The 119708-nt window shown below is 45.3% G+C and overlaps 1 protein-coding gene and 1 long non-coding RNA gene across 3 annotated transcripts; both read left to right on the forward strand.

The window, feature by feature from the left end:
* The first annotated feature begins 5349 nt into the window (after positions 1-5349).
* Positions 5350-75739, forward strand: LOC123368225 (cytochrome c oxidase assembly protein COX16 homolog, mitochondrial). 2 transcript variants are annotated; one of them, XM_045012826.1, is made up of 6 exons: positions 5350-5676; positions 23532-23609; positions 30806-30878; positions 31623-31682; positions 42198-42243; positions 46812-46829. In XM_045012826.1, coding segments are annotated over exons 1-5 (309 nt in total). In that variant the 5' UTR covers positions 5350-5580; the 3' UTR covers positions 42200-42243; positions 46812-46829. The 2 variants fall into 2 exon arrangements, with proteins under 2 accessions (XP_044868761.1, XP_044868760.1); XM_045012825.1 differs by lacking the exons at positions 30806-30878; positions 31623-31682; positions 42198-42243; positions 46812-46829 and adding exons at positions 53534-53596; positions 75380-75739 and having other exon boundaries at positions 5380-5676.
* Positions 75740-92218: 16479 nt separating this feature from the next.
* On the forward strand, positions 92219-96469 carry LOC123368647. Its single transcript, XR_006578849.1, has 3 exons — positions 92219-92448; positions 92852-92910; positions 96141-96469. It is a non-coding gene; the product is annotated as an uncharacterized LOC123368647 (long non-coding RNA).
* The last annotated feature ends 23239 nt before the right edge of the window (positions 96470-119708 follow it).

Below are 119708 nucleotides of genomic sequence, written 5' to 3' on the forward strand. Positions count from 1 at the left end.
ATGTCTCCCCTCGGTCTTCTCTTCTCCTGACTAAACAAACCCAATTTTTTCAATCTTTCCTCAGAGGTCATGTTTTTTAGACATTTAATTGTTTTTGTTACTCTTCTCTGGACTTTCTCCAATTTGTCCACATCTTTCCTGAAATGTGGTGCCCAGAACTGGACACAATACTCCAGTTGAGGCCCAATCAATGCAGAGTAGAGCAGAAGAATAACTTCTTGTGTCTCCTGCTATTACATCCCAGAATGATACTTGCTTTTTTTTTTTTTTTTGCAAGAGTGATACGTTGACTCATATTTAGCTTGCGATCCACTATAACCACCAGATCCCTTTCCACAGTACTCCTTCCTAGGCAGTCATTTCCCATTTGGGTGTGTGCAACTGATTGTTCTTTCCCAAGTGGAGTACTTTGCATTTGTCCTTATTGAATTTCATCGTATTTATTTCAGACCATTTCTCCAGTTTGTCCACATCATTTTGAATTTTAATCCTATCCTCCAAAGCACTTACAACCTCTCCCAGCTTGGTATTGTCTGCAAACTTTATAAGTGTACTCTCTATTCCATTATCTAAATCATAGAAGATATTGCATAGAACTGGACCCTGAACCGATCCCTGTGGGACCCCCTTGTTATGCCCTTTCAGCTTGACTGTGAACCACTGATTACTACTCTCTGGGAATGGTTTTCCAACCAGTTATGCACCCATCTTACAGTAGCTCCATCTAGGTTGTATTTCTCTAGTTTGTTTATGAGAAGGTCATGCGAGAAGGCATCAAAAGCCTTACTAAAGTCAAGATATACCCCATCTACCACTTCCCCCCATCCACAAGGTTTGTTAACCTGTCAAAGAAAGCTATTTGGTTGATTTGACATGATTCGTTCTTGACAAATTCATGCTAACTGTTACTTATCACCTTATTATCTTCTAGGAATTATCTTTAATTCCTGGAGATTCCAGGACAATTCTGGAGGATTGGCAACCCTTGGGACGGGGGCAGGAGTCTGGGTTAAGAAAGAGGTAGAGGCACTGTGTAGTGGGGTGGTCACCCCGCTCTGGCTCTGAAGAGATTAAAGCAGCCCTGGAGAGGGCTGCAGCTGGGAAAAGGTAGGCTCATGGGGAAAGCAGACACAGCTGTGGCCAGCTTAATCAGGGCCCAGCTGGCCCTTATGAGAGGGCAGTGGGCCAGAAGCTAGGGCACACATTCTCTCTCTCTATCTTCTTGAGGGAGAAGGACCTGGTTGCCTAGGAGCTGAGAAGGGTACCTGAGGAAAGGCTGAGGGAGCTGAGGAGCTCCAGCCTAGTACTGGGGCTGCAGAGGGGCAGCCCAGAGATAGGCAAAGGCAGTAGGTCCTAACCCCCTTGCTGGTTTTCAGATTGCAGTCGGCCCCAGGGAGTAGGGGCTAGATGATGACTGGCAGTAGCCACTGAGGCAAGGTGGGTTTAGAGGGTTGGGGGTTCCCCTGGGAGGGGAGACCCAGAGAGAGGGGGTACTGTGGTGGGCAGAATCCCTGGGCAAAGGGCACTGGGGTCTGAGAGGGACATGGGGCTAGCGGCAGACGAGACACCGGCCTGCGGAGGGCGTGCTGGGTTGGAAAGAGCTAATTCCTGAGATGGCCAGCAGGAGGTGCCATGCCGGTTAGTCATCGCCCTGCCAGACAGTGGCAGAAGGGAAAACTCCAGGGATAGAGAGGGGTAGAAGGGATAAAAGTTACCTCAAATGAAGTGAGCCCTCTGCAGTGGTTGCAAAAATAGGATGTAGTGGGAAAGAGGGGCTTTTTCCTCCCTTTCAGGAAGATACATCTCAGCACCTGCTTCCCAGGGATGTGTTCTCAAGGGCACAGTGCATCCCAATGCCTAGATAAGACTGCACTTCTTTATCTGAAATGATGTATTGAGGTGCTAAAAGAGACTGGACTCACTGAAATATTTTACAAGAACACCACCCCTAAAAATCATAATTGTCATACATGGTGTTAGTGGTTTTTTTTTTTAAAAACTAGTCCAGGGGTGCTGGAACAGGATGGGCCAGGGGGGCCATGACCCCATCACTTTTTATCTGCCTTAAGGTTGAGCAACGGGGTGAGGGGCAGAGAGGAGCGAGTGGAGGTAGAGCCTCGGGGGAAGGGGCAGAGCAGGGGCCAGGGTGACAGTTGCCCTCCCACTTCTAGGAAGCTTCTGGTGCTCCTGCCCTAATCTGTTTATATGAACCCTCATGGCAGTTCACAAATTTGTCTTGGCTGCTGTTCAGATTACAAGAAAAAGGCAGTCCAATTCAGGCAATGCACTGTAAATGTAGTTTCATTCCTTTAAATTATTTAGTTTTTAAAATGCTATTTTTATTACTTTTGGCATGTCATCATGTTCCTTCATTATCATTGTGCAGATGTCATTGTGCTTTTTATATTTTTATTAGCAAATAGTAATTCATATTTAAATAGTTGCTAGTAGCTTCAGCAATCGCATCTCACACATTTTTGTAATTTACATTTTTAATTCTATTTTTTTCTTTATTTTATGACACAAGTTTATTCTTCAGGCTCATATACATACCAAGGCTGACTGATTTCCTGAGTTGACATCAAAACTTCTTCAGTTTCTTTTGATCTGCCAATGGGGATCACCTTTGTCACTGTTGGCAGATCATGAAACAAATCAACAGAGCCAGACGTGTACCCAGAAGCCTCCTGCTACAAGACAAGCCCAAGAAAGAAACCAACAGAACTCCACGGGCCATCACCTACAGTCCTTAGTTCCTCCCTTGGTGTTCACACCTCAACTGCTAGAAGAGGGCCTCACTCTCCCTGATTGAACTAATCTCATTATCTCCAGATTGATTCATGCCTGCATATTATACCTGCCTCTGGAAATTTCCATTACATGTGTCTGACAAAGTGGGCATTCACCCACGAAAGCTTATGCTCCAATACTTCTGTTAGTCTATAAGGTGCCACAGGACTCTTTGTTGCTTTTTACAGATCCAGACTAACATGGCTACCCCTCTGATATTTGTCACTGTTGTTTTGCTTCTCTATCCTGTACCCTAGTGCTTTTTCACCACTTGTGTGTAGAACTTGGTTCCCAAATATTCTCTGAGGGACAAAAGAACCTAGAGGCTTTTGAGAATCCCACTATAACATTCAATGCCACTTTGGACTTCCAAAGTAACATATGGTTCCCCTGCCACACACACTTTTTTTAATTTAAAATGTATTAAAAATTCTTATTTCTGTAAGTAATTCTCATCCTGCAAACACTGAAACAGACACTACTCTTCTATTATTTCATTTGCTGCATACATGTTGATTTTTCTACTGAATTGTTTACATTTCTAATTGAAGATTTCATTTTATAGCCTTTAGGTTTGCTGCCTATTCTGTTCTGATACATTTTGATGGTGGTCTTCTGGTGTTTAGATGTTGCTTGTGATCATTAGAATTGGGAGCACTGGCTGTTGGGAGTTTGAAAGGACAGGAAGCAGGAAGGAGAGGGGAGGAGTTCAGGAGGCAAAGTGAGAGTTACAGAGGGTGCAGCAGCAGCTTGGTAAAGAGGTTTCCACTTTAAAAATAAAGTCCTGTTGACAAGTTAACTTTTTGCCAAAATCAAAGATTTTTACATGAATTATTCTGTTACTTCTTTGCATTGGTTGGGCAGAGGCATAATGTTGACCTCACCTAGTTTACCCTGTGGTGAAACTGAAGAGACTTATCTCCCCATTATTTTTAGTGGAATAGCTAATGCATACTAGATACCCCGCAGTTTAAAACACATCTGGTTAGCAGTGAGGCCACAGATTATAATGGTGACTCAGGTGTTAAGTGCACTTATTCCTGTCCATGTCTTGATAACTCCCACACTGGTAATACTGCTCCTTTGCTATCAGAGGTACGTGCATCCCAGGGGCTGAGGCCTGCAGGGTGTGTAGATGACAGGGTGAACCAACTTTAGCCTTTTCAACTAAAGGAATTAACAGAGTCTCTTCCCCCCCCCCTCAATTTCCCTTATTCCCTTCCCTTTGGTTAATCAGGGCTTGTCTACATGGCCACACTAAGGCCTGGTGCACACTAAAAAGGGGGTTCGAATTAGGGTATGCAAATTCAGCTACGTGAATAGCGTAGCTGAATTCGAAGTACCCTAATTCGAACTACTCACCCGTCCAGACGCAGCGGGGTCGAACTCCGCGGCTCCAAGGTCGACTCCGCCACCGCCGTTTGCAGTGGTGGAGTACCGGAGTCAACCGCGGCGCTTCTGGAGTTCGAACTATCGCGTCTAGATCAGACGCGATAGTTCGAACTCCGAGAAGTCGAACTCACCACGTCGACCCGGACGGTAAGTGTGGACTAGCCCTAAGGGTATGGCTACACTTACAGCTGTACAGCACTGGGAGTTACAGCTGTCTTCATACAGCTGTGTAGGGAAAGCACTGGAGTGTGGCCACACTCACAGCTACCAGCGCTGCAGTGTGGCAGCATTTGCAGCGCTGTTGAGAGTGGTGCATTATGGGCAGCTATCCCAGCGTTCAAGTGGCAGCGTGCTTTTCAAAAGAGGGGGGTGGGGTGGAGTGTGACAGGGAGTGGGGGAGAGAGAGAGAGTGGATTTTTGGAGCCGACACTGTGTGTCAGATTTTGCAAGGCAGGGAGCTGAACATTTCCTCGACCCCTCATTCACTCTTAACTGCAAATAGCCTGCAGACCAGATAAGCAGCTGCTCCAATGGACTCCCTTTCTTCCCTCCCCCTCCCCATTTCTCTCCTCAAGCAAACACTAAGCTGTAGACATTCATCCCCCTGCCTGCCTCATTCACAGCAAGGTAGGGGGTTATCTCAATTGATTGTTCACAGTCAGTTACAGATTGATCACAGCAAACAAGAGCTGTGTTTGTTTTTTAGATAAGCAGCTCCCGGAGCCCCGAGTTCACAACAAAACAAAGAGAGGCATCATAGCAAAACAAAGAGAGTAATTTAATTAAAAGCATTCTGGGATATCTCCTAATACCCTGGAGGCCAATAACAGCGCTGGTGTGTGGCCACACTTGACGAGCAGCGCTGCATCACCAGTGCTGCACTCGTTATACTCCAAGCAGACCAGGTGTCCAGCCAGCGCTGCAGCCAGGGAGTTGCAGCGCTGGATGTGCCTTGCAGGTGTGGACAGTTACTAAGTTGCAGCGTTGGAAAGCCTCCACCAGCGCTGCAACTCTCCAGTGTAGCCAAGTTCTTTCTTCACAATCCCCCTTCCACTTCCACCCACGCCTGCAGCGAGGACGAGGCCGGCGGAAGTTGCTCGCTGCGACAGGGGGAAGCTCCCTGCAGAATCTGCTACCTGCCGCAAATTACCCCGGAAGCAGTTTAATGCTACACCGCCCCCTCTCTCTCTGAGCGGGGCGCCCCGCAACGGGTGCCGAAGGTTGGATGCGGGTCTGTCCGGCCGCGTTCCCGAAGCTCACGTCATGCTGTGGCTGCGCCTGCGCTGAGCGTGGCCCCTCCCTGCAGCGGGGCGGAACCGAGTTGCTCAGGGCGCGGTGTCCGCGGGGGGCTGGTTTTGAAAGGACCGCGCCTCCCGGAAGTGTTGGGGGCGGGGCCCGATGCAGGAGGCGGCGGCGCGGAGCCTGCGGCGGGGCTTGGAGAGGCTGCGACCCCTCGCGAAGAACAGGACGCTGCGATACGGGGTCCCCATGATGGTGAGTAGCAGGGGGCGGGGCCTGGTGGAGGGGGCGGGGCCAGTGGCGCTCTTCGCGGCCGGTAGGGGGCGGGGTTGGTGGCGCTCTCCGGAGCCGGCCGCTGCTGTGCGCGAGGCCGCGCGTGACCCCGCCACTGGGAGGCTCCGCCGCGCCCAGGCCGTGTCCGGGGTGGGGAGTTACCGGTTCGGTTCCCGTCCCCGCCGCTCCGGTCTCGGGGCAGCCCGGCTCAGGGGGCGCCGTCCCCGTGCACCTCGCCTCCGAGCCCCGCTGTGAGCAGCGCGCCGGGCGCCCCTTCTCCGCTGGCCGGCGCTCGGTGCGGAGCCGGGTCGCTGCTGGCGGGGCCCTGCCCCCGGGCCGAGCGGCAGCTGCCAGCCCCTGGTGCCGAGAGCGGACAGGCCCGCGGCGGGCTCCTGTGCGGCCCCGGACCCTGGGAGACGTTAACCCGGGCGGGCGAACCCCGATTTGTCTGTGAAAGACTTTCCGGGCGCGCTGTTCAGAGGCTGCGCAGCTGGAAACTGGGTCTGTGTAAATCCGGCACTTAGAAGATGGTGCTGCTGGTGTTCGCTCACACAGAGCCTTACCTGCCTCGCTCAGCCCGGTTAGGCACATGGGCCACCCCTGCTCCCGCTACAGACGCCGCTGGGTTTATGAATGAGAGGTTGAGCTCCAGTGCCCTTCCCTGGATGTAGGCTGCGTCTGTGCTGCAGCATTTTTCCTAGGAGGGGAGGGCAAGGAAAGGAGGGGGGTCTGTGGCAAAAGTTTAAATCAAAACGGTGGTTCTCAGTTTCTAAAGTTTGAGAACCGCTGGTGTTGAGGCCGAGCGTGTGGGAGAGACCTGGGTTTAGCTGCTACTGAGCCGTAGCTCTGCAATGGCTTTTTGTGCTACCTGTACTTTTGAATGAAGGAATAGGTAGATGAGTGATGTGGCAAAACTGTAGATGATGCACAATTATTTAGGATAACTAAGATTAGAAAAGGGCATTAAACTCAAGAGTAACCAAACAGTGGTGCAATTGGGCAGGGTAATGTCAAATAAAATTCAGTATAGGTAAGTGTAAGAGAATGCATATTGGCAGAAATAATTCAAGTGTTCAAATGTGCTGATGAGTTTTAAGTGTAACCACTCAAAAAGGTTTCAGAGTGGTAGCCGTGCTAGTCTGTATCAGTAAAAAGAACGAGGAGTACTTGTGGGTTTTAGCCCGCAAAATCTTATGCCCAAATACATTTGTTAGTCTCTAAGGTGCCACAAGTACCCCTCATTCTTTTCACTCAAAAAGGAAGACCTAGCCAGTAATGTGGACAGCTGTGTGAAAAGATCCACACATGCATTGTGATGGTCAGGCAAAGCAAACAAGGTTTTTAAAGTGAGCGAAGGATAGGATGGAAAATAATCCTGATATTATCCCATTATATAAATATATACTCTCACCTTGAAAACTTTGTTCCGTTTTGGTCAACACATCTCAAAAATGCTAAGATAAAGTATAAATGGAAGGGGATCAGAGAGAGGCAACAGCAGTTTTTAGCCCCACAGCAGGGCTTCTGTCTGAGGAGATATCAAAGTATACAATTTAATCCTTTTACAGTGGAGACAAAGAGGTGACTTGATAGAGATATGTAAAACAATGATGTAAAGAAGGTAAATCAGGGGCTCCTAATTATCCCCTTTTCCTTAATGTAACAACAAGGTGAAATTTCAAATAAAAGGCTATTAACAAATTTAACACTTAATAACCATAGGTCTTATCCCTGGGGATGCCTTACTGTTTGTTGGGGAAAGTGGGGGTCTCATAATATATCTCTTTCCTAGCCTCTCCCCTTTAAAGTTTTTCTCCCGTGTACATACTTCAGAGCCCCTCTCTTTTGCTTTCCAGAGCTTTCCAATGCAGGAAGAGAGTGGTGAGGATATGATTCTTGTTAGTTTCACAGCTGCTCAAGGAGTTCTGAATAGCATCAGTGAAGCTAAACAGAATCTTATTAACTTCACTCTTACACTGTCTGGGAAGCTAGGAGCAGCAGCAGTGGCACTGGATCTGTGTGCATAGTCAGGAAGATACCAACTGTGAACTGAGGCAACAATGTCTTTGCAAACAAAAAGAACAGATGCTTAATTTCTTCAGAAGTTGTTGTTACATAGCATTGGTCTACTGTGATGAAAACTTGGAATGTTGCTTCCTGTGCCATACTTGCTTTGTTGATAAAAAGAGGTCTTTAGTCATGAGGGCTGTCTGCCTTTTCATCAGCACTAAATTCATTTAAAAATACATTCAAACTGCCTTGAAATGAACCTCATTGTCTTTCATTTTACAACTTGAAGTCTAATCTGCCACTCTTTCTGCAGCTCTGAGTGAAAAAGATAATATCTTAAAGACAGTTGGTCTTTTTATATATATAATTTTGAATAAAGACATTTGTATATTTACCTATTTTCAGGGTGAAGTTATAATTTTGATCTGTTTTGAGTCAGAGGTTTTCTTATTTAAGTGATCTTTAAAGCCTCAATTATCAGCCCCTGAGAGTAACATGATCATCAAAGTTCCTCACCATTATCCTAGCAGGAAAGAGTGTTTTCTTCCCAATACCACCTGGACTGTAGAGAGTGCGAATTAACAAATCAATGGAATGAACAGGGACAGATCTCCATCCCCACCCCCAAGATAAATCAGTGAATCTCATTTTCTTCAATTCTACAAACTTGACATGTGGTGATACCAGTGCCTGGCATAAGGCAACATGTGCCTAGGAAAGTGATGTAACCTGGCATGGAACAGCATTTAGCAGCTTGAATGCTAGAGGGTATAGAGTCCTGAAGCACTAAGATGGTAACATCTGTGTAGATGTTGGAATGAACTCTACTGACCTTGCAGATGTAACTTGTACTTGCTATTGTGAGGAAGGAAGCTGTGTTGCCTGTGTATCCACTTAGTTTACTTATCTTTATTTCCTGCTGTATCCATATCTCTCCCTTTCCTATTGCAGAAAGGTACAGGGGAATTAACTCTTTCATTACCACCCGCAGGTTATCATGCAGGCTGGTATGACACTTGGTTCTCCATTACAGAGGAAGGGTCCTGGCTTTCAGTCAGTGTTTCTTATTCCACAGACAACTCTGTCTGCCTGAATAGGGATATGTCTGTCAGTGTCCCATTCCTCCTGTGACGCTTTCAGATGATACTGTGCCAGCAAGGCTCTTTGGCACCACTGCCAATGGAGCTGGCACCATACACTCTTCTGAGACACTGAGCATGTAAGATTACTTCTCCAGTGCAATTAACACATTTAAAGGTGACTGGAAATGCATTTCCTTCAGACAAATACAGATTGTTTTTCCAAATGATTAAGAAAATACGTACTCAGACTTAAAAATTACAAATAACGTTTTTAAATGAATGTTGCAAATCACCTCCTACACTCACAGTAGTAGCCAAGAGTCAAGTTAATGGTTCTTCGTTTGTCTGCTACAGCCAATGACTTTCTAAGCACCTAAAGCTGTATAAGGAATATAAATGTCGAGCTTCTTATGATTCTTCTTGCTCTGCCATCAGATACTGTAAGAGGAAAAAACAGAAACTTGAGGCTCTGAACTTGAGTCATAGCAGGTAGACTTTTTTAAAATGCATCTTGAATTCTAACTTTTTATTGCATACAGAGATATAGTCTCAACTGTAGCATCGTGAACTATTGCATTTTCCAGCCTGATAAAGGTAGATTCTTCTGTCTTCTTTACATTTATCAGTTTCTCCCTTTGCTGTACACCTCTATCTTCCTATAACGCTGTCCTCAGGAGCCAAAAAATCTTACCGCATTATAGGTGAAACTGCGTTATATTGAACTTGCTTTAATCCGCCGGAGCGTGCAGCCCCATGCCCCCGGAGTGCTGCTTTACGGCATTGTATCCGAATTCGTGTTATATCGGGGTAGAGGTATAATAAAAATGCCTTTTGGCAATACCTTGGATGTGTTTCCTGTTCTTCCTCTGAATTCTGCCTCTTGCATTGAAAGTGCTGTGCATATTGTTGCATTGCCATTTTGTGTGTTTCTATTGATCAGCACTCTGCTCTTTGTCTATGTCACATACAGAGCAGAGAACAGAGTTCAGCAAGGAAGGAACACACCAGCCGCATTGGGATAAGTGGTCAGTACTTCTAAGCACCATCAGGGGAATGACAGTGGTCTGCAAGGCTCCTACTAAAGACTTATTTGTCTGTTTAAATGTAATAAACATTCTGCTGGTAGGACAGTTTGGATTTACTGGGGTTATTTTTATCGCCAATTGAAATGTGGGTCCTCTGGAAGCTCTGACTAGTGTTCAGAAAGATTTTTGTCTGCATTCTGGAGCCTGCCTTTTTACCATGCAGTGTGTTTTTGGGTGGGTAGTCTCTTGCAGGCCTAATGGTCTGGTGAAGCCTCCCTGTTTTATAATGTACTTAAATAAATGGCTATCTGAGGATCTCTTAATGAAGTGGATTCAGACTCCAAAAAGTAGGTGAATTTCTGAATGCCTGGTCCTGTAATATGCTGAGCACACTTCACTTCCATTACCTTGTAGGGATCTGAGTGAAGATGGCACATCCTACAACTGAGGAAGATTCTTGCTGTGAATAAAGATTCTAACGGACATTGCTGATGTTAATTTCTGTGTACACAGATCGTGACTACATTGTCTTCTATTATTGCATCAAGTGCCAAAACTCCCATTACAAACACACAAGGAGCATTTCCTCTGTTTCTTGATGCTCTGCCAGCATCATGGCACCCGTAAGCTCACATACAGCATTCCACTAAAAATTCACAGAATGTGAATTTCAGAATCTTCAGGGAATTTATATTTATTGCCTCATGTGAGTTTTCTGTTCAAAATACAATTTACAGTATGAAACATAGTGACTTGAAACCTTCATATGCCTAGAATGTGTAGATGAAGAACAAATGGGCCTTAATGCTTACACTTGAGACCCAAACAGGCTTCTGAGTCTTGTAGATAAACTGATGTATATGTAAACAAACACCTACTAGTGCAGCACATAGAGGATAAAAATCTTTTGTTAATGCTATTTTAGTCTTTAAAACAATTTCTCCCAACCACTGATTCATATGCTGTCACTGTTATGTGTCTGTGGCTATTATTCCAAAGCAGTGCTCCTCTAATCTAATGATGAGATGAGTTTGTGTACTGGGTCCCTGCTGCACCATTGCTTCTAAACTCTTATTCAGCTGCATCCCTTCTGGAGTATGGCACTGCTTCATGTGAGACCATCCTTTGAAACGGCCTATGGTGTGCTGGAAGCTAGTGTGCACACCTAAATGGTCTGCTATGGCTGGTTCGGCTCTGGTCTTAGTTTGGTAAACTAGTACGGCTGCCTGAATTAGCTCACCTACAGTGTCTTTCCTTAGTCCTTCAGTGCGTTGATTTAGGTCTAGGGCATGTGTGTGAGTTTCTGAATGAATGTCTTCCCAAAACAAAGTGGTGGTGATTTATTCTGTGAATAAGACCCCATCTTCATTTTGACTAGATTGTGCATGTGTGAATTTAGCGCTGGTAGAATGGGCCAGCCTGAAAGTCAGGTAGACTGAAGTCCTCTGTTTATCCTCAGAAAAGATACACCTGAGCAGTGGCGATGTTGGCTTCCTTCTCCTCCTCCGCCCCATTTCCTCTGTACAGACCTGCAATATGTCTCGGTCCTCATCAGGTGGAACCACAGAAAGGGGCAGGAGGTTAGTTCTGTTCCCATGGCTCATTGAGTTTTTAGCCCTGTCCTAATACTGACAACTAGGGGGACAGTTAATGGCAACAGTGGTGATGGTTTCTTTTTGTGTTTTTGTACTGTAGCTATTAGTCTAATGGTAGCTGAACTTATACCAACATCTTTTCATGCTCAGAAACCACTAACGAGCGATCAGATGGAAAGAGCCTTGGTCACAGTAAACCTTAGCTGGATTTGCACCTATGATCTATCAGTGGCAGTAAACTTAGTTTTTAAAACGGTACTAGGATTTCCTATTTATTTATTTATTTTTATGTTGTTTGTAACAGTAAGCTTCGCTTGACCACCACAGCATATTTGTTCTCCAAACAGCTGCAGCTGCTGAGTGAAATTCCCTTGTCACCTGACCAGTCCAAGCACCGTGTATAATGCAAAATGACAACAGTCTGGTTGAAAAAGCCCGCTTTTGCTAATGCTCACACAAAGGAACATATGGGTTGCTGTGTCCGCTGTTCTGAAATTGGTTTCTACTAAATGCCTTTTCTGCATTCTCCCATATGTTAAGAAATGGACATTTTAATAAACAAGATTTTTTGCCAAAAAATAGACCGCGGTGTCTACAGCGTGTGACAAAACAGAGCTTTCCAATGTGGCCCCCAGCCATTCGCATCTTGAATGTCGTCAGGCATCACCAGTATGATGCTCCGCTGTGTTCAGTGATAACAGTCGGCTGCGTGTGTGTTTCCTCTGTGTGCTGCCCCGGCTCTGTGCAGATAGGTGGCACAGCAGACCCCGAGAGAAACCCCAAGGTCCACAGACTCCAATAAGGCACCAGGCCAGGTTTATTGTCAAACGAAACACAGTCTCTGACTCCCTGGATCAGATGTCTACAGTTCTGCTAGTATATATGTGCTCCCTGACAATGGACCTGTTCAGTCAGTGGCGGGATTCTTCACTAGGTACAGACAAAAGACAACCACTCAGGGGTGCATTCTTATACACAGGTACAAACAAGTCATACGTCACTCCTGACGTATTGAGGTGCAACCCCTCTGCATGTTAGGGTGCTGCCTCTCTCCTGGTGCATGTTGGTTCGAACAAAACAACTCTATCCATCATATTATCCTTTTGACCCTGTCTTTAGAATGGGCCAGCCTGTTCCTTATTATCTATGTGGAATGTGTTAGTACCGGAATGTTCTGGTACCATCCTGGCACATGTTTATCTTACTAGTGCTTAGTAACTTTTAGGTAAGTGCACATATACACAGTCAGCCACCTTCTTGCCAGCTTCTGTGAGTAGGGCCTGCCTCTGACTCACAGTTTAACTTCTTTTTTATGTTAACAAAGTCTTGACCATTACTTTAGTTCAGGCCTTAGGTCTCATACCCGGCCTCTGATACAAGGGTTTATGTTTCAGAGCCTCATCTTACTACACTGAATATAGTGGTGCGGCCTGCAGAGGTCAGGTCCCAATATGCAGTGCTCCATACTGATCCAGGTGATCTGGTTGCTTGGATCAAGATGGAGAACTGTGTGCTGAGACCTGCAATCTCTGAGGCCTGAATGCTATTACCTCCAATCTTGAATAGAACCATCTGCTCCTTTTTCTTAAACCAAGTTGCTGCCCTAGGGTTGTCAGCATTTTGTCAGTATGGCCCTTTACTTGGTATATTTTATCTGCTCATGAAATACACATACACACTCTGCTGTGTTTCTCTCTAGTTGTGTATAAACAGTGCAGAAGAATTCTGCTGGCAGTGGCTGCAGGAGGCAGAATAGTCAGAGAACAACAGGTTGCAATGTTTGCTAAGGAGTAGGTTTCCCAACATGGCTGGCCCTTGTTTTCAGCTTGGGTAGGTGGCAGCAGAAGAGAGGCTATTGCTGATCTCTAAGCTAGAAGTATTTATGCACTGTAATGATATTCACTCCTTTCTCTATTGGTCGTCATCTGCTAACACACAATTCCTAAACATTTTTTTCTTAATTTGTCCTTTGCATCAAATATATATTTTTAAGGCGCTTGAGCACCTTTCAAAAGGAGGCTATATAGCCTGTAATGAAAACCAAGTTAATCTTTTTGCCACAAAGAGAAAAAGAAGGGTCCTGAGTTAGAGACCCTCCCCCTTCTGTGGGGAGGAGAACCAGGCTAAATGATACCACCTTGATTTCTGCTTAAATGAGAGGGGAGAAGGGATAAGGTGGGAGGGGAAAAATGAGGCTTGTGTGAGGTGATTTTTCACCCCCAATCCACTTCTCTGTCCCATTTCTCTTCGCACTTGGATTTAGCACACAAAGATTGACTGGGTCTTGTCAAATTATACTTTGTATTTCCTTTACTACTGCTACTTGCTTGCGTTAGTGGTGTGGCATGTTTTAAGCTATAGTGACTAAATCAGAGGTGGACAAACTACCGGGGAGGCTTGCCCCCAGCCCCTCCCCTGCTGTTCCCCCTGCCCTGCAGCCTCAGCTCACCGTGCTACCAGTGCTCTGGGCGGCAGAGCTGCAAGCACCTGCTGGGTAGTGCAGTGGCATGGCTGGCTCTGGCCAAGCAGTGCAGCTGCCAGTCCTGCTCTGAGCAGCATAGTAAGGGGGCGGGGAGCCGGGGGGATTGGATAAGGGGCAGGAGGGTCCAGGGGGCAGTCAAGGGAGCAGGGGGTGGTTGGATGGGGTGGAGATTCTGGGGGTGGTGGTCAGTGAACGGGGGGGGGGGGGGGTTGGATAGGCGTGGGAGTCCTGGAGGCCTGTCAGGGGGCGGGGGTGTGGATAGGGGTCGGGGCAGTTAGGGGACAGGGAACGGGGGGGTTAGATAGAGGGTGGGGTCCTGGGGGGCAGTTAGGAGCAGGGGGTCCTGGGAGGGGGCGGTCAGGGGACAAGGAGCGGGGGGGGGGTGTTGGATGGGTCGGGGGTTCTGAGGGGGGCGGGAAGTGGGAGGGGGCAGATAGGGGGTGGGGGCCAGGCTGTTTGGCGAGGCACAGCCTTCCCTACCCAGCCCACCATACAGTTTCGGAACCCCAATGTGGCTCTCAGGCCAAAAAGTTTGCTCGCCCCAGGACTATACGTTACCATCTGGAGGCTGCTCATATAAAATGAGTTGGAAGTCTCAGTAAATTTCCCATTTACACAAATGTTCATGGTACAAAACCACCACTACAGCTGGCACTAATTGTCTCCCTTATTAGCAGTCACAGCATAGGGACCAATGATTTGAAATGACCATGGAGACTAAACTATCGCCTTGCCCTAGGGGTGCGTCCCTCCAGGTCAGAGTTGAACCAGATCGCTGTTTTGGTGGGATGGAAGCTTGCAGTGCTGCTGCCCATGCTGCACCTGTTTAGTGGATAAATTAAGGACTTCATTCTCCAGGACTGTCCAACCGGCACCTCTCACCAGCACTGAACTGCACACACAACCGTTTTTAAAAAAGGAAACCCCCAAAACCTTTTAGCTCTGATCACCACAAACAAAAAAAAAATTTCATATGACTTCCAGTTTTGCAGCTGCACAATACATAGCTTGAGGCTTTGGCAGCAGCTGTCTTGGAGAAGATTGGCTTGAAAATTATCATATTACCGCTCCAGTAATATATTTCATAACATTTTCCTGCTTTCTTTTCACCAGTGCATGATCTGAGTTGCCAGTATTGAATATTGTGATGTGATTAATTTAGGGATTTATGACAAAGGAAATGTAATTTTGTAAGTTGGCTTTCACAATTGGTGCTGCAGCAGGAATGAGTTTCTTTAGCAACGGGGATTCTATAATATAGCAAATTGCTAGGCGATGTCAGAGAAATTGCCTCTTGTTATTTTGCTAACCCAAGAGACTAAGGGTGGCTGCTTTAGATTGTTCAGGATAACTCAGGGAAGTGCAGTAAGTCAGGGAGTTCTAAGGCCATCACAGGCCATCAGTGAACAACTCAGTTTTAATTGTTGACAAGCGCTAGCATCCTCCATCTGAAATGCAGCCTTAATAATCAGCCCCGTGCCATCCATAACTGTTTGTATAACACACTTCTCAACGGAGAAGAGAATGGGTAGATTTAAAAATAAAGTTAAGGAGAATTTAATGTCAATTGTTTTTGCATAAAACGCTTACTGAGGTTGCTGAGTTTATGTGACAGATGGTACTCTTATGTCACATTCTTTTATTCTACTTTGCAACATGTTAGTCTTCTGTGCATGCATGAGTACGGTAAAATGTTGAGTTTTTATATATAATCATTGATGCATACAGGAATAATCCAGATTGGAACATTTAAGAGGGTATTTATGGTAGCAGTGCTACTAGTATGCAAAGTATTGTATAAATTATAAGTATTATTAGTTTTTATTTTTAAAGCTGACCTTTAGATGTAAAAAAATACCACCATTAGATCCATATGTTGAGTGCTTCAAAATAACTAATCAGAGGGACATTTCAGCATGTAATGAATTCAGAACCTTTTTTTATTTCTTCTCTTGCACATTCTGTAAAGTGTAAAATATTAACAGCTTTCTCACATTTAAAAAAAAAAAACAGGTTTATCTGAGCTTTTCAAGTTGATTCTGTTCTCCAGTTGGGTTGTCCACAGCATAGGGTATGCTGGGTCATCTGATTAAATGTGAGGCAGCAATTTGCAGGTTACTAGAATTGGGGTGAGTAAAAGTATGTTTTAATCAGGGTGGATAAAAATCAATGATTTTTTTTAAATCAGATTTTTTTTTAATTTATAACAGATTTTTTGATAAAATGCTTTTTGAGGAAAAAACCTATTTAAAGAGTTTTAATTAGGATACATTATAGCTCAAAGATATCTCATCATGGAATAGGGATTATAAATTCTAATTCTATAGTATGAGACATTATATTCATGTAATGTGTAAAAAGAGTTTTTTGTAAATTAGTTCCAATAGTTCATGGATTAAGGACCCGATTTTATGGGGTTCCAGGGGTTTCTGTATAGATTATATAGGTTAATCTTTCTATCAACCCAATAGGACTCAGTGCTCAGTCTAGAAGATATCAGAGATGATTAGTTTTGCAGTTCTCAAACTGTGGACTTGTGTCTCCAGAGATAACGTGCTTGTTAACAGCAAAAATGTTTTATTTATTCATTCATTCATTTAACTATATAGAGGTAAGAAATAACTGGCCTCAACCCTATTGTCCTTCAAATTTGTGTACACAGGGCCAATCCCTTACCTCTCTCTAAAAGTGCAAAGTTTCAAAAAGTTCAATGAATAGAAGATTGTTGGGGGCGGAATAGATCTGGATGAGGAGACGAAGTCTGGAGATAAATGTGAGAAGGGAGGGACAGGCAGTAGAAACAGAAGTGGAACTGCTTGAGCAGCATATTCCAGAAGTCTTGAGGTCTTTCTGAGTGTAGTCTTCACTGATTTGAGATCTACTATACTACTCTCTCACTAGAAGGGAAAACCTGTAATGGCTGCAAGCCATAAAAGAGACCCAGTTTGGGAATATTTTAATGAAGTTCCTCTACCTGTGGGTAAGACAGGCATGTGTGCAGAATGCAAACGGTGCAACAAAGAAATGCAAGGCCTTGGTTGCCGGAATGAAACAACATCATGAGACGTGTTCCTTCTCAGGAGGAAGCTGTGGTGAAGGTGATGAAAGGAACACGTCTGAATGTGACGGTCCATGCCCCTAAAGTCAGGGCAGCATGGCCCGTCTGTCACAGTCTATAAAGCAGCCCGTCAGGGCAGCGTGGCCTAGCGGCCAGAGTCTACAGAGCCGCCCTTTGATGCAGGGCAGTGGGGTCTAACGGCTGGAGTCCATAAAGGAGCCTTTTGCACAGGGCAGCGTGGCCTAGTGGCCGGAGTCTGTAGCACCATCATCCAGAAACAACCATAGATAAATTTGTGATGAGAACTAGCAGATTACAGAAAGACGTAATTGATGAAAAAATTGCCCGGTTTGTTTATGCAACAAACTCTCCTTTCTGTATTATTGAGAACCCACGCTTCATTAACATGGTTCAGTCATTAAGACCAGGATACAGTCCACCCAACAGAGCAGATGTCACAGGCAAATTGCTGATAAAGTGTATGAAAGAGAAGTTGAGCAGTGTGCTTTTGGTCTAGAGGGTAAAATTTGTTAACTTGAGTCTTGATGTTTGGAGCAATGTCCACAATGATCCTGTTGTATGTGCTTGTGTAACAACAGAAGAAGGGAATGTCTTCCTTACAGAAACAATTGATACATCAGGAAATGCACACACAGCAGAATACTTACAAGAAGTAGCAATAAAAGTTATAACAAACTGGAAAAAAATTCAAATATCTAGTATGCAGCTTGGTCACAGACAATGCTGCAAATGTATCCAAGATGAGAAGAAATTATTTAGAAGAGAGTCCCAAGCTAATAACATACGGTTGCACTGCTCATTTGATGCACCTCCTAGCCTAAGACTTCAGTGTTCCAGAAATAAAGGCTAATGTTGAAATTGCAAAATACTTCCATAACAACCACTTTGCAGCAGCTGCTCTGGAAAAAAATGGGAGGAACCAAGCTAACTCTCCCACAAGACGTGCGATGGAACTCAGTATTGGACTGTTTTGAGCACTATATCAAGAACTGGCCAAATCTGATGATCGTTTGTGAACAAAATAGTGAAAAAATAGATGGCACCCTCATAGCCAAAATTCTCAAAGTTGGGCTTAAGAGAAATGTTGAACGCATGCTGAGTATCCTGAAGCATATTTCTGTAGCCTTGAACAAAATGCAGGGAAATACCTGTTTTACTGCTGATGCTGTTGAAATTTGGAAGGAACTAAGTGAGATCTTAAAAAGAGAAATATGCAATGATAGAGTTAAATTACAAGCATTAAAAAAACGAATGGGACAAGCACTACCTCCAGCTCATTTTCTTGCAAATATTCTCAATACTCGGTATCAGGGTCAAACCTTAACTGCTGAAGAAGAGAAGTTGGCTATGACATGGACATCCAGCAGTCATCCCTCAATAATGTCAACTATAATAAACTTCAGAGCTATGGGGGAACCATTCAAGAAATAAATGTTTGCTGATGATGATTTAAAGAAAGTCACACCAGTGAACTGGTGGAAGTCACTTAAGCACTTGGTTTCAGAGACTGTTGAAGTGACAATCTCACTTTTAACAGCAGTAGCTTCTTCTGCCAACGTAGAAAGAATATTTTCTTCCTTTGGACTAATTCATTCCAAACTGCGAAATCGTTTGGGACCTGAAAAAGCAGGAAAGCTTGTTTTTTCTTTTCCGGATTATGAACAAACAGGAAAATGAAGGTGAAGATGACTGAGTTAGCTGCAGAAGCCAATATTTTAAGTTTCTCATGTTGACCTGGCTGACATAGCCAATTTAATTTTTTTTAAAATATTTCATTTCACTATTTTTAGTTAAAAACAATTTTAACAAAAACAAACTTGATTTTTTCAAAAAATCATATGCTTGTTTTTTTAAAATATTATGTTTGTTGTTGAAGAAAAAATCCAAATACATAACTTAGTTGTTTTAGTTAAATAAAACAATTTAAATGTCTGTCTGGTGATGTTCTCCTCCTAATACAGCATGGCAAGAAAATCCTCCAAATATCAATGATTAACCTGTTGAATTGGAGATAGTTCACCTCCCAGTGACTTCATAAATATCTGCTTCAATTACCTTTTAGTAAATGAAATAACCAATCATTCATTTTCTGATATAGCTGTAAAACTATTCTGAAAAGTTTTCAAAATAAATCACTTAAAAAATGTATAGTGTGTGTACCTTCTAAAAATGAAACCTACATCCCTGAGTTGTGAAGAATATGTATTAAGGTTATAACAACCAACAAGAATGCACTTTTATGTAGAAATCCATGATTAAATCGAGTTTTCCTCACTAGTGATTCAAATCCACCCTGGTTTTAATTTTCAGTATGTACTTAATTACTGCTTCTCCTTCAGTTGCTCAACATTATATACATTGTAACATTGGTAAGAATTATTGTTATTTATTAGTGGTGGTGGTAGTGTTAGGCCTGAATAAAGATGTAGCACAAAACCAGTTATGCCAACCTGACTTCAGTCAGGCTAACAGAGGTTTCTGGGTAATCCCAGCGTGGAAAAATACTGAGAAGCAGCATTGTCTCACAAAGCCCTGGGAAAAAGTAAGATAAGTGAGGGGCTGATACCAGCTGTGTTATGTTAGACACAGTGTTTGAAGAACTGATAAGAAACACTATCCCACAGTTCTGACTCTAACTTTAACTCCCTAACATTCCTAATTTTTGGCACTTGTTAAGATATTAACAATTTAATGCTGTAGAGACTAGGCATGCGTATATATTAAAAGGTGTCTAATTTCTAGTTGTTAGACAAAGGGGGTGGGTTGCTCAAGTGAATGATCTATGACGTAATAAAACTGTCTATATAAGCTAATACTAAGCTGTAAAGGGGCGGCTGGTTCTCTTCGGATACGAGCTGTTCTTTTACTGACACGTGCACTTGTCAATAAAGAACTTTTGATCGGACCTTGCTGGTGTTGCCTGTCTCTCTGCGGTCAGACAACGAACTTCGCTGTTGGGGTTAGAGTCCCTGACATCTTTGGCGACTCCGCCGGGACTTTGTCTGACTCTCCGGCGGGGGATCGGACTCTGAGGCAACGCAGCGCGCATCCTCTGGTTTAGAGGAGCCTTGCCTGGTAATCTGATCTCTGCGTTGGCGATAAGGCGAGTTCTGTGAACCAGCTGAAGCTCGTAGAAATCCAGCAACATCCACCTACCCGTTGAGTAGGGTCAAGGTTGCCTGGGTTAGAGTCCCAGTGCAGATTGTCGGGGTTCGAGTCCCTGACAACTTAGGTCTGGGTTAGAGTCCCAGTCCAGGTTTGCACAGGATCCAAGTAGTCTGGATTAGAGTCCCTGACAGTAGGAAATATTTATATTATGGCACACGCAATGGTCCCTGTTAGGGAAGGTGACTATTTCTGATTTGGAAATCAGAAAATGGAACCAACCCGTCTGGTTTCACTGCCCAAACTATGTGAAGGGCAAAAAGTAAAACAGAATTTAAACATTCTTTAGATTTCATAATATAATGGTGATGTCAGTAAAATTAGGGCAGGTAAAGGTTTGGAGCTGTAGTCTAAGGAACAGAGTAAATTAGTCACACCAGCTGAGTCATGGCGCCTCTCTCCACTGCAGAGGCTGGTGGTGGTTTTGTGATCTGAACAAACAAGTAATATGTACAAGTCTGAAACCACCAATCTATTTTGCTTAGAGCCTCAAGTTAGGCCTATGATGATGATTATATTTTATGTGTTTAATACTGTAGTGCTCAGTGCTGTACTGTATTTGGAGGAAGACAGCATCTTGGTGTTACAATCTAAATTAGGTAGTACAGTTCAGATATTTAATTTCAAGAAAAACAGATAATCTAATCACCAGCCCCCTTTTGTATGTCTGTTTGTGTATGTAGCATTTTTATTTATCATGTACTGTATATAGCTGAAAGTGTACTGGGTAGTATATAGTAAATGGTCTCTGCCAAACAATTAACAGGTCAAAATCAGTACAGTACAGGACAAGACAAGACAGAACATATACAGCGTGGTATGACTATTGTTTCATGAAATTGTGAGTGTTTTTCCATAGTTATGGCACAGACAAAAGGGTGATTATTAAATCATATTATATACAGTGTTTTAGATGCAGCAAGTAAGAGTGTGTGTTGTCATTTCCTTTTGGTTAAAGAGTGGCTTCACAAACCGCAGTATATTGACCATTCTCAATTTAGTAGGGCTTGGCTTATGAGGAACAGGCTAGCTGTAAGTCTTCGTTAATGTGAATAAGAGACAGGTTGTATAGCATAATTTTATGAGTGTTCATTGCTGAGCAAACTAATGCTTACTGGATCTAACAAGACTAATTATTGATGTTTGACAACTGGGTACCAGATACTTTTCTAGTGCAGCTACTTCGGCCCTGCATTTTTCATACTGTATGTTAGCATGATTCCAGCTGGTAAACTATTGTGTGTGATAGCAATAAACTTCTTGAAAACAATCTTGCGGTCTGTTCATTAGAGCTTTAAGAATGTGAGGTAAATCATTGGGCTGTTAATTAACACACTAGTCATTAGCTATGAAAGAAGACCAGTTTCAAAGGAGATTTTTGTTTTAATGAGAATAAATGCTGTGACTCAAACCACATTTGGTTAGAGTTATTGCCTGATCCTGTGAGATGCTCAGTGCTTCATGCAATCGAACTTTAGTCAGCAAATACATTGATTCTTCTTGTTAATCACCCATGCCATATTTAGGCAAATCTTAAAACCACTTTTAATCAACATGTTGGGTTTTTTTATTTTTTTGTTTTTTTCTTCTTATATCTTATTACCAAAATATGAATTAGTGAGCAGAAGCTTTTCCCATATAAATCCCTGCTTTCTGCAGTATGTGTTTTTGTTGATCCAGCATCTATGACAATATCATTACTTCCTTGAATGGTGGAGTCAGAAATCTGGCCCAGTTTGGTTCTTGATGGTCCAGGTTGTTAGCTACTGAAAGTTATTTGCTACCACTTGATGGTTCTTTGGCTTTGTGAAATGAGTTGTAGTTCTGGGTCCAGTTCCTATCAGGTAGGTGTCCATATCACAAAAGCCACTGCTACATTTGGCTCTAATTGTCATGTACATCCAAAGATCAAGACAGAATGAGACTGTGCAGACTTAACTCCTCCTAGAACTCATTGCCACTTGCCATGGGGTGCCCATTTCTATGGCTATCTAGAAGGGTTCAGTTTCCAGTGCTACCAATCTGTCACCTTCCAGCTTCTGAGGGGAGGTTATACCTATTGCTGTTTCTGTTGTGGGGCAGCCCAACCTCTTCCAGTGGAAAATCAATTTGGCCAGCACCTTTCAGGAGGAATAAACAGAGAAGAAAAGTCATTTAAAAAAAACAAACAAACAGAACAAATACTGTATCACTGAAGTAATCCGTCGGGTAATGTGCTAGTTAGGAAGGGCACACATTTTAACCATGTCTGTGCAGCATGATTTAACAAGTATGAAACTCAGCATTTTGTTGTGCTGTGTTATGAGCCTGATGCATTTCATTTGGACAGCTAGCGTTGTATGGAGAACTGCTACCATGTGAATTGCAGCAGCCTGCAGAAAAGGAGTTAACTAGCAGTGAGGAGAGAGAGAGAAGATACAGGATAGTTTTTTCTTCTGGGGTCCTCAGAACATCCCCCTCCCATTGCCTTCCTCAGACATGCCTCTCTTTGAAGCCTGTTGCTCTCCTATTCTGTATGTCAGCCAATGGGCCTTGCCAGAGAACAGCAGAAGGAGCGTGTCAGGCCAGAGCAAGAGTCAGAACTCTGATCTTCCATGTGGTAACTAGATTACTTAGCCAGCCCTTAATGGTGTACTTGATCTTTAGGTTTGTCTGAGCATGGCAGGGCTCTCTAAAGGTTAAAATAGATGTTTAGGCTTTGTGACGTGTCTCTGCCTGTCGTAAGAACAAATCATTTCATGATTTTCTTCATGCTGACATGAGACTGCCTTGCCTATTTCTTCCTTTATTATTCCTTTTCATAAGCTTCAGTGGTGTGGAGAGAGCTCCAACAAAATAAATGGGGCAATAATGAAGATACAGGTGCAGTGGGTTTGATTTCTTCAGTGACATCATAAAGGACAGTAGGACCATTATTCCAATCTTGCTTGTTTGTTCCAGAAACTTAATTGGGTCCTTTTGTGCCCAGGCATGAGAATAAGCCTACTGGGCATTGTTACTTCCCTGTTATTGCTCTGAAAATAGTGAGAACAAATCCAGTAGCAGTGTCCTCTGCTGCTGACAAATCAAGGAGCCATTTGAAAAACAATTTATATATGAAGATTGTAAGGGTGAAAGATGGGGAGGGAACGGGCACTAAGAAAATCTGAGTCCCCCTACAGTCCTTTCTGCATAAATTAGAAACTTGGTGAGATCCATAGACAGACTATCAAGGATGGAAGCTCTGATGCCCCCTGCTTATCTGGTGATGCACCTCCTGTCTTTTTTTTCCTGCCCCTGGGAAGAATCTGAGGCCTCCTGACACTTGCAATGGGTGCAGGTCAGTGTTCTCTTGTTGCAGTCCAGTGTGTGTTGTACTGTGCTGTCTTTTTAGAGAGTGCTTTTTCTTTAATATTTCAGCTCCTGATTATTGGTGGCTCCTTTGGTCTCCGTGAGTTCACTCAAATCCGTTATGATGCTCAAAAACTCCACAGCAAGGTAAGTTAAGTGGTTTGTTGGTTTTTTCAAATCTAGAGAGCACCAAAAAATAGTGAGGACTGGGAAAATAGTATGATTTGGTATTTGTAGCGTGCCTAACATAGTATGGCCCTCATCCATGGGAGACACGCCACAAAACAAATAATGATGATAACGAAACGTTACAACTTTTCCTGGGTGGCAGGTTGGAGAGCAAAATTAAGATGAGTGCTGCTACATCTTGCATGGCTTAGCAGAAGCCCCTCTGACTGATTAAAGAGGAGCAATGATGAGTTACAGTGAAGGAGGGTGATTTTGCCAGAAGGATGGTGGTTACAATGGCCCTGGTTAGACCAGAAAAAATAGGTGAAAGTTTTAAAAGTTGCTAGCTAACATGTTTTAACCAACATGTTTTTAAATACCACTTAGTGCTAGGGTAGACAGGGTGTTACTCCTTAAAAAATGGTGTTAAATGGTCCTGGTCAACCCAAGATGGCAGTGAGGTGGGGTAGGAGGAGCCTAGGGTTGACCAAGACCAGCTAACACACTTTTTAAAAGCGTTAAACCATATCTCTCTTATGTTATAAGTGGTATTTAAAATTTTGTGTTAATCAACATGTATTAGTTCACACATTTTAAAATGTCATACATTTTCCCAGTTTAGACATAGCGACTGAGGGTTGCTCTAGGGTCCCCGAGGGAGGTAGAGGACCCTTCTTCCCCTCCCAATCTTCCCGCATATATGAAACTTGTACTAAAGGGATGGGGGAAAAGAATCTTTCTTGTAATGTAACTGAAAACCCATAACTGGGGGAAGTAATTTTATTAGATATGGAACCTTTCACTGAGTACTGCAGCAAGTGCTGCTGGTGGTTCACTGAGTGGTACTCTCATTTCTGAATCATTACTGAATCAATGCCCCAGTGTGTGGCTGTCCCCGGTGTACAACCTGGACTGTGTGACTGCTGAGCCCTTCAAACCCACCAGCCTGGGCTGCCTCTCACACTGTGGTGCTGATGTCAAGCTACAAACCTCTGGTAGGCATTGCACTTACACAGACATCCATGAGCAGGGACACACCCAACTGTGTTACATGAATGATCTTCCAGCCACTCATGAACCATCAATAGTGAGGCTCCAGCCAGTTCCCCCCAGCTTTGCACCCAAGAATTGTATTGTCTTGCACTGGTCAAAAGCCTGGCCAGCGTAAGTTAATTAAGTAGTTTGCCACTCCCTCAATGTGCAATGGACTCACACTAGCCTTTGTAAACTGAGTTGAGATTTCCCAAGCACTTCAACCAAAACACACTATTTTAGGTAAAATATAAAACAGGTTTATTAACTACAGAAAGATAGATTTTAAGTGATTATAAGTAGTAGGCATAGACATTAGAGTTGGCTACTTAAGAAACAAAAATAAATTCACAGTCTAAGTTCTGCAAACTAAGCAGGACTTGAATCAAGCAGAGTTTCACCCCGACAAGTGGAACAAGCAGATTACAAATCCTCAATACACAGACTGGGACCACTCTTCTGCAGTTCAATGTCTTTGTCCTCCAGGTGGTGTGTTGGGGGTGGCCAAGTGGTGATGTCACTGTCTCTCTCATATTTCCTTTCAGCTTGCTGGAAAGATCTTTGCTGTGATGTGAGTTACTCTCTGAGAAGTCTCTAGGATAGTGGATTCTTTTCTTGATGGGTGTTGATGAGCCATTAACACTGTCTGACTATTGATGCCTACTCCATTGTAACTGAAAGGATGGTTGTGGTGTTCCCAACCTCACAACTTATTTCAGTAACACAAATAGTAATGCTTCATAACTTCACATACAATGATAGTATATACAATCCAACAGGATATTAATATTCAACAGATCAAGACTTTAAAAACGATACCTCACAATATATACTTACCATACTCGTATCACCATGGTGAATATGGTGGTTCCAGGGTGCTACTTTGAGGCAGAGAGTGTCATAGCAGTGCACAGAGTCATTCTGCTGCTGACTTTCCAATAAGATGTAGAAATGAGCTTTTAACCCTTTGTAATCATTAAAGATTCCATAGCACTTTTTGTAAAAATCATTGGATTATTTTAAGAGGTGAATAGAACTTGGTGGGTTTAATGTAGCTATACAGCACCTTGGCTCCATTCCGATCCTTGGCTGCTCTAGGCCCTGGAAAAGCCCTTATAACTTAGATGACCCTGGGGTCAAACACCACCTCCCTGGGCTGCCCTTTGGGAGGCAGCACTGCCCAGAGTCTCTGAAGCCTGCATGGTACAGTCCCACCTCCAACATACCTCGGCATGCTCCAGCAGGACGGGACGGGTGGCGCGGCCTCAGCGTGCCAGCCCCGGAGCTGCCGCTGCTTCGGAGGCTGGGTGGAGAGCAGCATGGCCAGAAGTGGAGAAACTCTGGCCCTGCCTCTTCCCTTCTGGCTCTGCTGGCTGTGCTGCCTCTCCTTGCTTCCTCTGTTGTGGGGAAGGGCTGTGTCCCACCTCTCCTCTCTATACCCGTTCATAAGCCGACCCCCTTCTCTGGTGCTTCCCTTTTTTACTAAAAAAATTCGGCTTATGAACGAGTATATACGGTAACTTGGCTGCATTCGTATAGGGACTTTGTGGCAGAGCTGGGAATAGAATCCAGGAGCTCATTTCTTCCCACCTTTATCTCAACATGGAAGTGCATATGGCCAGGATACTGTGAATGGGAGCATTACATACTAAGAGCTGTAGTCTCAGTTGGTTCCACTTCTGATTGTATTCACAATGAAGCAGCTACAATCTTCTCCATTTTGTGACAATTGGTATTGTAACTTGGTCTCTTGGCAATTTTCTAATGCAGTCTTTGGTTAGGCATGGGCACCTTTATTGGAGGGTCTCCCTCTGTGATGCACAGTAAATTTTTAATCCTAAACTGTAGCACCAGGGTAATCCCCTTACCCTGAATAGGATTTGTCTACCTGGGGTTTTTGTCTTCAGTGTGACCACCACTGTTGCTGAGCTAACTAACAGCCAGATCAGAGTGAGGGCCTTCACTCCACAACAGTATTTGAGAGGAGCTTGCAGTAGAGCAGCTGGCCTTGTTCCAAGAATAATGCAACTAAGCACCACTTTCTTTTCTCACTGTTGTGGTTTAATGAACAGAAGACCCCATTAAAGACATTCCTAAGTTATTAATACCTTTCTAGCTTGTTGTCCAATACCAGGAGTTGGGAAGAAGAAGGTTAGTGTGTGACATTTTTGCATTTGATAAAGTATTGCCATGCTAGCTAAAATGATGCTCTGAACAGTAATGTCAGTGTGTAACAGCCATTGAACTGACAATGTCCCAACAACAGATGTTATAGCTATTTAGAGTAACTTCTTTGGGTTTCAGAGAGTGGTAAAAGCCTATCCTTTTCCTCAGCAAAAACATGTTTTAGAGTGAGCTGAGCCATTTAAATTACCCAGGAGCCAGATAACTAGATTACTCACATTATGTCAGTAAACTGAACATTCCAATTTGTTTATTTACCATGGGCCATATGTTAAGGTCCATAATCCTTCAAACTCCTACTGAAACCAATGGGAGTGATGCCTGAGTAGGGACTTGAGGATTTGGCCTTCAGAAAAGAAAACTTCCATTGACACACAAGTAATTTTTGCAATAAAAACCCAGATAGTATTTAAATTGAACTCCTGTTAGGTTGCCTAATTATTCCCACTTCTGGGAAGATTAGATGCAAAGCAAAATTGTTTATAGAAAAATAAATATCTTTATGCAGAAGTCCTATATAATTTAATGGAGCAAAACAATAGCTTTATATAGAAATTACTCTAAAAACCATATGGACTTTAATAGAAAATGAGATCCTTTCTATATAATTTTTATTCCAACCAATTTATTCAATTTAATAGTGAAACTTATTCCTGCTATAGAATTCCGTTGAATCCTTCAAAAACTTTATAGAAAAAAATTATTCTTCTCTATTAAATTCCAGGAAACTTCTGTAAGGACAGGAATTTGAACCCGAATAATTTTTAATAGACAGGTACTGTAGCCATCCAAGCCATGACATCCCTTCTCTGAAGATCAAATTTTGGACCATCGAAACAGGAGACATAGGAACGTCTTTTCACAACTGTCCTGTTGGCCATTTAGTTACTGCACTGTGCTGCGAGAGATCCAGCTTTGATTCCAAATGCCCCATTCTATTCTATATAGGTTTTTATACCATGTACATCACCACTGTATCTGAGTGCCTTCCAACAGTGCATTAAGCAATGTTTCTCCTCATCTGTCACGTGTATTCTGTCATCTTCTCCCCAGAGGGAAAAGCCATTTTCCTATGCAGGCAACCAATAGGGGAGGCAGTGATCAGCAGTACAAGTGCAGAAGGAGTGCATTCAGCTCCCGGGAGAATGGCAGTGCTTTGAACCCATCAGCTAACCCCTCTGACCAATTGAGTTGCATTTAGCAGTTGATTAGAGATGACTTGTAGGCTGTTCCAATGAGTCATTGTGCTATTGACAACTCTTAGGACTTTATTGTGAGTCTCACAATACTTGTTGTTGTTAAAGCCCCAGCTCCTGGAGTCAAGTGATTACATGAGAATTTCAGCTTTCATTTTACAAAAGTACAATTCTAGCCCTCATGGTTGTGGCAAAAAGCTGGAAAACATGACCCGTACAGGCTCAGAAATTCAAAGGCGAGGGTTCTCAAACTGGGGGTTGTGAGGTTATTACATGGGGGGTTGCGAGCTGGCAACATCCACCCCCAAACTCCGCTTCGCCTCCAGCATTTATAATAGTGTTAAATGTAAAAAGAGGGTTTTAATTTATAAGGGAGATTGCACTCAGAGGCTTGCTGTGTGAAAGGGGTCACCGATACAAAAGTTTGAGAACCACTGTCCAAAGGCAAAGACAAACACCCAAACATTTACTATTTTTTAAAATTTTAAGCAACTACATGATTTTGGGGGGCTGACTCATTATTTTTGAACTCTTAGGGTTGGCAATACTGCAATGTGCCTATATTCAGGTTAGTCCCATTCATTTTTAGGGCCTCAGCCTATTGTTGGGGTCCCTGTTGTTGGCATTCAACCTGGTGGTTAAGGCACAGGTAGGCCCCATTATCCCTCTCTGTCCCCATCCAGGCAGGGTTTAAGTAACCCCTACTGACCTTAATAGGCATTTTACCAATATCCTGTTCAGAAAGAGTTGGGCTCCTGGATTCTATTCCCAATGTGCAGCAGAATCCCTTTATGAACTTGGACAAGTTATTTAATTTCAATGAGTCTCAATTCCCCATCTGTAAAATGGAGATGATAATGCTACTGTACCTCACAGTGAGGTTTCAGAGTTAATTCACATGTTTTTAAAGTACTTTCAGATCTTCATATAGAAGGCACCATTTGAGCGTAAATTATTATTTCAGGTAGAAATTGCTCAAGTAATCTCCATTGAGTGATTTGGGTCAGGATAAGACAGATAAGGATGAAATGGGAGCACAAAGTTGACCAGTCCTTTTGGGATTAGATCAGGGCCAGGGCATTGTAGGCCTTGCATGAACAGTGAAAGAAAATAGAAGTAAGGAAGCAGAGGTTAACAGTGGACAAAATATTAATTCACAAGTGACCTTGTAGTTAGTAGATAAAGAAATTGTAAGAAGAGTAATGTGTGATAAGTTTGCAGCTGCAGCTTTGTTTACTAGCATGTTTTGTATCTTGTGGACAGTTTAGGATTTGTTTATGTAATGTATATGTGTTTAGTCTGCATCTGTAATCTCATGTATTATGTGCTTTTGGAATTGTGGGGCACCCTAACCCACCTCCCGGTATTTGGGCATGGTCACTCATGTAGCTTTATGAAATGTCAATAAAGACACCTCAGTGACAAGTCCTGATTCAAACCAAGTTTTTGGATTCCAGAGTATTGGATAAAGTGTTCTCCCAGAACCGGATGAGGTGTTCTGGGTAAGCTGAGTGGAAAAGGTCTCGGAGGGAATCTCAACAGGTATAATCCAGCATGCATCTCAGGAGGGACCAGAAATCTGGTCTGGGAGTTTCTCCTTATCCCAAATGAATCATCAGAATGTAATAAGGACTGCCTGTCAGATACTATTGTAAGCTTTGTATCTAGTGGTTACTGTTTTTTCCTGAGATAGTCATATGTAAATTCTAGTCTGGATTTTTGTGCAACACAGATTCTGGCAATGTCCTTGAAGCAGGAAGTTCCTGTTTCTCTTACTGGAAAATAAATATTCCCAGCAATGTACTTAATGTACGATGATCTGTGCGTCACTTTTACTTTTTTTGGAAAGTGTGTGTTTCATGTTCGTTCTTCCTGTAAAACAAGTGCGGCAGGTATAATGAAGCTAAGACCAAATCTTCAACTGTAACTCAGCAGCATCAACAATACATGGATGAAACCAATTTTGTTTTCTAATCATGGAGTTTGGAATGTCAATATTTTCTTACAATGTAAAATACATTTGATAGCAACAATGTTTTGCAAGTTTCCAGGTTTTCTTCTGCCAGCAGGCATATTCCTAGCTACTATGATAGTTGTTGCCTTCTTTCTGTGAACTGCCCTTTTTTTCTTCCTTTGAAGACCTCCAAATGTGTTAGAAAATGCACTTTGCACACATTTTGTGTATAATGAAACTACACAAGAAACTTCTCTTTAGAGGCTTGGCATTAGGATTTAGCTGGCAGGGAAGGGAATTGAAATCAATGAAGCTATGTAGATTTAAACCATCTGAGACTCTGGCCCTCTATTTTTGTGTCTCAGCAACGCATTTTGTTCATAGGAAATCAATGAATTATGGTAGTAAGTCAATGGATTATTATAAACCTATGGGATTGAAATAATTCATTAGTGGGATATGGCACCTTTCATCTCTGTCACTGGTACAGATCCAGCTCAAGAGAGTGACTGAAGGTCATTATAAGTTTTGTGTCAGTTCAGTTCCTAATAGATAGATATCCACATCTTAAAAGCTACCATCACAACATACCTTCTTGCAGGCAAGTCTCAGCAGTGTGGCTAAGTCTGAATGTCTTTCTCACCTTTAGAAGCATCTATCTAGAGTTTAGGCAGGTGGATGGGGTGAAGTGGAGGAAGATCGTGCAACTACAGCTTGTCCTCAAGCTTTATTCTTTAGCGAAGTCAGCCCAACACACTTCATCTCAAGTTTTGCTTTTTCATTTTTTTTTTTTCGTTCCATGCAATCAGTTTTCTTCTGAGTTCTGTGGAGGAGATGAGCCTTTTGTCCCATGTAGGTTTGGACTCACCTTCTGGAATTCAAGTAGGCCAACACCCTTCACCAACATCATTTACACGGTTTACAAGTGGAACCGCCAGACTCCCTCTTTGGCTTATGAGTTTCTCATCCCTTATGTCGATTTGCCGATTTATCTCGATCATTGGTTATCTCGATGGCTTTTGGCAAACCCCTAGGCCGTCGAGATAACAGGGTTTAACTGTACTTAAAATTAAAAATAATATAATAAAACTTGAATAACTATTATAACTCAATGGATTGCTAAAAACATTTTTTGATATAAAGTAGTTATTTTATTCACTGCCTAACTAAATCTATTTTTTTTAATATATGCAGAATTACTGTACACTAAATATTGTTACCAGGATGCTCGGTCAGCAAACTAGTATTGATGAATAGGCAGTGGGAGAGAAGTGGAGGGTCTCTTTGAATTAGTCCACTATATGTTGTTTTTTCCCTGAGGCAAAATGAGATTCTGGAAAGAGCTTTTCTCTGCCTGTCTGTCCCTTAATTTCATAGCAGGTTGTTTAAAAAGATCTGTGTATTTTTGTCTGAACACTCCTTATTTGGTGGGGGGGGGGGTTGGGGGATAGGAAAATAACTTCAGTTTGTCAGCTAGGGAACGGAGTCATTGCATTGTCTGTCACTGAACTTTGAAGAATAATTAAGTCTTCTCATCTTCTTGTTTTTAATTGGTTTTCAGTAAGCTAATCGCACTAACACCGTGTGGCAGGGGATTGATGCTGTTCATTTTTTTTCTTTCTCAAGCAGGTCAGGTTGGCCTGACTCTCAAGTCTAATGAAGACAAACATCAGCTAATTTCTTGGTGTAAGTTGATTTTTCAGAGACTCAATTCATTAATGAGCTTGGCTGTAAGTCATAAAAAAAATAAAAAAAACCCAACCACATTAAAATGTTGTTGTTTGGTTTAAAGGGCTTGTGAGAGGCACAAATTTATGAGTTATTACAAAACCCAAAGCTGTGTCAGCCATTTGTCTGTATTTAATAGAGGCATTTTACTGAATTAAAACATACTTCTGTTTTCAAGCATTGCATTGCCTATTTGGTGGAGGATTTGAGGTAGTTTGATATTTAGTACAGTAGCCTTGCTCCTGATTGGTGGGAACATGGTACTGTTATAATAGCTTTCCTTCTATTAGCAAAGGGATCTTGGATCCCATTACCTCATTTTAGTTCACAGTTGTGAATCATCCAAGTTAGTAATTTCTGACCTGCAACGTGACAGAGGAATGAAGGGAGTTTTTCATACTCCATATGTTAGTAATACCAGGTGTTCAAGCATTAGCTCTTCCAAATGATCTGGTCCAGTCCAAAAGGATTGTCTGGATGGGGAAGTCTGTTTATTTTCCCTCTCCTATTACAGAGTTTGGAGCCCAGCTACTAATGTTGAACTCCTGGACTTTCTCATAGGTTATGGCAGCAGCAGGAATCATTATTTCACTTTCCTTGGCGTTCCTGGGCTTAAATGGGCCACTCCCTCTCTCTTTGCTGGATGCTTTCTTGCTGAATTTATGATACCATGCACTGGATTATGGATCAGCTGAGATTGTGCATCATTTTCCCCCAATTCAGAAAGGGACTAATACTGTTGCCCAGTGATGAACTGCCAAAATCTTAACAACCGGTTCCCTATAAAAAGTTCTGATTTAAGGGGGGTAGTGGGGGAAGGGCAGGGGGAGATATACTCATGGGGCCGGGGGCCCCTGCAGGGCCTGGGGCAAATTGCCCCCTTGGCAGCCCTAGAGCTTGCAGTCCCCTCCCCCCCTTACCTTGCCGGCAGCTCAAAGCAGCAGGACGACTCCGGAGCTCAGCTGAGCTGCCCAGCTGATGCTGGCGGCTGGCCACGCTGCAGCTGGGGGGAAGCGGGGGAAGGGCCGGGGGAGCCTCAGCCTCCCCAGCTGGGATTCCTGGGAGCAACAGGATGGTCCGGCCCGTGGACCGTTGTTCTTTGCCCACTCCCTGGCCCTTTAACAACCAGTTCTCCATGGAGGTCTAATTTTAGCAACCGGTTCTTGAGAACCTGTGGGAACTGGCTCCAGTTCACCACTGCTGTTGCCCCTCCTCTCAGCTGTGGTGGAGATGGTAAGATTTTTACTCTGTAGAGATCAACATCATCTGTGTGCCACAGGAGGGAGTTCTGGGGCCAGGTCTATGTGGTTCCACTGGTTATTGCCCCTGTAAAGGTCAGGAGCTCTACTGCAACTCCTCCCAATACGCTATTGTGGAGTGAAAGCCCTCACTCTGATCTGGCTTCTCCTTAGCTCAGCGACAATGGTGGTTGCACTGGAAAAACAAACAAACAAGAGGTAAAACAAATCCTGTTCAGGATAAGGGGACTACCCTGGTGCTACACTTCAGGATTACAACTTTACTCTGCATCACAGTGGGAGACCTTCCAACAGGGCAATCTGGAGGGAGTAGTTTGCTCCCTCCCTGACCCTGTGTTATCTCCTTACACCAAGCTTGACTACTTGTAGTTAATGCAGTAGGAGGATTTGTCTTACAAGCATGGCTGGATCTGACACCAATAGAATGTAGATGGGGAGAGGCAAAACTAGACCAGAACCACCCTAGTGAAACTGTGGTAAAAAGTTGATACATAAATGACAAGCCTATATGCCCCTTATAAATACCTAAAATAGACATAAGCCTCCTGGACAACAATCTTGTTAAACCAGGACATGTGGTAACCCTAGTTGTGTAATAATACCAAGACACCTTGATCATAATACATATGCTCAGTGGGGTAGAGTTAAGGTTGCCATGTGAGCCTTAACTTTGAATTATCTGGCTTTTGTGGTTATAAAATTTCAACCTTTTAGTCCTGCACTAGTGTAATTTTTCTGAATGTGACCAAAGATCCTAGATAATAGTCTTCAGCATCAAAGGTCTGCCTCTTCAGACATATGCACACACAAGTATGTGGACATTGCTGCTCATACCTGACTTATACATAAAATGCCTTGATGCACAGACACGCAACATGGAATTTGCTTGTGCACTTACATAAAATGAGTGCGCGCTTTTAAAGATTGGGCCTCAAGTGACTTGCCCAAGGTCACCAAGCTCTTCTTTGACGAAGCTGGGAATAGAAACAGGTCTCCCAGCCTTGTGCTTAAACACAAAAACATCTTTCCTGTATTATTTTGCTTTATTTTTTCTTTATCAAAAATAAGTTCATATCAAATTATCTTGTAGAAATTGAGTTGGATATCATGCTAGCTGGAAATAACTTCAGCATACATAATGCTGTTAGTTTTGAGGTGGTTAAATTTTCTGCAATACTAACAATTCTAGTTGGTTGCTTTGAGTTCTACTACGCTTCCATAATTAATGAGTAGTCTTTTTCCATTGCAGTTGAAATGAACCTGTAGCATATAATTTATCTCAAAAGACATTTTTGCCAAAGCATAATTTAATATTAAGCAGTGTTTCCCTTGGTCTTTTTCAAGCACTTATGATGCTTAGCAGCCTTTCACACACTGTATCTCCACTATTCGTCTTGCTTGGTAGCCTGAAGCAGGGCCCTGGACCAATGTTCCCTCTAATTTTTCCCATCCATGTGCGGAATAAATTTTGTCATGTGCACCGCAGTATGTACGGATGTGAGCCACCAGCAGAAACAAAAAAAACCTAGATATAATAAAAATATATATATATTTTAAAGTTACCATAGGGATAATTACTCCAGCCAGGACAGGTTAGGCATTTTAGAACTCACTACTCAAAGAATTAAATTTAAGTGTAAGAGAAATAAACATTATGAAATGCATAGACTAGTCAAAACTGTAAAATAACACACGTTGAGAGAATAAATGTACAAATAATATAAGTGCATTGCAGGAAGTACCAAGAAGTAACAACAACAATTATACCAATATGTGTTGGGAGGTGTGTGTGTGTGTGTGTGTGTGACCCCAACCCAGAGACTGTGTGTGAGAGAGAGACCCAGAGACTGTGTGAGAGAGAGACCCAGAGACTGCGTGCGCTGGCTGCTGGAGATTTCAGGTATTTCCACTCTCAAACTGGACGAACTCACTGAAAACTCTCTTGCTCTGTCCTGAGCCCCGTCTCCCCTCCCCGGCTATGTGGAGTTGGGGTACATGAGCATGGGGGAGAGAGGGAGTATGTGTCAGAGAGACAGAGCTGGCTGCTGGGGACGTCTCAGAAACCATGCACTGTCTCTTTAAGACAGGCACTCGCGCACTGATCAGACCTCAGATGCTGCAGCTCCAATTCCTGAGCCAGGCTGTCCCCTACCCCTGGTGTGTGGAGATGAGGCACAGGGGTGAAGGGATGGGCACACACTGACATCAGTACCCCCCGCTTTGCACAACCAGCAGGAGGGTCCTGAGAGCAGCAGCAGGACGGAGCAACCTGGCTACAAGCAACTGGGGAAGGGGCACCTGAACACCTGCTGCTGGATGTGTTCACACTGCTAATCAACTGGGCGGCACTTGAATCGCTCCTGTGTGGCCGTCCAACCATGCAGCTAGAGGGAACACAGCCCTGGACCCATCTTACTTGGCAGACTGTTATTGCAAAACAAGTGACAACAGCATTAGATACCAGAAAGTAGCTCAAAACTCAAGAACAGAAGCACTTTAAATGTAGAGCTGATGTATCAGACCCTAGACTGCGAATTGTTTTAAGAGTTGTAGCCGTGTTGGTCCCAGGATTTCAGAGAAACAGGGTGGGTGAGGTAATATCTTTTATTGGACCAACTTCTGTTGGTGAAAGAGGCAAGCGTTTGAGCTTACGCAGAACTCTTCTGAAGAGAGATTACCTCATCCACCTCATCTCTCTAACAGTTTTAAGAGTGAGCTGTGTCTAGATGACCTTAATTTTATGTTTCTTTGCGGTTTTGATTTGGGTTTTTCTGTTGACTAAAGTTCTGCAGAATTCTGAAGTAGCAGAACCCAAACCCTTTGGAAATACAATGGCAATTGAGAGGGAAAAAGAGAACCTGTCACTCTTTCAGTAGTTGTCCCTACACTTGGCATTTACAGCTTCACTGGTGATTCAGGAGGTGACGTATTTCCCCTGGAGTCAGTGCTGAATCAGTACCACTGTGAGTGGTGTTAGGCAGTTGTAAACTGCATCTTTTTGATAAGGTGCAAAGATACAGCTTAGCTTTTAGAATGGTGAAGAGTCTGGGGTCTGATGTGATGTCATGTTTCACCTCTCTAGGAAGCTGCCTGATAAGAGCAGGAGAAAGGTGAACTTGCATTCTCTCCTCCAGTGGGGAAGTGGTAGTGGCCTGGTGTGACCCCCACACCTCCTGGGTGTGGTGCCCTGTCCCCTCTGTTCCTGGCCAATTGGAGCTGCGAAGCCAGCACTCTGGCCAGAGGCAGTCTGCAGAGCTGCCTGGTTTTGCCTCCACCTAGCAGCTGAGGGAGGGGGATGTTGCCGCTTCCGGGGAGACCCCCAGGTTAGTGCCACCCAGAGCCCGCCTCCTCCCATGCCCAAACTCTGCTCCTGGAGGGAGGGGGGGCGAGACTGCCCCAGCAGCGGCCGGTGCGCCTGGCTCAGGGGCTTTCTGAGCTGCCCTGAGCCAGGCACGGCAGCCGCTGCAGAAGTCACGGAAAGTCACGAAATCAATGACCTCCATGACAAACTTGCAGCCTTACCTATGACTAAAGTCCTTAGTCAGTCAAAACTTGCATTGACTTTAATGGACATATTGACTTAGCTGTGATTACTGTATTGGGCCTCTACCGCTCAAGAAACAGCATAATGGCCAGAGTGGAGAGAATCTGCTCCCTGCTTGGCTCTACTGTTGATATTAATTATACAAAACTGTAAGTATGGCACTGTCTTCCTTGTGCTATTTATTTTTCTCTCTTATTTTGCTATAAATAGATAAATTGCATTTAAAAAAAAATTGAGTCAAATGATCCAATTAATAAGAACACCTGCTGGCAATATGTGAGAAAACTGGCAATTTTACCAGTCATGTTTAAATGTAAGTAGATCTAATCTACCCAATCTAATCTTTCTAGGTATTTTAATGTATCCATCAGAGTGCCTGAGACACTGCCAACATGTACACTATTTTTTATTTAACAAAAAATAGTATTCAAAATACAAATATATCTTTGCAAGGGGATTATAGTTTAATTCTAAAAAGCACAAAATTCTACAAATATGTAGCAACTACTTTCCAAGGGTGTTGTGAGGACTAATTAGTTAATAAATCACTGTGAATATGAAAATCTGAGTGTTTAGTGTTAGCTCAATGTTGAGTTTATTTTTGTTACTGTAGAACTTCACTAGATGTCAGTATAGAAACCATTTTACTTATATTGTGCAGTGAGCTTTGTAGAGAGTGTGGATTTTTCTCCCTCTCAGTATAGCAGGAAAGTGAGCCGGTTTAATAAAAGGTCTAATTCCTTTAACATTTACTACTGCAGGAAGGCATTACCATTTTCATGAAGTATGTTTTAGGATGGCAAAAACATTACTTTCTTAACACATCTGTTCTTTTAAAAAAAATCAACTTTTTTCCCTTTTTAGACCCTAATCAAGCTTCCTTGATCAGGAAGGGTTCTTATGTCCTACTGAAGTCGATGAGAATTAAGCATGTGCTTTAAATTTAAGCACATGCTTAATTATTTCCTGAATTGGGACTCTAGAGCCCTTGAAGTTAATTCTTCTAACGGGCATACTCCGTTGTCAAGTATTTCTTTTAAACGAGTTTCTTTGCATATCTGCATTGGCTAGCTGCACAAAAGATAATGGGCCAGAACTTCTAGTATGAGGAGTCATTACTTTTGCAGCACTGTCAGTATAAACTGGACCCAACTTCAGTTAACTGACTCATAGGGGAACCCATCAGTGCAAAGGTGGCCTTCCAGAAGCATAGAACCAATGTAAAAGTCTCTTACACCACTCCCCTTCTTTGCAGCTGGTGTGGCAGTGCAAAGGGGTGTTGTTGGAGGCATGGGTACGTAGACAGGGTGCTCCTGCACCGTGCTTATCTCTGGCTGCATTTTTATCTCCTGGGGTTGTTTTGCTGTCAAAGAAAATTAGGGCAAACTAAGGGCTGCTCTAACTTGGCAGAAGGGAACTGGTGCTATATAGAACGTTAGCATGATTAAGAGGGTGTAAAGGTGAAGTTTATGCCATATTTGCATCTTCTCCCCATTGCTGACTTGTGTGCACTTAGGCTGTAGCTCTGAATCTGACACATACATTAAAAAGCAGCCTTTTGATAAGTATTATGAAAAGTGACTCTGGGAGAATGGCATCCAGGCTAAAAGATGTTTTTTAAAACTGCTAGTCCTGCAAATCCGTGCTGGGATCTGGGGATGCTTTCTTTCTTGCGTATATTCACTAGTAATAAACAAGGAGTCCGGCGGCACCTTAAAAACCAACAGATTTATTTGGGCATAAGCTTTAGTGGGTAAAAAACTTCACTTCTTCAGATGCATGGAGTGAAAGTTACAGATGCAGGCATTATATAATGACACATGAAGAGAAGAGAGTTACCTCACAAGTGGAGAACCAGTGTTGACAGTGTTCGATCAGGGTGGATGTAGTCAGTGGTGCGCTGGAGCCGGTTCGCAAGAACCGGTTGTTAAATTTAGAAGCCGGTGTAGAACCGGTTGTAGAGGGGTTGGCGGGTGGGCAAACTCCAGTCTGCGGGCCACATCCGGCCCGCGGGACCGTCCTGTCTGGCCCACCTGAGCTCCCAGCTGGGGAGGCTCCCCCGGCCCCTCCCCCACTTCCTCCCCCTCTCGTAGAGCCCCAGTGCGCCATGCCAGCGCTTTGGGCAGCTCTGCAGCTCCTGCTGCTTTGAGCAGCATGGTAAGGGGGCCGGGCCGGGGCTGGGAGGAGGGGTTGGATAAGGGGCAGGGAGCGGTTGGAGGGGGCAGAGGTTCGGGGGGGGGCGGTCAGGGGACGGGAGTTGGGTAGGCGTGGGAGTACCGGGGGTCTGTTGGGGTGGTGGTGGATGGGGTCGGGGCAGTTAGGGGACAGGGAGCGGGGGAGGTTGATTGGTTGCGGGTTCTGAGGGTAGCAGTCAGGGACAGGAAGTGGGTTGGGGTCAGATGGAGGAGGGAGACAGGCACGTGGGGCTTGTACTCACCGTGCGGTTCCCTATCGGATCTTCGGCAGTGGGGGGGGATCTTCACTCACTCCGGGTGAAGGACCTGCCGCCAAAATGCTGCCGAAACCGGTTATTAGGATTTTGGGAGCTCATCACTGGATGTAGTCCACTCCCAATAATAGATGGGGAGGTGTCACACTGGTTCTCCACTTGTGAGGTAACTCCCTTCTCTTCATGTGTCATTATATAATGCCTGCATCTGTAATTTTCACTCCATGCATCTGAAGAAGTGAAGTTTTTTACCCACAAAAGTTTATGCCCAAATAAATCTGTTAGTCTTTAAGGTGCCACCAGACTCCTTTTGTTTTTGTGGATACAGACTAACACGGCTATCCCCTGATACTAGTAATAAAGATTGTCTTCAGTGAGACGTGTGGCTCCATTGCCGTCACAAGGCTTGTGCAAGTGTATCTGTTTAACCCTATAATTAGTGCTTAGGAAATAATTCTGTTGATGCACAAAAGGGAATGGAATTTCAGATCACACTCTCTTACCTGTGTTAGCTCTGCAGGGACAGAGGGAGTCTAACTACTTTTTTTGTTTTTGAGGGTTTTTTGGGTCACTAATGAGCAGATATGTCTTGGAAAACACATTTTTACAGTCATTTTTCAGAGCGGAACGTTAGGTACCTTTGTATACCCCCAAAAAATCAAACGTTTTAACAGTAGTAGCCAGATACCAATGATGGGAAAATTAGAAATGCATAAAAACAGATTTTGAAAATATAAATGTCAGACAAAAATTAGCAGCAAAAGGAATTTTGTAGAGAGGTTTGTTAGATTAACAAAGAGTACTTGCAGATAAGATAGCATATGGTACAATCAACATTTAAAGATTTCAGTTCTTTTAGAAGGAAATATGAATGGATTTTTCATAAATTATACCCACTTTGAGGAGACAAGGGAAAAGGAGAGAGCGTTTTTGAAGCTCTGCCTTATATAAGATTTCCTTTCTCTCAGCTGATACCCTAAGGGCATTTAGTTTAAATCCTGCACTTCAGGCTGTTTAAGTGGTTTGTAACAGGACAGGTACAGCATATTAAAGAGCCTTTACAAAGGCACCTTGAGGAATTGTCTTTTAATATTTTAAAGATGGGAGTCTTACTTTTCTCGCTCCCTTCCCTCCACCCATCACCATTTTATTTTAGCTGAGTCATCAAATTCTGCTGCAGCAGAGCTCTAGAGTAAAATCCTACTGCGAGTTGTGCTATTTGTGAACAACACAACAGTCCACTTTTTGGCCTCAAAGGAAAGCATATGTGCCTACTTTTCATTTCCTCTAGACTGAAATGAGGGCTAAGAGCACCAAGTCCCTTGATGAAAAAAGCAGGCTGAACAACTCTTGCCTTTCTCAAAATGCCTTGTGCTGGAGTGTTGGGAAGTTGTGGCATTCATGGTCAGGTCTGCCTAATTCCTTAGAGAGATCTAGACTTGCTTACATGTTTAGAAGGGGGATCACTGAAGGGCCAGAAAGCCATGAAAAAATGCACAAAAAGGCACAGCAAGTTCTTTCCTTCAGACCATTGGAGCTACAGAAAAATCAAGGTGTAGCAAAGCTCAGGAGACGTGGTTTTGAAAGCTCCTTTTAGAGAGCTATGTCCTGCTGAGTCTGATCTGGGAAAGGTGCATGGACAGTGCTTGGAATCTGTTAACCTTCAGGGCATGCTGCAAGGCCCATCTTTTCCCCAAGGCATTTGGGGAGGGTTGCAGGTCTTGTCGTTAGTAGTGGGGGTTATTTTATGTATTGGAACATATTTATTATACACGGGAAAGAACAGTCCATTGTATTAAAATGTTACTGTGAAATTAAATTTATTGGCTGGGTGCCCAGAGCTTGGGAAGGGGGCCTCTAGTTTTCTTTATATAAATCAAATATATCAATGTGCACCTAGAAATTAAACAGAATGTGAGGGCATAGGATTAATTGCATGAGAACATTGTTTTTTGAGATGAGGGCTGACAACCCCTGCCATTTCCCGATGACCCATGTATGTGAGAAAATATAGGAACATTTAAATATTACGCCAAACAGATAGACAAGTAGCAGCCAAAGCACCCTCCATCCGTTCCCTATTTCAGGCTCTTAGGGCAAATCTAGCAATAAACTAAGTAGGGGGCAAATAAACACTCTCATTTGTGGTCTTCAGCTTCGTATATTTTTAAAAATTGAGAGAAATAAGAAAAATAGCACCCACTAGTAAACTGACCAGGTCACAGTTAGAAGGGTCATAAGTCTTCATATCTTGGGGCACGAGTTGATCCCTCTCCATCTATGGTATTGCTAATTTGGATGCTTATGGCAGGGTTTCTCAATTTTTTTCATTATATGGACTGAAATTTAATAAATTGTCTCGTGCACAATTTCTTTCCCATTTCTGATTGCAGAGACCACCCCCCTTCCCATTCCTGACCACATAACATCCCTGCAATTATAGCAGATGTTCACATGGAAAAATAATAGTAGGGAAGAACGTAATGTATTTTTAGCCTCTCTCAGTGCAATTTGACAGCTGGAAATAAGGAGGAGTGCTGACACCACTTGACCAGCAGCTCTTGTCAGATCACCAGTGCTCTATGGCTCACGTTTTGAGAACTGCTGCCTTACAGGGTTTTATATGCGATTTTCTGAATCATGAGCTTGGCTATTGTCAGCTATCAGTTGGCCTACTGGTCCTTCCTTGTGTGACGATTTTGGTGTTCCTACATAGACCCACTTTTTAAGAGATGGGCCCAAACCATAAAGTTCAAATCTGGATTCCGAAGTTTCTGGTGGTTGGAGGTGGTCAGATCTAGGGTGATGAGATGGGCCCATCTCTATATTTTATACAGCTGAAATGATTAATATAAATAATAAAACTAAAGAGTATTACAAAGAACTGCAGGTAAATGTATTTTACAAAATGTATTTTGTAAATACCTTCTCTGTCTTTTCACTATATTACTTACACCCTTACCTGCTGTTCCCTTGCCTCCTGGGAAGTAAAATAGCATCTAATTTAGTTGCCTGAGTATAATTATACATTGCACTTTTAAACTCTGGGATTTATCCCTTCTTGTCTGCAGTTTTTAAATCTGCTCATAAACCACAGTTCAGTAGCCTGATGTCGGAGATCCTTGTGAAGAGGTTAGAGTGTATTTCCCCCCCTCTCCTTTCTCAAGAAAGATCCAACCTGGCTGAATCTCTGAAATGAACTGTTGTTTTGCCTTTTATAGGAGTAGAAGTATGATGTCTGAGCTCCAGGAAGCTGTTTCCCCACACGTAAGGCTTCAATTGTTGCTACTCTGGATTATTTCAGATAATAAAGTACTTTGGGGGGGAACAGAATTCATCTGGTTCCAGTGTACATGGTCACTCTCTCGGCCTTGCCTTGGTGTTATTCATACTCTGAAAGATTGTGTCCAGTCTGCTTGTACTGGAGTGAGCAGGGTTAAAAAAAACTTGGTTTAAACCTTGTTCAGTAAATCTAACCACTAGAGTTTCTCTATTTACAGAATGAAAGTTGAAATCCCTTTTAACTTAGTATTGGTAAGTGGGGGATGGGAGGCAAGAAACTCATAGTTTAGTACAGGGGTCGGCAACCTTTCAGCAGTGGTGTGCCGAGTCTTCATTTGTTCACTCTAATTTAAGGTTTCGCATGCCGGTAATACATTTTAATGTTTTTTAGAAGGTCTCTCTCTACACGTCTATATATTATATAACTAAACTAGTGTTGTATTGTAAAATAAACAAGGTTTTCAAAATGTTTAAGAAGCTTCATTTAAAATTAAATTAAAATGTTGATCTTACGCTGCCGGCCCGCTGCTGGTCTGGGGTTCTGTTCGTCTAGGCCGGCAGTGGGCTGAGTGGGGCCTGCAGCCGGGACCCCAGCTGGGAAGGGTCTGGCAGCGGGCTGTGTGGGGCTAGCAGCCGGGACCCCAGACTGGCAGTGGGCTGAGCAGCTCAGCTCACTGCCGCTCAGGGGTTCCATCCACCGGCTCCTACCAGCCGGGATTCCGGCTGCCGGACCCGCTCAGCCCGCTGCTGGTCTGGGGTCCCGTCCCTGCCCTCATACAGTGGGTACCTACATTCTCCCTGGTTCTGGCCCGTTCTCTTCCTCTCTCTGCACTGAGCTGAGGGTGGGAGTGGACCGAGCACAGGGCTGGGGGTGAAGGGTCTGGCCAGGAACTAGAATGAGGGAGAGGGCTCAGGGTTGGGGCAGGAGGTTTGGGTGTGGGGGCACTTACCTGGGCAACTCCCATTTGGTGTGAGGCGTGCAGGTGGGAATGTGAGTGGGGGTGCAGGAGCTCCCGTTTGGTGCTCAGGGTGGGGATGGGGATGTGCGGGGTGCGTGGGATGTGTGAGGGGCTGGAGATGTGGGGGGTGCAAGAGTCAGGGCAGAGGGCTAGGCAGATGTGAGGGGGGTGCAGGTGTCAGGGTAGGGGGGCTGGGTATGTGTGGGGGTGCCAGAGTCAGGGCTGGGGTCATGCAGGGGGTTGAAGGAGTCAGCAGAGGGCTGGGTGGTACAGGGCTCAGGGCAGGGGCCTGGGGTGTGTGTGGGGGGCTCAGGGCAGAGGGCTAGGAGACTGCCCCCCCCGAAGCCCCAATCCCCCTCGCTCCTTGTCCCGACTACCCCCTCCTGGGACCCCACCCCCTATCTAAGCCTCCCTGCCCCTTGTCCCCTGACTGCCCCCCTAGGACTCTACCCCTACCTGTCCCCTGACTGCCCCAACCCTTATCCACACCCCTGCACCCAGACAGAACCCCCTGGACTCCCATGCCTATCTAACCGCTCCCCGCCCCCTGACAGGACCCCCAGAACTCTGGACCCATACAACGCCTCCCTGCTTTCCCAACCCCTCTCCTGACAGCCCCCCTGAACTCCCAACCCCCCCAGCTCCTTGTCCCTTGACCATCCCCTCCAGAGACCTCCCCCCCAACTGCCTCCCCAGGACCCTCCTTGCTCCCTGTCCCCTGACTGCCCTGACCCCTATCTACTCCCCCCAACAGACCCCGGGACTCCCATGCCCGTGCGCAGTGCTCTGAGGGGCGGGGCTGCACGAGGCGGCGGGGCTCCGGATGAGCGGGGAGTGTCTCTCCCTCCCCATGGAGCCAAATGCTGCCCCGCGGGAGCGCACACAGCCCCAGCCCTTAGAGCGCTGTACGTGGCAGCATGGCTCATGGGGAAGGGGGGGAAGGCGGGAGAGGGGCCGGCGGCTTACTGTGTTTGGCCCGGCACTCCAGCCCACTGGGGTCCTGACAGGCCCCAGCGTGCCATTAAAAATTGGCTCGCGTGCCATCTTTGGCACGTGTGCCATCAGTTGCCGACCCCTGGTTTAGTAGTAAGAGTCTTAAATAATTAGTTTTAACACAGAAACATCTGACTACCTGGAAAGGTTGTATAGCCCACGAAGTTCTGAAGTACAAATATTTGGGCAGTGCTGCCAATCTTTGGATGTAACTGTACCAGTTTACCAGATTAAGATCTAGTCATCATTACAGCTACTTATGCTAAAGGGAGCTGGTTCCAGCACAGTTGTACCCTTATGGAATTTCATTTTGTAGTGTAGGTGGGCCCTTAACATTGGTCCCAAAACTGCCCTAAAGCCTAGATCTCCACCAGAGCCCCTGACCGGAAACGGTACATGTGTGTACACAAATAAATGTTACAATTACATCTAGAAGAGTGTGAGTTGCTGATGCGAAAATTCATTTTTAAAACCCAGTTCTAGGCTCATGTTTATAATTGGTGACTGTGATGCTACTCTGAACATTAGGAAAAAGAACTTCCCTTTCATCCTTTCTGGATGATAAATGGAACTGATGCTGCCAATCTGCTTTGGACTCCTCCACTCAGTGTCAAAAGTCTTTTTTTGGAAAGCTACCTCTTCTCTAGCCCTTGAGGCAGGGCCATCCCTAGGGGGCTTTGGGGCCCAGGGCGGAAGTGACATCACTTCCAGGACCAACCGTGCTGGGGGCAGGTATGGGAGGCTGGATGAGCTGGTCCCCCCGCAAACAGCCAGGTGTGACCACACTCTAGCCCCCACAGGGCCCTGCTTCAGCAGCACCACTGGGCTCCAGGGGGCTGGGGCCATGCCACCCGCCTTCCTGGGGTTGGGGAGGCTGCAACGGTGCCGCCATGCACTCTCCCTCCCGCTGCACTCTCCCTCAGGTGAAAGGGGTGGGCTTAGGGGTAGCCTCCCCCCAACCAGTGGTTCACCTGCTGCCCATACGGCGCCGGCCCATGGGGCCCAGAGCATTTGCCCCAATTCGCTATCCCCTAGGGTCAGCTCTGCCTTGAGATAGGTAGTTGCATGCGCAGATTCCGCAGTCATGTCTCAGAGACTGTATTTTTTATTACTAGACTAAAACGAGTCATGATGGTCACTCAGGATCAGCGTAAGGTGTTTAGCTTGGGAGTGTTCTTAGTGGCAGCACAGTTAGATTTATACTTGTGCCAAACAGCTTCTTGTCACAAACAAAAATTTCCTTTGGCTCAAAAGTACATGAAGAGGCCAACACTCTAGTAGCAGCATGTTGCAGGAGTCGCTGGGCTGACGGGCTGCAAGCAATGAAGTGCTTCACATTGCTCCCAAGTGACACCCTTTCTCCGCCCCCAAAATCTGGCCAGGGCTTGCAAGGGCATTTATCAGCTGGCTCCAGTTGGATAATGGCAGCCTTAAGCTAAAGAGTGGGGTACAGATTTTTAAAGGTATGTAGATACAGAAAGATGTAGACATGTACCTAGTAGGATTTCCAATGTATCTAGGCAGGTATTGATCTTCCAACTGATCTTAGGTGCCTGGGCACTTCTGAAAATCCTGGATTCCTGTTGGGATCACTGCAGTTGAGTGTTGGGAAGGATAAAATTCAGAAACAAATGGAAGGGTAAATTGGGGCAGGTTTCTGGGGAAATAACTTGGTCTTCGTTGATCAATTTTTTAGGATTTTTTTCATTTAAATAGTTTCAGTGAGCCTACGCAGTGCAAAATACTCTGACAAATAATGTTAATTTGAATGGGTCTTATCTGTAAGTAGACATTTTGAAAAAAATACTTCCCAGAAAAATAAAATACAAAGCCTGCTTTCTACCTTAAACCCATCTTAAAGAATTCTCTGAGGATCTGAAGGAATTCTCCAGTGGCATAGGGACACTGTGCCTCCTAACCCATGGTGCATGGGACACAGTTTTGTTCTTCCTGCACCCTGACAATCTCTGGCCACTAGAATGGCCCTTAGGGGCTTCTGGTCAGCTGGTGTAATGCACAGCAGCCTCTGAGGTCAAGAGAGCAAAAATGTTGCATAGCTACCTTTGTGCACGCCCCCTTCCTTATCCAGGTGTGGAAGGATGGACTCCTGGATTTAATTTTTAGTTTCTCTCAGTGATTCCATTTCAAATGAGTCCATTTTATAAACCAAAGAACATTTTCAAGCTGCCAGGCCAGTGCTGCAAACTCCATCTGGGCTCTGAGAATTCAGCAGGGTTTTGTCTGCATCAAGATTCTGCACTCAAAATTCAGCTGATGATTCTTTTGCTGATGTGTGCAGTAGAATAGATTCCAGCTCACTGTATTGTATTGGCTAGGCAGGGATAATGGAAACACAACTGTGTTGGTGTCTGTGAAATGGGGAGGTCTGACTACTTGCAGGGAGGAGAGCTATAGAGTAAGGAGTTGCCATTGTCATTTTGACATAGTTACTTTCCTGGTCATAGCTGTACTCTAAATGTTCTCTGATGGTGCTTGATTATGGCTGACATGTTGTTCATAATTGTAGCATGTACTAATGAATGCTTTATTAGAGGGAAGATATGCCCATTCTGTCTTTCTTTCCTTTCCGTAATGTTGCAGATGTGGTTCACTGAGACTTGGAGTCGTGGGAAGTGGCGCTTTGTAAGAGACTTTTTCTCCCTGATGGTTGACCATGATCATTGCATTGGTTCCGAAGACATGTATTCTTGTTTAACTCTTCTGATTAGACCTGGTGACTGAAATGTGGGGTCTTGAAAGCAGGTGTTGAGAAAGTAGGGCAGAATCCTTGAAGTCTAGGATCATTCAACTTTGCTGGATTGGGTAAATGTGTGGGGAAACAAAAAATGGAAAAGGTAAGAGGGAATACTTATTTTATTGTCATTGCTGGGAATCTTCCTACAGAACAACTCTTATAACTTCAGTGGGTCATCATGGGCTCCACAGGAGCCACACACAGAGTGTGTGCTCAGAATAGGGTCTAGCCAGTCTCTCTGTAATTAAGGTATGGAATAAAATTCTTATTTATAATGAAGACGAGTTTTCTGTGTACTTGCCAGTGAGTGTTAACAGAATAACATCTTGTGACGTTTCACTCCATATTTGTGAAAATATGCTCATTATATGAATGACATAACTGAGATATGCAAGATGGCTCATGTAAGATATCATTGGAAAGGTTATGATTTATTGAATGTGATTATCCAATTTGTATGCCTGTGCCATTTCTGTATCTGAACACTTGTTCTTCCACTGGGAAACAAAGGGTTCCTGCCATACACAAGAGCTACATAAAGCAGGGGAGTGACATCATCGTGGTTCTCCTCTGCCTCCCCACCCAAAGAGACAGTGAAAAACACCTGAAAGCAAGAACTGAATTGAGGGGAGAAGGGTTGAACCTAGGCTGGGAGGGCGTCCAATCTGAGAGGGGAAATGCCTGAAATCTCCAGCTGCAGGCCAGTGCAGCTGCCTTTCAAGACTTTCTGTAATCTACCTGTGACAATATCTAGGGTGAGAAATTACTGTTTCTTAAGTGCATTGAGCTTAGCATGCATATTTCATTTTATTTGCTCAGTAATCTGCTTTGTTCTGTCTGTTACCTCTTATATTCACTTAAAATGCACCTTTTGTAGTTAATAAACTTATTTCTTGGCTGTGCATACCTTCCTCCACATTGAGGGAGGAGGCAGATTTCATAACCTATCTTTGGGTCTGCACCCCAAGGGAGGTGGACACCTGAGTGCTGGGGCAAGTCCCTTAAGCTGAGCCTTCACAGAACTGATCTCAGTGTCTGTTTCATCCTGCAGTTTGGTGTGGCCCTGCCTGTGTGTGTGCTGGAGGAGGCTTAGTGGAATAGCTTGGCTCAAGCAAGACAGGTAAAAAGAGTACCCAGGCTGGCATAATAGACAGGCTCAGTGGTATCTCAGCACATCAGGTGGCATCCTGGGGGGGCAACCTGTCGCACATCTGCTTGAGCAATTTCAGGTGGCTTCTTTGGCTGACCAGGTTTATTTGGGGCAACATTGCTGTTACTGAGTCAAGCTAGTTACAAATTTGCAGGATTTCTATGTCTTAGACTTAGATGCTCCCCTCTCCTTCCTCAGGTAGAGGGGAATTAATGCACAAGGAAATGGGCTGAGAGCAGAGGGGTCCTGGAGTGGAGCAGCAGCAGTGCTCCCCTGAGTTTTCACAAATGTAGCCATGTGAACTAGAATCACTACGCATAAGTAAAATAAATCAGATAAATAGGGGATATTGAGATGTTTATGGTAACAGTCAAAACAAAAATAATCAGGTACATTTTGCCTGTTGTAATTTAAATAAAAATACAGATTTAACTACGTAGGTACTTTTATGGTACTCACCACCATGACATCTGAGTGCCCCCCGCTCCCTTCTCCATCTGGAGAAGTAGCTTGAAAAGCATAAGAATTAATTTCCACCTTCCCTGTCTGAGTGTGGACTATGTGAAGAGCTATTGTGAGGACACTAAGGAGAAGTTTGCATTTCGTTCTGAATGACGTGAGGTCCAGGGGTATTTTCCTCTTGCTCCAGAGAGAGTTCTCTCTCCCGCACTCATGACCAATGGGTTTGTTGCTGTGGTGGAACATAGCTGTTATTGGAGGTCATGGTTATAGAGAGAGAGGCAGTTTTTCCAGTCACTAGGCCATTTCCATGGAGCACTTTCAATATCATCAGGACCGAGACGTTGAATTTGACCCAATGTTGGTGAGAAGCAGTTTAGAGAGCGGAGCCTTTTCACAAAAGCCTGTTTTGCTCACCAGACAGGCGTCTGCATTTTGTACCAAGTTAGCTTTTTTAGTCTGTCTGGCTTAATTCCCAGATGTAATAAGCTGCAGTAGAGTCTGGAAGTCACAGATATGTGTATTACTGTAGCTAGATCTGTGACTCATGCAAGGGGACTAAGGCCTGGTGTACATTTAAAAATTAGCTCAATCTAGCTACATCCCACAGGGCTGTGAAAAATTCTGAGCACTGAAGTTAGATTGACCTAATTCCCGGTGTAGATGCAGCTAAGTCAATGGAAGAATTCTTCTGTTGACCTCATTACTGCCTCTCGGAGAGGTGGATGTATTGTGTCGCAGAAAAACTCCTTCCGTTGATGTAGAAAGCTTCTACATTACAGCCAGGGCCGGCTCTAGGTTTTTTGCCGCCCCAAGCAAAAAAATTTTTGGCTGCCCCCCCCCGACATGAGCACCCCCCTGCCCACCAGTGCCCCCCCCACTCACGCCCCCTGCTGCCCCCGCACTGGGCTCCCCCCCAAATGTGGGATCTGCTACCAGCACACTGCAGCCGAGCCCTGGCCCAGCTGAGACTCCGTCCCCATGCGGGTGGAGCTGCTGGGCGGCGCGGAGCGGGGGTACTTCCAGGTGGCGGCGCGGCTACGGGGTGGCGCAAAGAACACGGCCCCCTCCCTGGGCTTCGCAGCACTGCTGGTGGCCAAGGTGGATCAGTTCGCGCTCACCGCCCTCACCCCCGACATGCTGGCGGCCGAGGACCTGGAGAGCCCCCCGGACCTGCTGCTCTTCAGCCTCACGGTGCCCTGGCCCAGCCCCGGCAGGAGGGAAGGCGAGGATCTCCGGCTGGGGGGCTACCTGCTCAGCACCGACAAACCCAGCCGGCCGCTCACCTTCTCACACACTCCAGGAGCCCCTCACCGCCATCGCAGCCCGGGCTCGGCTCCAGGGGACACCGTTTCCCTCCCTCCCTGGCTCCTCTCCCTGGCTCCTCTCACACACTGGGTAGGGCCGCCCAGAGGATTGAGGGGGCCTGGGGCAAAGCAATTTTGGGGGCCCCTTCCATAAAAAAAAAGTTGCAATACTATAGTAACATGTATTTGGAAATGTAAAAAATAACTAGTGAAAATTAATTTGTAATAATTTGAAAATACACCAAATACATTATTTAAAAACATTAAATGCTTTACTGGTCTGTATACATTTGCAATTACATAATGGGCTGTCGCTGGGTGATGGTGATGGGTGGTGTCACTGGGCTGTCACTGCCTGGAGGTGGTGCTGCTGGTGCCCAGGGGCTGGGTGGGGAGCTGGCTCTGGGGGGGTGCCCGGCTCACAGGGGCTGGGCTCAGGACTGTGCGGAGATGGGGTCGGAGGTTGTCTGACTCAGAGGGCTCGCCTCAGAGCTGGGGGTCTGGGGTGGGGGGGATGGGGTCGCAGGGTGCCCACCTCAGAGCAGCTGGGCTCAGAGCTGGGGGTCAGGGCTGTGGGGGGAATGAGGTCAGGGGGGTGTCCGGATCAGAGGGGGCTGGGCTCGGAGCTGGGGGTCAGGGCTGTGGGGGAAATGGGGTCAGAGGGGTGTCCGGATCAGAGGGCTGGGCTCAGAGCTGGGGGTCAGGGCTGTGGGGGGAATGGGTCAGGGGGTGTCCGGATCAGAGGGGCTGGGCTCAGAGCTGGGGATCAGGGCTGTGGGGGGGATGGGGAGAGCGGGGTGTCCGGATCGCAGGGGCTGGGCTCGGAGCTGGGGGTTCAGGGCTGTGAGGGGGATGGGGCCCGGGGGGTGTGCCCAGGTCCAAGGGGCTGGGCTTGGAGCTGGGGGGTCAGGGCTGGGTGGGGAGGATGGGTTTTGGGGGGGTGCCCACCTCAGAGGGGCTGGGCTCGGAGCCGGGGGTCAGGGCTGTGAGGGGGATGGGGCCGGGGGGTGCCCAGGTCCAAGGGGCTGGGCTTGGAGCTGGGGGTCAGGGCTGGGTTGGGGAGGATGGGTTTTGGGGGGGGTGCCCACCTCAGAGGGGCTGGGCTCGGAGCCGGGGTCAGGGCTGTGAGGGGATGGGGCCGAGGGGGATGCCCAGGTCCCGAGGGCTGGGCTTGGAGCTGGGGTCAGGGCTGGGTGGGGAGGATGGGTTTGGGGGGGTGCCCACCTCAGAGGGGCTGGGTTCGGAGATGGAGGTCCGGGCTGTGGGGGGACTGTGTAGAGTGGGGTGTCCGGATCAGAGGTGCTGGGCTCGGTGCTGGGGGTCCGGGCTGTGGGGGAATGGGGTCAGGGGAGTGTCTGGATCAGAGGGGCTGGGCTCGGAGCTGGGGGTCAGGGCTGTGAGGGGGATGGGGCCGGGGGGTGCCCAGGTCTGAGGGGCTGGGCTTGGAGCTGGGGGTCAGGGCTGTGGGGGGAATGGGGTGGGGGGGTGTCCGGATCAGAGGGGCTGGGCTCGGAGCTGGGGGTCAGGGCTGTGAGGGGGATGGGGTCAGGGGGTGCCCAGGTCTGAGGGGCTGGGCTTGGAGCTGGGGGTCAGGGCTGTGGGGGTAATGGGGTCAGGGGGTGTCCGGATCAGAGGGGATGGGCTCAGAGCTGGGGATCAGGGCTGTGGGGGGAATGGGGTCAGGGGGGTGCCCAGGTCCGAGGGGCTGGGCTTGGAGCTGGGGGTCAGGGCTGGGTGGGGAGGATGGGTTTGGGGGGTGCCCACCTCAGAGGGGCTGGACTTGGAGCTGGGGGTCAGGGCTGGGCCTGGGGGTAATGGGGTTGGAGGGTGCCTGACAACCACCTGAGACCCCCCAATCCAGCCCCCCCCATCCCTGGCCCCTGACCGCCCCCCCCAGAACCTGTGCCCCCTCCCTGCCCCCTGAGTGTCCCCGGGACTCCCTGCCCCTTAGCCACCCCCCTGGCCCCGGCTGCTTACCCCGGCTCACCGTGCGCCCGGGTCCTAAACAGCGCTGCAGCCACATGGCTCCGCAGGGGGCTGAGCTCTTCCCCGCTCAGAGCCGCGTGGGGAGGGGAGGGGAGGAGCCGCTCGGCCCGGAGCTCGCAGCCCCGCCCCCTCAACACGCGGCTCTGAGCGGGGCGGAGCTCAGCTCTCCCACCCCCCGTCCCAGCCAAGCGGCTGCAGCGCTGTTTAAAGGACCAGCGCGTGAACAAGCGGAGGAGGAGCGGCCCGTCCCCTGCAGCCAGGCGGGGCCGCGCTACCGGTAAGGGCCCCCCCCCCCTCTCCCCCAAGCGGAGGCTGCAGGGGCCGGGCTGCTCCTCGGCTCGCAGCGGCAGGATGAGCTGGGGCCCCAGCCCCAGCCTTTTGCCGCCCCCTATATTTTGCCGCCCTAGGCACCAGCTTGTTTTGCTGGTGCCTAGAGCCGCCCCTGATTACAGCACTACTGTGACAGAGCTGCAGTTCCATAGCTGTGCCGCTGCAGCATCTGTAGTGTAGACGTGTCCTAAGTCTTCTAGCCATTCACAGATGGTAATGATAATTTTTCACAGCCGCAGCTGTCTGAGCATCTTTAGGAACTTAGATATGCAAGAGGACCCCAAAGCTATATATTGACTTTACAGTCAGCAGTCAGGTGCCTTAGATCAAGGGGAATATTATGGAGGAGATATGTGCTCTGAGCACCTGCCTCTTCCTACCTGTACCAATTCTGTCATGCCTGGGTTCAGTTTTAGCCAGCTGCTCTTCATTCAAGTGTTGATCTTGCTAAGCATTAGGAATGCAATGAGTTGGTCCTGTTTACATCTGGACATACAGTGGGGTATTATCTGTATATCAGTGGGGTGAAGGAGACATACAGTGGGGTATTATCTGTATATTGCTGACATTTTTCAGTGTGTAACCAGCTCCCCCAGTATCTTCATATAGATATTGAATAATATTGGGGAAAGGATAGAGAGAGCCTTGCAGCAAGGCAGGAGAGCACTTTCAGGGCAGAGGAATAGTTGCCCATTACACCTCTCTGGGTTAGTTCTGAAAGGACTCAAACCATTTTAGGACATTTCCATGGACCTGTGCTGTTCATTTGAGCAAAAACATCAGTCTAATGTGTATTGACTATTATTATCATTTCCACATTTGTTTGACACAAGAGAAGATATTGGAATGGGGGGGGGTTGGCAATGGGACAGCTAATACAGTGTAGCTGGAGTGGGAAATGAGGAATTTACCTCTCCAGTATCAAAACTTAAACTGCTTCCTGAGTACCAATACTCTTAGCATCCAGCTGTGAAAACCCACTGCTATGCATTGCTATATAAACAACAGTAGTACATTGAAAATGTATGGGCAGAGTAAAATAAAATTCAGGTAATATAAAATTAAGTAACACAAAGGTTACTTTATTGTACTTGGAGAGCAACGAAGGAGAGGGGGAGGGCAGTTTTTCCTCCCTGCTAGTCTGACCGAGCTAGAATCTGTTGACCTTTGTTGTATTCGGGTTCATATATTGCACCCATCACCGTGGTATCTGGGCAATGCATTTAGTTTATTTTTAAAAGAAGATTGAGAAATGTGGTGTTGTTGTTTTTTCCTTTAAAATTTGGGTATATTTTATAAATAAACATTTTGGATGTCTTTTCCGTTTGCCTTACAGATGGATCCAGCTTTGGAAGAAAGAATCAGAAAGAATAAGATATCATTGGAATCTGAATATGAGGTATTGTAGGCTTTTTGCTCAGGGCTTGTAGCCTTGTCTTGCCTACCCTAGCTGTTTTGTCAGGTGTGCCTGCTCATAATTAAAATTAAACTAACTCTTTGCCTTTAATTCACTACTGTCCAGTAAAACTAGGGTTTTTTGGTAAAAGATTTTGAACATGCAATGCTTCTTTCTAAACACAGCCCTGCTTTGATGTCCAGTTGCCAAGTACAGCACTAAAATGAAGCTAACAGTTTCTGTGGCTAGCCTAGTCTATAAAAGTAAAACTTACGCTGGACTTGGATAGAATATGTGCATGTCAGCATTTATGCTACATATGATGTGATGAGATCCTTGTGAGAAATTGCACCACCATGTGACCGCCTAGCTGACACTACCCACTAATCTATCTGCCTCCATAACTACTACTTATATTCCAAACATGTGTGCAGTTTTCACACAGCTGCCATTCCCCTTTTGTCCATCAAAAAATGTATACATCACGGAGAAATATTTCCTCCTTTCCCCCAGATGTATTCCTTCCCACAATTACACTGCTCTAAGATGGAGGCCTGAGCTAGCTACAGGTTTAATGTCCAGTATCTCATAAGTCTTCAAGGCTGGAAATGGGGTTGTTATCCCTGAGGAAAGCTGTTATCCCTTTCCAGAGATAAAAGGTGTTTGTTTCAGGCTCAGTCCCGTCCAAGATATTAGACCTTAAAATTATGACACTGATATATAGAAAAGTTTTTTTTGGTAATTGTAGAGTTTTTTATAAAATTAAATGGAACAAATTATCTGCTCGTTGTTTCTGCACTTGGTTTGTTTTGTTATTGATGGGAGGAGGGGGATAAAAGGGCACAAATAATTTGGGGTACAGTTTCTTGCCTACAGTTATTTGCAGGTGAAATTCCTGACACATGGGTGTCATGTACTTGATTGCACCCTACTTAAATATTCAAATGATAGAAACTAGGGATGTAAAAGGTTAACTGGTAAGCATTCGACTTACCGGTTAACCAACCTTAACTGTTAACCCCGGTGGCCCCACGCAGGCGGCAGGCACCCACGCCCCGGCTGCATCTAGTCACCTGGCCAGAGGGACCTCAGCCCTGGCCATGCTGGGCCGGCCGGTGGGACTTCAGCCCCAGTCACGCCAGGACGGCCGGTGGGACTCAGCTGCACCAGGCCAGCCGGTGAGACACAGCCGCACAAGGCCTGCCATCCGGAGCAGGCCCAGCCCTCGCCATGCCAGAGCTACCTCGGTTAACCGGTTAATTAAACGATATAATTTTAGTCATTTAACCAGTTAACTTTTTTAACCGATATTTACATCCTTAATAGTAACTGGACTTGCTAATAAAACCAGTCTATCACACTATCCCATCCATCATGAATTATCTATATCAGAATAATAATATGTACTCTTTTTGCTTTTCTAACATAAGCACACAGAGTTTTCCTTCTCTAGTACAGAAAAGTTATTAAATTAAGATGACTGGAAACAAATTTGGGGCATTGCACTTTTTACAAATAACTTTGTTTTGTAGTGTTTAGAGGGCAGAAAGCTTCATACTGAGTATGAATGGAAAATCCCAGCCTGAAATTCATAATTTACAATCCACTAATGACAGTTCCGTTTGCCTTTTGGGAGCCTTTAGTCTTGTGCGCTCCCTTATATGCATTCTAACTCTGGTTTGATTTATTAACGTGAAAGAACCACAGTGCAATGAAAAGAACAGTCTCTGTCCTTTTAACATGATACATAACTCCTAAGCTCAGAATGGAACTGTACATGTGATTGGATAAGCCACACTTTCTCCCAACCACAATTAAGTACATGGTTGAAGGACAATATTTAAACGGCCATAATTGCACTGACTCTTGTAGGGGACGTCAGTGTTCATAAAATGAAGATGGCATAACAAAATCTTAAACACATGTTCTGATAATTCTTGTGAGGCTCATTCCTGTTAGCAGAAGTGACTGAAACATTCTTAATTTTTGTTTTTTAATCTAAACTGCAGATGAGCCCCGTGCCACAGAGTTCAGATCTAGATCCAAACTTTACCAAACAACACAGCTTTCAGATCTTGCATTCCAGTGTGGTTGATTATAGAGAGAGGACCAATATATGTTGTTTGGATTGCATCAGGATTTGAAATTCCTCATAATTAAGGTGGATTCAGATCAGTTCGGGGCCCATCTCTAATGTCAAAATACAAATGTATAAAAGTATATAATTATAAAAACTTTACTATGGGCCCAAACCTGCTAAGTGCAGAGCATCCTAAATTCTCACTACAGTACAAGTTAAAAGAGCTCTGTGCCCCAGCAGGGTTGTATATCACCTTGCTGCAGGATTGGGCTGTATCAGAGTGTTTGACTATTTAATTCATTGTTTCCACTCCATTCCTACTGAAAAAATTCCTGGACAAGTCCTTTGTCATCTCTCTCCTTGAGTACAGTAAACTTTCTCCTCTGTGGACCCTATAGTCTACCTTTTTCCTACACTGCTCCCTAGGCTACCCAAAATATGGCTGCTTAAGAACATCTTGGAATTTTATATATAGAACTACTTGGAGGGTTATAATAGTGCCTCTTATTAAGGACAGTAATAGTAAAATCCCAAGGGCCCTAAGAAGGTTGCATAATTATTATGTAATACTCAAAGGAGAAGGGCATTATTTTACAATCTTGCTATACTAACAGCATTATTTTACACAGCCGCTGTTGAAGACAACTGTCCTTTTTTAAATTTGGCTGTCTGATATATAAAAGCCTTCCGTTGACTTCTGTTTCTTCTTCTTCTTATCGGAATATATGTGTTGAATTCTTTTGGTATGCTGAGATTACTGCTTAAAGCTTACCTACCACCTTTTGAGTCCTGGCTCACAGGGCAAAGATATTTCCAATGTACTATAACATTATATCCTGACTCAATATGAATTTTGTGAGTTAAGATATCATCAAGTCATGATTTAAAGTGACAAGTTTTATGTAAAGACTTTTTTTTCACTATAGCTTAGTAGTTGTGCGAAGTTCAGTTTATCCCACATAGGAGCACAGTTGGTATTGATGTTATTTCAAGGACTGCAGTAGAGGCGACCATTTGTGTGTGTAATCTATACTGAAGTGTTAATCTCTTGGGTCTATCATTGGTTCCATCCATCTTGTGCTTTGGGATGTGCCAAAGGAGCAAACTGCCTTTACACACGTTCCCTTTTGCTCATGCATTCCTCACACACACTTGTGTTCTCGCACAGCCAGCTAGTCCTTGCTGCTCCCATTTGCCTAATAAATCATTGCCCTTTCCATAGCTGAAATTGGTACTAATGTGAATGTAGTTCCATGCTTGAGCCTTGTTAAACAAACTATAAAAAATGCAAAGTAGTATATAACTTGTGCTGAGACAGAGGTCTAGAGTATTTTTTTTTAAAGTGCTAAAGTGGCACTTAAAAAATTAAAGCAAGGAGGGGAATTATTTTCCCGATTGGCACATTGTTCCCTATCAAATAATTTATTTTTGAACACCCCCCAAAAAATTCTTTCTAATCATAATTATTTTTCTACAGTATCTTTTATCCTCCAGGATCTAAAGTGGTTTGCAAATGTAAAGGGTCACAGTCAACTTTTAATCACAATTCTATTTGAAATTCTTTATTTACTAAATTATATGTTACCCTGAGGATTACTATAGCTGAAAGAGATTAGAGGGAATTCCCCCCCCCCCCCCAATTTTGTACTTTGTGGGCAATCACTTTCAATGCCCCTACATTGAGGCCTGGATCCAGCATAGCACTTAACTTAAAGCTTGTGCTTAACTTAACTTACAGGAGTACTCCCATTGAAGTCAAAGCCTAAAATTAAGCACATACATAAATTTTGCAGGATTGGGGCCTTACTTAGTTTCCCCTATTATTTGTGTGAGTCTTTCCAGCAGCAGAAGAGAAGAGTAAAAATATTTTTAAATTGGAAAATATGATTGTAACCCCCACAAAAAAATGACTAGAAGAGGGACTCAGGAGCATGTGAAGAACCTGAAACTACTTTTAGCATCCCCTCTCTCTCTCTTTTCTTTAACTGACTAGATTTCAAGTTGTCAGTTTTCCTTTTAACTAACTGACTGCAAATACATAGTTGCAGTAAGAATTTTTCAAGACAAAATGTAATTACCTGCGTTGGAATTTGGCAAAGGTATCTAGGATAACAAACCAGGTACTAAAGGGCTCTTCAGTCTAGCAGAGAAAGGCATATCAAGAACCAGTAGCTGGAAGCTGAAGCCAGACCAAATTTAAATTAGAAACTAGGCATATATTTTTAACGGTGAGAGTGATCAACCACAGGAACAAACATCCAAAGGGAATGGTGGATTTTCCATCTCCTGATGTCCTCAAATCAAGACTGGATGCCCTTCTGGAAGGCATGCTTCATTGGGCTCAGTACAGAGATAACTGGGTGAAACTTAATAACCTGTGATATACAGAAAGTCCGATGAGGTGATTAATGGTACTTTCTGGCGTTAAACTCTATGATATATGAAACCCAGATACTGATCCACTTCCACCTTGCATAGTTCATTAGATTAGATAAGAAGTCTGCGTGAGGAAATATGACTGAACTCCACCACATGCAATGGGTTCACATCCCCTGTCCAATGGCCCACCCAAATCATGCCCCATACTTTGTACAATAGAACTGTATCAGTTCCGCTGCATGGAGGACCCAGGCATCCATGGAGGAGGGGGCAACATTCCTCCCTGGGTGAGAAATGTGTAACTGTTTACTTATCATGTAAGATTGCTGGCAAATATTGCAAAATTATTAAATGGCATCTCAGTCTTCAAACAGCAGAGCAAGAGGTTTGGGGATGTGGTTTGGGAAGGCTGCTTCCTACACAAGATGCCTTGTGAGTGAAAGGAAATAATATACGTATTATCTCTGCTGAGCTGGTTCGTGCCATTTACATCTCTTATTAATTGAATTTGGGCCTGGCCCCTGCACCTATGGGGGTCCCGGACTGCCCCCACCCCCAAGTGCACGCACACACACACGCCCAAGTTTTAGTCATGGCGGGTATTTTTAGTAAAAGTCATGGACAGGTCACCGGCCCGTGAATTTTTTTTACGGCCTGCGACCTGTCCATGACTTTTACTAAAAATACCCATGCCTAAAACATAGCCTTAATTATTAGTCTTTGACATACCAAGACTAGCAGTAGGTATGAGAGCAAGTGGATTATAGTTAGGGCAGTTTTTGTGTTTAAGTACTGTATTTGTTGAGTGAATGTACAATATATACATAAGTTATCTTGTTCTCCCTTCTTCCTCTTTCAAAAGTCTCATAAACCTGTGGTTCAAGATGTGGGTCACGGGGAAAGGTCAAAATATTACAGGAAGGTGAAGCTGGGCAGCAATTATGGCACAGGCTCCTAAAATAAATTCTGGCAATAGAACTTTAGTACAAGGAGGAAGGTTCTTAGTCTCCCAACAAGACATTTTCTCTCTGTTGAAAATGTTGGCTTATCCAAGCCTTTGTTTCCGTTAGGCTAGGGTACGCCACCCAGAACTTCAACTAGTAGAGAGAGCAACTCAGTGTATTAAGAACAGGGCATGCTAGAAAGAACTTAATACTGAAATTAAATGCTACAATGTTCAACCACTAGGGTGTTTTTCCCACCACAAGGATGTTTAAGTTAATTATATTATGGTCACTATTACCAAGCGGTCCAGCTATATTCACCTCTTGTATCTGATCCTGTGCTCCACTTAGGACTAAATCAAGAATTGTCTTCTCTTGTGGGCTCCAGGACTAGCTGCTCCAAGAAGCACTCATTTAAAGTGTCAAGAAACTTTATCTCTGCATCCTGTCCTGAGGTGACATGTACCCAGTCAATATGGGGATAGTTGAAATTCCCTATTATTATTGAGCTTTTTATTTTCATATCCTCTCTAATCTCCCTGAGCATTTCACAGTCACTATCGGCATCCTGGTCATCTAGGTGGTAAGATATTCCTACAGCTATATTCTTATTATTCGAGCATGGAATTCCTATTCATTGAGATTCTATGGTACAGTTTAGTTCATTTAAGATTTTTACTTCATTTGATTCTACACTTTCTTTCACATATAGTGCCACTCCCCCACCAGTGTGACCTGTTCTGTCCTTCTGATATATTTTGTATCCTGTATTACTGTGTCCCATTGATTATCCTCATTCCACCAAATTGCTGGGATGCCTATTATATCAATATCCTCATTTAATGTGAGGCACTCTAGTTCACCCATCTTATTATTTAGACTTCTAGCATTGGTATATAAGCACTTTAAAAAGTGTCACTTTTTAGCTGTCTTCCATTACATGATGTAATTGAATGAGACTTTTTTTTCATTTGACTGTTTCTCATCTGATCCTACCTGTATTTTATCATCTTCCATACTCTCCTCCTTACTAGGACATAGAGAGTCTCCATTAGTAGATCCTCCCCTAAGGGATGTCTCTATCCGAACCCATGTGCTCTTCTGCACCTGTTGGCTTTCCCCCAGCCCTTAGTTTAAAAACTGATCTACAACCTTTTTAATTTTAAGTGCCAGCAATCTGGTTCCAGATGTTAGGTAAATATCTGGGATGTTCTAAACCTATTGCTTATGTCCGTGTGTGCTTAAATCTAATAAACTGCAATTTTCGATAGAGCACGCTTACTTGCATTCATCTTTTATCAGATGGAATTGCTGTGCTCCCATTGATTTATTCCTGACAGCTCCTGGAGGGAAATAGTTAAGTTACCCCTGTTGGGGGTTCTAAAAACCCTAAGTAACAGTATCTGTGTTTGAAATGCTTTTCAAGCGTGATTCCAGAAGAATGCTGTTATAACATAGTCTGTAATCTGCACATCAAGGGGTGGTTATTAAATGTTTATATAATACTCTTAAGTGTACATGGCACAGTATTAGGTGGGGGTCAAACAGTGAACCAGCCCCTGCTCTGAAAAACGTACTGTCTAAGAGCAAAAGGGAAACCAAATGTACAAGACAGTAGTGGGGATTGGCCATTAGAGCTTGGATGCTTCACGAAGGAGATTGAAGACGTTTTTAGCATATAGCAGTGGGGGGTTTATTCCAAACATTAGGACAGCATGGAAGATGGCGTGGAGTTGGGAGGGGCTAAGATAACACATAGGATGGTGAATAGGAAAACTTAAATTGAAATCAGGAGTAGATGTAGGAGAAAATGAGGCAAGTGAGAGTTGTATACAAGGGCAGGGTTGAGGAGAAGCTTGAAGTTTGATGCAGAAGAGAATGGAAGCTAATGCAGGGATTCATGAATGGGGAAGGACAAGGTCAGAATAGTGGGGAAATAAAAACTAACTTGTTAAACTATTCTGTAGACATGCTCGTGGAGTAGACTATAGCATACTTTCCACTAAAGAGATGACTTTAAAAAAATCCCTGTTCACACTGGGTGCTAACTACAATTAGGAGGGTGGTTTGAGAAAAGAAATAGGAAACCAGGTGGATGAGGTAATATCTTTTATTGAACCAACTTCTGTTGGTGAGAGAGACAGTTGTTCCAACAAAACTTACTTACCTCACCCACCTTGTCTCTCTAATATCCTGGGACGAACACAGCTACAACAGCACTGCATACAGTGCTGGGCAGTGGGAGGCAGGAGACAAGAGGGCCCAAATTTTAAAACATATTTAAGTGTTTTAGGCTACTAAGTGCCTAAATCCCTTTTGAAAATGAGACTTTGGCTCCTAAATCAGTTAGGTGTTACAATACTGAGCACAGTAACGCTTAAATACCTTAAAAAATGTGGGCCGAGATCCATTATCACCTCTGTCACTCTCTTGCTTTGTGATCTTGTGCAAATTACTTAACTTCTGTCTGCCTCATATTACCCTTATGTAACACAACAAAAGCAGTAGTAGTAGTAGTAATAATAATTAATATGGTGAATAATAATGTTTACCTAGCAATGCAAGATACATAGAACCACACAATTAAACAGTGCATGACTACTGTTTTAGAGCATGATTGGATCTGATTTGTCCAGAAATCCGGACCAGTGCAGGGCGTTGTCATGCCTGCCATGGAACCTTGGGTGCCTTGCAATGCTTTGCTGTTACAGCTCCAACCTGGGCTGCTCCCAACCAGCCTACCAGCAAGCAGGTCACACTGTGTGTGTGTGTGTGTGTGTGTGTGTGTGCACGCACACTAGACATTCCTGGTTCAGCAGTTCTCACCCCAGAGCCCATCTACAGCCTCACTCTGGCTTCCACCAGCTTTGGTTACTACTTGCAGGGTGACCCCAGCAAGCTCCCTGTCTTGAATTTTCCCAAAACCATGTGCTCTGCAGTGTCCAGCCCTGGACAATTCAGAGAAATAATATGGTTCACTTGTTCCTCTAAAGACACAACACACATCATAGCTTATTGACTCAACTGGGGTTAATACATCCTTCTCTTTAAACACCGCAGTAAATTGGTTTATAGTAAAATAAAACAAATTTATTAACGATAGAACATAGCTTAAGTGATGCTAAGTAAAAAGAATAAGGTTAGAAAGGGTTACAAGCAAATAAAAGTGAAAACACGCATATAAGAGTCTAAAAATTAATCTAGCAAGATACAGGCTTTGTTCAAGATGGTTTCCATCACCAGTCATGCTTCTTCCCAGCCATGGCTAACTTTCCTTCAGTGAGGACCTTCCAAAAAGGTACAAGGCGCTGGCTTCCCTTGTCACCTTAGATGAAAGATCTTTGCTTAAACAGGCTTCTCACCTCTATTCAGTTTCAGAAACTTCAACCCCTCCTTGTTTGAAGGACCCATCTTTCTCAGCTTGCAAGAGCTCTGTTCCCTTGTGTCTGTCTAGCAATGGATACCAAAAATGACTTTTTGCCCTTGCTTATATCTCCCAAAGTTCAATGGCCTTGGTTCAAGAGACAGGAAGCCCTTCTGTGTGCTCAGCTTGCTGTATCCACTAAGAAGCTGACCTCATCCTATTCTTCCCTTCCCCCTTCTGATTTCTATGCAAATGGAGCTTCTGTTGTTTTGATTCTATTATGCTTAATTTACACAGGAGACAAGTAAATGTCTGCCCCCACTCCCAGTCTGGGTGGAAACTTCCTTTGGCCACACACTTTAAAATATAATATCAATGAGTATTTATAATTTCTCCTATAATGTTAATACATATGTTTCACAATGATATTGCCAGTGTGTCATTAGCTTTTAGAAAAGACCTCATTCTGTATGCTTTTATGATACAGTAATGTTGTATACAATCCGTTGATTCAGTTGCTTATCACTTGAAGTTCAGCCCAGTAAACCTTTGAAATGGATTCTTCTGAAAAGTAAAACCCAGACTAAGGTTCTCTCCTGCTGGATATAGACACCATGTGTCGTCTTTCCCACTTGTTAGTGTGAAGTTTGCCTCCAACCCTTGTTAGCTTGATGGGTCTGTGTGACACTGAGCCAAAAAGGGTTAAGCAACTATGACCCAAATTCAACCTTTAAAGAAATATTAGAAAAGTATATAAATGACCATTAGGGCCATTCCTTATAAACAGCTAACAAAGCCATGCTAGATAGACTGAAGCTTTGAAATGTAGACTTGTATTGTTAGAGAAATAGAGTAAGAGAGTGATTGTATTTATCTGTTTACCTATATCTTGATAGAGGTTAACAGTGTAACCAGATGGTTCCTGTCTGTTACTATAATCTATATAGTCAGAGATCAAAAGGGAACATTAACATTTAGTTGAAACTTGGGTGTAATAATATCATTGTCTTTATTTCTCTTTGAAGTTTGTAGTAAACTGTCTGTGAACCGATTAATGGATAATTACCTTATGCTGATGAATGCAACTAATTACCTGTGTATACATAGGAAATAGGTGGTTTTATTTAAAAGCCATAAAGCTTCACCCAAGGAACACCTGCTGTGAAGAGGCTATCAGTAGCCTGCCAGAGAGCTATAAAAGAATTCTAGGGCCCTGATCCTGTTATCTCAGATCTGCTTAAGCTTGGACAGGGGAAGCTTGAGTCGCAAGACTGCGGTCTCCAGCTCCAGTCTGGATTATCCAACTAATTCTCATGGAAGAATTTGAACAAACTCTATATATGGACTACCTGTTTGGACTATAACCTGATGAAGTGATTCTGGCAATAACTTTTTGCAACTCAGCAGCTTGCAACCTCTACAATGAAACTGACCTAAGAACTTTATTCATATCTGTTATAACCAATAATCTTTCTCACGTTTCTTTTTTTTTATACATCTTAGTTTAGATAATAAGCATTGTCTGTAAGCGTGTACTAGGACAAGATCTGAAATATTCATTGATCTGGTGGGTAATGTGTCTGATCCCTTGGGATTGGTAGAACTTTATATCTGATAAACAAGATTTTCAGTAATCCTCATCATATTTGATTTGGCTGTCTGGGTAGAAGCCCAGGAGGCTTTAAGGAAGCTGTGGTTTTGGCTTCTGGGTAACCAGTAAGGTATTGTAGAAGCTGTTTTGTTGCTGTCTTGGTGAATCTCATTATTAGAATAACCACCAGTTTGGGGGATTGTCTATCCTGTTCTTTGCACTTAACCCTGATTTGAGCAATCTCACTGGCCCCTCCAAGGCACCAATGGTCACAGTCTGTTTATTGCTTGTATGTAAATTGAGGTAAATGCAAATTCCTTTGTTTAGGATAGACCTGATTAACAATTCACCCCGACATACCTGGTTCACACACACTTCAGTTATAATTCCAGAAAGGTACAATTTATTTGCAAGCAATATTTATTTATTTATTTACTTACTTATTCTACATCCTGCACAGCTTGAGGGTGCCACCCAGAAATCTGCCTGCAAAAAGAACGTCATGGGGGAAAGGGAGCAGTGTTACCAGCCTTATCAAATAAAAAAACACAATTTTAGCCAAAATGAAGAAACAAGAGGTGGCATGAAATGGTTCAAATTTATTTTATATTTTTTTCCCAGGCATTTGCTCAGAAACACAAAGCAAAGTGTGGGCATTGGTGTCACTGAAGAAATAATTGATAGCTGAAGGAATTGAAGCTGCTGTGTTGCATCCGGCCAAAATCAGAATTACTAAGAGAGACAAAACCTTTCTGTTTTGGGACTATAAATTGTCTAGCAAGCTCCTGGAAGAGATGAGAGTGGAAAATCTGCAGGAGAGTGTGGATAAGAGACAGAGAGCTAACTAAAAAGACTCAGTGTGAGCACTGCCTAAACCGACAGCTGGTCTATAAACAGTAACCGCTGAGAAACAGAAAATGCAGTTTACAAATATAGAGGGGTAGATTGGTTTCTAAGTTATATCTGCTACATGGGTTTTTTAAATTTTTTCTTTTCAAAGCTCTTAATGGCCTAGATGTAGGCTATATTTAAGCCCCTTCGTTTTCCATTTAAACCAATTTTTACCAAAAAAAATTCTGGGGTTTTACAAAAAAGTAGTATTAATTTTTTTCTGATTTTCACCTTACTTTTATTATTACTTGTATTATTCAAATATATAAAAAATAACTTGTTTTATGAGGAAAATACAATACATTGCATGAGGTAGATATATTATGATAGCAGCAAAGAGTCCTGTGGCACCTTATAGACTAACAGACGTTTTGCAGCATGAGCTTTCATGGGTGAATACCCACTTCGTCGGATGCATGTGGGTATTCACCCACGAAAGCTCATGCTCCAAAACGTCTGTTAGTCCATAAGGTGCCACAGGACTCTTAGTCTGGATCTGTAAAAGCAGCAAACACGGCTACCCCTCTGATACATATATTATGATAATAATTAGTCTGTGTTTATATGCAAAGCTGCCTGTTGAAGTAAGGCTATGTATTAGTCTAGAACAGGGGTAGGCAACCTATGGTATGTGTGCCCAAGATGGCACGCAAGCTGATTTTCAGTGGCACTCACACTGCCCTGGTGCTGGCCACCGGTCTGGGGGGGGGCTCTGCATTTTAATTTAATTTTAAATGAAGCTTCTTAAACATTTAAAAACCTTATTTACTTTACATACAATAGTAGTTTAGTTATATATTATAGACTTATAGAAAGAGACCTTCTAAAAACATTAAAATGTATTACTGGTACACGAAACCTTAAATCAGAGTGAATAAATGAAGACTCGGCACAGCACTTCTGAAAGGTTGCCAACCCCTGGTCTAGAAGATACACACAATAAACAAGCAGGCACGCACGCACGCAAGGTCTGAAGTGCGTGCACATCTGAATATACTAATGAATCTCATGCCCACCATGTACACATTTCAAGCTGTTATCTGATAACGGTTTAAAGAGTTGACACTAAAATGGGAAGAAAACAAAAATCTGTATCAGAGTACATTTCAGAACACCAGAAGTATTTGAAAGGTTTTTATAAAAACAAACAGGAGACAAGGATAGAGTTGAGTGTATGTGCTGCAAATGGCGTGGCCCAATTATAAAATGTAAATATTTATAGGCTAATAGTTCTAAGTCTACAACAGTAACCTGTTTATTGAAATGAAAAGTTTTTTATTCGGGGATTAGAGATGTATTGTTTTCATAAACTCAGCGGGGGCATTGGTGTTTTGAGTTCTGTTTTAGTTCTGCAGCAAACCACGTTGAGCGAATGGAATTCAAAACATTAATCTACTGAATACTTTTTTCCCCATCTTTCCGTCCATCAAAATAAACCCTGATATTTACCCCAAAAAATTAATAGGTTTTGGTACTGATTTTTCACCTGCTTTTGTTGTTGTTATAATGAACACTGATAAATTCCTGGGAAAAATTAAAATAAAAACTGAAAATGAAGGGCCCTAGCTATATTTGAGATCTGCTCTTTGAGCCTTTCTTATGGGAACCTGTATTCTCACATGCCAGTTTTTAGGGATGCCACCATCATGTATTAGTTTGGCAGGTAATCACCTCTTGTGATGGTGGCTCCTTGGCTCACTCCTTGACATGCATCTCAGCCCTTCCCTTCCACTTGCCAGAAGCTCCTGGAATCATTTATATTAGAAAAATTTTCAGAGGTTAAACCTCCTGGTAGCACTCAAATATGAAATGTTTACCTTTCTCCTTCCTCCCTTGTAGTAAAACTTCTGTTTTTAGTATATACATTTGAAAAAGTGTTTTTTAGTTAATTATTTGTATTGCATCAGTGCCTACAGATCAGGGATTGGGACCCGTTGTGCTAGGCCTTGTACACACACAATGAAAAGATGGTCCCTGCCTCAAAGAGCTTACAGTCAAAGCAAGACAAAGGAGCAGGTCTTCTCCCTGGTGCCCACCCTGACAAATTCAGCTGCCTGCAGGGGATGTCTATAGAGGGAAGTGCTGGAGCAATCTGTATTCCTCTCCCCACCTAGGTCCAGGAATAGGACCTGAGGTGCTCTGCAGATGTTACTCCATCCATACAATTGAACTATGTCCCTAGCCCCCATTCTCTTACCATGCTCATCTTGCAGTGTATGGGGGATGGGGAAAGACCAGAGAAGCTGCACAGCAGGGGAGCCTCACGCTTTGGCTGACCCCCACCCCAGATCTCACAGCACATAGCTGCATAGAGAGTATCCATGGAGGTGGACTCCAGGCAAAAAGAGAACACCTCTCAAACGTCTGCCCTGCTGGAAGGGGGCCCTTTAAAGTGGTAAAATACTGGCTAGGATTTACTTCTAAAAGTTTTAATACAATATTAAGATGGCAAGATTAAGCACTCAAAAGTAAAGAAATTCCTTAGCCCCGGTGCACATGCTGTAAATTTTATGGCACTTCCCAGTGACAAAGAGCAATACTTCTGTCTCTTTCTGAGCATTTCTAAGGTCTTGTATCTTAATATACTAATCTTCCATAAACAAGGGAAAGAGGAACAGAAAATATGTGCATCCTGGCCTAGTTAAGTGCTTGTTCTTGCAGACTTAACATTGTGTTAATACTACTATTTTGCTTTTAATTTTCCAGATTTTTTGTTTAAGTAAAGAAGATAATGTAGAAGTAAATGGCCAAGTTCTGTCAGCTTTATTACTGTAGCTTGTGAATTCTTTGAACCAATAAAAGCACACTTAACCAGCTGTGCATACAGAAGCAATGCAGGAATGGCCTTCTGTCTCTGCTGATCTCCTGCCATGTGCATGGGTTCTGGGGCCCTCTGGGGTTTAGGAGGTGAAACCTCTGGCCAATATAGCGTGGGGTTAGTTTAAAAATGGAAAGGCTATGTAACCCTACAGATTACTGAGTGCAATAAATACTCTGGCTATTAAATAATTTGGATCTCCATACTACCATCCATCCAAGGTTCTCAGAGCAATTTACAAATATTAACTAAGCTTTACACACTCCTGTGAAGGAGGAATGTACTGCCTCTATTTGAAAAATGGAGAAATTGATGCACAGAGATAATAAGGCACAGATTGTCAAAGGTATTCATACTCTTAATGTCCACTGATTTCAATAGAAGTTAGGAGCCTAAATACTTTTGAGGATCTGGGCCTAAGTGACTTACCCAAGCTCATGTGCCGAGAGTGAGATCCTGTCCCATTGAAGTTAATGGCAAAACTCCCATTGCCCTCAGTATCATCAGGATTTCACCACAAGTCTTCAGCAGAGCTGAGAAGAGAACCCAGATCTCTTGGATGCTAAGTTAGGTGCTTAAACCCCAGACTTAGGCACCTAAGTCCCAGTATTAGCCTCCATCACAATCCACAAAAGTCCCACTGAACCCTGTAGGTGCCTAAACTCACTTAGTATCTAAATGTTCAGGGTAAAAGTTCCCATAAGTTTGTGCCACTGGGTATGTGCACTGCTGCTTCCTTCTAGGTGCCCAGTTGCCTATCTCCTATCTAAGACCCACTGCAATCCATGAACCATGGGAAAATAGGCAGAGGAGCACCTAATGCACTCATGGGCCCGATCTGGTAAGCATGCCGAGAGGCTGCCCACTGGCTTGGGTTCCATTCAGAATTGGAGGCCAGGGAAAGAAGTGGTCGTGGTGCCCACCTTATAACTTTTAGCTCAGTAGTTACAGCACTCACCCAGAATGTGAGGAAGAAAGGATTTGAACAGGCAAGTGCTCTAACCACTGAGCTGGGGGATATTCTTATGTAGGGCTCCCTCAGTCTCTCCTGGCGAAGCTGTTCTGTGTTGCATATAATTAGTCACAATGCTGTAATGCTCAGCCGGACAGTGCAAGAATGACTTTGTAACCTGGTGGACAGGGCACCCATTTGGGAGGTGGGTGACCCAGGGGTCCAGTCCACCTGCTCCAATAACTCTTAATTATCTCCCATCAGCATCTTCCACTGGCTATCTGAGCTGGCTCTATGCCTAGTGTGCTGTCTTTTGTGGATCGCATTCTTAGGCACCCACCTCTTTTCATTCGTTGTATAGGGAGCATAAGCACCTAACTCAGGCTCTGTGGATTGCAGTGTTGTTCCAGTAATTGTCTAGGTGCCTCACCTAGAAATGCTGTAACGCTTAGCACCACACTGCCTAAGTTCTTTGTGGATCTGGGTCTAAATCCTGTGCTCCAATCCCACAACCATTCTTTCCTTCACTAAATAAAAACCCTACTTCAGACTTTGCATTCTCTTTCCTCTCAACTTCTTCAGCCCTTGTCAACTTGCGTTATACATGAATAACATAAAACTACAAAGAAACACCCTCTGGTTAAAAAGAATTACTCCATGCAGCTTTCCAGTCTGAGCAGGATTAATCACAGATAATAATTAAATACAAAGTGATAACCCGTAAATCATTAAACAAATGTGGCAGCAGACTTTTGTAAGGAAAATGAAAAGAACAAAGAGATTGCATTGTGAAAGATTTCATGCAAAAACAGAGCTTCATTACTGCAATAAGGTGGAGATTTTAAACACCCATTTTAACTCTGTCCCCATACATCTGTACGTTACAATATGGTCTTTCATTACACGCGCTATAGCCCCGGAAGTAATTTGTTGATCTGACAAGCTGATTTGATGCGGTTCTCTTCCCTGCTCCTTTCAACTGTGAAGATGCTCTGCCCTTTGTAATCTTTCCATCTTTATCTGAAATTTTACATGCCGGTTACCATAGTGACAGGCAGTAATTGCCCCTTTTGATTTGTTATGTATAGGCATTTCTGGGGTGCCCCTCACCAAAGTATCTGAGCACCTCACAAGCCTAAGGAAGTAAGCCTCCTAACACCCTTCTCAGAGAGGCAAATTTTTATTGTCTCGTTTTTACAGGTGAGATAGTGCAGCACAGAGACACTACAGTCACGGTTGTTGTAAATGACCACTGATTTTGGTGGCCAACTTGAAATAACTTGGCCTGATTTTTCAGAGGTGCTGAGAGCTCCCAGGTCCAAATGAATTTTGATTGACTTCAGTTTGCTCTTTGTGGTGTGGAGGCTTGCCCTCTACGGACAACGTATACCCAAACTCACAGGGTAATGATTTTCAAACACCATCAGTCTGGACCAGATTTGAACCAGGGAGCTGGAAGTGAATGACTCTCTAGGCCACTTCCTGTCCCTTATACCATCCAGTATCCCTAATATTGAAACCTGCTTAACAGGAGTCTTATAAAAGCCAAATGTGTAGTGAGCAGCTGAATGCTTGTTTAGCCACACCACCTACTCACAGAGCTGCAGCTGTCTTCTAGTTTCAGCATGTCAGCCAAAGACTTTTAAGAGGCATTTTTAGCTGATTTAGAAAGAGAATCGGTAGGTTTGATGTACTACATTGTTCTGACTTTAAACAATTCATTTCCAGGATCCTTTGGGCTATTTGAGACAAGTAGCAAAAGGAATGTCAATCTGATCTGGTTACATCTCCTTCAGTGACTGACTGTTTAGTGCAGGGGACTGGTAGCAGAGCAGAGAGCCTTTCACCTCTAGACAGCCAGTTTGTATAGATCTCAAGTTGGGAGTGGCTGAAAGCACTTTGCCATTTGTATGTTGTACTTCTGTGAAATTAGGTGGTCTCAGTCCTGGTCCTAATGGACAGGTGTCCACATCACAGCTAGCACTAACTGGCATTCTCAGCAGAAAAGCCAAAGACTGAGTGAACTTGGGGGTTGAGCTACCCTCTCACCCAAAGATGTGGTCCTGCTACATGGTTGTGTGCCAATCTGAGGGACGCTTGTAACACCGCTGCCTGTGCTGTTCCTATTCAGTGGACAGAAAGAGGACTTAACTCTTCAGGGTTGTCAGGCTTATTTAAGAAAAATAAAAATAGCACAGTAACAGTTGAAGGCCAAATTCTCTATTGCCCAGCACTGGGGCAGTCATTTACCTCTGTACAAAGTGGGTGTGAAAGGCTCTCACCAGTGTGTGTGAGTGAGTGGAGAGTTCTGGTTGAGTAGAGTTGTACCCACACTTTGCACAGATGTAAATAACTACAGGTGCTAAGCCGTAGAGAATCAGGTCCATTTTCGTAGCTGATGTTCCTTCTTACCTTTACCTGAATAAAGAAGGACCCCTTTTCTTTGTAAAACTTTTATGACATAATCAGATTTGGGAAATTGTATAGCCTGGCTGTTCTGAATGTATAACTGATTGGATACATGTCCCTTCTAGACTGATAATAGTTAAGGCTAAGTTATTGTCATGGATATTTTTAGTAAAAGTCACGGACAGGTCACGGGCAATAATAAAAAATTCACGGAAGCCCATGAACCTGTATCTGACTTTTACTAAAAATACCCATGAGAAAATGGGTAGCCTGGGCAGCTGGGAGGGGAGGGGCTGGGAGCTCCAGGGTGTCCCCCCCCACACTGCGGCTGGGAGCTGCCCGAGTCCCTTTTGCCACCCATGGCAGTGGAAATCCTGCCTGCCGCTGGCAGCTGCTGGGAGTGGCGGGGGTCCCTCTTGCTACCCTTAGTGGCCGGGAGCACCGTGGATCCCCTCTGCTGCCCACGATCCATGGGAATGGTAGGGATTCCCCCTGCCACCGGGTCCCCCCTGCCTCCCACGGGGGCTGGGAACAGCATGGGTCCCTCTTGCTGCCCACGGTGGCCGAAAGTGGTGGATCTGCCCTGCCGCCAGGTCCCCCCTGCCACCTGCAGTGGCCGGGAGCTGTGGAGGTTCCCCGTAGCTCCCAGCCGCACTGGCTGAAGTCACGCATGTCTTTGGAAGTCCTGAATTCCGTGACCTCCATGACTAAATCGCAGCCTTAGTAATAGTTTCAGATTCTGCCTTGCATCCTTAGGAAGCTACTCTCCCTAGACTTGCAGTGAGGCATCAAATGAAATCTTTATTGTGAATGTCACAAACTATTAATGATCTTCATGAATGTAACACCTGAACAAACAAATGTATGGTTTCTCTGTGCATTTATTAGATTTGTAACTGCTTAATTTTAACTGACAAGGATAAACTCAGTAGACCTCACCAATTGTATAGTTTAATCTACTTATTTACTCTGACTATACCCATCCCTTGGATGTTAAGTCCTTCATTATGTAATTCATAATGGCTTTTTCAGGAACCTTGATACCACTAAATTTGGAACAAAGACTACCGAAATATTTTCTTGTTTTCATTTCCTTAGATACTGTACATATTTGAAACACCCTGTGCTGTAAGTAACCCTTTGTCTTGAGAGTGACCCCTTCAAAGCCTTCTTAAGGTGTTTCCGATACAATAGAGTATGACCTTTAGTTAAAGACTATCCTCTATTAGGTATTCTGCTTGTGTTGGTCCCTTGGGTAGTCTCTTCAAATTCTGTAAGTTTCACTGAATATATTTCACTTTCAGTAACTGCTTATTGAAAATATCTCTGAACATTTCTAGAGCAGGCATTGTGGGTAGAAAATCTAAACTTACAGCTGCACTGTATATGTGTTTTATAAAGTCAGAATCCTTTCCCTTTGTAAAGCACAAGGTTCTTTGCAATCTTCCATTTGAGTCAGGTGTTAAACTCTGTCTCTTGTAATCCGAGTGATGGCTACTGACGCATGGGATGATGGGGCACCTTCCCTAAACTCCCTCTCCCTCTCCTCCCTAGTCAGTTCAGATTTTTTCCAGTGGAAATGAAAGGCTGGTTAATCACAATTTGAATAAAGTAGCAAGGACAGTTTTCAGGAAGTGCTTATGCTAACTCACTCCACTGTATGAAAAATTCAGCTGCTGCTACCTCATATCAAAAGTCTGGCGAATATATATGCGTGCACAAGTGTTTTCTGTGGGATCTTGCTTAATTTATTTTGAAATCTGACTAATCTCATTGAGATTTCTTCAAGTTGTAGAAGTGTCATGAAGGTTTTGCATAACATGAACTAATAACAGCAGGCCTGTCCTGTTACAGCTGTCAAATTTTTCTGTGACCCTTTTTCAAGTCCCTCATTGTTTGTCATCCCTATTGACAGTAGGCAAATTAGAATGCAAGCTCTGTAGGGCAAGGGTAGTGTCTTCTGGTGTATTTGTAAAGTGCCTGTTGCAGTGAGGCCTGGATCCTGAGGCGGGGGTTGAGTCCCACTACAATATGTATAATTAATAAGGCTATGTTTATGTCACGGAGGTCATGGAAATCACAGAATCCGTGACTCCCAGAGACCTCTGTGACATTCTCTGCTTCAGCCCCAGGGGCTGCAGGACTCCGAAGCTGACAGCCAGTGGGGCCCTGGGCAGGGTTCTGGCGACCCGGCAAAGTTCCAGTGACAGACTCCCGAGGGGGCCCACCTCAGGGGTCCAGCAACAGGCAACAGCCTCGTGCGGCAGGAGGAGGACGCCTCGGGCAAGCAGCCGGGGTGTTCTGTTTTCTCTTTGGGTCACCCTGCAGCTCCCAGCCGCCGTGGGTGGAGGGGGAACCCCACGGCTCCCAGCCACCCACAGTGGTGGGGGAAACCATGGAGCCGCAGCAGCAAAAGTCACAGACAGGTCATGGCTTTCATGAATTTTTGTTTATTGCCCGTGACCAGTCCATAATTTTTACTAAAAATAACCATGACAAAATCTTAGCCTTAATCATTAATAATGTACAATCTTCTCCACTTTGGTAACACTCGGAATGCCCTCTTCTCCCATCAGTGTGAACTTTTGGGATGATGTTGCAAACTCCCTCACAGGTCTGCTGTTAGCAGATGTGAAGCTCCTTATTTAGGAACTTACTGACTATAGAGAGTCTGTGCCCAGTGGGAAATGGGACTTCCATGTCCCAACTAGCTGCACTGTGAAGAGGGGGGTCAAATTTTGGCCTGGTGTAAACAAGCAGAACTCACATTGTCTTCAGTGGGAGAGAGACCTGCTTATACCACTGTGGGACTTGGTTCAGAATGTGCCATCTCAAGGATAGAGTGTGGAGAATGGGAGGTGGAGAGCAGGGGCAGTAACAAACTAAAGTAGATGGTCAGGGAGAAGACTTGGGATGAGCAGCTACTTCTCCACTATCTGTGTGCATTAAACTAAAGGAAGAGTCAGCAGAGTTTGCTTCCAGCTTGTTTTCAGTAACTGCATTGAAATTAAACTTTGCACTAAAATGCACTGGATACAGAAACTCTCTTGGCATCTGTCTTTTATTATTGTAGTTCTTTGACATAGGAACTGGAGAGGCTTTAAAAAATAGTCTGCAAAGGTTCTCTAGCTTCTCTATAGCAAGAACTGCAACGTCCTGTGCCAAAATGCTGTCTTGTGTGGTGCTACAGCCATACTCCTGGGGGAATCTCAGCATCCCTTTGCCTTCTGCAGCAGCAGCACATTGCAGGGGAGGGCAAGAGGGTGTTTCTTCTTTTTACCCAGTCACAGAAATGCATGAAGAGTCCTGTTGTGGATGCCCTTGAACAAGGGTACTAGAGGGGGGTGGAGAAAGATCCTGTCTACTCCCCAGACCACCTGTGTGGGAAATCTAGACATTGTTTAAGTGCTAGGCTGTTTGGCCACTTAACACTCCCAGGGCCTGTCTCCACAATGTATTAGTTTGTATTAGAGGGGTGTAAATTCTAGTGTGCACTAGTGTGTTGCATACTAACTGGCCCCTGTGGACCCTGCTAGCATGCACTAAAAGTTCCCATTTCAAACAGTACTAGATTAACGCGCACTAAGAAGCTTTTAGTGCATCCCAGCAGGGTCCACATGGGCCAATTAGTGTGCAACACGCTAGTGGACACCCCTCAGTGTGGAGTAATACCCCATATAGACAAGTCCCCCCGTGTATTCCTCACCCCAAAGGGGGACATGGGTAGGTGGGTTGGGAATATGGCTATAGCCCCATCTCCCATTTGTGGCTTCTGGAATTAGGAAGCACATTCTGGAAAGCTGTGCATTCCTCTCTTTTATATGAAAGTAGTATGGAGTGAAGGGGATCATGCTGTTTCAGACTCCCCTGAGGCCATCTGCCCTGCACAGGCAGAATACCTCTGGGCACCAATGAGCAGACATTGTCTTCCTTCCCCTACCTCCCTCAAGAGTAGTTCCTTCTGCGAAAGCCAGGTTTGGGTTGTGCTTTGGCAGCTTTCTATACCTCGACACCAGAAATTCCTGCAGTCAAAGGGCTGACCTGAAAAATAGGGTAGTTTTAAAAAAAAGAAAAGGTAAAGAAGAGAACCTTTTCTGCCCTGTCCAATGGCTCGCTCTTCCCTAGATATAGAGTAGCAGTTACAGCTACAGTCATCGCAAGGAATATGATATTTCTCTGTTCTTTCTCCTGTCTGTAGACTTTTTTCTCCTATAGAATATCATTTGGTCGTGGGTGAAAGTTAATCAGCCAGTGGCTGCTGTTACATTTGTGATATAGGAAACAAGCATATTTGGAAGAACTCTGTTTAAAGCACTGCATTCATGCCCTAACATAGCTTTATGTTTGTTTATCTATAGAAACTGAAAAGCTCTGACTTTGATGACTGGAAGAACATCAGAGGGCCTCGTCCATGGGAGGATTCCAAGTCTCTTCAAGAGCAGCAGCAGCAAGTTCTTCATTCCAAGCCATCTTGACTATGTGCGCTCACTCCGGTGTCTTTGTAGAATCACTGCTATGCCAGTGACTGGGCTTTCTTGCTTTCTAATCCTGTGTCCAGGGAGAGACATGGGTGGGGGAAAAACCAAGCTGACAGGTGGTTTACTTAAGATCAGTCTGAGATGAAATGTTAAATAAAGATCTTTGTTCAACTGCAGCCATTTGCATGGAAGCCCATAGACTGTGTATATTAATTCTTAATAAAGATCAGCCCATTCTTTCATTGAGGATGTCAGTGTTTTCCTTCAGCATTTTTCATAGCTACTGGTCAAAATCTTGTGTGGGCTTCAGTGAGGGCTGACATCTAGGAATTCAGCCTGTCAGTAGCACAAGTGATCTGTGACCCATGCTGCAGAGGAAGATGAAAAGCCCCAAGGGTCTCTGACAAGCTGACCCAGGGGAAAATTCCTTCCTAGTCCCAAATATGGTAAGCAGTTAGACCCTGAGCATGTGGGCAGGACCCTCCGGGCAGATACTAGGGAAAGAATTCTCCATAGTAACTCAGAGACCTCCCAATCTAGTATCCCGTCTCTGGGCATTGGGGATTTTTCTACAGGCAGTTGCCAATAGGCATATGCCATTGTAGGCAGTCCCATCATACCATCCCCTCCAGAAAGTTATCAAGCTCAGTCTTGAAGCCAGTTAGGTTTTTGCACCCAGAGCTCCCCTTGGAAGGCTGTTCCAGAACTTCACTCCTCTGATGGTTAGAAACCTTTGCCTAATTTTGAGTCTAAGGCTATGGCTACACTTGCACTTCAAAGCGCTACTGTGGCAGCGCTGCCGCGGCAGCGCTTTGAAGCGCTAAGTGTAGTCAAAGCGCCAGCGCTGGGAGAGAGCTCTCCCAGCGCTGTCCGTACTCCACCTCCCTGTGGGGAATAACGTACAGCGGCTCCCAGCGCTGGGGCTTTGACCACACTGGCGCTTTGCAGCGCCGCAATTTGCAGCGCTGGAGAGGGTGTGTTTTCACACCCTGCTGCAGCGCTGCAAATTTGCAAGTGTAGCCATGGCCTAAACTTATTGATGGCCAGTTTATATCCATTTGTTCTTGTGTCCACATTGCACTTAACTTAAATACCAGGGAGGGAGAGGAGTTATTTATCCCTCTGATGTATTTATAGTGCTTTAGGAGTTCACACTTGTTACTGGGTTGATGAAATCCAATTACAGAACATACTGCCAGTTTGGGGTTTCTGCCCTGAGGTTGGCACTCACAGCTGTAAGCCACTCCAGACAGCATGACATACACATTAGTACTTCAAACTAACCTGTTTCTCCACCCCCTCTAGAGAGCCAGCTAACCTGGTGATACTCTCTCTACATATCATGCATCAGGCTCCCATCTATTTATCCCTAAGCCTGCTGCTGTTTCCCCTCTTCGCTAGCAGTAGAAGGATGCACGTAGGATTCTCTGCAGCTAACGTTTAAAATGTCATCATTTTCCCTCCCTAAATGGATGCTTTCCTTCATCACTTTTAAAAGACAGCCACTGCTGACAAACAAAACCCTATTTAACCTTTATGCATTCAGTGCACTCTCGGCCTTACCTTTTCTGCCCATTCAACGATCATGAGACCTGTGTGAAGATAGGTTCTGCCTTCTCCCTGATCTATTCAACGGTGTGTGTGTGTGTGTGTGTATGCTGCAGCCACAGGGGCAAGGCACCAAAATACAAGTTTGCCTAGAGGACCATTTTCCCTAAGGCCGGCCCTAAGGACATGTGAAGAGGCTTTGCCCTCACAAGTAACCCAACTGTGGCCCAGGGAAGGGGAGGGTCCTGATTAGAAACCAGAACAAAACATTAGTGGAGTGGTAGAGAAAGCTGATGCAGTAATGAAGAACCAGAGATGAGAAAGGGTCCTGCAAAGATAAAAGTGAGGGATGCAGGGACAAATACAGAGAATAGACTAAAGACAGTAGGAATCCAGCCCCTGAGAGACAGAGTGCTGGGAGATCCTACAGAACAAGGAAAGGTGCTACAACAGAAATTGGTGGCAACTGAGGCAGCTTTACACGAAGCTATAGAGGACATTCAATTCTAGGAAAAGTTTGGAGACACCATGGAGGAGAAGGGTAAACTGCTTCTCATGGTTGGCGACTTGGAGCAGGAGCGGGATGACCTGCAGACCCGGCTCTGGCAACGCTAGGGGAGAAGGCATCCATACCTCCGAGGGATGCAGTCTTAAGGGGGACAGCGTGTGGAGGGATGTTCACGCCACATTAGTCTGGAAAGGATTAATGATGAGAAGGGGGCCAGTTAACTTGATAGGCCACACCTGAGGGGAATTAGGCTGGATAAGCAGCCCCTGATTGGGAATAGAGCCCAGCTGAGAAGTAACAGGCAGGGCTATGATAAAACCAGGAAGTTGGCAGCAGAAAGGGGCTGCAGTGAGGGAGCCTGCATTCACTCTCTGGACATTAGAGAGGGAAGGAGGGAAACCTAGGGGAGAGGGTGTAGGAAAAGGCTCAGGAAAATGGCAGCAAGGCTTAAGATTGTACAAACCTTGGCTGCTCGTTGGAGGATCCCTGATCTGGAACCCGGCCTACAGACTGGGCCTGAATTCCCATACCAGCCACAGGGGAAATGGCACCATCTGGGCAGTGAATGAGAAGACTGACAAAGACAGTTGCTTAAGGGTGCTGGAACAATTTGTATAGTGGGGGTGCTGAGAGCCCTTGAACCAATCTGTGAACCCGGCATATAATGGAAATCACTTCAAGCCAGAGGATGTGGAAGCACTGCCAGCACCCGTAGTTCCAGCACCTATGCAGTTGCTATGGAAAGACTTTGATACTCCAGAAGAGTGGAAGGACTATAATGACCTGGCGGAAGGGCCATGCCACAGAGAGAGAGAGAGAGAGGCAGCAGGGCACATGAGCAAGCAGCAGATCTGGAAAAAGCTAATCCCCAGAGCAGCCAGGAGGAGGAACCCTAATGATGAGTGGGACTGTAGCGATGCGGGACTCACCCCTGCGGCACCCCCTGCTAGTCTCCCCAGGGAATTAGTGTTCCAGCAGCTGGAGCACCCTCTGCAGGTCATTGTCCTGCTGTCGCTGGCCCCATGTCCCTCCTGGACCCTGGTACCCATCTCCCTTGAGTGCTGCCCCCTGGCAGTACCCCCCTCTCTCTGGGCTCCCCTTCCAGGGGAATTCCCACCCTCTATTCCCACTTTTCCTCAGTGTTCACTGCCAGTTCTCATCTAGCCCCCGCACTCTGGGGCAGACTGCAGTCCATATCACTTATCATCGGCAAGGGAGGTTTGAACCTGCTGCCGCCACCTACCCCGAGGCTGCACCCCTGCAACCCCAGTACCTTTTCAGGCCTTTGGCTTTTGCAGCCAGGGGTTTTCCAGGTGGGAGCTCCCCAGCTCCCTTGCCCTATTCCCCAGCACTGCTCTACTCCAGTGCTTTACTCAAGAGCCAGGCCCTTCTCTCTCTCTCTCTCTGCACCTAGAGAGAGACTGCCTGTGCGCCCAGCCCACAGCCTCTTTATAGGGCCATCTGTGGCCTGATTGGGGAGTGGCCCAGCTGTGGCTACTTCCCCAATCAGCCCAGGTTTTCTCCTACCACAGCCCTCTCCCAGGGCTGTTCTCAGCCCTTCAGGGCAGGAGCGGGTGGCCACCCTGCTACAGGGACCCTGTGACAAGGCCAAAAAACCGCCAATGTGATGGAAACCATTTTAAGGCCTAGCTTGCTTCTGTTTGATGCAAAAACAGTGGAAGGCTCTATATTCTATTGCTAGTTCTCTGAGCCTCTTCTCCCAGGTCCTCTAACGCACTGCCATAGACTGTAGGTCAGGATCTGGGCATGGTGACCAGGTGTCTGGTTTTCGACCAGAACACCCGGTTAAAAAGGGACTCTGGCGGCTCCAGTTAGTGCCGCCAACTGGGCCACTAAAAGTCCAGTCAGCAGTGCTGCGGAGCTAAGGCAGGCTAGTCCCTACCTGTCCTGACTCTGTGCTGCACCCCAGACATGGCCAGTGTTACGCCCCCCTCCAATCACTGGCTCCACACTCCCATTGGCTGGGAACCGTGGCCAATGGGAGCTGTGGGGGTGGTGCCTGCAGGCGAGAGCAGCGCGCAGAGCAACCTGCCATGCCTCCGCCTAAGAGCCGGACTGCTGTTCACTTCTGGGGCACAGTGCGGAGTCAGGATGGGAAGGAAGCCTGTCTTATCCCGTCGCTGACCAGGAGCTGCCGGGAGTAAGCCCCTGCCCCAACCCCCAGCCCCAAATCCTTGTCCCAGCCCTGAGTGCCCTCAAACCCAGAGCCCCCTATTGCACCCCAAACCCCTCATCCCTGGCCCCACCCCAGAGCCTGTACCCCAAGATGGAGCCCTCACCCCCCCTGCATCCCAACCCCCAGCCCAGAGCCGCCTCCTACACCCTGAACCCCTCTGCCCCAGCCTGGAGCCCTGTCCTGCACCCCAAACCCTCCCTGGCCCCACTCAGAGCCTGCATGCCCAAACAGAGCCTTCACCCCTCTGCATCCCAACCCTCTGCCCCATCCCAGAGCCCCCTCCCACACCCTGAATCCCTCTGCCCCACCCCCCAGCCTGGAGCCCCCTCCTGCACCCCAAACCTCTCATCCATGGCCCCATCCCAGAGCCTGCACCCCAACCCCCTCCCTCAACCCACAGCCCCCTCCTGCACCCTGAACCCTTTGTCCCCAACCCCACTCCAGAGCCTGCATCCCCAGTGGGAGCCCTCCCCCCCCCGCACCCCAAACCCCTGCCCCAGCCCAGTGACAGTGAGTGAGGGTGGGGGAGAGCAAGCAACTGAGGGAGGGGGGCTGGAGTGTGCGGGAGGTAGGGACTTGGGGAAGGGGCAGGGCTAGGGTGTTTGGTTTTGTGCGATGAGGAAGTTGGCAACCCTAGATCTGGGTGGTGGTATTTATTTCATCTTTTTGGCTCTGCTCTGTGATGAGGTTTATATTTGGAGACACCCAAAGCAATGATGATTTCATGTTGGCAGTAAATAATCATTACAAAGGTGGAGGAAGATCCAGCCCTGTCATCCATTATTAAGATGTAAGGTGCAATCCCAGCTTTGTCCACTCCTCGGGTAGTCTGCCAAAGCTCTCTGCTCTGGGAGGGGAACCACAAAAGAGCCTGGGGAGTGGAAATGCTGTCGGATTGCATGGGCAGGACTAAATGAAATACTGATCTCTGGGTGAAATGATTTTTTTACCAGCAGATCTTCTCTGACCTAAAATGGTGAGTTTTGCCTCAAGACCATCCCTTCAGTGAGATCACATGTTGCATGAGCAACAAGGTTAGAGCCATAGGCTTAAAATTCTCATCCAACTCAACAGAATGAATAACACTGAGATGTCTTACACCATTAAGGAAAAGACTGTACACAGCACTCTTGGGGTTCCCCCAAGACCTCCTCCACTCAGTTTTCCAACAGTTCAGTTCAACTCCAGTCTCATCACTCAGGTTCCTTTACTTGGCACAAAGCAAAGCTATGCTGAGTTGCTCAGACTCAAGCATAGGGGGTGGGTATATGGCATATCACATCCAGAGTTACACAGCAAACCTCTTCCTTTATATACATTTACACATTACATTGCATTTACTATGCATTGCATCACACGTTTTGGGATTGGCTTGGTCACTTTGTAGGAACCAACACCTGATCAGCGCACACTGCCCATGCATAGCTTATTCTTTACCTCAGTATAAGAACATAAGAACGGCCATACTGGGTCAGACCAAAGGTCCATCCAGCCCAGTATCCTGTCTACCGACAGTGGCCAATTCCAGGTGCCCCAGAGGAAGTGAACCTAACAGATAATGATCAAGTGATCGCTCTCCTGCCATCCATCTCCAGCCTCTGACAAACAGAGGCTAGGGACACCATTCCTTACACATCCTGGCTAATAGCCATTAATAGACTTAACTTCCATGAATTTATCTAGTTCTCTTTTAAACCCTGTTATAGTCCTAGCCTTCACAACCTCCTCAGGCAAGGAGTTCCACAGGTTGACTGTGCGCTGTGTGAAGAAGAATGTCCTTTTATTTGTTTTAAACCTGCTGCCCATTAATTTCATTTAGTGGCCCCTAGTTCTTATATTATGGGAACAAATAAATAACTTTTCCTTATTCACTTTCTCCACACCACTCGTGATTTTATATACCTCTATCATATCCCCCCTTAGTCTACTCTCTTCCAAGCTGAAAAGTCTTAGCCTTTTTAATAATTCCTCATATGGGACCCATTCCAAACCCCTAATCATTTTAGTTGCCCTTTTCTGAACTTTTTCTAATACCAGTATATCTTTTTTGAGATGAGGAGACCACATCTGTAGGCAGTATTCAAGATGTGGGCATACCATCGATTTATGTAAGGGCAATAATATATTCCCCGTCTTATTCTCTATCCCCTTTTTAATGATTCCTAACATCCTGCTTGCTTTTTTGACTGCTGCTGCACACTGCGTGGACGTCTTCAGAGAACTATCCACGATGACTCCAAGATCTCTTTCCTGACTAGTTGTAGCTAAATTAGCCCCTATCATATTGTATGTATAGCTGGGGTTATTTCTTCCAATGTGCATTACTTTACATTTATCCACATTAAATTTCTTTTGCCATTTTGTTGCCCAATCACTTAGTTTTGTGAGATCTTTTTGAAGTTCTTCACAGTCTGCTTTGGTCTTAACTGTCTTGAGCAGTTTAGTATTGTCTGCAAACTTTGCCACCTCACTGTTTACCCCTTTCTTCAGATCATTTATGAATAAGTTGAATAGGATTGGTCCTAGGACTGACCCTTGGGGAACACCACTAGTTACCTCTCTCCAGTCTGAAAATTTACCATTTATTCCTACCCTTTGTTCCCTGTATTTTAACCAGTTCTCAATCCATGAAATGATCTTCCCTCTTAACCCATGACAACTTAATTTACAAAAGAGTCTTTGGTGAGGGACCTTGTCAAAGGCTTTCTGGAAATCTAAGTACACTATGTCCACTGGATCCCCCTTGTCCACATGTTTGTTGACCCTGTCAAAGAACTCTAATAGATTAGTAAAACATGATTTCTCTTTACAGAAACCATGTTGACTTTTGCCCAACAATTTATGTTCTTCTATGTGTCTGAATTTTATTCTTTACTATTGTTTCAACTAATTTGCCCCGTACTGGCATTAGACTTACTGGTCTGTAATTGCCGGGATCACCTTTAGAGCCCTTTTTAAATATTGGCGTTACATTAGCTATCTTCTAGTCATTGGGTACAGAAGCCGATTTAAAGGACAGGTTACAAACCATAGTTAATAGTTCCGCAATTTCACATTTGAGTTCTTTCCGAACTCTTGGGTGAATGCCATCTGGTCCCGGTGACTTGTTACTGTTAAATTTATCAATTAATTCCAAAACCTCCTCTAGTGACACTTCAATCTGTGATAATTCCTCAGATTTGTCACCTACAAAAGACGGCTCAGGTCTGGGGAATCTCCCTAACATCCTCAGCTATGAAAACTGAAGCAAAGAATTCATTTAGTTTCTCCACAATGACTTTATCGGCTTTAAATGCTCCTTTTGTATGTTGATCGTCCAGGGACCCCACTGGTTGTTTAGCAGGTTTCCTGCTTCTGATGTACGTGAAAGGTAATAACAAAATGTTTTTTGAGTTTTTAGCTAGCTGTTCTTCAAACTCCTTTTTGGCATTTCTTATTACATTTTTACACTTAAGTTGGCCGTGGTTATGCTCCTTTCTATTTACCTCACTAGGATTTGACTTCCACTTTTTAAAAGATGCCTTTTTATCTCTCACTGCTTCTTTTACATGGTTGTTAAGCCATGGTGGCTCCTTTGTAGTTCTTTTACTGTGTTTTTTAATTTAGGGTCTACATTTAAGTTGGGCCTCTATTATGGTGTCTTTAAAAAGTGTCCATGCAGCTTGCAGGGATTTCACTCTAGTCACTGTACCTTTTCATTTCTGTTTAACTAACCTCCTCATTTTTGCATAGTTCCCATTTCTGAAATTAAATGCCGCAGTGTTGGGCTATTGAGGTGTTCTTCACACCACAGGAATGTTAAATGTTGTTATATTATGGTCACTATTTCCAAGTGGTCCTGTTATAGTTACCTCTAGGACCAGATCCTGCGCTCCACTCAGGACTGAATCGAGAGTTGCCTCTCCCCTTGTGGGTTCCTGTACCAGCTGCTCCATGAAGCAGTCATTTAAAGTATTGAGAAATTTTGTCTCTGCATTTCGTCCTGAGGTGACATGTACCCAGTCAATATGGGGATAATTGAAATCCCCCACTATTATTGAGTTCTTTATTTTGATAGCCTCTCTAATCTCCCTGCTGAGTCACAGACTTCCCTAATGCTGTCTCCCAGAAAGAAAGGCCTCACCTTTGTTCAATTACTCATGTCAAGCCAGGCCTACATTCCACTGCTTTTGTTTGCAATGCAAGCATCACATTTTGTGCATCATTTCTATGCCCTCTCTGCATTTTACCCAAGAGAAAATTTTTGCAACCCCCAAATGTCCAGCAGTTTTAAGATCATGACAACCTCAGAGCCTCTTATTTTCAATATATCTGGTACAACCATTTGATGCCTATATCTATCACATGCTGATTTCTCCTATCTCCTACACAATATTTCATCTTTAAAGGCCAAGTCTTCCCGCTGTGACCGGAAAGCTTTTACTGTGGTGTTGTGAGGGGACATCATTCTAGGGTGGCTGCAATTGCCAGTTGATTTTTCGACCACACACTATCCTGATGTCAGGATCCTCTCGCTGGGAAGTTTTTAGTTGCTCTGGGTCCATTCCTGCATTCCCGTTGTTCCAGTGGATGAACCAAGAACATGGGCACTTCTGCGAATCAGAGGAAGAGAGGAACACCCATCCCCTGATAAATTAAGTCATTGTTCTCCTGCTTGGGGCAGTATTTGCAATTAGCCTCCCAACAAGGTATCAGCATTACTATGCTTATGGTCAGGCCTGTGTGTGATTGCAAAATCATAGTACTGCAGCTTTTTCCAACCACCTGGCAGGCTGTCCCTCAGGATTCCTGAGTCTAAAGAGCTATTGCAGGGAAGCATGGTCTGTCCTGACCACAAACTTCCTCACATGCAGATAGCGATGAACATGTTCTATGGACTTAACCATGGCTAGGAGTTCCTTTTGGGAAGTGCAATAATTTCTCTCAGGAGAACTTAAACTATAATAAGATACGACTCGTTCAAGCCCTTTGTTTTCTTATTTGAATACTGCCCCCAGACAGTAAGCACTAGCAGCTGTGTCCAATACAAAAGGGACACAGGAATTGCACAAAGGGAACTGTGGTTGCTAAATGTGAACTGGTCAATCTGATAAATACTGGTATAGAAGGAAACTACAAGGGAAGGGAATGAAGGTGAGCTCCCAGAGTTTGTACTGGACTTGTTCCAGCACTTAAATGGGAAACAGAAGAACAGCTGAGCATCTATAAACTGGCTCATCGCCAGTTCACCCTGGAAGGCGTCACCAGTATCTGGGTATGCCCAGAACACAGGCCTGCGTAGGACCTCTGCCAGTTCAGGTGAGATTTCTTCTTTCCTCTCCTTCTTGCTCTTAGCTGTGTCCTGGCCAGCTCAGATTGATGGCTTGTCAAGGGCTTGTACCAGGTCTGGGTAACTCAGTGTTCTCTGGGAGTACGTTCTGCAGCACTGTCAGTGTTGGGCTGCAGTTAAACCTCCTTCCTGTCCCTCCTCCCACCCATTCATTTGACCTGTCATGTTGAATTCATCCAAATAAGCTTTCCAGGGAGTTTTCCCCTCAAATAAAATGATGCTTTTGCATCATTTGAGCTGGGACAGGCCAGCCTCTCCTCTCTGGGCCTGTGTAGTTTACAAGCGGGATAGCAAACAGTTGTAAATGTCTGTCTTACCCAAGTCCTCTGTCTGGATCAATTACTCATCCAGGCAGCTTCATTCCACTGTGGCCGGTGACCCTTTGATTTCCTTCTGGAGCTGAATTTTCAGCACCTTTAGTCCTTGCTGCAACGGTCTCCACTATTTTAGGGCAGAACTTCTGTTCTATGGCAGTCAGATGGGAAGCCCCACTGCAACACACTCCAGCTGGGATGGTAAAACTGATTGATTGAGGTGCCCGCCGATCTGTCTTCTTGCTCTGTAGTCACTGCTCTAACAGGGATCTCACCTCAGTCTACAAGTCCCTCTGTGAGTCCTTTCTGGGAAACCTCCAGCTCTTGTTTCAGGTCTTGTCTTTATTCCTGCTGTCCATTTCTGATTTCTACAAATACCTCCGTTGTTTGTTCCATCTTGGTTCAACAGGAATACCAGCTCATTACTCTCCTTGGAAACTGGATCCTGCTGCTAACACCAGTGTCGCCCCTGTTTGACCCGAGCAGCTAGTCAAAAAGATTTGTTCCACTCTGTTGCAAGTTTAGACGTTTCCCTGCTGTTGGGTAAAGGAAGGGGACACTAAAAGGAAAAGATTCTATCCTAAAAGATGCATTTTAAAGAAAATCAATGTTTGTTGGGTAACAGGAAAGCTGGAAATTGTATTTGCTTATTCACAAGAGAGGGTGATTGGGACAAAAGTCAACGGTATTTTTAGTCTCTCTTGTAAGTGTGTCACCTTTCAAAATCAAAGCATCAGTGCGCTAAAGTTGAGGAACTTGGGGCAGGACACTTTCTCCCTAGGGAAATGCCATGCCTCAGGTGGATTGGCTGAGAAATGCAAGCCAGAGAGTGATGTTACAAGCACAGGCCTCAGCAGACTTGTCTCCTCCCATCTGCAGATTTACTTTCTCATCTCAGCTCCAGACCCCCAGCCGGCCTCCTCCTGGTTCTAATCTCCCATCAGACTCTTTACATACCTATGAAATCAACTGTATCTGCCTGACTGGGAACAATTTAAAAACTGTCCAACCAGACAAAAATATAGACCATGTACAAGATGGCTTGGGGTTCTTTCATCATCTGGGCTCCCTGGGCTAGAGCATACCTGGTTATGTCCAATGCTTAGACAGCCTTGCAGGAGAGAGTCAAACAGGAACTACTGACCAAACCATAATGGAAGCTATTAAATAACTTTTAATTCATTTGATTTCTTTCCAAAATAATTTAAATCTAAGGCAGCTTGAGAGAACTTTTCTCAGCATCCAGTCTCATCTGTTTAATAATTAACATTTATTGGCTATTCTTCTCTGTGGTCTCTGTAATCTAAAGTGGCTCTTTCATTTGGAGAAATTACCGACTAGTGTTCTTGTAGGAAATAGGAACCTGTTTTCTAGGGACGCAGGGAAAGGTCGGTTCTCTGGCCTGGATCCTCAAAGCTCGTTGATTTCAATGAGCATTAGGTACCTAACTACCTTTGAGGATCTGGGCCTCTGTGTGAGCATGGCCAAGTCACTTACTGGCTTCCTCTCATCTGTAAAACTGGGATATATCTGTCCTTATCTGGCTTGTCAGCTTGGAAGCTCTTCAGTACAGGGTCTCTCTCTTTCTCTGTGTTTTGCGCAATGCCTAGCACAATGGGGCATCTACTGTTACAGCCCCTTGGTGCTACTGTAATATAAATTGATTAATGTTAAAGGCATGGAAAATGCTGTGATCTTCCTCAGCAGTGTCACAGAAGGTGGGTAGGTACCGGTGTGAGCAAAGGGGACGTGGAGCAAAGAAGACAGAAGAGGCTACTGTGATGTAAAATTCCTGTGAGCTAGGCTTTGTCTCCTTCATTTAACCCTCACTAATGTTAGATTCCCAAGCAAATGCCTTCTACTACAGCCTGTGAAAGCAGGACAAAGCGCCCGTTAGAGCCCGGTTAAGAACCAAACACCAGCTGAAATGGCTCTGGCGGGGCCACTGCAGAATTAAATGAACTATTTTTCACTTACTTCTCATCACCTTGATATTCCTAACAGCCTGCTGCATGGGCGTTCTCATCTCATCTCATCTCTGTGGGATACAATTGACTAACCAGGGTTTGATAGGATGGGGGCCTTGGTTGCTAACAGGACCTTTCATCACAGCCATTCTCTCCCCTTGTATATGTCAGCGTCTTCACTGTGGATCAGGATTTGTTTCCTTACAGAGCACAGACAGTGCCTGACTGATGGATGCTCCACTAATGCCCTAACCAATTAAACAGGCTTAGTTACTCATATGCCTCTGTTTCTGTGTCTGTGACAAGCAGACAGCCAATTGATTGGGCAAATCTTGTCTTACGCTGTCCCTCCCTCAGCTTCGTTCTTCCCCTGAGCAGTATCAAATCCCTGCTCTGCTGTACTGGTACAAGCAGGGGTGTGAGGTTTCCTCCATAGGCCAAGCTTTCAGTCTCCTACTCATTCTACCTCCTGCTGCACGACTCCCATCTATAAGACTAATTAAGCTATAGAGCTGGCTCTTCATGTTTTTTCCTTTCCCAGAAACGCTGACGAACCAATATTCCTTCCATGCCCACTAGCGAGACAGCGCTGAGATGCCCCTGATAAAAAGGGGAATAAGAAGCATATATTTCATTCAGTGACTCTTGCACTGCAGAGTTCCCCAAAGTCTGCTATACAGCATATCGGTTATGCTGCAGCCCCCCTGGTCCCCAGCTAACCCCCCCCACCAGCAACAATGCTAGTAAACAAGAACTTGGGGTCCTAAAAAACAAGCTGCTAGCACTTAAGGCTTGTCAACAGGGTGGGCTAATGTGCTCTACGGGGTTGTGATTTCTAAAGCAGGCAAATGTGTTGCATGTTAATTGGTCTGTGTTGACCCCGGCTGAGCCCAGGGAAATGCAGAAAGAAAACAAACTGCACCCATTGGGGAAAGCTAGATTAGTTTGGAATGCAGTTTGATACAGCAGCTCGGGGCTTGAACTGGGAATTACAAGACCTGTGTGTCCTGTTCTTGCCTTTGCCACTGACCTACTGTGTGACCTTGGGCAAGTCACTTCACTTCCATGTGCTTCCATGTCCAAGCCCATCTTTTCTCTGTCATTGTTATTTAAATTGCTAGCTCGTCGGGTCAGGGACTCTGTCTTACACTGGTCAGGATCCTGCTAAGCCTTTCACATATGCTTACCTTTACACACTGCGAGTAGTCCCATGGAAGTCCATGGCACTGCTACCTGCGTGCAGTACAGCTGGTCAGGACTCTTCCATCAGAATAACTTTCCAAAGGAAAATACCCTTTTTTGAAAAATTAGAAATGTTCACAGGAAAATTTCATTTTTGCAGAAGAATTTCAATTTTCCATTGGGACTGTGCCGTGGCTACCCACCCGAACGCTCCCGTCAATTCCATTTGCTGCTGCCGGGAGAAAGCAATTTTGACAACAGCCTTCCAGGCAGGCAGTGGGAGAGCCACAGTGGGCCCTGGCTCGCCACTTGGCTACAGCCTAGTTGTCTCTCCAGTAGTGGGGGAGGCTGGAGGTGGAAAGCCTGGGTGCTCTGACTGACAGTCCACCAGTGAGGCCTGTGTGCAGGCAGAAAGCAGCACTGACAATCGCCTTCCAGGAGGGGAGGCGCAGAGCTGTCCTTTTGATTTCCCCAATCTGAAGACACATTACAAAGGTGGGTAACTATTATTAACCTAATCTTCTAGATGGAGAATCTGATCAAGACACATTAAGTGATTTCCCCACATGGACACAGCAGGAGTTTGGCAGAGTTGAGCCCTGATCCCGAAAATACTTATGTATGAGCTGAATGGGACTACTCATGCAGTTACGTTAGCATAACGTTAGGTCTGTGTGTAAGTGTCTGTAGGCTTGGGGGCTCGGTCTGCCATTTCCCAGTCCTCTCCTCTAGCAGCTAGTGAAAGCTACTTGTGCTACCTTGTTAATGAAGTGCTCTGAATTCTGACTGAATAAAATATTCAGCCTTCATTGTGTGCATGGATTGGAGGGTGGCATGAGAGGCAGGCCTGTAGGAATATGTTACTCATTTGAGAAGGCACCACAGAATCTGGTAATATTTCAGAGATCCAATCATAGTGGAGCTAGCTTGTTAAAATGTTGCATGAGTACAAGGCATAACTTCTGAATGCCCTTCGCTCCCAGACCTTTCATCAAGTACCGCGGTTGTACTACGTTTCTCTCCCATTCTAGAAGAGTTTGCATATTTCTCAGTCCAGCTGTTAGTGTGTCCATATCATAGAAATCACCACCATCGCTGGAAATATTAAATGTCTGGTTGGCAAGATCAGCAGAAAATCCAAAGGCTGAATGGCCCTTGGAGACCAAACTCCCTTCATACTCCTGCTGGTAGTTCTCCCAAGTCAGTACTGACACACAGGAGGGACAGCATGGGGGAAGCTTGTATCATCTCACTCACCGCTACCTGCTTTGTGGATTGCAAATACGATTAGCACCAATTGTTGTGATGTTATTTTGCTCTAGATACCTCCCTGCCAGGGCTCTGTCTGCTAAACAACCATTTCACAGGAGCACCCAAACAGCAACAGGGTGGGAATTAGGAGCAAGCCTTTCCTGACCAGGGTCAAATCTGAACTGGTAACAGTAACGAAGGGCCCTGCATCCATTAATAATTCTCTGAATTAGCCAATCCCCAAATGATCTATTCTGTTTCCAAGGGAGATGTCGCCCATTCACCCTTGCCTCTCTGTGGCTTTGGCCATGCTGCACTAGATGTGCTTAGTCAAGAAATGATAGCGAGCAAGATAAAAATGTATTCTCTTGTCCAGAAACAAATCCTGTATAATAACCTTTTGGAAACTTCCCCTGGGGCCATTTTTTGTGGTCACACTTCTTGTCTCTCTCATTATGTCTCTGTAACCCATATTTGTAAAGACAGGTAATCCAGGTTAAAGAGCTATAAGCCATTCAGTGTTTGTGTGATTTAAAACCTAAGAGACAGGTTCTGGGGCTGCTTAACTTTTTTCATCTAATGACTCACACTTCTCTTTTCAATGCCAATTTGCCAAAGTTCAGGGAAGACAATTTAATTCCCCCTGATGGCCACTCTATTATTTGTTACAATGTATTTTGGTGGGCACTTTTCCTTCCACCAACCCCCTTTTCTTCTGCCAGCTTTTGAGGCTGATCCCTCCCTGCCGTGCACCTGGTGTCATCATTACACCTGTGTACAGTGAGCACAAAGCGAGTGGGAAGTGTTACCAAACCAGAACTCCACTCATACTGGTGGGAACATTTTACACCCACTTTGCACAGGTGCAAATGACACCACCAGGTACAAGGCAATGGAGAATAAGGTCCTTAGAGCCTGAATATCTTGTTGGCTTCACTGAGTGAGCTGTGTTCTAGGGTAAGATATATGAAGAGATAGCTAGTTAAATCTTGTACCATCCCTCTGATGAGCAAAACTATTACACTACAGAGGCTTCTCTAATCACTTAAGTTCTAATTTTCTCTCTTTAGGCCTGGGGTGTCTTTGAAGGGGAGATCTTCATAGAAAAGCCAGTGTGCTCTAAGAAGTTTTGTAAAACTCACTCGTGTTTTTCTTTTGGGGTTGGGACTCCAGTAGGGTGACCAGATGTCCTGATTTTATAGGGACAGTCCTGATATTTGGGGCTTTTTCTTACCTAGGCTCCTATTACCCCCCACCCCCGTCTCGATTTTTTCATACTTGCTATCTGGTCACCCTAGGCTCAATTGCTGCATCAGAAGGGTGTTGGAGGTGTTGATTTTGGATGAGATATGAAAATGAGGTGATCCGGTTAATCAAAGATTCATCCCTCCTGCAGGCCATAGAATCTCATCCGCTAACTCCTGCATCAAGCTCATAAATTACGGTTGAATTAGAGCATGTCTTTTAGAAGGACATCCAGTATTATTTAAAGGCTGTACAAGTGATGGAAAAAAACCCACCACATCCCTAGGTAAGCTGTTCCAGTGGTTAATTACTCTCACTATTAAACATTTGTGCCTTACGTCCCATATGAATTTTTCTAGCTTCAACTGCCAGCTGTTGGATCTTGTTATGCCTGTGTTGCTAGTATCATGATCCCTGAAGTATCAAATGTCCTCTGCCTATGTAGGTACTTTTAGAGCCAGGGCTCTGGTGTCCTAGCCAAATTCCATTTTGGCTACATAAAATATGTCCTGTAGTTTCATTTGGATATAGCGTTCTTCATCTCCTAACCTAAATAGTTGTGTAGCGTTGCTGTGGGTAGACAGACATCTGCCGTGTTCCACCCCAGTGATTACTGCATTTTCGTGGTGGGTGAAGCGGCCGTTTGTGGGTCTATATATTTTGTAAGGGTTTCTTTGATCCTTCTGGATGAAAAGAGATACATTAATGTACACTTTCACTGTTGTGCTCAGGAGTGTAGAGTTCTTTTTGTCCACCTGCAGTCTATTCTGTGGTTGGTAGAGCATATACTACCAGAGGCTATAGCTTAATTTAGCTCAGCTACGGTGTCTTGTAATTAAGAAAGACCAAATCACCTCTGGTAATGGAAGGTTTTGAGCAGGAATTGATTTTTAGCAATAAGAGACTGAGATCCCTGGCCAACAAAATCAGTAATAAAAATGATTCTCTTTGTGCTAATCTCGCTGCAGTGGGGTGTTGACCCCACACGTGCCCTGAAAAGGTTAACCAAGACAAAGGGGGCTAATTAACCCAATAGGCTGCAGCTGAGAGGAATCAGGTGGCTCAGCAATCCCCTGATTGAATGAGGAAGCCCAGCTGAGGAGGAATGAGCTAGGCTGGGAGTATAAAGGCAGAAAATAGGCAGCAGAAGGGAGCTGCTAGGAAAATTGGTAGTTCCTTCCTCGGAGAAGGGAGATGTATTTGGCCTGGCAAACTGGGGGCGCGCTGTCAGGAAGGTAGGACAGGGCTTGGAGAAAGACAGTAAGGTCTAGAAGGAACAGACCTTGACTGCTGACTAGAGGGTCTCTGAGCCAGAACCCAAAGTAGAGACTGAGCCCAGGTTTCCCTGCAAGCAACTGGGGAAGTGGCTCTACAAGGCAGGGAATGGGAAGACTGCCCAGGAGTGCTGGTGAGGAAAGACTTTGATACTCCTGAAAGGGAAAATGTGTATAGTGAACTGGTCAGAGGATTGAGTCGTGAAGAGGCAGCAGTAGCTTGAGGAGCAGGAGAGGGGCTGCAGACCCAGAGAGAGAGGCTGAGACACAGCATGTAGCCATAGGAAGGGGCATCGATCTGGTGCGCTATTCCCCAGAAAAGCCAGCGGCGGCCCTGTCCTAGCTGCCACACTAGCTGTCAAAATAGCCCTAAAAATGCCAGTTCTCTTCTCTAAACACAAGATTGTTTGCCCACACTGAGTAATTCATTTTTTTTCCCTCACACCAAAGATCTCAATAATGGACTTTGTCTCTTCTGTATTCTCCTTATTGTTCAATTTGCCCTGTGTAATAGGAAGGAATTTCAATTTTCCACAGAGTTCAGCAGTGTTTTCGCCACAGTATGAACACAGCATCATCCCAGCTCTTCTCCCAAGGTATCTTCCTTCATTGTATTAAAATGGTGAGGTATATGTGTGTGGGGGTGTATGTGTGAGAGAGAAATAACTGTTTCTAAAGATTAGGTCTGGCAGATAGTTGGTTGGCATCTAAATAATGCCTGGCCATGCAGCAATTCGTTTTTTAGAGTGGCATTTCCCTCCCTTTCTGATCTTTTATTGTCAAATGTTTCCTTTTGTGTCCTGTATAAGAGCTGCCACATTGGCCTAATATTCCGCTTACCGAACTCGTCTGCCTTTTTTCAATACTGCACCGTGCAAGTTAATGACTGTCAATAATACATAATCTGGGCTCAACAATGGCCGGTGCTAGCTGATTCAGAATGCATAAACACCCCCCAATAAAGCATCTTAGTGTTGTGCAGCACTATAGCAGGAAAACTTCCATTGTTCGTTTGTATTATTGTAGTACCTAGCATCCTCTGTCATGGACCAGAACCCCACTGTGCTAGGCACTGTACAAACAGAACAAAAAGATGGTCCCTGCTGCAAGGAGCTTACATTCTAGATATAAGACAAGAGACGATAGATGATACAGCCAGACAGGAGATCACAAAGAAACAATGCGATAGTATTGTGAGTGTGACGGAAAGTGGTCTCTGCGTGCCTGCAGCCTCGCTGTTAAGCCTTTTTTAGGTGTCCCAGCAAAGCAGAGTTTTAAGGAGGTCTTTGACAGAGAACAACGAAGTGGCTTTGGGGATGTTTATGGGAGTTCCTTCCAAAGGGCAACTTGGGAGAAAGTATGACCCCCACTGGTGATCAACTTATTCTGAAGCATGAGGCTTGATTGCCCTGGTGATTGTTACTGTATCTAATTTATTCTCAGGGGAATAATAGTACCTTTGGACTGAGGTCTTGTAATGTATTGGCTCTGTCTGTATGAATGTGTGAGTGACGGATGCTGCCCTCTAGTGGAAAGCACTTTTAGCTCAAGTGATTCAGGTCTCTTTTTGGACCAGAAAGGGTTCTAAAGGCAGCTCCCTGTGTGCGTGAGATTTCTATATAGTAGTAAAGTCTGTCTGCAACACATGGACTCATTCCAGTCTTCAGACGCCCAGGTGAGCTGCTCCTTACTGGTCAGACCTGCACTCTCCAACTCCCATAGGACTACTTGCCTCTCGTGATTCTAATCTTTGGCGACTGCAGGGATGTCATTGATCTGATGTCACTGCTGGTGACACTTTATTTGCATATATGCCTTATCCTCTGTTTAACATGGCTAAGAGTACATGATTAAAATGTGTGAACTGAAGGATGAGATGAACAGAGTAAACAGGAAACAAAGACCAGGGATGTTGGGGATATGTTACCTGACAAGTGGTATGAAGAACTCTAGGGCCTGATTTTCTTGCTTCTCTCTTGCACTGGAAAAACACTACTGATGTTAGTGGAGTTGCTCCTGATTTACATCAGTGTAACTGAGGACTTTCTTCACTGCAGTGTTAGCTTGCGGAGTAACTCGAGTGTTGCCCCAACCACACACACATCTCTACCTTGAAGTTAGTGCTTGAAACTCAAGCTACCTGGCCATTCAGAGGGGACAGGGCTAGGTGAAAGCCCAAGTGCTGCTGACATTCAAGCTACTGAAGCAGTGCGGACTCAGCATTCTGTATGCCTACAAACACACTGTGTGGCTTGCGTGTTCTGAGTACAACCGCTCTCACTTGAGTTAGGTCAGCCTGAGTGTAGATGACTCGAGCTAATGCTGCAGTGAAAACCAACCCTGCAAATCAGGCTCTTAAACTAAAACAGTCCAAATCATCAGGTGATGTAGCCGCCCTTATTTACACCAGCTGGGGATCTGGCACAACATGTGCCTAATTCAGCTATTCTGTGAGCAGGTGCAATTCCATAGTTTTCAATAGGTACTATACCCACCTACACCAGAAAGTTTTCCCCCACTTATCTGTAATTTGCACTTGGGTTTGTATTTAAACACACTGGTGTAACTCTCCACTGAGTCAAGGGGATCCGAATCTGGCCTAAAGCTCCAATACTTGATTCCATTTGATCCATCAGTGTCTCCGTTCACTTTGGCTTTATTCTAAGGTGTTAAGTCTGGGGAAGCAAAGAAAGGATCTGCCCCAGCTGGAGTCTCAGGAATTCTGGGAGGGCAGCAAGCTCTATAAAGAGTCTCTGTTTCTGCGATATTAAATTCTTGCCACTTCTCAGGCTGCCTCTCCTGAGTCATTTTGAAAGCTGATGGGAATTATTGATCCTATTTACACTCCAAGTGTTTTGACTGATTCTGCATTTAAAAACAGGAATGTCCAGATGCAGAATTAAAGAGCAGCTCTTCCCATGGCCTGATACAAAAATGATCTATGGGTCTGACCTGTCTTCTCTGAAAGTGGCTTCATACTTTCATGGGATTGCTGCCCCCTGCTAGGTCACTGGCTTGTAAATTACTGTGCCCCATCCATTAATCTGTAGTCTACATCCTGTCCTTGCTTGTTCCCTAAACCCTCTTTCCTCTGGCACATGCATGCATCTTCCTCCCTACTGCCTAACAGAACAAGTGCAGAAAATGTTCTGAAGGCCAGGAGGCAGGTAGCATGCCACACCGTGCCAGACTCCTTGTTGGTGAGAGGATGAGTTGCCACTTGTGCTTCTACTTCTGGCAGGATGGTTTCTTCATGAAAGGGCAGGATTTCACCTTATGGTCCAAAGTCAGCCCTGAAATCAACAGCGTAAATCTGTTTCCAATGGGAATTGCACATGCTTACACCAGGGCTGAGTTTTGTCCTTTTTGTTCTGATCTTGTAGTTCTACTACTAACTTGCTAGACAAAAAAGCACCAAAAAGGTAGCTCAGTGCTCTAATCTAAAGTACCATAGGTTGGTGTGTTGACCAATTTGCTCTGGGTGCTGTCAGTGCAAACTTCTCTGGGAGCTGTGCTCCATAATGAGGCAAGTTTGTGTCATCCACAGGAAGGAAAGAGAAGATCTTAATTTCCCTTGTCACCTTCTTTAGTCTCTTTCAAGCCATTTTCTTTCTACCCAGGTGTTGTCTGGAGGGAGGTAGATATTTTTAAAGAAAAATTAATGTGTAAATAGTAGTAGTTAAATGGAATTTTGTTTGAACTTTTTTTTTTTGAAAATGTATATAAGTGCACAGGCTCTTATGTCCAAGTGATCTACTGCGTTGCTTCTTATAACCTTTGATTTGTATCAGTTTGGTACAATAATATCTTGTCTGTTTCATTCCAGCTGATGTCCTGGCATATGCAAAGGATGTCTTCACTGTGTCCCTTACAACTAGGGGAGGGAGGACAATTAAATTGCAGTTTACAAGGAGAATTTCATGCAGACCTCAAAAGCTTTGGTACCTACAAGTTCAGCTGCTTGTCCAGCCTCTTGAGTCTGCAGAACGGAGCAGGAAATTGGCATGCATTCTGTCATAAGACATCAGGTCTTCCTGCTTATGGCTGGGCTGATTGTATGGTCGGAACAGCCTTTCCCTTAATATCCCAGTGCTTCTGATCCACACTTCAGTCAGGAAGTGCAAATACATGCCAACCTCGCCCCCCTGTCGTCCCCCCCCCCCCCCCCAAAAAAAAACCTACACATACACCACGAGTAAAACACACCCCTCCTCCAAAAAAGAACCAGTTTGTTTTAAAAACTCTAAAGTCCGAGGTTTTGGAGAGAGAAATTCTCATTGTAGCTAAACCAGCTCACCCAACCTTCATTGTTACAGACAGGTAGTCAAGAGTAATTGCATGAGATTAGAAGATAGTCCTTGGGTTCTTCCCCATTTTTGCTACTGACATGTGGAGCTTTGGGCAAATCCACTGAGCTGTTCAAAATTCTCCATTAATGTCGAGTGCCTCCATTTTTCAGTGTTCAACTTGAGAAACATGGGGCCTTTTCTCTAGCGGCGCTGGGAACTCCCCATTAGTTGATGGGAATCACGGGTGCTTGTCTCTGAAATTCTGTTCTTTTGTTGCTCTGTGCCTCCGTTTCTCCATCAAGGAAAAGCAGGGAGGTTGAGCCCCGCAGTGTTCATGCAATATGAACGAAGATGAAATTGCTATATAAGGGCCTAATGTTGTCTTTAGTTTGTACCAGCGTGTGTGCTGTGAAATCGAGAGCTGGATTTCAAGTACTTCAGAGCTTGAGGGGGTTTAGATTTGGGATTTTTGTTTGACCTCGGAGAGAGAGAGGCACTAGCAGGAAGATCTGCAGGTTTGAATTCTGAACCCTCACCTCCTGGAATATCAGAGGGTGTTTGGATCCAGGACTTTTGTTCAACCCAATAATAAACAAAACCAAAGCAATGGTGAAAAATATTTCATTGTATATTCTCTTGTATAGTGCTTTCCATCCATTTATCTCCATGCCGAGAAGTGATATAATTTATCCTTTTGTAACACCACAGGGGAGTGGAAGAGCCAGGAATAGAACCTATGTCTCCAGAGTGCCAGTGTGGTATGCAAGAGAGACAGGGAGGGTGAAGTAATAGTTCTTATTGGATCGACATCTGTAGGTGAAAGAGACGAGCTTTTGAGCTACATGGAGTTCTTCAGGTCTGGTGGGTGAAGTCTGTAATACCTTATCCACTGGAGCACTCTGAACAAGATTGCCAGTGAACGACCAAATAGCACTTGGTCTGTACCTGTTCTTCAAAGGCTTTCCCCCTCTTCAGCTGTGAAAGAGCCACACCACCCTAGTCTTTCTAGTAGGTGAAGCAGCCTACCCTGAAGGGTGTTGAAGGCAGCAGAGTGAAGATAACTAGGCTGGTGTGATCACTGTGCTGCCTCCATGTGATCACAAAACAGCGAGCAGCTGGAGGAATGGGAAAGGAGAGATTTCAAGACACTCGATTCTTTGCTGTGGGGGATCTTTTGTTGCGGGAGAACGAGGAAGTGGAAAGGCAGATTTTTTTTTTTCTGTCTAGATTTTTCACACACCCAGTCCAATCTCCTTTGCTTCCCCCCCCCGCCCACGTACTACGTACTTAGAAGCCTTGTCTAAACAAAGAAATCAAACTGTTCCTGAAAATGGTGTCTCTTCTCTTCCCGCTCTCTCTTCCCCCCACCCAGCCAATATTGAAAATGGATGTGTCTAGTCTACACACACTTAAACCACTCTCAGTGTTGGTTCAGGGCTATCCGTGCTGAAACCTCTTCATCAACAGTGCAGTTTCCTAGGGTAGACCAAGCTGGAGTTTCATTCATGTAAATCTTTGTCAGTTACACTTCATATTTCTGTTCTGTGGGTGCGCAATAGACACAACTGCTGGCAGGAAATTGATCACAGGGCAGCATGCCTGCCGCCATGGGGAATGTGACAGCATGTCTCTTTCTGGTGGTAACTCCAGAATCCCCTGAAATATAGTATAAAGCCTAGTATCCAATTTCCCATGCTCTGTAATTCTGTATGTGTGCGTCAGTCAGAACCACTGTGTGTCATTATCCGACGATCTATCACATTAAAACATGGGGGAAGGAAAACCACCCTGAAAGGGAAAAGTAATGCTTTGTAGCCTTTGAAGCATGTCCCGTTTAGTCTTGGCCTCTGAAACTTTCATTTAGTCTTGTACCCTCCCAAAAGATTCTGCCCATAGCCCAGCACTTCACTGTACTCGCAACAAGAGACTAAGGTTGGGGCTAGTGCAGGGGTTCTCAACCTTTTTCTTTCTGCAACCTTCCCCCCCCCCGCCCATGCTATAAAAACTCCATGGCCCACCTGTGTTGCAACTGATTTTCTGCATGCCAAAAAAAAGCCAGGGCTGGTATTAGGGGGCAGCAAACAGAGAAATTACTTGGGGGAGGGGGCATACCACACAGACCTCCATGAAGCTAAGCTGCTCAGGCTTAGGCTTCAGCCCTATGCAGAGGAGCTTTGGCTTTCTGCCCTGGGCTCCAGTAAGTCTGATGCTGGCCCTGCTTGACAGACTCCCTGAAAACTGCTCGCAGCCCCCCAGGGGCACCGGACCCCGGGTTGAGAACCACTGGACTAGTGCAGACAAAGCAGCATATACCTCAACATGTGTTTAAATTGTCAAGGCCAAGCCTAATATTCCCTCTAGGCCTTTTTGGCCTGAGGGCCACATCTGGGTGGGGAAATTGCATGCAGGGCTACGAATGTAGGGCTGGGGCAGGGGGTTGGGGTGTGGGAGGGGGTTCAGTGTGCAGGAAGGGGCTCAGGGCAGCGGGTTGGGGTGCAGAGTGTGGGAGGGAGCTCAGGGCAGGGGGTTGGGGTGTGACAAGGGGTTGGGGGCTCAAGGTGGGGCTTGGGGTGTGGCAGGGGGCTGGGGTGCAGGCTCTGGCCCAGTGCTGCTTACCTTGAGTGGCTCCAGGGTGGCAGCAGCACACAGCAGGGCTAAAGCTGGTGCCCTGGCCGTGGCCATGTGCCACTCCCAGAATCAGCCGGCACCACGTTCCTGCAGCCCCTGGTGGGGGGGGAGGGGCAGGGCAGAGGGCTCCGCGAGCTGCTCTCGCTTGCGAGTACCTCCCCCAAAGTTCCCATTGGCTGAGGTTCCCCATTCCAACCAATGGGAGCTGTGGGAGGTGGTGCCTGCAGGCAAGGGCAGCGCACGGAGCCCTCTGCCCCCTTCCCTTTCTCACCCTTCCCCTCCCTCAGGAGCTGCAGGGACGTGGTGCCGGCTACTTCTGGGAGCGGCGCGAGGCCAGGGCAGGCAGGGAGCCTGCCTTAGCCCCGCTGCGCCATGCGGGTAGCAATCCCGCGGGCCAGATCCAAAGCCCTGACAGGCCAGATCCGTCCCACCCCGATCTAGGCTTTAATCTTACCAGCTTAGCATGCGTGAAGGGAGGGTGTCTGCCTACACTAGCCTTTTCAAATGTTAGTTAGCACCTGTTGCCTGTCGCCTAGCACCCCACCTTTTGTTCTAGTCTGCCCTAGGAGGTTAGGGTGGAAGGCGGGAAGAGTCCAGGCTCTGTAATAGGAAAGTATCTTTTCTCCCCCCTCATGCCCATTATTAAGCAACAGACTTGCCCCCTCCAGGTGTGCTTTTGTCTGACTTCACCGCCTCCGCAGGGCTGTGCCCTGTTGGCAGTAGGATGGGAGCCTCCCAAGAAATAATGAGGGTGATGCAGAAAGTGCGACTCATCACTCAGAGCAAGCACTATGCCAGGGGTGGGCAAACTCCGGCCTGTCAGGGCTTTGGATCTGGCCTGTGGGATTGCCACCCCCGTGGTGCAGGAGGGCTAAGGCAGGCTCCCTGCCTGCCTTGGGTCCGCACTGCTCCTGGAAGCAGCCAGCACCATGTCCCTGTGGCCCTGGAGGGGTGGGGTGAGGGCGCAGAGGGCTCGATGCGCTGCCCTTGCAGGCACCACCCCCCTGCAGCTCCCATTGGCCGGGAATGGGGAACTGCAGCCTATGGGAGCTTTGCGGGAGGTACCTGCAGGCAAGGGCAGTGCGTGGAACCCTCTCCCCGCTGCCCCCCCCCCACCCCGGGGCTGCATGGATGTGGTGCCGGCTGTTTCCGGGAGCAGCGTGGGGGCCAGGGCAGGCAAGGAGCCTGTCTTAGCCCTGCTGCACGCCACTGCCACCCTGAAGCCACTCAAGATAAGCGGCGCCAGGCTGGAGCCCACACCCCTCCTGTGCCCTGCACCCCTGCCCCAGCCCTACATTCATGGCCCTGCATGCAATTTCCCCACCCAGATGTGGCCCTCGGGCCAAAAAGTTTGCCCACCCCTGCACTATACTCTTAGCTTTGAGAGACTGGCCCAAAGTTAATGCGAGTCTTTGAGCCAGTAATGAACTAATGTGCCGTTTGCTGTTAAGGGAGTGATGCTGTTGGAGTTGCTGTCTTTAGGACAAAACCTTAAACTGAGATACGTGTCCTTATGCTCTTGTGGCACTTGGCACACAGCGTGTGTTCAGCGATGGAGCTCTGACGAAATGCCAAGTTGCGTTCTGCTTCCTAAACTTTCCCCTGCAATTTGTTGGACTAAGCACGCTTCACTTGTAGCCTGAACCCACGGTCTTGTTTCTTTTCTGCTGTTAAGCAGTTGCTGCAGTGTAACACGGAGTGAGTTACTATCCATGCTGGATCTCCCACTAACGTCAATAGGAGAAGGATAAAGCTTCTGGAGGCTTGGGATAGGCGCTGTCTAAATCGCTCTACATAAGAGATGCCTCAATAGGTCAGGGCTTCGCTATGCTAATCACTGTACGAACATCTAGTAAAGGACAGACCCTGCCCCAAAGAGTTCACAATTATGTAATGAGAAAGCTAGTGTGTCCCTTCCTCTTCTGGACAAAACCAGAATTGCAATTGTCTTATGTCCTAGCAGCTGTAGGAAATTCTCCTTCTGTGCAAGAGGTAGGCATGTCTGCTTTTGGGACTCAATCCTGCAAGATGCTGAGGACTCTGGCCCCGATTAGCAAAGCATGGGAGTGGTCCCACTGAAATCAGTGAGACCCCTTGTGCTTAAAGCTAGGCACGTGCTTTGCTGGGTCAGCACCAGAGTCCGTGCAGGAACATGCACTTGAAGACTGATCAGAATTCTGTCCTTGCTGGTGCTGTGAATTTCCACATGCCAATGCCATGCAGCATAGTGAAAAATGGGAAGCCCAAAGGGTATGTCTACTCTGCGGCTGGGAACAAGCCTCCAAGCCCAAGTAAACAGACTTGCACTAGAGGGGCTCAAGCTAATGTACTAAAAATAGCCACATGGACGTTCTCCCTTGGGATCTGCAGTGTAAGAAGTTGGGTGCGCTTGAGAGCCCAAGGCAGAACGTCCACATTGCTCTTTCTAGCATACTAGCTGAAACCTCCCTAGCACAAGTCTGTCTTCCCACACTGGTAGGCAGGGGCGGCTCTAGGTATTTTACCACCCCAAGCACGGCAGGCAGGCTGCCTTCGGCGGCTTGCCTGTGGGAGGTCCGCCGGTCCTGCAGCTTCAGCATACCCGCCACCGAATTGCTGCCGAATCCGCTTGGAGCGCTGGTGCCTGGAGCCGTCATTGCTTATGTATGTGTTAAGTGTTGAGAAGATGCTGCAGTGGTGGTATTTATAAATCAACACCTGTGAAGGAAACCCCACCAGCTCGACAGCTCATAGATTTCTCTTGTAACCCTTCAAACTTTTGTTTTTTTTTGGTTATACATCAAATGAACAAAACCTTTTAAGATGTTTTGTTCTTAACCCCTCTCTTCGCACCTCTCCTGTAACTGGGGCCTACAGAGGGACTTGACAATGTGAGAATGAGCTTGCTGCAGTTGCGACTGCATAGAGGCAGAGGTTTGAGGCCTCCACCTTTCATGGTGAAAACAACACTTATAAAATTAAACCGCGATTTCACACATCCTGATACTCTGTGAAAATGATTTGATGCCGTGTCTGGGGGACGGGAAAGATCTTGCTGAGATTTAGTTCCTTCTAATCATGTGTGGTGGGTTTTTTTTATTTTATTTTATTTCTTTATTTTTAAAGTGTATTCACTGCTCATGAAGGTTGCCAGGAGCCTGATGTCTTGATTCATCTGTGGAACAGGAACAGCAAGGACATGGCAGTGCAGGTTTCCCTGCTGCCCAGCCACTGGGCCTGTCCCTTTCAGATGCAGAGGTTCCTTTTCATTGAATTACTTGAAAAGTGAACAATAAAAGGTTCAAATGTTGCTGAAATATGTTCACTTTATGCCAAGATCTGCACGCATGCAAACTACTGTGGAAATCGGACGCAGTGCCCCAGAGTATGCTTTGCTCCTTCCACAAAAGACCTGTTCAATGTCTTGGTTATGCCAAGAGGGATAACCAGGGAAGAACACTGGGTGTGGATCTGTCTGTGGGTTTCATACTGTGCTCGTCAGTGACATCTGAATTGTAGCAAGCTGAGTGGAAGAAGCCTGAGGGACTCCGTGCAGAGCAGGTGGAGGCAGAATGCCCCTGGAAGCACTGGGGGTGCATGCTGTGCAGCACTTATAGTTGCTGGAGAAAAATCTAATGTGCACTTCACGCAGTGCCTTCTGCCAGATGCTAGCAGGTACCTGGGGATGGGTCCTTGGCTTTGCCCCCCCAGGGGCTGACTGGCAATGGGGGTTGTGGAGAGCTGATGGCTGTTAGCCATTAGCTCCCAGTGCATTTGTGGAGTGACAGTAGCAGTATTCTGCCTGGATCTGCGGGAAAGGAAAGCTATGTATGGGTAGAGTTTCCCTCTACCTTCTTTCTCTCCCAGTGGGAAGATGGCATTAAAAGGGAAAATATAAAACAAAGAGGCAGAAAAATGGATGTATACATAGGGGCCCAACTCTGCATTCAATTCACAAATCAAACTCCTACTGAAATCTTGTATCCTCAATCAGATGACCACAGGGGGGAATGTTGGGTAAATTAAGATGCAGGACTGAGCCCCAAACCAGTTGTGATAATACCTTGACAATATCCTGTTATATTCTGAACAGACCTTATGGAATTAAGATCAACTTTATGGAATTATTGAATGAGGGTAATACTTCTGGGGTGGGTACATCAGATTAAAAATGTAATTGTGTATGTGGTGATGGCATTATATGTACCTTCTCTTATAGGGAGCGGGGATGCTAGTGAACTTCCTCAAGCCCTTTGAAGTCCCCCGGGAAGAGATGCATACACTAATTCAACCTGGATTTTCCAGAGACCAAACAGACAGACTTTTGTATAAAAGCCTGGGTTTTAAACTGACTCCAGGCCGCCTTCCTGATCCAGGAAATGGACAGGACTCCTGGTCCATGGAGAGTCCCAGTCCTTAGGGGAGGATTGGAAGGACATGGCCCAGGGGGGCAGGGGACCATGGCAATGGGATATGGGAAGCTAGCACCAACGGGGTCCACGCAGCTCCACAGGTGTTCCTTGTACCTCACTTGGGGGTGGCTTTGGTGGCAGGGCAGCCACACAGATAGATGGAGGGTTAAGCAGCCCTCAGGGGGGCTGCACAAAACCCAACCAATGGGAGGAGGGCCTGTAGAGAGCCAGTCAGGGCCATATAAGAAGGGCTGCTCAACAGAGCAGGGGCAGTCTGTCCCTGGAGTGCAAGGGAGAAGGACTGGCTGCCTTAGAGAAGTACCTTAGATAAAGCAGTGCTGGGCAGGGTCAAGGGAGCAATAGGGAGCTCCAGCCTGAGGCCCCTGATACAAAGGGCTGGGAAGATGCCAGAGCTGCGGGGAAGTGGCTCAGGAAAATGGAGGAGAGGCCGCTGGCTATAGGGTCCCTGGGTCGGGGCCCAGAGTAGCGGGTGGGCCCGGGCCCCTCCTCCCCCTTCCTCTACTTGCCACAGAGGGGGTTGGCCAGAATTCGGACTGCAGTTTGCCCCATGAGGTGAGGAGCTAGACCGAAGGCTGCAGTAGGCCACAGCGGCAAGTGGATGGACTAGAGCAGGGGTAGGCAACCTATGGCACGGGTGCCAAAGGCGGCACGCAAGCTGATTTTCAGTGGCCCTCACACTGCCTGGTCCTGGCCACCAGTCAGGGGCGCTCTGCATTTTAATTTCATTTTAAATGAAGCTTCTTAAACATTTTAAAAGCCTTATTTATTTTACATACAATAATAGTTTAGTTTTATATTATAGACTTATAGAAAGAGACCTTCTAAAAACGTTAACATGTATTACTGGTACACGAAACCTTAAATTAGAGTGAATAAATGACGACTTGGCACAGCACTTCTGAAAGGTTGCCGATCCCTGGACTAGAGATAGCTGGTTCTCCCCGAAGCAGGGAGAAAGTGGAGCGGGGTACTGCCGGAAGGCCATGCCTAGAAGAGGATGCTGGGGAGTGACGCAGGTCTTAGAGGTGGAACAGAAGTGACGGCAGTGAGACACCACTAGAGGAAGGCACACTGGCAACCAAGAGCTAATTCCCAGCATGGCCAGCAGGAGGCGTTGCGACGGGGAGTCCTGCCCCGTTACACAACCAGAGGGGCTATTGATGCTGCAGCCATGAGCACAGGAGGATTCTGTCCCCACTGCAATCTGCAAAGACCTCACCAGCAAACGCTGCCTGTTTGTTCAGGCTCAGTGCTCTGTCTAGGAGTGTGCTGGAAGGAACAACACCTCTCTGACCAAGCTTTCCGTTAACCAGACAGTTCTTAAATCCACTGGCATTTAACTGACTTGACCAGGGTTTCCCATCCCTTTCTTTTAAGAACAGCAAGTTTGGCATTGCATGGTCATGGTGCTCCCTATATTAAGTTTGTTGTTTGCTTTAATTCCAACCCTTGCAAAGGGCATGCAGATCCTGTAGATGGGCACTTTATGAATGTGTGTGACAATAGTAAATATGTTGGGGGATGGGAAGTCCCACTGGATTTTATTTGTAGGGGTCTGATGAGACTGACAGAACTTCCTGATTTTAGTCAAACGTATCTTGAACTCTTTTTAGCTTCACCCCAGTTTTGCATAGAGGTTTGGGGTTTGTACAAATGAAAAGGGGTTTCCTGAGCTGCCTCTGATTGGAGTATTGCATGGCCCTAGGAGGAAACCCCTCATTTCTGCATCGAGCCCTCCTTGGGTGGTACCTCCACTGGCTTCCCACGAGCTGAAGGTTGATAGGATCATGCCCCAAGTTTAAATCTGTCAAGACAGTCGCAGCAGTGCTTCTTCCTTGGCTCGAGTCACTGCTATAACTTCAACACCATAAACCGTATGTCTTATGAAACGCACAACACATAGGTGAAAATGGGGAATCTTTCCCTCTGGAGTTTGTGTTCATGACCCCCTGGGAGGTCTAAATTGCTTGTTGTGGACTAGTCACAAAAGTGACATGTGCCCTTTTCAATGGCAGACTGGTGAGCACTGGGGAGTGGGGAAAACCACCTAGCAGAGCAAATCTGCAAAATGATCTGCTGCCACGCAGCCCCATCTAACATTGAAATAAATACCTGGAAGCCATGAAAGGGTTAAATGTACGTGCCATTGCAGGAGACCCTCCTCTGAACAGGAGAGGCTTGTTAACCCAAGGTTTAAGGCAGCTAAGTGAAGTATTTCAGCTGTTCCTAGGTTAACTCCCCTATTGGCTCCAAAGCAGTGCTCCTGTTCGGAGTATAACAGATTGCAAAGTGGTTATTGTGTAACTCAGACAGAGCCCCTCCAAGCCTGTTGCTTTTAAGTGACACCTTCCCAGTGAGTGATAGCCAAGCCCGTGTACTTGCAAAAAAGATTTGAGGGTGTTTGATACAGAGTGAGATAAACATTGGTTCTGGAAGTGGGGGCGCAGGAAAGGAAGGAGAGGAGGAAGAAGTGTTTTGGCTGGACAGTCTGAACATGGGGCTGGGTATCTGTTTTTTGTTTTGTTCATTCTTATTCAAAGCATTAACAGAAATGATGTACCTGTTCTAGATAAATAAATGAGGAAAGGCCACCCAGGGTGTATATCTTTCTTCTCTATAAAGAATTATCCTGCTCAAGAAATCTTGACTATTCAGAAGATGGGACAATATTGGTTAGATGAATGGATGTAGTTTCTCATTTTATTAAAAGTGGGCAAATTTAGTCATGATACAAAAGTACTCATTGAAGTGATAGACAACAGCTGCTATTTTTTTTAACTCTAGTCCATCCTTTCGCAATTAAAAAAAAACAACACTCTCCGCACCTGCCATGCAACTGTGTCTAGGCCAAATGGTTTGCGTGTAGCAGTCCATTGATCTGTTGTGTGCAAGTAGTGAATTGCTTGTTCACAGGGTCGTAATCTAAATGCTGCTCTAGGAGAGGCAGGCTATTAGGAGAGGTGACTAAATGGTAGAACACTCTTTAGTGGAGAGCCAATGTTTTATTTAATAAACCACAGTTCACTACTCTTATTCACTGGAATCAAATCATGCGTTCAGAATCACTTATTACAATCTATTTACTTGCATTACCATTAGCCTTGCTCTTATCTCTCTTTTGCATACGCTGTAAACTATTTGATCCAAAACATTTCAGATATAAAAAGGACAGTCTAACCATAGAGAGATGGGAGAGCTAAGAACTAGCCCTCTGTACTAGGGGCTAGGAGCAGAGCTGATGAACAGCTAGCATAAGAGCTGTATGCTGACCAGGCATCCTCTTAGGGCTGCTTCTGCTATCCTGAAGGCCATTCGATGCCACCAGAGTGGGGGTATGTCTACACTACGGGATTATACTGATTTTACAGAAACCAGTTTTTTAAAACAGATTGTATAAAGTCGAGTGCACGTGGCCACACTAAGCACATTAATTCGGTGGTGTGCGTCCATGTACCGAGGCTAGTGTCGATTTCTGGAGCGTTGCACTGTGGGTAGCTATCCCATAGTTCCCGCAGTCTCCCCCGCCCTTTGGAATTCTGGGTTGAGATCCCAGTGCCTGATGGGGCAAAAAACATTGTCGCGGGTGGTTCTGGGTACAGCCTCACCCCTCCCTCCGTGAAAGAAGCAGACAACCGTTTCGCGCCTTTTTTCCTGGGTGAACTGTGCAAACGCCATAGCACAGCAAGCATGGACCCTGCTCAGCTCAAGACAGCAGTCATGGACGTTGTAAACACCTTGCGCATTATCGTGCAGTCTATGCTGAACCAGGACCTGCAAAACCAGGCGAGGAGGAGGCGGCTACGGCAGCGTGGCGATGAGAGTGATGAGGACATGGACACAGAATTTCTCAAACCGCGGGCCCCTGCGCTTTGGAGATCCTGATGGTAATGGGGCAGGTTCTAGCCATTGAACGCCGATTTTGGGCCCGGGAAACAAGCACAGACTGGTGGGAACGCATAGTTTTGCAGATTTGGGACGATTCCCAGTGGCTGCGAAACTTTCGCATGCGTAAGGGCACTTTCATGGAACTTTGTGACTTGCTTTCCCCTGCCCTGAAGCGCCAGAACACAAAAATGAGAGCAGCCCTCACAGTTGAGAAGCGAGTGGCAATAGCCCTCTGGAAGCTTGCAACGCCAGACAGCTACCGGTCAGTTGGGAATCAATTTGGAGTGGGCAAATCTACTGTGGGGGCTGCTGTGATGCAAGTAGCCAAAGCAATCATTAAGCTGCTGCTATGAAAGGTTGTGATTCTGGGAAATGTGTAGGTCATAGTGGATGGCTTTGCTGCAATGGGATTCCCTAACTGTGGTGGGGCGATAGATGGAACCCATATCCCTATCTTGGCACTGGATCACCTTGGCAGTCAGTACATAAACCTCAAGGGGTACTTTTCAATGGTGCTGCAAGCACTGGTGGATCACAAGGGACGTTTCACCAACATCCACGTGGGATGGCCGGGAAGGGTTCATGACGCTCGCGTCTTCAGGAACACTACTCTGTTTAAACGGCTGCAGCAAGGGAATTACTTCCCAGACCAGAAAATAACAGTTGGGGATATTGAAATGCCTGTTGTTATCCTGGGGGACCCAGCCTACTCCTTGATGCCATGGCTCATGAAGCCATACACAGGCAGCCTGGACAATAGTCAGGAGTTGTTCAACTACAGGCTGAACAAGTGCAGAATGGTGGTAGAATGTGCATTTGGCCGTTTAAAGGCGCGCTGGCACACATTACTGACTCGCTCAGACCTCAGCCAAACCAATGTCCCCTTTGTGGAGCACACAGCAAGCAGCAATAACAATCTCTGTGAGAGTAAGGGGGAGACCTTTATGGCAGGGTGGGAGGCTGAGGCAAATCACCTGGCTGCTGATTACGTGCAGCCAGACACCAGGGCGATTAGAAGAGCACACCAGGAAGCGGTGTGCATCAGAGAAGCTTTGAAAACGAGTTTCATCATGGGCCAGGGTACGGTGTGACTGCTGTGTTTGTTTCCCCTTGATGAACACCCCCCCCCTTGATTGACTCATTCCCTGTAAGCAACCCACCCTCCCCCTTCGATTACAGCTTGCTTAAGGAAATAAAGTCACTATAGTTTAAAAATCATGTATTCTTTATTAATTCATTATAAAAAGAGGGAGAGAACTGACAAGGTAGCCTGGGTATGGTTTGGGAGGAGGATAGGAAGGAAGGAAAAGGCCACTAAAAATTTTTCAAAATAATGACAGCCTTTTGGTTGGGCTGTCCACGGCGGTGGAGTGGGTGGGTGCACGAAGCCTCCCCCCACACGTTCTTACACGTCTGGGTGAGGAGGATATGGAACATGGTGAGGGGTGAGAGTGGTTACACAGGGGCTGCAGCGGCACTCTGTGATCCTGCTGCTGTTCCTGAAGCTCCACCAGACGCCGGAGCATGTCAGTTTGATCACGCAGCAGCCCCAGCGTTGCATCATGCCTCCTCTGATCTTCCTGCCGCCACCTCTCATCTCGAGCGTCCCTCCTGTCCTCATGTTCACTGGCATCTTTCCTGTAATTTGATACCACGTCCTTCCACTCATTCAGATGAGCTCTTTCATTGCAGGTCACTTCCATGATTTCCGAGAACATTTCGTCTCGCGTCTTTTTTTTTTTCCGCCACCTTATCTGAGATAGCCTTCAGGATGGAGTAGGGAGGCTTGAAAAATTTGCAGCTGCATGAGGGAGGGAAAAAGGGAGAGAAGTATTTAGAAAGATACATTTTACAGAACAATGCTTACACTCTTTCATGGTGAACAACACTATTCACCTTACATAGGACATGTGATTTCACTACAAGGTCGCATTTTGCATCTTAATGTTGAGTGCCTGCGGCTCTGGTGTTAGAGATCTCACAGACGCAGGTCCGGGCAGCAGAATTCAGCTTGCATGCAGCCATGGTAAGCCACTGTCTTTCGGCTTCTGCAGCCTTCATATACACAGTGCCCTCCTTTCCCAAATACCAAGCAAAGCCCGTTCAGTGCTGCTTCTTTCCTGTTAACATGCAGCAGCAGAAACCAACCCCCCATCCAATTCTCTAGGATGATCGCTTTACCCCTCCCCCCACCACGTGGCTGGTAGCAGGGAAGATCCCTGCTAGCCAAACGCAAAAAAGCTCAGCACCAATCACCCCCCACCCCTTCCCCCTGCTTGGCTACGTGCAAGGAAGGATCTCTTTTAAGCAACAGGCAAACAGTCCAGTAGGAATGGCCATCTCTGTCCCCTTAATTAAATTTCTGAATTTCAACCAGATTACCATGAATGATATCACTCTCCTGAGGCTAACACAGCGAGATAAAGAACGGCTGTTGCTTGAATGCCAGCAAACACCGGGACCATATGCAGCTAGGCTTTGTCATGCAACGATACCAGATTACTTGCTACATGCATGGCGTGGTCAAGTGTCCTACCATGGAGGACGGAATAAGGCTGCCCTGCCCAGAAACCTTCTGCAAAGGCTTTTGGAGTACTTCCAGGAGAGCTTCATGGAGATGTCCCTGGAGGATTTCCGCTCCATCCCCAGACATGTTAACAGACTTTTCCAATAACTGTACTGGCCATGAATGCATCCCAAGTCCTCAGGGCAAATTAATCATTAAAAACGCTTGCTTTTAAACCATGTTTTATATTTACAAAGGTACACTCACCAGAGGTCCCTTCCATGGCTTCATTGTGTGGTATAGTGGCTTGGGAGGGCTAGGAGGGTAATTCCATCAGGGTGAGAAAAATATCCTGGCTGTTGGGGAGAACGGAGTGCTGTGTGCTCTCTACAAGCTCGTCCTCCTCATCTTCCCCGTCCGCAGAATCCTCAGCCATGGCTGAGATTACCACCCCCACCTCGGCATCCACAGACGGGGTGGGGTAGTGGTGGCGGACCCCCTGAGAATTGCATGCAGCTCAGCGTAGAAGCAGCATGTTTTCGGCCCTGCCCCGGACCTTCCGTTTGCTTCTTTGGTTTTCTGGTAGGCTTGTCTGAGCTCCTTAACTTTCACATGGCACTGTACTGAGTCCCTGGTGTGGCCTCTCTGCATCATGGCCTTGGAAATTTTTTCAAATGTTTTTTCATTTCGTCTTTTGGAACGGAGTTCTGTTAGCACGGAATCCTCTCCCCATACAGCGATCAGATCCAGTACCTCCCGTGCGGTCCATGCTGGAGCTCTTTTTCGATTCTGAGGAGACTGCATTGTTACCTGTGCTGATGAGCTCTGCGTGGTCACCTGTGCTGGTGAGCGCTCCACGCTGGCCAAACAGGAAATGAAATTCAAAAGTTTGCGAGACTTTTCCTGTCTACCTGGCCAGTGCATCCGAGTTCAGATGGCTTTCCAGAGCGGTCACAATGGTGCACTGTGGGATACCGCCTGGAGGCCAATACCGTCGAATTGCGGCCACACTAATCCTAATCCGACATGGCAATACCGATTTCAGCGCTACTCCCCTCGTCGGGGAGGAGTACAGAAATTGGTTTTAAGAGCCCTTTATATCGATATAAAGGGCTTCGTTGTGTGGACGGGTGCAGGGTTAAATCGGTTTAACTCTGCTAAATTCGGTATAAACGCGTAGTGTAGACCAGGCTTGAGAATCAGACCCAATAACAGAGAGTACAGTCCCTTTAAGGACTATGTAGACCCAGACAGTCAAGAAGGTCACATGAATCCTAGGGAAGGAGCTGTGGCCTGGGGAGAGTTTAGGATTGTGGTTTTGTTACTTTTATTACCCTGGAAGGGTGGACTTCTAAGTGTGTCTGAAGGACTAAAATATCCACAATAGGAGAGTAACTCTATGGAGAGACCTTGATTCAGCAAAACACTTAAGAACAGGCTTGAAAACAAAGCATCTGCTTAAATCCCATTGGGACTGTGCTTCATTGCTTTACTGAATCAGGGCTAGAGAGAGGTAAACTTGCACTTACTCTCCAACAGTAAGAGACAGACTGTCTACCAATGTGGAAAGTGAGGCACGCTTGCAGCCTGACAGCAAGAGTCATGGCACCCATCTAAAAGCCCATATTGTTCTAATTGCATATAATTAAATTAGCATTTTGCCTATATTGAATGTTCTCTGTAATGTCTACAGGTCCATTATTCACCCCTTTCCCCCTAATTAACTGTTCTACTCTTTGTAGGCCCATTTTCTCCACCCCATTGTTAATAAAATGGGATCAGTGTCTCTGGGAGGGAAGCTTAGATTGTATCTAATTGTTCAAGGGAAAGAGGCATGTCTACCTGTCAGGTTTTGTCCCAGATTTCTAAAGTAAAATATCCTATTGGATAGGAGCTCCTTTGAACAGGTGTCTGCTGAAAATTATTATGTTGACTTTAAGGGAGCAGTGAAATCTTGTTCCATATTTATCCAGTGTTTGTGATGCCCACACCAGCAAGGCCTATAATTGTTCTGCCCCATAATATTCTGTAACGTCTGGGGCTTCCATTTTGAAATCTCACATGCTTGAAGTTGTGACTACTCACCTGTTTAAAGTTAAGCATGTGCTTAAGAACTGGATTGGGGCCATATGGGGATACCATCCATTTCCTAAATGTGTTTTCCATCCCCATGCCATCCAGCAGGTTTGAAAAATAATTCCATTCAACCCTTTCAAATGCCTTCTCTTGATTGTGTGACAGCAACATGACAGGTGTAGTCTTTGCCTGGGTCAAATAGATGACATCGGCAAGTGTCAGAAAGTAATCTGCAGTCTACAATAATCTTTGGGTCGCTCTTAATTAATAGTTGTAGCAGAATCTAGCCTATTAGCAAGCACCTTGGGAAGTACTTGCTACCTGCATGGAAGCTGGAAGGAGGAATCTAGGATGCTGAAGGGAAAAGTTTTTGGAGGAGGCATCAGGAAATCAATCTGTGTGCATGTGGCTTCAATGTTAGCTGCCGTTGCAGCACTTCTGTAAATAGTGCTCTTAATGAAAAGCGAGTTTAGTTTTAGAAACATGGAGTCCTCTCAATGTATTGCTCAGCAGGTGGTACATGAAACAGCCAATATCTTGGTATCAGTGTTTAAAAAGAAAATACCTCTGTTAGAGGCATAATCAGTTTTGCCTTGGCTGGGTTTCAAAATCAATGGGAGAAGGTCATATTTCATTGTGGTGTGGTGTGTGTGTGTTTTCATTTATTTATTTATTTGTTGACTTTGAGATAAGTCTGGGAAATTATTTTAAAAAAATTAAAAGCTTGGGAGTGAGATTCTTTCCTGGATCTTGGTAATATGTACATGAGAACCCATCAGACCCTGGAGACTTTCCTACAGGCTCTTAGTCTATTATATTATATTCTTATTGACAATATAAATCTCTTCTACACTGATGGCTCTTTTGAAACCCCCTTTTGGTCCTTAGTGATAATAGGTAAATAAGAAGTTGCAATATACTTTCATAATCTGGTTTTCATTTATCTGGATTTCACTGGAGGCATAAAAACTCTCACAATTTACATTTTTGGGTTGTAGCTGAGGTATGTTGTTTAGCAATCACTCTAAAATGTCATCAAAGGATTAGTTAAAGGAGTCTTCCCTTCTCCCAGAGAGGTTTTCCTTGCTGCCCTCCCTAGTTGGCAACCAATATGCTGGGGAAAATCCTTTTAAAAGGAAATAAATTAAAAAATAAAATCCTATTCCATCCCATTCCAGCGTGTTGCCTCATCTGCCCTATCCCAGACTAGCTGACAGGCAGTACACTCCAGCTCCTTACTCCTGTCATCCCATTCCTAGTGCTCTTTCTGCGCTTTGTTTGCTGTAGCAATGTGTGTGCCAATACAGCTCCTAATAATCAAAGCTAAAATGGAAAGCTTGGAACAAATAGAATGTCAGTGTCCTAGACACTTTCTCCCCAACAGCGAGCATCTTCTGTCTCTACCCTCACTTCTATCTGTCACCATATGTACTCTTTGGAAGACATCTGTTCCATTTACTGGTCCTCTGGGCCGTGACTTGCTGCCGCTTCAACAGAGACCTTCTGCTAGTTCTGTTTCTTTCCTCCTTGAAGCACAATTCCAGCTCCTCTAGGAACTGTTCATGCTCCGCTACTGTACTGTAGTACAGCAATGTCAATTGGATGCCCAAATGGGATTTTATATTGGCCTGGAACAGCATTTCAGGGATCCTGATGAGCTCCCCTCTCATTCTTAATGTAAGTGAAGACCTCTTGGAAACATAACCACACTTTGTCCATATGCCTCCAGTGGGGAACTTGGTGCTCCAATGAGTCTCATTAAGGACCTGATCTCACATAGATTTGACTCTCTGCAGGACTGAGACCTAAGTGATTCTTGCCCTCGTGGTAGTGCAGTTGTACAGCCTTATCCCTAGGGCAGGACCTGGCAGCTCTGGTTATATACACAGGAGCTCCTTTCTCCTTCACCAAGGGTTCTCTTAGCAGGGTTCCCTTACATTTTTAGGGTTCCCTTTTATATTCCTCTCTGAACGCCTTCCCACCCTTCTATTATTTTTTCTTTCCTTATTCTCCAGATCGTCCATTTTTAGCTCCAAATCAAGCTCTTTGCCTTTCAAGTTTCTTATGTATATCAGTTAGTGCATCTGGATATTTTTGTTTCTGCCTGCCTTGACTTCAGGCACTCGATCAGCAAGTTCTTCTGTATTTCTCATTAATTCCCCTGAGCATCTCAGATCCCATTGATCTTGATTCAGACATTAATTCTCTGTCTGCCTTTGTGGCACCACACTCCTTGTCTTCCTCAATTGCAGGGCCGGCTCCAGACCCCAGCGCGCTAAGCGCGCGCTTGGGGCGGCATGCTGCGGGGGGCGCTCTGCCTGTCGCTGGGAGGGCGGCAGGTGGCTCTGGTGGACCTCCCGCAGTCGTGCCTGCGGAGGGTCTGCTGGTCCCGCGGCTCCGGTGGAGCATCCGCAGGCATGCCTGTGGGAGGTCCACCGGAGCCGCGGGACCAGCGGACCCTCCACAGGCACGTCTGCAGGAGGTCCACCGGAGCCACGGGACCGGCGACCGCCAGAGCGCCCCCTGCGGCGAAATTCCTAGAGCCACCCCTGCTCAATTGTACTTCATTTATGAGGGGCACATTGGGCCTCCTTGGCAACTTGTACACAAAGGCTGTTCGGAGAGAGAGGCCCTCTTCACAAGCATATGTTTCAGGGTCACTTGTTTTTAAAATGGCATGTGTAAAGTACAGCGGAGTTCCATTATATAGCAGTCCTTTTTGCTGCAGTGACGCCCTCCCATCCCTTTCACCAGCTGAAGTTTGTCCAATAAAAGATATTCCCTCACCCACCTTGTGTCTCTAATAGCCTGGGGCTGCCATGGCCACTCTGCATGTATCCCCACACCCTGAGTATTTGGAACATAGCGAGTTATGAAACTGATCAGACAGAAGAGAGAGAAACGGGTAGAGGGTGGGGGAATGGTAGACAAAAGCAGCCTCTCCTCTGGGCTCACTGCAACCCCACTGGTGGGATCTCCAGGGTGAGTGGGGAAGAAGAAGGAAGCAGTACCCTGTCCCTGCCTGTTTTGGGCTCCCAACAGCTCACAAGTGGATCCTCTATTCTGTCATTTTAATAAACCTTAATACTTAGGCTGGCATCAGAAACTCTGGCATTGGGTACTGTGTAAGTGGCAGCTTTTTTCAGCAGTACGTGCATCTGATCTAGCCACAGACATTCATGCCTTTGCCACATCCAGGCTGGGTTACTGCCATGCACTCTAGTTGGGGCTGCCAAGTTACTTGAAGACTACTCCGAAGCTACCATACAACTAATACAAAAGGTGGTCTGTCTGCTTAGTGGAGTGAGTTGATGTGAGCACGTTATTCCTGTGCTTTGTGAACTGCCTGAGTTCCTATGTGCTTCTAAGGGCAATGTAAGGTGTCTATAATCTATACAGCCCCTCCTATGGTATGGGACCTAGCTACCTTAAAGACCACCTAGTCCACTGTGCATCATCACAACAGCTAAGATCAGCAGAGGCAGTCTTGTTTTCAGTCCCTAGATATGCCGTCTTGAAGGGTGGATGAAACACATGTTTAATGGTGAGTGCCTGGCTATGGAATATGCTCCATATTGCTCCCTACCAGACCCCGAGTTTGACTTTTGGTCCAGAAGTTGTTCTCCTGGAGACCACTTGTATGGAGAGTTTTCCTGTGGCAGCTTGGGGTAGCACAGAGAAGATGATGTTTGGGGCACCAATTGTTTAAATTAACATGTTGCTCACTTTTATGTTATGTTCTCAGGGTGCGTAGAGCCTTCAAAAATCATTAAATACATGTGACATGAAATCCCCCCCTCCCTACGTTAGAACTTAGCAATGTAGATATTGACTCCTAAATTAAATGCTAAAAGTGCAGCTCCACTCTGACTAGAGACTGACGTTTTCTTCAACAGGTCTGCCCCCCTGTGTGTCATAGCCAGACTTGCTGGCTTTAGTGGTTCAAAGATTTTACTCCTGCTCGCCTTGCAGAGCCAGCCCAGCTCAGAGTGGGGGGACTGCATTCTCTTCTGCCTTCTGAATCATCCCCAGAACACCAGTTACAGGGCCAATCACTTACACCTGTGAATGAGGCTAATGGGGCTGCACAGCTATCACTGGGATCATTAGTAAACGCCAGTGGGATTGCGCAGGGGACACCAAGGATACAATTTGCCCTGCAGCACCTTTATTGCTAGTGGCGGTCTGTGTGAAGAGCCCAGTCATGCTCTGAGCCTTGGCTGTGTTTGCAGAGCTAGCTGGTAGAGAAACCAGCATTTTCCTTGTAAACTGAGCTCATTTGCTCTGGAGTCACTGACCCATGATGACATTTTTGTTTTGTTTTGCAAAGTCAAACTGCACTTTTAGGGTTCTCCAGCTGAAATCCTACTAATAAATGCCACATTATCCAACCCCTTCGGATGCTGAAATGAAGAGATGCCTGACAAAAGCTGAATGAGGAAAAAAAGTAGAGCTATAAGAAACACATAGATAATGAAACCCAAATCCAGGTAATCCCAGGCCAGGTTTGAACGAAAATGGGTTGCTCTTCTAACCCCATTGGACACAAGTAACTCTCATTGACTTCCGTTACTTGTGGCCTGTATGGGGACAATAAGGTCTTCAGTGTTGTGTTGAGTGCTGAATGAATGGGAAAGAAGTGAGTAAAAGCAATGCATCTTTGAAACCGCTCTAAGGCAGTTAGGGGAGCAACTGGCACCAGAAGAGTAAAGCAAAGTCCTAGGAGCTGGTACATTTGTGAGTGTGCTTAATGAGAGAATCCAGTTTAATCCTGCTGCCAGCTTGGCTACTTTAGCCAACGTCCGCTACAACACCTGGGTCATTTTAAGATTTGGGATGGAAACCGCATGAAATTATTATTATTATTTTTTAAAAAGACAGTAGAAGTGCAGTCTTGTATGGGCACAGAGAGAGACGGCGTAGGAAGGGGCCAGTTTCTATCTGGTCCCAATGATTCTCCCAAACAACCATGGTGCTAACGGATTTGTGTGTCAGTAGGTGACATTGCCGTTACAGTGCCCTGGCAATGCTTTGAGAAAGCGAGCGTGTGTGTGAGATCTTTGACAACACCATTTTCAGCTAAGTCCTAGTTCCAGAATCTCGAACTTGTGATGAAGTTAAAGGAAGGAAGAACTCAACTGGATCTTTAAGATCATGGATTGTTTGTTGCATTGGCAGGTAGAAAAAAAGATCTCTTTATATGAAAAACTGAGCGCCAGCCCTGCAGGTCTTGCACACCACATATTACCAGTAAAATCAATGGGAGTTTCGGAGGTGGCTTCAGTTTTTGAGTACACAAAGAATGGATGAGTGGGTGGGTCCTTGATGTGGAAGCACTGACAGAGAACTGAAGACGGGATCCCTCAGGGTCCTGTTAATACTATTACCCCACATTGAGGCGCTGAAAGGGAATATTTTACAAAGGCTTTTGTTTTACCACACACACAATAAAAACAAATAATTATCGGCTACAGTTGTCATGGTCCGATATGTGTGTGATCCATCTATGAACATGAAGATAAATGTATGTTAGAAGTAGTCCTGTATTGGTATTCAATTGTCTTCTACTTGGTCTGTCAGGTAACACTTGAAAAATCACCTGTGCTGGAGTCCAGTATGAAAAAGTGAAATTCAGGTCAGTGCTGTGGGAATGTAAACTGCAGTCCAGTGTCTTTAATATACCTGAAACTAACCTACAGTAAGGTACATTTTTCATTGGCAGGTTTGGATACTTGCTTGCCTGGGTTAGTACCTACCAAAAAATCTTAAGATTATTAAGAAATTAAATATTTAATGTACCCGTGTTGTACTAATTTATTTCTTCCTGACGGAGGGACATGAGTTCATGCACATACAAAATGGGAAAAAAGAGGGAAATGCCTGGGAGCATTTCTTACATGTATTAGGCACAATTTTATGTATTGGGTTGTAGAGCTGAGGTGAAACAAAATGTGTGTATATTAAAGAGGGGCCTGTCTTAAATTATTATCAACCATAAATTTGGGTGTTGCCCCTAGGCCTTGTTCCTATCACCAAGCAGTTTGTACTGTCACGCCTCAACTCTAGACCAGCTCTCACTGAGAATTAAACAAAAAATAAAAATAACCACCACAAAAAAACAAAAACAAACAAAACAAAAACAAATAAAAAAACATTGTGGATTGGAAGAGCTTCTGCACCTGCCATTAAGGGATGTAGCCTCTTAGCCCCAGGAACTGAAGATATTGGACTAAATCCTGCCCTGAGTTAGTGTGGTAAAATTCCAGAGTAACTCCTTCAACCCCAATGGAAGTACGAGCATCAGCCCATGAGCCAGCACTAAGGGCAATCTGAGGAAAGGTGTGTTTGAGGAAAGGGTTTGGTCTGGTAAGATGAAGTAGCTGGCACCTAGGGTGACCAGACAGCAAATATGAAAAATTGGGACAGGGGGTGGGAGGTAATAGGAACCTATGTAAGAAAAAGACCCCAAAATTGGAACTGTCCCTATAAAATTGGGACATCTGGTCACCCTACTGGCACCAGAGTAAACCTCATAAGTCAGGCACAAGTCAAGAGGCAGTAGAAACCAGCACCAGGAGAAAAATGTTGTGCTGAATACCACCACCATCTTCTGGCTATAGCCAGACCCCTAGAGCTGGTCAAACAGTAAAAACAAAGATCTGTTAACATTTTCCCACAAATGAAAGTGTAGTTTGAGGTGTGTGATGATTTGCGATCAAATGTTCGAACAGTTGCTGCCTAGTTGTAAAAATATTTGAATTCTGAATATTCATTGATCTGAGCAGGAACGGTTATTTGGAAGAAGATTTATACCTGAAGCTCATTATTGGTTGGTCTCTTGTTTAAATATTTGTAATCCAATCAAGGGAGCTGAAACAATGCCATGTGACATGGTGATGACCTACACACCGTGAAAAGTAAACAGCTCACAGACAACCCAGGAGCTAAAAATTATTCATCCAAATTATTACATGGTGAATTAACACATTACAAAATTTAGCCCCCTTTTTGTTAATGAATTCTTCATAAGCTGATCCTGATCTTTTATCCTCCTCAGACAAACAAGTTTGGATATAATTTGCAGGAGATGATGCTGCCCACTTCTTGTTTACAATGTCACCTGAAAGTGAGAATGGGTGTTTGCATGGCACTGTTGTAGCCAGCATCTCAAGATATTTATGTGCCAGATGCGCTAAAGATTCATATGTCCCTTCATGCTTCAACCACCATTCCAGAAGACATGCGTCCATGCCAATGACAGGTTCTGCTTGATAACAATCCAAAGCAGAGTGGACTGATGCATGTTCATTTTCATCATCATGAGTCTAAGGCCACCAGCAGAAGGTTGATTTTCTTTTTTGGTGGTTTGGGTTCTGTAGTTTCTGCATTGGAGTGTTGCTCTTTTAAGACATATGAAAGCATTCTCCATGCCTCGTCTCTCTCTGATTTTGGAAGCCACTTCAGATTCTTAAAGCTTGGATCGAGTGCTGTATCTGTCCTTAGAAATCTCACATTGGTACCTTCTTTGCATTTTGTGAAAGTGTTCTTAAAACAGACATGTGCTGGGTCATCATCTGACACTGCTATAACATGAAATA

The sequence above is a fragment of the Mauremys mutica genome, chromosome 4, assembly GCF_020497125.1.
Source record: "Mauremys mutica isolate MM-2020 ecotype Southern chromosome 4, ASM2049712v1, whole genome shotgun sequence".
NCBI lineage: Eukaryota > Metazoa > Chordata > Testudines > Geoemydidae > Mauremys > Mauremys mutica.

Excerpts from the sequence above, each read along its gene's own strand:
- LOC123368225 (XM_045012825.1), top strand. The coding sequence starts at position 5,581 with ATGCAGGAGGCGGCGGCGCGGAGCCTGCGGCGGGGCTTGGAGAGGCTG. Across the intron at positions 23,610-53,533 it reads CTCAAAAACTCCACAGCAAG|ATGGATCCAGCTTTGGAAGA; the intron begins GTAAGTTAAGTG and ends TTTGCCTTACAG. Across the intron at positions 53,597-75,379 it reads CATTGGAATCTGAATATGAG|AAACTGAAAAGCTCTGACTT; the intron begins GTATTGTAGGCT and ends GTTTATCTATAG.